We start from the raw sequence: 127215 nt of genomic DNA on the forward strand, positions 1-127215 counted from the left end.
ACTATTTTAATGTTGCACATCTTTCAGTTGTCTCATTAAATACAAATGATTAAAAATATATGAATTTCTACAATTTATAGTTAGTTTGAAGTTTGGAGCTATAGGTGAGTTGGTCCTTCTGTGGCTCAGTTGGTAGAGCATGGCGCTTGTAACGCCAGGGTAGTGGGTTCGATTCCCGGGACCACCCATACGTAGAATGTATGCACACATGACTGTAAGTCGCTTTGGATAAAAGCGTCAGCTAAATGGCATATATTATTATATTATTGTTTTGCAACAAAGCCAACGCATGTGCAACTTTTGGGCAGAACAGACAGGGTTGGCTTAGATGGTTGACAATGTGTAAACAAATACATTTGCACAATGAGGACTTCTCATACATCGTTGCAGTTGTTGGTTGGCTAGCTCGCAAATGTTAACCATATTGGAGTTGACGTGACAAAACACCAACTACATGGTATCAAGAACCAGATTTAAAACGAGCCACCTACGATTCCCCACATTGCAGCTTCTTTTGATTGTTGCTGGCCATCTCGTCACAACACAGACTTCTGCCCCATTGAAGCGTGCGCATCGTTTGTGACGTTGTCAGCTAACCAGTCTACAGACATTTTAAAGGATTGGCCCATGTACATTACATTTAAGTCATTTAGCAGACGCTCTTATCCAGAGCGACTTACAAATTGGTGCATTCACCTTATGACATCCAGTGGAACAGCCACCTTACAATAGTGCATCTAAATCTTTTAAGGGGGGTGAGAAGGATTACTTTATCCTATCCTAGGTATTCCTTAAAGAGGTGGGGTTTCAGGTGTCTCCGGAAGGTGGTGATTGACTCCGCTGTCCTGGCGTCGTGAGGGAGTGTGTTCCACCATTGGGGAGCCAGAGCAGCGAACAGTTTTGACTGGGCTGAGCGGGAACTGTACTTCCTCAGTGGTAGGGAGGCGAGCAGGCCAGAGGTGGATGAACGCAGTGCCCTTGTTTGGGTGTAGGGCCTGATCAGAGCCTGGAGGTACTGAGGTGCCGTTCCCCTCACAGCTCCGTAGGCAAGCACCATGGTCTTGTAGCGGATGCGAGCTTCAACTGGAAGCCAGTGGAGAGAGCGGAGGAGCGGGGTGACGTGAGAGAACTTGGGAAGGTTGAACACCAGACGGGCTGCGGCGTTCTGGATGAGTTGTAGGGGTTTAATGGCACAGGCAGGGAGCCCAGCCAACAGCGAGTTGCAGTAATCCAGACGGGAGATGACAAGTGCCTGGATTAGGACCTGCGCCGCTTCCTGTGTGAGGCAGGGTCGTACTCTGCGAATGTTGTAGAGCATGAACCTACAGGAACGGGCCACAATGTACATTGTGTAATTTATTTATGGTCCCTATCTAGCCCCATAGGGATATCAAATGTCAAACCAAATTGACCACTGTCCCGACGATAGGGTTGCGAGCAGCTGCACTGCAGCTTGTGTTGTGGGCAGGATTGAAATCAACCCAAGAAACTGTTTCAGTACCCTTCATTCACTGAAATACTATTTTTTCCTATATCGCAAACATTTACATTTACATTTAAGTCATTTAGCAACCTCTGTTTTGGACGAGACTAACATCGATTATCTTATTGTTAATTTAGTCACTAGAATAAATGTTTGACTCAGATGCCATATTGGCCGTTTTCAAAACAAGACGTTTCTTTTTCGGGGCAGTCGCTCTTTAACCTCTTAAAAGGAACAAACCAAGTAAAAGGTAACAAAGATGGCTACATAACCAGACCACAAATTAAGTTTAAAATATTTAATTTGTTTTAAAATATACATCAGTTAAATTCAGAAAGAAATGAGTTCAGTTTTAACAGTCTTTTGTATAAGTAATTTTTTTTAGAAAACAAATTAAACAATCACATGATACATATGACCATGGAAGCATACACTTACATACAAATCAAAAGGAAATCTACAAAGCTATGAATGAACAGACACTGCATCAGGAGAGCGATAATATGCAACCAAAGAACAACGGAGCACACTTTTCTTAGTATGAGAAAATAATCTGATTGACACTTAACTCCATGCAAGACAGGGTTTGGTTTGGGACCGACAGGTACCAGACGGCAGTGTGTCCCCTAGAATCAAATTATATGTATTATTCCCCAATAAGCACAATCACACCGTATATTTTAAATGGCAACCTCCAGTCAAATAAAAGTCCTGAATTAGGCATGTGTATTTGAGAGTATTTAACATGTATTTCATTCATGTCAAAGGGATCATTTGACAACTGAACACCATAAAAAGGAGATGTGGTGAATAAGAAACAGCAATGGATGCATACATTGATGTGACAAGACAGCATCTTTATTAGTATTCATGAACCATCTCATTGCAATAACACCGCCCTTGGGCAGGGACTGGCTTTGTCACCTGGCAGAAATGAATGCTGAGCGAGAGAGAGCACAAATGCAACTTCCAAGCTCAGAATGTATGATTACACTATAAAACCCTGCTTCTGTATTCATATGTAGAGCCGGGGTTTTCTAATTGCATAATGTAATACTACACGCTCCAGTTAGTCAAATATCAATATTTCCAATAAACCCTTGGCACTGTGTAAATATTGTATTGGAGATAACTGTGACTGGCTGTTTAAGTCATGCTCTGACTAAAACCTACACCTTCAAATTAACTGTGAGCTACCGGTTAACGGTCACCGTCACAGAGGGATTGTCAGTGTGTTTATTCCACCGCATCAGAGAAAGCGACGAAGCTGCCATTTTTCAACATTTCAGACTACATTTTAAAAAGCTCCACATGACTGGAGCATCCTGGGAAGGTGACCTTGGATCAAAGAAGCGATGTGTCGGGCAGAGATGTGTTCAATTATATTCTTGAAAGAGGAGTCATTAAAGTTGCAGGAGACCAGATGTAAAGGCCTATTTATAATGCCGAGTAAATTAGAGCCCCGCACATTTTATCCTCTTTCTCTCCCCCATTTCGATTTTTGTATTTGCACAAAACCTTGTCTACAGCACATCTGATGAGCCCATTAAATATTAAAAATGTACATTTCCAGTTTCAAGACCATGACAGACTACCATTCCTCCTTTCTCTTTTTGAAGTATTAGAGACCTATTTCTGAGTGTAATAAAACATGAATAATTTAGCCAAGGGTTGTTACAACTATTAATTACGGGCTATTAACAGCACATCTAGACATCATGGAAAGACTAATAAGCAGACTAAGCAAAAATAAAATAGCTAAAATAAAAATATATTTTTTTAAGGCTGTAAATAGGTGGAGTGAGGTGGATTTCTGAGCCCTCATTCCCACGTCCCGGCCCGCCACACAACACAATGGAGTTGAATTATTCAGGGATCAGGAGTGAAAGCTTCCAACATATTGGATACAGTATGTGGAGAGCCTTTCATACCGGGATATGGGGACTCATCTCACTCAGGAGGGTATACAGCTCTCAAATATGACCCCAGTGACCGGCAGCGGCACAGTACTAAACAGAACAATGTTTCCATTTCCTTGATATGTCTTGTACTTCTTGGTCTAAGGACAGAGATTTTAGGGGGGACTGAAACCCACATCTACCAGGTACAGGGCAGGCTCAAGAGACATCAAGGAGGAATATATATATTTTTCTCCAGGTGGTTTCTGTGTTCCAGCCTGCACTGCCTGCCAATGGACTGGAAATGATACTACACCGTCATCAGTCCATAGAGGGTGGCATGAACATAATACCAGACGGATTAGAGTCTGACACCATGTGGACCGGAGCATGTCTGAGGGTTGAGAAACACCGCACCAGGCGTGCAACTGTATCCTGGATTACTGCCTTATAACGGATGCAACTGCAGAGCTCCCACTGTGAGCGGTCAATCTAGGACCAATAAAACAGCAGGACCGTTTCGTAGACTTCATAACCACACAATCAAAGAGCTGTTAGAAAGGGCAACAAAAATAAATCACCCCCCAATCAGTAAATCATCCTTATGTACTAAAGCTACATAGTTGAGTGTCTGATGCTGAATAAATGGAATTAAAATGAACACAAATTCAACATGGCTGAATGCAGAACACTTAGTCAATTGAATATAATGGACCAAATGAAGAAAAAAAAGTACACAAAATCAATTCATAAAATCACAAAAATAATAATCTCTTGATGAATGAATAAATATTCCCGATCCATATAAAAGGCATGTGGATGAAAAAGTAACGACAGTGAAAATAAACGTTACATACTGCAAGCCATTTATCAGATCCAGGTACAAGTATGACATCCTCGGTGAACCCCCACAATGGAGACGGAGTAATACACCAAATCAAAAATACTTTCCTGGTTAGGATATTGTCAACGCTACAATTACCCCAAATCTCATCATCAACCAGCTGTCATACCATACAGACCTTTTGCCTTTCATTATCCCTGGTTCCTTAGATGGTCTGGACACATGTACTGTAGCTGTATGAGATACAAATACGTTACCCACAGAAGTGGTACACAATGAGAATTGAAGGAATCTTCAAGGAGAATTACTTTCACCCAGAACCCAATGAATACTTGAAAAACACATCCACAAAAAAATGCCTGGAGATGGATGGCTTGGTTCTTCCCGAAAAATACTGACTCCATCTTTCATGCCATATGAGTCTTCCATTGTAATACCCCATGTACAGTAGAGTTACCAATAGTACTACCGGCCTGTTTGTTTCTTGAAATGAAAATACAGTGATGACAAAAATCCAATGACAGAACAAAAGTGAAATGATCTTCAATTATAGAGCCAATGTTATATCTCCGTATCTAGTTCTGGAAATAATATTTACACACAACAATGACATGAGTTGCCCTCTGAACACAGAGCTCCAGGTTATAGGGGTGTAACAGTTCACCAAACCCAACGTTTGGTATGTATTGCCGTTTTGGGGGTCATGGTTCGGTTTTACAGTGGGGAAATTAAATCAATTGTTGTTTATTTAAGAAAATACAAAGTGCTGTTATTCCTGATTCCATATATGATCATGAATCATAACACCTGATGAGAGCACAATCAGGAATATCCACTTTGTATTTTCTTAAATGAAAACACACGAGTACTCATCAACACTAAAATAAAGTGCAATATGCATGTAAAATCAATATGTAAACATGGCTCAGACATTGTATAGGCCTATGCTATAAGGTTTTCTGACAAGGAGAAAAAGATGTGTGACTCTCATAAAGGGGGCCTGTCTGTAGCACGCTACTTGTCATTTGCCACTCCAGGGTAATGTGATGGGCTGTCACTTAATAAGTAGCACTCTGTCGCCCTGGAGGCCCATCAATCTGTAGTAAGCGCAACACAGGGTGTGATTGGCCAATTCATTGACAACTTCGGTTTTTAGCTTGCTTATATAGAGCGGGTACTAACCACCCGTTGGCTGAAATGGGTACGAGAGGGCGAAGATCGTAATGTTGCTCGAGCACTTTCACCAGGTGCTGAAACCCTTAATTTTCTCAACCAATGAAAATGGGCGCATATCCGCGGCTATAAACATACCCATCGCTCTTGTAGTTTCTTTGGCCGGTCAGAATCAGCTGTGAAGTGTTCCTTGAATGTAGAGAGGACAGATGAAGTTGTTGGCCTAAATGTGTCATGTTTGAGATGTTGGCAGCTGCATAGGCTCTTCTCGTTGAGCAGCGGCGACATACTCTCCATGTCCATCGCTGTTGTAATCTACTAGGAAGCAAACATTTTCCAAAACTGGAGATTTAAACGATGGAGAATCTTCCTGGTTTATCGACCACACCACTCGCCATACAGAACTAGTTCCCGGCTGCGCCTCACAAAAGGACTGTTTGAAATGCACAAATTAAGATAAGAATTTTGATTGCAATTTTGAGATATTTATTTATTTAATTTTTTGAATGTATGTATTCATTTGGGTACACAGTGCGGATCGAACCCAGGTCCCCGTACAAACCGGTTCAGTACAAATACGTGTACCGTTACACCACTAGTAGGTTACTCTAGCTCAGAGAACACAAATACATTGACTGTTCAAGATTATCATTCTCATAATATCTCTAGAAATAGTTGAGTTAACACCTCTGGCATAAAATGGTCGCTTAAAAATAAAAAAAAGGCCAAAATGTAAATTATTCGAATGAAGTAGTGATTGAAGAAATAATAAAAGGGAACAAAATAAAAATAAATCTATGAATACTGTATTTTTGTTATCTAGAAAATAAACTTTAGTGAGACCTAGAATTTCTGGAATCAAGGGTGACCTTCCTAGTTGTTGTGTGGTGGACCAATTTCAGAGAAGAGAGCCCTTAAGAGTGGGTGCTCAACAAACCAGTGCACACTGCAGGAAATTCAGAGGGGGATCAGAACAGAACATTTCTAGGCATTGGGGGGGGGCTACAAACCCCCCTCAGACAGAGAGGGATAGGCACAGAGTCTGTGTGGGGGTCCAGTCCACAATCCACCCCAGACAACAGCATGCACTTGCAAGTGCTCATCCTCTCCCCCATTCATCGATGGAGGAAAGGTTCACATGTCATCAGATGCCTGCATGACGTAGCATTTCTCTAGGGAGGGGGAACACAAATTCAGGACAAAAGAGAACACAAGAGGGAGAAGGCAACGACTCCATCCACATTGTCTGTTTTCCAGTCCTGCATATCAACGATCATCTCAAATGAGGAGCTGAATCGTAGCTCCATCTCGGCTGTTCCATGAAAACACACTGGCTGGATGTTTACACACAGGAAATGACACGGTATGGCTATATCCTGGAGTCGCCCTTCTCCTCCGGCAACAGTTCGGAGTGTTTGAGAGACAGAAAAAAACAAACCTCCTGTAGGACCCTTTGTTCTGCTACTGGAGAGGTCTGCAGCTCACAGTGGCAAGAGAGGAAACGCTATGAACTTTGCCATTCAACTGGCAGGCAGGCATTGCACAGATCTCCAAAGAATCAGTTCTTGAATGTAGTTATTAGAGAATGTGCATATTTCCTGACTAAACTCATGAGAGACAGCAACGCGGACAAAGGTAGGACCGACACGTAGGTATGTTGGTCGACTCGAATCATCCTTCCTTGCTGGTAAGATAGAGAGCCCGCAGAGAAGAGTTAGTCTGTCAGACGACATATGAAGTGAGAGGAAAAAGTTCCCTAGGTCTCAGTCCAGCAGGTTACCATGCTCCTGTGCCCGAGTCAGGCTGTCTTTGCGGTGCAAGTGGTGTACTCCCATCCTCTTTGGGCTCTTCAGGGGTCGGCCGGAAGTGGAGGAGTTGCCGGGGAGGGGAGGGGTGTTCTCTGTGTAGTCCTCTAGCCCTGCCAGGACCCTGGGTACTATGACAGGGAAGTCCTGGGGCAGGATGTCTCTCTCCTCTGCAGAGCTGCCTATAGACCCCGTCTCCTCCACAAACTCATTCCTCTTGGCCTCCGCCAGGCTGGTCTCCACAGTGATGGCCGTTGACACGGTGTCGCCACTGGCGTTGTCTTGGTCGTTGTCCAGGGCCATCAGCAGCTGCTCGCTCTCCTCTGTGGAGAAGTCTGCTCCGTAATGTCCCCTCCGGTTGCGGAGGTCAGCCATGCTGCTGGTGTCAGTGTCCAGGCTGGACTCTCGGCTAGCTGTCCAGCTGCGAGTGGAGGACCCCTCCTCCCCGTCCGAGTAGGCTCCCCGTAGTGCCCCCCTGTGGGATACATCGCCCCCTGGCTTGCAGGTCCGGGTCCTCTCCAGGTCCTTGACTGTCTCGCTGCTGAAGGAGGTGCGGTTGACCAGGGTGCCCTCAGAGGATGGTGCCATCTTCTCCACAAACATGCGCTGCCAGTTGGCCAGCAGGTCCTCCTCAGAGCTGCCTGAGCTGGCGAAGGCGCTGGGGGGCTGAGGGGGGCTGCTGAAGGGGCTGGACTGACTGGAAATGGGGTCTGCTGTGTCCAGCTGAGTAGGTGTGCGGCAGGGGTCACGCTGCCCCCCTCCCCCTGAGGAGGAGGAAGCCCCAGAGCGCCAGCCCCCGTCCGACACAGCGGGGCTGTTGGGCACAGTGCGCTGGCGCTCATTCTCCTCGTCATTTTGCACCAGGCTGAGGGAGATGGCCTGGCGCGTTGCGTAGGTGCAGTTGGGCAGGGGGCTGTTCTTGGGGAACTTCACCTTGTCGTCCGAGGAGAACTCGATCACCTTGCGGCCGGGGTAGAGGGGATGGGGCGGAGGGGGGGCTGGGTAGGGGTTGAGCTTCTCAAAGGCCCCACCACCCTCCTCTCCTGGCTGGCCGTCTGCTGACAGGCTGCTCTGGCTCCGACACATTCCGTTCTGCTGGAGGAGCTCTTGTGCCTGGTTGCTTTGGGCTGAGACTCTGCTGCTGTGGCGGGGACCCCCATTCTCTCGACCCCCTCTTCCTGCCTCGGCCTGGGGCCCCGTCATGTCCACATGCACAAACACGTCCTCTGCCTGGGGTCGGCCTGCGCTGCTGCTGGACTGGGCAGAGTTGAGCACCAGAGGCTCAGGCTTCTCCAGTACACGGGCGATGACGGAGGTGGGCACCACGTCGGCAGGCGTCAGGCTCATGGTGTCGGAGTCCTGGCCCTGGGCCCCCTGGGAACTCTTATCCGGCAGACTGGCCTTCATGTGCTTGTTCACCATGTCCTGCAGCTCATAGGGCAGCTGGAAGACAGAGGAGACACAAACATAAAACGTGACATGTTCCACAGACATGCAAAAAAGACCATGTCAAAATCAAAAAGTTAAGGGCTATTTTAAACTAGAGTCCCATGGTACACTAAAAGTACTACATATTACAGACGTAACTTGTATAAACAACATGGCACCAAATAATGAGAACTCCTCCCAACTGCAGTACCTCCCAATTCCCTCCATTAAGTAGAACGACTTTAAAAACCTGCATCTCACAAGGGCTGACAAATGTTTCCCGACTTGCGCTGTAAAAGCAGCTGGTGAAGACACTAAGAGCTCGCAGTGGGACTATTTACAACCTCATGTCAAATGCAATGAGCCTTAAAACTTTACCTCGTAACCAAGTAGCTAAAACGTAGCACTCATAATCGCTCCTATGCAGGGACTTTGTGCTCCGATCCAAATTAGAAAGCGGCACATCTCAGTGGGATACGAGTGGAGTCAGTATTGTCAATAGTTCCAGATTATTTATCAAAGAGCTGCTATGATCCTGTAGTGGATTAGCCTCCCTGTGTAAAAGCAGTGAGTGACACTAACACATGGCAGCCAGATCAGACGACACGACACTGGGCTGGCTGTCTGATGCCGAATATGTGAATGGAAGAGAACGCAGGGATCTATCTGGTGGGTTGCCTTCAGAGAGGACTATCTCAACCTCAATCAGCGCTGTGAAGGAGACTGTCTCCTGCTGCCTTTCTTCCCTGGCAACCAAATGTCTCCTTGTCCCCGACTCCCCATTCACAGGAAACGAATAGCAGAAAGAATGAGAAGAAAAAAAATCTCTCACCTCTAATGAGATAACTGAAGGGTGGCAAGAAAGAAAGAGAAAGTGAGTAGAGAGAGTAAAGGGGGGAAAAAGGCAGGCATCTAGGGCCCTTCTATCACGGTAATACTGGGTGTGAAGAGGCAGGGCAGAGATATTGATTTGTGGAAAATGGGCAGAGAGAAGAGGTGATTCCACAGCACCCACACTGCCTGATGCCCTAACGATCCTGGTGAGCAACGATCGGACAGACCGCCCTCCTCCCGTTCACTTCCTCTGGTCAGCCGGGCGGGATCAATTAAACAGCACAGGGCTGCCAGGATGACCCCTGAATTTTATATGACATACCCCTGACCTCTGGGCCAACTACATATAGAGAGCTAACAGGCTCCCTAGAGTCATAGGTCATAACCAATGATGTATATATACACTAGATGACTGACTGACAAGGAGTGCTGTGTTGAAGCCACTGCGACTCCATCTTGGCACTCACATTTGTAAAAAATAAATAAAAACATTTTGGAAGGTATAGAAATGCATTTATTAATGTCTACATTTGTTTTTTCCAAGTTTATTCTAATAGACACATTAATGCATACTTTCAAATGTTATAGTTTGAGCTAAACATATACAGTGCATTCGGAAAGTATTCAGACCCCTCTACGTTTTCCACATTTTGTTACGTTACAGCCTTATTCTAAAATGGATGAAATTGTTTTTTTTCACCCTCATCAATCCACACACAATTCCCCAAAATGACAAAGCAAAAAAAGTTCTGAAATAAAACTTTTAAAATAATTAGATGTCAAATTTACTTAAGTTTCAGATCCTTTACTCAGTACTTCGTTGATGGGGAGCGTCACTTCACAGTTATTTTCAGTTCTCTCCAGAGATGTTCGATCAGGTTAAAGTGGCCACTCAAGGACATTGAGACTTGTCCCGAAGCCACTCCTGCATTGTCTTGGTTGTGTGCTTAGTGTCGTTGTCCTGTTGGAAGGTGAACCTTTGCCCCATTCTGAGGTCATGAGCGCTCTGGAGCAGGTGTTCATCAAGGATCTCTCTGTACTTTTCTCGGTTCATCTTATCCTCGATCCTGACTAGTCTCCCAGTCCCTGCCGCTGAAAAACATCCCCCACAGCACGATGCTGGTTTTTGCTCTGACATGCCGTGTCAACTGTGGGACCTTATAGAGACAGGTGTGTGCCTTTCCAAATCATGTCCAATTAATTGAATTTTCCACAGGTGGACTCCAATCAAGTTGTAGAAACATCAAGGATGATCAATGGGAACAGGCTATACCTGAGCTCAATTTCAAGTCTAATAGAAAAGGGTCTGAATACTATGTAAATAAGGTCTGTTTTTTAAATTTGTAATAAATGTGCACAAATTAAAAACCTGTTTTCACTGTCATTATTGGGTGTGTAGATTGATGAGGATTTTTTATTTATTTTTTAGTTAATCAATTTTCTAATAAGGCTGTAATGTAACAATGTGGAAAAAGGTGTCCGAATGCACTGTATGTAAAAAAGATTCTCCTAAAAGACTACTTTTTTCAAAGGTTCTAATGGTTAATATCCCCACTACAACAACAAATACATATATGTTTGTCCTTTAAACATTTAGGTGATTTACGTTAATTCTTACGCTGTTCCTTCTGGGGCGTGACAATATGGCCAACCGGTGGCTTCAAAGCCTCATTGGCCAATACATAATATCAGCAATCCAAGGTTTATATACAGTACCAGTCAAACGTTAGGGAACACCTACTCATTCCAGGGTATTTCTTTATTTTTCTTAAACTAATTTCTACATTGTAGATTAATAGTGAAGACATCAAAACTATGAAATAACACATATGGAATCATATAGTAACCAAAAGTGTGTTAAACAAATCAAAATATATTTTAAATTCTTCAAAGTAGCCACCCTTTGCCTTGATGAATACTTTGATTTGTTTAACTCTTATTTGGGGGTTTGATGTCTTCACTATTATTCTACAACGTAGAAAATAGTAAAAAAGAAAGAAAGAAAAACCCTGGAATGAGTAGGTGTCCAAACGTTTGACTGGTACTGTACATCACTGGCCATGACAAGCTAACAAGCAGCTATGCATCACGTCCTTGTGCACACAAAGGTACTGTGTTTTAGAGCCTCAACTAAAGACACGCAATAGCTGTAGCAAAAAGTGTTACATTATTCAGTGAGTTAAGAGACCTTTTCAGGGACCATTCTTTCCTATAGAACACTGGCTGTATTATTACAGGCACTGCAGGCAATCACCGCGACGTAAATCTGCACGGGCCCATTGATGCCACAGTCATGGTCATTTTACACGCTTTTGTATTAACTGCTTGTGCACTGAAAATGTTATCAATTAGCATAAACGCATCAATAGAGGGCCAGTTTGAGGCAAAGTGGGCATACTATATATGGCATGATGCTTGGGCAGACAAAAGCTGAGCATTCTCATGGAACAATTACATGTGCAGCAGTGTGAATTGGTGCTCACAGACAGCCAATCCACTCTAGCGAGTAGCCTCAGGACTGGGCTGCTGGGCAACTTCTGCAATGCTGTATAATTGACTTGTTTCCTTAGGCAATCCTCAGAATTCATTAAATCTCCCACAGATGGCTGCTGCCCGCCTGATAAGATGATTTGTATACACAGCTTCGTTTCAGACCACCTCCCAGGGAGCAGCGCATCTGGACACAGGATGACTCAATGCTGTCTGTCTCTTTCTGCCCTCCTGTCTGTCTGCTTGCCTGTCCTTGTCCATTCTGCGGGATCTTTTCCCAGGAGGACGCCGTAACCATGGTTATCCATGTTGCCCTTTTGGTGTGCTTTTATCTGCTGGTGTCATGCTTCCTCTCCCCCTCTCTGATTCTCTCCTAATGGATGATGACTGTCAAGGGGATGTTTCCTAATGGTTAATGCTTTGAATTTCAAAAACGTGTCCAAGGCACTTTCCTTGTTTTGTTTTGCGAAAAAGAGTTTGCTGCAACAATTAGACTTAGACCTCAGTCGGTAGAACCAGTACAAGAACTACCAAGTTCTGCTCACTAGTTTCTTATCTAAGTCCTAAGTAGCTTAGTTGGTCAGAGGGTGATGCTGGAAACACCAAGATATTTGAAATTCCAAGATGCTTCAAATGTATGCACTCATTGTACCTTAAGTCGCAGGGGGGATTGCTGGCTCACTAAGGGAAGTCCATACAATCAACAAGTGTTTGAACAGGCTGCACAACGTGGATGCCTTTGACTACTTGAGCAGTTTAAAGAAGATCATGTGAAATGTGTGTTTAAGTACTAAAGTTGCCTTTGGCATAGAACCACCAGGTAAGGAAAACGCTCATGACAAATATAGGAGAGCATAAAATAGTTCCCTCAAAGTACAAAATAAGCTGATCACAAAACAAGGGAATACATTGAGGCATGAGAACAGATCTGCAGTTTGAGGCAGGTTGTTAGGTTCCACAGCAGTAATCCTCGCTGCCACACATCCTGTAATGAATTACAGCAGGACTGGGAGATATATATTTCTGCTCAGATGAATTATACTTCTCCTAAAAATAGCCCTGGCTCCTGGCTGCCTGTCACGGCCCTGCGGCGACAACCTGGCTGGCGCATCGGTAGTAATAGTCCTCCGGAGACCAGAGTATCAGGAATTAAGACGGCACTGTAGATGAATAAACTAACTGAAGATGTTTGAGCCGGCAGGTAATAGCCCTGGCTCCTGGCTGCCTGTCACGGCCTTGCGCATCAATGGACTGGAGAAAAGACCCTAAAGTCACTAAGCCTCACCTCCAAACACGCTCTCTCATTTGATAACGGACTGGATTGTTAAAGCACAGGTAGGGTTGGACTTTGGCACTAAAAGGGAAGCTGCTCATACTAAATGTATTTATTCAAGAGTCTCAGGGAGTGAAATAAGAATCTAATGGATTGTACACCTGAGAAAAAACATTTAATCTAAGAGAAATTCATAGCACAACACTTTGAAATTGATTTTTTTATTCATACTGACTTCAAGTCCTTTGTTAGCTGATGTGCTGATTACCCAGCAGTATGTGGTTTAATAGCTCTGATGAAAGCGAGTGTTGAACTCAGTGGCTCTTGATTTAGTGGAGAGACATCACTGATCACATTATGGGCCAGAACCCAGAGGTGAGAAGAGCGACTGAGGTGCTTCACGTGTTCATTGGTCAATGGCAGGTCCAAACTAAGAAAGTATTTCTGGTACTGTATATGGTCCACCTCATAGAGTTGATTGGTCACACACACAAAGGCCAGGAGTTGGGATAAAGCGGCCAGGCAAACCTCTGCTTTTTTTACCCTCCCCTCTTTCTACTCTCTTTGTTTCTCTCTTTGCCTAGTCCTCTCTGACGCCAGGGTCAGACAAAAGTCCCCCAGGCGACTGCTCTCTCCCCCTCTTTCTCTCTCCCATGTCCAAGAGTGTCACTGCGGAGGGCAAAACAAAGATCTAACAGTGCCACCATGACAAGCGGAAGGCGTTTTATTTATATTTTTATATATATATATATATATATATATATATATATATATATGAGATGTAATCATTCAAATCATACGATCAGAGCTGTACTTACATCTGCAAACTTGTGGTTCCTGAAATGGGACTTATTGCACTTCAAAAGCTGCACGGCCAAATTGCAATCTTGCCGATAGCGCTCCTGTCAGGGAGAAGAATAAAACAAGGGGTGAAAGGGTAGGGGAATGGAGAGAGAAAAAGATAACATTTTTTGTTTTAAGTTAGAGGTATACTGGAAACGTCCATTTCTCACAAAGCACTTGGACTTTGATTCTCAGAACGGTGGTTGAACTGTTCAAGGTCTCAATTTTACACACACACTGTGGTTCTATACATCTAACTTCCTATTCGGTAACTCAGAGGGACAGTGTGACAACACCCACGTTCAACTCCTCCAGCTTGTCGATGGTGTTCTTGGCGTCCAGGAGTTTGTTGGTGAGCTCCACTATCTCCTGGTCCGTGGTCTTCTTGTCTCTCTCCACCTTACGGAGCTGCAGACGGATAATGGTGGTGGGATGCAGAACATTAGAAAAGCAGCGTCATGCATCACTGGCGGAGGGATAACCATAGACAGCACTAGCTGCAGGACTATGTTTAAGTAAGCACACATGGGGATTTCCTCATTGATTTACAGCTAATGCCAGTCTCCTCCTCCAAAGGCTGTTGCTAGCCACTCAGCTCAGCGGTGTTGAGAGAGAGAGAGAAAAAAAAAAAGTACAGCCGCAGAAAATGTCATAAAAACCAATCGATGGCACATTATGAAGGGACAAAGTGGGAGCTCTGGGTCTGAGTCTGTGCCGAGTCACCCTAATAATGCGGTTACTCCCTCTCGCACTCACGCCATACGTTTGGGGAATACAATAACCTAGAACTGCAGTCAAACAGCTGGGCAGGTGACACGCCGTTGTATCGTTAAGAGAGCCAGTGAATGGCTTCCGTTAACATCCAGCTATGTGACTCACACTAACAGGACAGATAGTTATGCAAAAATCCATAATAGGCAACAATTGATCAAATACTCTGTAGCTTCAGCACTAATATTAACTGATGCGTCATTATAAAAATCAGGATTAAGGGGATTTCAGAGGTACCACAGGAATAGCTTGTGGTTCTGATTGGCTATGGGGAGTGTTTTTTAAGTAACCATGACTTCGCCAACAAATTGGGATTGCTACAGTAGGGACCTCACACTGTACGTGCAACATTTCTCAAGTTTTAACAGAGGGGGGCAGTAGTTTCTCTGGGCTTCAGTACGTTCTCTCACAGAAAACAATCCCTAAACCGCTGAGCTGGAGAACTTCCAGACCAATTAATTGTGTGTGTGTGTGTGTGTCTGTGTGTCTGTGTCTGTGTCTGTGTCTGTGTCTGTGTCTGTGTCTGTGTCTGTGTCTGTGTCTGTGTCTGTGTGTGTGTGTGTGTGTGTGTGTGTGTGTGTGTGTGTGTGTGTGTGTGTGTGTGTGTGTGTGTTAACTAGCAAGCAAGCACAGGCCCAGATCGTTGCATTAATATTCACCACAGGCTCATTATTTGTTATTTTTTAATTGAACCTTTATTTAACTAGGCAAGTCAGTTAAGAACAAATCCTTATTTACAATGACAGCCTAGGAACAGTGGATCCGACTGCCTTGTTCAAGGGCAGGACGACAGATTTTTACCTTGTCAGCTCGGGGATTCGATCAAGCAAACTTTTAGTTCCTGGCCCAACGCTCAAACCACTAGGCTACCACCCCCACCCCAAATTAGAGCCTCCAGTGAGCCCACTGCGTGGGGTTTGGATCTGCACTGACACCCTGTGAACAGCTGAGAGAGGCCTGGACCACGGCTGCTGTTCTGACCATCTGCTAACACAATATCAACATCATTATTGGTGAACACACCAAGCACAATGTCTTAAGTTGGGGGGTGGGTCCTCCCTGCATCTTCTATCTGACATTGTCCATTTACTAGCTAGATGTTAACTGAAGCCTGCGCGGAAGTGAGCACTGAGCAGCTCTGTCCAGTTGTTTTAGAGGTCGTGATCGATCGCGCAACATGATTGGACTATGAAAATAGCTAGATCCAATCCTCAGAGGGAGAGGGTGTGGTCAGCACCACTAAATCACACTTAGTAGAAAAGAGAAACCGTCATTCATCTGTCCGTAGAAAATCAGTGAGAAAGGGAGTTACTGAGCGACATATAGACAGAATGAGACCCAGACTGCATCTCCTGCTCCACTGGCTGCCATGTCAATAATTAACCAATTCGCTTTATATATGCTAAACTGAAGAGGCTTCGGAGGAGAAATACAAAATGCACACAAAAATAAGCCAGCCAGCCATTGTGATGCAGAGAGACAGTTTGACTGGGCAATGCAACATCCATAAAACACCAGTGATCTCTTCCACAGCCCATTGAGCTGCAGAGCGTAACACGCCTTATGGGAAAGGGGATATACAGTCCACACCGTCCTAATATTGAGTTGCACCACCTTTTGCCCTCAGAACAGCCTCAGTTCGTCGGGGCGTGGATTCGACAATGTGTCGAAAGCTAATCAACAGGGATGCCGGCCCACGTAGACTCCAATGCTTCCCACCGCTGTGTCAAGTAGGCTGGATGTCCGTTGGGTAGTGGACCATTCTTGATACACACGGGAAACTGTTGAGTGTGAGAAAAACCACCAGCGTTTCAGTTTGACACACTGGTGTGCCTGGCACCTACTACATGAACCCGTTAACAAGGCACAAGTCTTTAGTCTTGCCCTCTGCTTGGCACACATACGCAACTCATGTCTCAATTGGCTCAAGGCTTAAAAAAAAATATATTTCTTTTAACTGTCTCCTCCCCTTCGTCTACACAGATTGAAGTGGATTTAACAAGTGACATCAATAAGGGATCATAGCTTTCACCTGGACAGTCTATGTCATGGAAACAGTTCCTAATGTTTTGTACACTAAGCGCACAGAGAGGTGGGGGACTTGAAAACTAAAAGTTTTCCAATCACTGGGCACAATCAATCACTGGGCACACCTAGAGATACACATAATCGCCCGGCCCCTCATGCCCAACCCAACCCCCATGCATAGGGGCCATAGCAGAGCTACACAGACAGGAGGATGACTGCGGGACATCTGGAGCAGTTTGCCAGGACAAGACAAGAGGATGGAGAGACTTTCCTTAGTTCAGAGGCGACAAGCAGAGCAGTAATGAACATGACAACTGCAATAAATGCTCAGGGAGAGGAGGATGGAGGGAGGGAGACAGGAGAGAAATAGAATGATCACGCAACTGCGTAGACCCAGGTTTGACTGATAGCAGCCTGATGATGATGAGACAGCCCGTCACGAAGCAGCAGCATGAGAGAGAGGGAGAGAATGAGAGAAACAGACAAGAGAGAGAAAAAAAAGAAAAGAGACGGATGGTGAAAACAAAAGACAACAGAACATTTTGAGCTCTTTTGGACACTTGGCGAGATCTCCCGTGCGTCATCGGCTAATATGGTTTCTAATTGCGAACTCCTCTAACGCAGCACGTCAGAATAGGTTGAAACGGGAACCGTCATTTAAGCCTGGACTGTTAGACAGTGGTCCATAGGCCTACTCCAAAGCCACACAATCAGAACCGGGAAAATTGCATCAATTTAGGCTTAACACAAAAATAATGGAATCCACAAGGATGAGGAAGGATTTGAGAGCTGTGTGCAGCTGTGTGCAGCTGTGTGCGGCGAGGGACGGCGGCGAGGACGCGATAATTCGATTCAAGGTTCGCAATTCGTTTAATAATTGAATCCAAAAATGTACAAATGCAAAACCATTGTGCAGGTTAAATTACTAAGCAGTGACCGACAACAATGTCTGTCAAATGCTGTGAAAACGTGTGAGGTTTTGTTTTCCGTCGTGCATCAGAACAACCAGTAATTGGAACAATAGATAGCATACTGCGAACGTTTTGAGTTCAGCCAAGTTCCACGGTAACATGCAAGAACTCAAAAATGATGAGAGTACTCAAAACACAGACATCGTTTTAACTGCCTATCCCTACTGTGCATTTTTAAAAGGCCACCGTTGACAAGGTGACTGTGAGGGTCAGAGCATGTTTCTGACAGAGTAATCCTCTGCCAATTGCAAAGAGATTACCTCACATCAGGGCCAGCCTCACTCACACACACAAACAAACCACCTGTCCCAAACACAAAGCGCCAACCGGCCCATCAGTCCTCGATCCGTCTGTTTTCCTAAAGCTACCTCCTCTACAATGACAATTAACAGAGCTGGACTGAAGTCAGAATCAGACAGTAGAATGTTTGCAGATAATTCCACAGTAAATATGTGGTGTGAATCCAGTCTGGGTAGGGTTAGCCTGTGGGTAATGGACAGTCAAGGGGGATGGCTTGTAGTGGTGCTCAGATCACTTGCCATGCGGAGAGTTGGCAGTTGCACACTACACCAAGCAACATCATTTATTTCCCTGTCAGTGTAAAACAGAGCAGCTTGAACTTTGATTTTCTCACACAGCTATCACAGAGGGCAGGGGATCGTACCACAGCCACCAGCAAAGGATCACAGCAAACTATTTCGACATTAGTCAATCTACATATTTATGGGAAATTAATATTTGGCCAGTGGGAACGTTTGCTTTGGACTAAATGTGATTGGATTAGAAAGAATAGACATAACGTATGCACACGCATACCACCAACAGAGACAGGCTAATCAAACAACCATCACACATGTGTAAACAGCAGCATACATATTAGAGAACATAGATGCATACTTTGTCCTGACACACAACATCTGATTGGTTGTACGGTTGATGAGTCGTATTATAATCATCCAATAAAACGTACAGCAGCATACATAGGTTACTATGTTTTAAAGGGAAAGTGTGGGATTTGACATTGTGGGAATATGTAAAAGAGTCTCTGCACATAAAACCCCTGGTTGTCACCTAGTGTGGTTTCGGGAGCGTGTGTGAGCTCGCGCACACAGACACACGTTTGCCTGGCGTGCTGCCTGGGGGAATAGCAGAGCTGTGAACCTTCCCGTCTCCCAGAGGGGCTAGCAGAGACATGGGTGATAGAGAGAATTGACTTCAAATGAAAGGCCAGATCATTCTGTGCTAATTCCTTGCCGCACTCTGCACCACAGAACCTTCCAAAAGAGACCCTGCGGCATAATTAGCTGACAGGTGTAGGATAATGGCATAATGAGAGGGCTCTTAAATAAAAACACACCGCTGTATGGGAAAGGTTCTTCCCCAATACAGAATAACTCCACTGACCTGGCATGCTGGGAATCTCCTTCGACATAGAAACCTTTGGACGTTGTAGTGTTTGCAAATCTACAATACTTTTGACCAGGGAAAGGTCAAAAGGAAAAGCAGTATTTTGGGAAATGGAGTGCAGGTTACGTTGTGTGTAAATGTTTCCTTTCAAAAGAAGTAGTCACCAGAAGAACGTGAAATATTTATGTCCAATGAACACCTATAGATAAGCAAAGAGGGCAGGTGAGAGAGTTGAAAGGTGAAAGGTTACCAGGGAATGAAGCTTCTCCTCCAGGTCCTGGTTGGCCCTCTGGGAGGCGGTGTAGCTGTTCTGCAGTCTGTGGAGGACAGAATGTGTCTCAGTTAATAGTACCGTGTCTACAGAGCTGAGCCCCATCCAGATAGAACACGTATTTGAAACCCACAGATGCTATTGCTGCAGAGACTGAGACACAGAGCCCACTGGTACAGAACGTAGCACTGCAGTAAAATAACTCGTCAACCACTTTTCTTTTTCAGTGCAATCGCCTCCCATCATAGTTCAGATTACGAGGTTGTCTTCTCTTATGCGTCTTGTCTGGTTGTCAAATGAATAATTCAAATTGCCATATAGACCAGAATTATCTCCACAATGATGCACCAGAAAAAAGGCAAATCCTGCAGTACAAGTATGCACGCAGTTATCTTGGCAGTCACATCCATGCACATTTAGTTCACTTTATTTCCATTGCTACTCAACAGCAGCACGGTATGAATCCTCTCAGACTAAATGAAGCCATCAGAGTTTTGCTCGCTCTGGTTTTCAACAGGTTAGACATTCGGAACAAATTACGAGAGATGGGAGGAAAAGGGAGAGAGGGGGCTGTATTAAACCCATTTCAATAGGACCAATAGCAATTACTTTCCCACTATCCACTGCCTCCTAAATTGGCTAGATAAATTCCTCAAAAAAGTGAGAGGTTGTGTATTTCATGGAATGCAATTATGGAGAACATTTTTAAAAAGGGCTAAAATGGCAATACACTGATTTTCCACATAGCTTTGCAGGACATGTTTGAGGTATTGATGTTCCTGTTGTATAGGACCCCTGATTGTGCACCACCTTCATCAGTCACGCTCACACTTTGTAATGGTGAGCAACAGTAAAGAGGTGTGGTAGTCCAGAAGTTCAGGGCACTAATGTGTGCCACGCCTTAAGCTTTCAGTAAGCGTGAATCATGATAAACTATGCTCAAGTCAACTCCCTTTTTTTTTTAACCAAGAAACTGATGTTTGGAGAGAAAAACATCTATTTAAAAAAAAAAGGTCTCATCACTTCTCAGTCCATTGTTAAATTACAAATATTTCCTTTGTATGGTTCAAACCCCATCTCACAGAAACCCCAGAGGGTATGAACGCAGGACTGTCGTTTGAAAATCCAACACCTGAAATCCAATAGAAGTTGAAGAAGCACACAAATGATGCTCACAAAGCACTCTGGCCGTCACCCTTTCCACCGAGAGGGGATTACAAGGCCAGAGTCTAACAGCCGGTGATCCTCTCCGTGGTAGTCAGGTCTGCACCAGGGCCAGACTCTAGCCTACTAGTTTAATTTCCTCTTTCTGCCATGAGCCATGCTGGGTGCTTATTTGACCACGCAGACGTGAACGGTGTCACAACAACTACTGTCCCCGGGCCAACTGGCCACGTGATTGATTCATTGATCAAACAATATTGCACATGGACACACGCACAGGTTTAACCTCATCTATATTACAACCCTGATGCAATGACACTAAATCGCTATTGTAGTGTCCAGTGTGATACCAGTGTGTATCAATGGGATTCATAGTACAAAACCTCTGTCTTTTTAAGGCATATTTCCCAAAGGGCTGTCCTTCCCAATAACACCAGAATCTCTACTTACCCCCTGTCGCATTCCTCACTAATCATAAAGGCTTTGCTGCAAATCACCGCCAATGATTTTCACTGTCTTTTTCCCCAATCAAAAGTGAATAGACATTTGAGCAAAGCTCACAGATTCCCACCGAGACCACAGCGGTGCCCATTTACATTTGGCATTCGAGTCATTCAGCAGACGCTCTTATCCGGATTTACAGTATTGAGTCCATACTTTTCCTTCACACTCCCGCAGCATTTCAGGGTTTCAGAGGGTAGACATTGATCGGCTCCACTAAGAAGTCAGATTGAATAGTCTGGCAACCGTAAACTAATCAAACGAAGTCCTCAGAGAGTCACATGTGAATGCTGCTAATGGGAATGGTAAAGTAAATAAATAGCTACATTTTAAAAAATGTAGTCGGAATTACAACAATTGGCTTTTCATTCCCAGAGCCTTTTCAGAGATAGATGTTTTCAGAGATCAGTAACGGTGCTGCCCGGTGATAATCAGGTAGGACATACGAGTGGAGCACACTAGTTAACTGATGGTAATCCAATTGAACCCGTATCTTTGCTGAAGCTGTATTTGAATGTGTGATCATCTAGTACGGAAATGCAGATGGACCATCGCACAGGCATGTAGCCTCATTCTGTGATTTATTGATGGAAACACTGCAGGGATAATTGAAAGTGACTGGTTGCTCAGAGCGAAAAACAGGAAGATTCCTCTTGATTGGAGATAAACTGGGATGATTGCTTTTGAATGTGACACACACAACACACGAGATTTGAAATGAGCAGCCACGTGGTTTTTCCCTGGAATCTTGACTTAAAACGTGCATCTTCACATTAATTGCAACCCAGAGCCAAAGCATTCGTAACAGTAAAATTAGTAAATCTATTTCTCCACATGCATGTGGACAGCGAGATAAAAATGAAATGGCACATTGACATATAAAGCTATAGGAAATGTATTACGAAAATAATTCAAAAGCAAGCAACATATTTAACGATTAAAATGCTTAAACAAAATGGCAACCATTATCACCCGACAGCAGATATGGGAAAATGTGTTGCCGCCAAGTCGTATTTACCAGCTTCAGCCCCGTGTCCTCCCTCTGGAGGAGTTTAGGTTTCCTGCGTGTGGTGGTGGGAAACTCATCCATCATTACCATGACACTTCCATAATAACATAAGCTTTACCAATCTCATTAAAGTGAGAGAGTTTGTCTCAAATGGTGGATTATGCATACCAACCATCACGCACATGTCATTTTGGCCTCTTTTTTTTTTAACCTGCACTTAAACTCACAAATTAGGAGCAAAACAAAATACTCAAATCTATTTTAAATTGTTTTTGTGTTTTTTTAGGAATCAAAGCGTGCATTTTCCAGGGTTTTCAAAACCAACTTCCGTTAATAAGCTTTTATCGCTAAACTGTGAACATTTTAAATCTTTGCAGGTGTATTGCCAGGGAAAGCAGGAGACGCTTTTAAATTAAGAGGTTCTTCAACAGCGGAAAGATTGAAAGAAAGACAAATGATAGAAGAACCATAGTTGTGTGCCCGTAATGTGGTATAGAATGAAGTCAAGAACATAAACAACTAAAACGTTTGTTCTGGCTCAACATTCAGGATCTGAGTTCTAACTCAAAAAAAGGACTGGTGGTCATGTATTGTAGAGGAAGGCCTGAAGTTGTCACTAACTAGGGCTGACAGAGGAAGTGTGGTCGGGCGCTGAAGAGTCCTATGGTAACATCCTCCCATTGAACAACGTTCTGAAATATAGATAGATACATCATAGATAAAACAGCAGAGACTCTGGCATCTACATTTTTTCCATGTGTCAGAAACTTATCAAAACTCCCCCCAACCACCTCGCTCTCAAATAGACGATCCAACATGCCCAGAGGTTGAAGAACTTAAAGTAACAACTAGCTGCATAATCAGATGCCTAAGCTCTCATTAATTCAACAGCTTTGATCAGATTCATTAAAAATGGATTGCCGGGGAAGGTATTCATTTCATCTTTATGTTTCCGAAAAAAGTGAGGTTGGGAGAGGAAGTGAGTGTCCGGTGTAACGGAGTGAAATATTATCCGTGTCAGGAAGTGGCAAGAGTGCCTCCCATAACATTGATAATGGGCTCAGGAAATGAGGGAGGTTACACTCGTCACCTGCGGAACTTGTCTCTCATCTTCTCCAGGTCGTCGCGCGTGCGACCCATCTCCCCCTGCATGTAGTGACGGCTGGTCTCAAACTCCGTCTCCATGGCCTCCATCTTGTGGGTGGTGTGGGAGAGCCGCCGGCGAAGCTCTTCATTCTGCTGCTGCAGGATCCTGGAGGGGAGAGAGAGTGGTAGAGAGGTGAAGGTGGGTGGGGGGGGGGGCAGTCAGCCCAGGTGCAGTGGAATGACTCACAGACAGTACTGTATTCACACATAGTGACTAGACTGACAAGACAAACAGAGAGCCATGGGAACTTGCTTCAGCCACAGAACTCACCCAAAATTCCGGGTCACAATTTATTCACAGTTTATTGAAAATAATGTCAATGGGAAGAGAAAATTCAAAATTAACAACTACGATTAACATGAGGGGAAAATGGCATATGTGAAAGAAAGGTCCATGCACATGAGTGAGTGCATATTTATGACAGAAAGTATGCGTCTTTTCTCTGTGTGTATGAGAGAGAGCGAACACATGGTTGTCCACAGCACTCGTGTGTGTGTGTGTGTGTGTGTGTGTGTGTGTGTGTGTGTCTGCCTTTGTCCTAGTGTGTCTGTGGAGTTTAATGGGAGCAGCTGTTAGGACGCTGGGGGGACGGAGCAGCTGCCATGGGACAGGACACATCTGCCATCTGCCACAACCCACTGTCCACAATCCTGTCACCACACCGTGTGTCGCACTATGCAGCATCCAGCCACCCACTCACTCACTGCACACTGATTAAAACCACTGTTTTCAGGGTCTCTGTCCTACCGGCTCAGACAGACCCAAATACCTAGGGGACCGCTCTGCTGCATGACAGCAGTTCACAGCAAAAAAAAATATCTCCTAACTACAGTCCACCGATGTATGTTTAAGTAAGGCTTCCAGTGGGCTCAGATTAGGTTGTGAGAGTCAGGCAATTGATCGGCAGACGAGGGACCACAACAGGAGCATCCAGGTGCGTTACCATGTCACAGGGTGTGATTGGGTGTGGCAGGGTGGAATGAAGTTAGCCCTCGCACCGCTATCGGTTCCCCCGTGCTGCATCTGCAATAGTCAAATGGGACATTTTCCCCCACCTAACAGCTGGCAGACACAAAATCTTTAACATCGACACAAGGTCCCGTCCAAACTTCCAGAGCAACAGGGTAGTCCTCTTCAAAGTCGACAGGTCCGGAGGGGAAGGAAGGAAAATGCCCACGTGTATCCTACACATGCAGACACACTTTGCCAACCAAAACCAGGGCGACTCAAGAAAAGAGAACATCAATAATTCATGGTATGTTACGGTTGGTGGGGCGGCAGCAAATGTTTTATTCTATAATTACACACAGGATTTCAGCGTCTCTGCACGGTTCTGTTCCGTTTTGGCTCTTTCAGGGCACGGGTTTGAGGAAAAAGGCTGAAAATTGGTTTTTGGCACAAAAACTTGAGCTAAGTATGTGTGCGCGCACACACAACACATATGTTTATGCGGATTATGACATGAGAAACATGAGCTCAGATCCTATTCAGATCACGGAGAGTGGGTGTGTAAAAGAAGCCAAGCTTACGCCTTCCGTTTAAAAAAGAAGAAGAAGAAGAAATAACAAAAGGAGTGTAATGCCTATGCTGTAAATACACATAAGCAGTGAGGGAAAAAAAATGTACATTAATTATACGGTAGAATACACACTTTCACAGAACTGCTGCTGCTAACCAATGCACCGTGTGTATAAAAGCAAGGCGTGGCTACCATTAGATCTTAACCTGGATGATTGAGCATTACAGTGCAACAGCAAAGGCTAAATGAGCATGTCACGGCATAAAACGGTGTCTTGCGATTACAGACTACCCAGAACCTGAGTGCACTGCGTTTAGGGTACTTTTTTAGGCTGTTACAAAACACCTCTAAGAGCCTTGCACATCGAGATGCTCCCCGGGAGCCAAACAGGAGGAGTGGTAAATTAAGGCGCAATGGGAAAATAACTGTGATAAGAGAAAATAGATATTCCCAAGCTTTCAGAAAGGATTTTGAAAGACTGTGATTGGGAAAGGGTCTTTCAATTCACTTGTAAAACACATCCTTAGAGGTTCAGGGGTTTTACATGCATTACACCAGGGTTGCCCAAACTGGTGACCCTAACTACATTTTTTCCCTTGTTTTAAAATTGTTGGACATAAAAGACTGCAAAAACACCAAGAGTATTCCCACACATAAGAGAGATATACACTGAGTGTACAAAACATTAAGAACATCTTTCTAATATTGAGTTGCCCTTTTGACCTCGGTATCGAAAGCGTTCCACAGGGATGCTGGCCCATGTCGACTCCAACGCTTCCCACAGCTGTGTCAAGTTGGCTGGATGTCCTTTGTGTGGTGGACCAGTGTTGATACACACAGGAAACTGTTGAGCGTGAAAAACCCAGCAGCGGTGCAGTTTTTGAAACAAACTAGCGCGCCTGACACCTACTACCATACCCTGTTCAAAAGGAACTCAAATATTTTGTCTTGCCCATTCACCATCTGAATGGCAGACAAACACAACCCATGTCTCAAGGCTTATAAAAAAAAATCTTTAACCAGTCTCCTCCCCTTCAACTACACTGATTGAAGTGGATTTAACAAGTGACATCAATAAGGCAACATAGCTTTCACCTGGATTCACCTGGTCAGTCTGTGTCCTGGAAAGAGCAGGTGTTCTTAATGGGAAACCATTTCTGACAAAACTATTGTGACTTTAGTTGGACTTTTCGGACCTTTTCCCATTCAGAAGAGTATGGTGGAAACAACGGGAGGGAGAGAGGAGGAAGATCGGTATGTCAACCGATGTATTGGTAATCCCATTCATCTGAGAAACAGTCCTCTGCAGCGTAACCAGTAGACGAACAGCCAACATTCTATAGAACAGCATGACAAAACTCCACTACCGCTGGGGAGACAGACTCAGCTCTGGCCTATGTGGAGAATTGAGGAACTCTAGGGCAGGAGTGGGTGACTGGGCGGTAATGATTAACAGCGGCACTCAGCTCAGGTTGTATTCAGTTAGTCAGACACAGAATCATTCAACATCCCACACCAGCGCAGGGGCATCTAGGCCAATCAGTGACATTGCTTGTGTGCCACAAAGGAGCTTATCAGCATTTACCACCACAAGGAAGAGAAGGGGGAGATCCAACAGCAGCTTCATCAGCGGCAATTCATTAAGCACGTGGATGTTGGCCTGACTATATTTACCCTTTACATCTCGTTCACTGACACCAAAGGGAACTTCACTGTAGCTAACCAGAGCCAGCGCTGGACTAGACTTTACTGCGAGAGGCTAAAATGACACATCAAACATGCACCGTCACACACGCAGCTGATAGATTTGGTAGTAATTAGCCAACTATAGGGATTCTTTTTGGGAGAGGAAGTGGAGCGGAGGAGGACCGCAGGACTGCTGGAGGTGAACGTTTGAGCTGTAATTACAACTGGTGTTCCGTCTCTGTACTAGTGGTCAATCCTGCACGGCTGGTGGTAATGGACTCCCCCACATACTGCTTTCTCTCATTAGCTGTGTGGAGTTTTCACAGCTGGGGGAAGGAGGGGGGGTTCCAGCAGGGAGACGCCACTGATCACATCGATTCACTTTGAGCCCAGGCTGGGGTGGGAGAAGGAGGCGGCAGGGGGGGTGTGGGTGACGGATGTTGGCGCTAACAGCAACCTGCTCCTCTTCCACTCTCGCTCGCCCACCTGCGCAGCACCCTTCCCACCACACTGCAGGGGCTTGTCATCATAGCAGCATATGGGATCAGCCATGTCTCTATGAACCCTTCCTCCCCTTAGCGTTACTGACGCAGAAGCTGGGCGTCTGAGTGCGGCCTGCCCGGCTCCCTCTCCTCAGGAAGTGTCTAGACGGGAGCAGCTGGGGCTCCTGGGAAGGGCTGGCTGTGGCTTGGTGCCAACCTGGCCGTCTCCTATAAGCAGCCTATCTACCCAGTGCCAATCAGGTCACGCCACCCGGGGCTACAGCTTCCCACACAGTAGACTGATCTATACAGTACACACGGAGGTGTCAAAACTGGGCTCAAAGTGAAGCAGGCAAATAGACACAGAAACCCATAGCCAAAGAAGTCATGCTGAGATTCACGGTTTTTTGTTTGTTTAAACTGCAAGTCAAATTTAGTATTTTCAATCCTGTGGCTGAAGCATATCTCACCGAAAATACAGCACATATTTGTCAAAGCATAAGTAGATTATAAAATAATTACTTACTTGATCCTGTCTGCATCTGATAAGGAGTCCTGCAACAACAAACATCCTGTTAGTTTGGCCATTGTAGATATGTTTGCAACAAAAACAGACATTTTGCTGGACCGGCAATCATTACTGGCTGTAATTAGTAATTTCTTTTAAAAAGGCTCTCCATCTACAACCTTGAGGCATTGTGCAAGGCAGACAGCGAACAGACCTGGAAAACATTGGAGATGCACTCCGCGACAACAATACACCATTTCAAAAACACTCACCGGCTTTCAAGGACTGAACTAAGCAGAAATTGTAAAAAAAAAAAAAAAAAAATGTTCCACATTTATATTAACCAATTTCGCATTGCACAGAATTCAGATTCCTTGGTAGTTTTCAGTGTTAGCCACATTTATGTTGAAGCCGAAGGGTTAGAGAGATAAGCAGACAAGGCAGAATTGTACAGGATGTCTCTTAGTTGCACAGGCCAATACGTCTCATGGAGCTATGAAATCAATTTGACAGCCCCTGTCATTCTGCAAAATAAAAAGAATAAAAAAGAGACTTCAGTTTACACAGAAGAGCAGCCTGCGCATCTACGGCACTTAAGAGGCTAGTTATCAGCACCACATTTATGAATATTGTATTCTCATCTCACAGTATTAATGCAGAATATCTTTACAACATAATGGCCAGTCTCAACAACGGCTATACACCGAGTGTACAAAACACTGTCATGATCTTTCCACTGACCAGGTGAATCCAGGTGAAAGCTATGATCCCTTATTGATGTTAATTCCACTTCAAATCAGTGTAGATGAAGGGGAGGAGAGAGGTTAAAAGGTTCTTTTAAGCCTGGAGAAAAACTCAATATTAGGACGGTGATCTTAATGTTTTGTACACTCAGTGTAGCGTTATAGCAGAATGCAGTGCATTAAAATAAAGAGATCTAAAAAGGTAAAAAACTAATATGACACAGATGCACAACACTGACCTTTTCAGTTTGGATTGGACGAGAAAGCTGGCTAGTGAATACCACTTGAGTGTTCGTACAGTACGTTTCTACTCTCGAGCCATCTAGGGAAATGACTTGCCTTCAGTTATTGGCAAATGTCATTTCAATTTATAATATGACGAGAGTTGTAGCTAAGCAACTCGCATGTTGAATCCGCTCGACACAATACACAGACATTTGTTGAGAAGGCTTCCAATTATTTTTCTGGAAGGCGTACAACAATGGAGGGGAAGGGGGGAGAGAACTTCTCCTCACATACCTTGACCTGTGAGAAAATAGAAAAAGAGAGGTGTTGGGATACTGTTTCAGACTGAGGAGGCTGGGGCACGTATTTAGCTGTGGGTTTATCCATAGCGTCCTTGTGCTGTTTTCTGGTGTCCAGCTGAGAGGACTGGTGCCGTTTTTTCTGGTGATGGTCCCTCTGCCGACTCTTGTCCTCGCAATCAGTCTCACTGCAGCGTCGAGAGCTGGAGTCCCCGCCACCCCCCACACGGCTGTAGATGGGCCCCTCAGCTTTGGGCCTCGCTCCCTCCCTAAGGGGGTCTGCCCTACACTTCTCTGCATTCTGGTCAGGGATGTCCTTCGGGGTGTGGTGCCAGGTCTTTGGTCGACCTTTTTCCTTCCTGGAAGGCCTGTCCCTGTCCAGCGCAGAGGACCACTCGTCCCACGGCCGGCTCATCGCAGGGTTCCTCTCGGTTCCTCGCTTCTTCTTCGCTTCGGGAGTCAGGGGAGAATTTTGTGCCTGGTGCTGAGGCTGGTTTCCCTTAACCAGTCTTGTGTCCTCTTGCTGTTTTCCACCCAGCATTTGCATTCTGGCAGGGCTGATGAGCCTGGTGGTGACATCATCCAGGAAGTTGGAGAACTTCAGCTTATTTTCTAGGAATTGGATCATTCTTTCTGAGGTTGCTGAGCTTTGCGAGGTGGAGGATGGGGTTATCTGTCTGGTTGAGGTGGTCTTGGCCAGAGACCTCCTCTGGGGCTTCCAGTCTCGGCTCTGGCCCAGCATCTCGGCAGACTTGTACTTCCTGAGGTCTGAGAAGTGGACGCCCAGCTGGTTGGGCTGCTTTAGGATCCCCTTAGGAGGGAGGGCTAGTCTCTGGAAGGAAGTCTGCTGGTGGTGCTGACCTCCTCTGGGAACCAGGATCTCTGCATTGTCCTTGAAGACCAGCGAGCGCTCCAGGCTGCGACTGGACTGGGCTGGAGAGGTGGAGTAGCCACCTCGCTGGGAGTCATCTGAGCGGAGGTCTTCGTCTCCAGAGAGAGCGAGTAGGCCCTCACTGCGGCTCAATAAGCGTCTCATCCCCTGCAAGTCCCTGGCTGCCTGATTGGCTGTGACGCCCACTGTCATGCCTCTATGGCTGAAGATTTTGGGTGGGGGCAGGACAGTAAGATCCAGGCTGGACAGGCTGGAGACATCCAGCTCACTGTCTGAGAGCAGAGACCAGGAGGAAGAAAATATATTGCGGCTCTCAGGACTAACTGGGCATTTCAGGTAGGGGTCTGTGAACCTTGTTCGCTGAAAACCTGGAGTATGGTTTGGAATGCGAATTACCTGGCAGGGGTCAGGAGGGTTGGGGCCAGCCGTGTTGGCAAGCGCAGGCGGCGAGCTCCCACTAAGGTCCTCTAGGAACGAGGGCAAGTTGTTGCGCGACTCGCGGTGCTGAGGCGGAGCCTTGCGGTACGGCTTCCTGGCCGGGGTAGCGCTCGTCATCCTTGGTGCTCAGCGTCTGTCCGGTCGGTTATTCCTGCCAGGAGACAAGCATTAGATGTGGTAGAAGCAACACCAGCCCTGAGCCCTGCCCTGTGCAAAAAGCCAGCTGTAAAGGTCTGTGTCCAGTTCCCCTCCCTTTCTCTCCCTCCCTTCTGACCATGCCTACTCTCTCCCTGGCTCTCTCCACTCTCCCTCTCTCCTAAAGCGGTAGCAACAAAAAAAGTGGTTTGAATCAATAAGCTTTGATGAGAGCAGTAGCAGTGGGCAGAAAAAGAAACGGCTGCCTGGTGCAAACTGTCTGTAGTGGAGAGTGGAGGGAGGGGTATGGGATGCCACTTCAAATAAACATCAAACACAATTAATGTGTCGTGATGGAGGATTTTTAAAATATCTGCTCTCAAAATTCTGCCTGCAGAGTATGGTGTGTGCATACGTGTATGTGGAATAGAATGAGAGAGAGGAAAATCTGAGCATGCCCTCAAGCCTACAATTGATTACAAGCAGAAGTGTGTTCCCAATAGAGGAACTCTTAAACTACAGTCCACTGACTGGAAGCATTGTGTGCTAAGTTTAGAATGTAAAAACTAGGCATATTCGTTAGGAAAAGCAGCCACACCCCCTACCAAAATCAAAACCATGGAACACACACACACACACACACACACACACACACACACACACACACACACACACACACACACTTTTAGGAACACAGGCACACCCACTAGTGGCTGTAAATGACTAAGACACTGAACAGGAGAAGAGCCTGTCACTATATCTATTCTGATTGATGACTTGGCTTTTGCTGAGTCACTCTGTAGCCCTGTGGATCCAATTGCCACAGAGAGTTGAGAAACACCAGAGAGCCGTCTATCCTTCCTGCAGCACAGAGAAGGAGACCGTAGTCCTCTCTATATCCATTATACACGTTACTTATGCCCCAGTCTGATGCACTCATTGCACTGTAAATGCATACGCATGCTTTCCAGCCGAAACCGTTCTGAAGAGTTTGTGCATATATCATGACATTTCGGTCTTTGCCCCCCAGTTGTTCGTGCACACACTTTTTTTTTTTTTTTTTTTTTTTTTAGAGGCAAGCTGAAGTCTGTAGTTAAAGTCTACGCCCCTTCATCAGTCAACAGTAGGGATTCTTCAATTAAATGTTTGTCATTCAATGAGACAAATCATTTTTATGCAAATTTCACTTGAGGAAACACTGCAGCAAACATCTTAGTTGGATGTAATATAGCGCGACAGATCTCCTTGGCAAAACAAACGTGAAAAGTAAATGACAGATTTGAGTTATCTTGAGGAAGTGTATACTGGCTACGGCATCTTAAAAATTAAAAATAAATAAATGGACAAACAGTACTATTGCCGCGTTTTTCTAGCGAAGATCTTTTAAGGGAGTATGCGAGCACATACCCGCCAGCCGAACTGAAAGTATGCCGTCAACTTAAGCCATAGAAATCCTCTTAAGAGGTTCAGATACAATAAACCAGATTGAAGATCAGCACTCGAGATACCCTAAGAACATGCCACTTCGATACAGCTAAGACCAGAAGTGACATCTTCATGGCAGGTTAGGAGAATTTACACAGAAGGTCAGGAAAGTTAGCATAGCAGGTTAGAAGAATTATGTTAAGTTTTGGAAAAGGGTTTGAAGCGGTGTGTTTTTAGGGAGTCCCATCAGCACTTTGCTATGTATCCCTGGGGAGAGCATTCTGAGAAATCTGAATAATTAGGAAAACATTATAGAATAAAGGAAGGTTTAACCACCTCTGGCTTGATTCAAAGATTCCCTTCATTCAAAACAGTGCACAATTGCACGACTGGATTATGCCCTGGGGGGGACCAATGAACATAAGCCATTGATCAGTCCACCGCTTCCTGGGTCAGATGCCCCCTCCACCCCTGTTCTCTCTCGTGTCCCACAAATACCCCAGCAGCACAGGGGTGTTCATCATGTTGCTATTTTTACAGTGTGTGAACCCCGCTGACGGGTTCATTGGGGAGAATAAAGGGAGGGAAAGGCTGATGCGTCACAGCGGAATTCCAACGAAAGATCAATGACCTTCACAGCAGCTTGTGCAGTGGGGTGGGGCCACATGGTCAGAACTAGTGTATGCGACGTCAGAGCAGAGTGCCAATCCAATCAAACTATATACAGTGGGGAGAACAATTATTTGATACACTGCCGATTTTTCAGGTTTTCCTACTTACAAAGCATGTAGATGCCTGTCATTTTTTATCATAGGTACACTTCAACTGTGAGAGACGGAATCTAAAACCAAAATCCAGAAAAATCACATTGTATGATTTTACACGGCCTCTCACAGTTTAAGTGTACCCATGATAAAAAATGACAGACCTCATGCGTGGATGACGGATCACCACCTCAAGCTGAACCTCGGCAAGACGGAGCTGCTCTTCCTCGCGGGGAAGGACTGCCCGTTCCATGATCTCGCCATCACGGTTGACAACTCCATTGTGTCCTCCTCCCAGAGCGCTAAGAACCTTGGCGTGATCCTGGACAACACCCTGTCGTTCTCAACTAACATCAAGGCGGTGGCCCGTTCCTGTAGGTTCATGCTCTACAACATCCGCAGAGTACGACCCTGCCTCACACAGGAAGCGGCGCAGGTCCTAATCCAGGCACTTGTCATCTCCCGTCTGGATTACTGCAACTCGCTGTTGGCTGGGCTCCCTGCCTGTGCCATTAAACCCCTACAACTCATCCAGAACGCCGCAGCCCGTCTGGTGTTCAACCTTCCCAAGTTCTCTCACGTCACCCCGCTCCTCCGCTCTCTCCACTGGCTTCCAGTTGAAGCTCGCATCCGCTACAAGACCATGGTGCTTGCCTACGGAGCTGTGAGGGGAACGGCACCTCAGTACCTCCAGGCTCTGATCAGGCCCTACACCCAAACAAGGGCACTGCGTTCATCCACCTCTGGCCTGCTCGCCTCCCTACCACTGAGGAAGTACAGTTCCCGCTCAGCCCAGTCAAAACTGTTCGCTGCTCTGGCCCCCAATGGTGGAACAAACTCCCTCACGACGCCAGGACAGCGGAGTCAATCACCACCTTCCGGAGACACCTGAAACCCCACCTCTTTAAGGAATACCTAGGATAGGATAAGTAATCCTTCTCACCCCCCTTTTAAGATTTAGATGCACTATTGTAAAGTGACTGTTCCACTGGATGTCATAAGGTGAATGCACCAATTTGTAAGTCGCTCTGGATAAGAGCGTCTGCTAAATGACTTAAATGTAAAATAGTCAAGGTGGCCATTTGATTAGGTGTTCAGCAGTCTTATGGCTTGGGGGTAGAAGCTGTTACGGAGCCTTTTGGACCTAGACTTGCCGCTCTGGCAACGCTTGTGGTGCGGTGGCAGAGAAGAGTCTATGACTAGGGTGTCTGGAGTCTGACGATTTTCAGGGCCTTCCTCTGACAGAGGTATAGAGGTCATGTTATAGAGGTCCTTGATGACAGGAAGTTTGGCCCTAGTGATACTCGGCTGTACGCACTACCCTCTGTAGCACCTTGCTGTAGAACATTTAGGATCTGAGGACCTCAAATATTTTCAGTCCCCTGAGGGGGAATAGGCATTGTCATGCCCTCTTCACGACTGTCTTGGTGTGTTTGGACCATGATAGTTTGCTGGTGATGTGGACACCAAGGAACTTGAAACTCTCGACCTGCTCCACTACAGCCTCGAAAAGAATGGGGGCTTGTGCAGCCCGTCTTTTTCTGTTGTCCACAATCATCTCCTTTGTCTTGATCACGTTGAGGGAGAGGTTGATCTCTTGGCACCACACGGCCAGGTCTCGATGTCGGTAATCAGGCCTACCACTGTTGTGTCATCTGTAAACTTAATGGTGTTGAAGTTGTGCTTGGCCACGCAGTCATGGGCGAACAGGAGTTCAGGAGGGGAATAAGCATGCACCCCCGAGGGGCCCCTGTGTTGAAGATCACTGTGGCAGATGTGTTGTCTACACTTATAACCTGGGGGAGGTCAGTCCAGGATCCAGTTGCAGAGGGAGGCGTTTAGTTCCAGGGTCCTTAGCTTGTTGATGATCTGAGGGAACTACGGTGTTGAACGTTGAGCTGTAGTCAATGAAGAGCATTCTCAAGTAGGTATTCCTTTTGTCCAGGTGGGAAAAGGCAGTGTGGAGTGCAATAGAGATTGTGTCATATGTGGATCTGTTGGGGCGGTATGCGAATTGGAGTGGCTCTAGGGTTTCTTGGATGATGGTGTTGATGTGAGCCATGACCAGCCTTTCAAAGTACTTCATGACTACAGATGTGAGTGCTATGGGTCAATGGTCATTTAGGCAGGTTACTTTGCTGTTCTTGGGCACAGGAACTATGGTGGTCTGCTTGAAACATGTAGGTATTACAGACTTGGGTCAGGGACAGGTTGAAAATGTCAGTGAAGACACGTACAAGTTAGTCAGCACATGCTCTGAGTACACGTCCAGGTAATCCGTCTGGCTCTGCGGCCTTGTGAATGTTGACCTGTTTAAAAGGTCTTGCTCATCTGGAACAGCTGGTGCGCTCATGGATGCTTCAGTATTGCTTGCCTCGAAACAATAAAATGCATTTTATTGGCGGCAGGTAGCCTAGTGGTTAGCGCTTTGGACTAGTATCCGAAAGGTTGCAAGATCGAATCCCCGAGCTGACAAGGTACAAATCTGTCGTTCTGCCCCTGAACAAAGGCAGTTAACCCACTGTTCCTAGGCCGTCATTGAAAATAAGAATTTGTTCTAACTGACTTGCCTAGTTAAAAAAAAGTTTAAATAAAAAATTAAATAACAATTTTGCCCATCTGGTAGGCTCACGTCACTGGCCAGCTCCTGGCTGGGTTTCCCTTTGTAGTTAATAATAGTTTGCAAGCCCTGCCACATCCGACGAGCATCAGAGCCGGTGTAGTAGGATTCAATCTTAGTTCTGTATTGACGCTTTGCCTGTTTGATGGTTCGTCTGAGGGCATAGCAGTTTCTTTTTTATAAGCACCGAGATTAATGTCCCGCACCTTGAAAGCGGCAGCTCTAGCCTTTAGCTTGGTGTGGATGTTGACTGAGGTGGTACACTCCTCAATGTCATTGGATGAATCACTGAACATATTCGAGTCTGTGCTAGCAAAACAGTCCTATAGCGTAGCATCCGCATCATCTGACCACGTCCGTATTGAGTGAGTTACTGGTACTTCCTGCTTTAGTTTTTGCTTGTAAGCAGGAATCAGGAGAATAGAATTATGGTCAGATATTCCAAATGGAGAGCGAGGGAGAGCTTTTTACGCATCTCTGTGTGTGGAGTAAAGGTGGTAGAGTTCTTTCGCCCTCTGGTTGCACGTGACATGCTGGTAGAAATGAGGTAAAACGGATTTAAGTTAGCCTGCATCCCTGAATTACATTTTCTTGTTCGCTTATGGCCTTATACAGATCGTTGAGTGCGGTCTTAGTGCCAGCATCGGTATGTGGTGGTAAATCGATGCCTACAAAAAAATAGACAAAAACTTTCTTGGTAGATTGTCAATAACAGCTGGTGCGCAATGTCTAAGACATATCCCACTCCTCATCTTACCGGACGTAGCTGTTCTATCCTGCCGATGCACGGAGGGTGAGGGAGAGCTTTATTCCAGTCTCTGTGTGTGGATTAAAAAGGTGGCCTAGAGGTTATTTTGCCCCTCTGGTTACACATGTTGTATGTGTTGAACTGCTTTGCTTTATCTTGGCCAGGTCGCAGTTGCAAATGAGAACTTGTTCTCAACTAGCCTACCTGGTTAAATAAAGGTGAAATAAATGTGACATGCTGGTAGAAATTAGTTCTGGATGAGCATTTTCTTGTTTGCTTATGGCCTTAGACCGCACTCAACGAGCTGTATTAATGTCAGCATCGGTTTGTGGTGGTAAATATACAGCTATGAAAAATATAGATGAAAACTCTGGGTAAATAGTTTGTTCTACAGCTTATCATGAGATACTCTACCTCAAGCGAGCAAAACGTTGAGACTTCTTTCATATTAGATTTCATGCACCAGCTGTTATTGAAAAATACACAGACCCCTCATCTTAACAGAGCTATTAGTTCGGTCTTGCCGATGCATGGAAAACCCAGCCAACTGTATATTATTTGTGTCATCGTTCAGCCACGACTCGGTAAAACATAAGATATTACAGTTAACGTCCCGTTGGTAGGATAGTCTCTAACGGAGCTCATCCAGTTTATTCTCCAATGATTGCATGTTGGCCAATATAATGGATGGTAGAGGTACCCAAATCTCACAAGGTACCCAAATCTGCGTCCCCTGTGTCGGTCTCCTCTTCATGCGAATGAAAGGGATTTGGGCCTGGTCCGGTATCAGCAGTAAGTCCTTCATGTCCGACTCCATCCATTCACCCTTTTGTCTTTTCCTATAACCAACTTTGTAAAACAAAATACTGTACTGTAGAAAACATTCTCTAAATTCTATAGCATGTATGAAGTTCAACTAGACATTAAAATATGACCTTTGTTCTTGGAAACTGCAACACCCATTTACATTTCAGTGTTTATCTCATAGAAAGAATGACTAGAACGTGCATCCCCATTAGAAGTTCCAAGCCTGTTCTAGTCATTATATTTCTGTGGTTCATCTATCCTCCATCTAGATTGTGAAGGACTTTACAGTATGGTGGAAAAGGAGGAATTTGGACTTAACCCGAGATGTTAAATCGTTGTACTACGTAACGGTTTGACTCATCCTCGAGAACTCTATTTCCTTGCCACACTGAATTTCTCATGCATGGTGTAGTCAGTGACTCAAACCTCAGTTAAACATTCATTCAGTTATAACGAGAAAGGGAAGAGAAGAGCATGTTTCGAGTCTGGAAATCATAAATGTTGTGCGTTTCTTCTTCACATTTGAGTGACGTAGCCTAGAGCGATGGCCTACGCTTTAAGTCCCCATGTCACGCAAGGCATGGCAACCCCTGCAGTGGAAAGGAAGGGTGCATCTACTCAAAGACAGGTCTTTGCCACCGGACCTGCTTAACCAACTGCATAAGAATGTGCTTCTATTGGCCTGACTAATATTTCAGTTTTTCCTGAGCTGTTGCATAAGCTGCTGGGGTCAAATAAAAGTTGGCAGATATAGAAAATGTCGGCCAATTTGTCCCTGGTGAAGAAATTCGTCTCGTCACCAAAAGCACTCACAAACTTCTACAGATGCACAATCAAGAGCATCCTGGCAGGCTGTATCACCGCCTAGTACGGCAACTGCTCCGCCCACAACCGTAAGGCTCTCCAGAGGGTAGTGAGGTCTGCGCAACGCATCACCGGGGGCAAACTACCTGCCCTCCAGGACACCTACACCACCCGGTGTTACAGGAAGGCCATAAAGATCATCAAGGACAACAACCACCCGAGCCACTGCCTGTTCACCCCGCTATCATCCAGAAGGCAAGGTCAGTACAGGTGCATCAAAGCTGGGACCGAGAGACTGAAAAACAGCTTCTATCTCAAGGCCATCAGACTGTTAAACAGCCACCACTAACATTGAGTGGCTGCTGCCAACACACTGACTCAACTCCAGCCACTTTAATAATGGGAATTGATGGGAAATGTAAAATATACCACTAGCCACTTTAAACAATGCTACCTAATATAATGTTTACATACCCTACATTGTTCATCTCATATGTATACGTATATACTGTACTCTATATCATCTACTGCATCTTTATGTAATACATGTATCACTAGCCACTAACTATGCCACTTTGCTAACATACTCATCTCATATGTATATACTGTACTCGATACCATCTACTGTATCTTGCCTATGCCGCTCTGTACCATCACTCATTCATATATCTTTATGTACATATTCTTTATCCCCTTACACTTGTGTGTATAAGACAGTAGTTTTGGAATTGTTAGTTAGATTACTTGGTTATTACTGCATTGTCGGAACTAGAAGCACAAGCATTTCGCTACACTCGCATTAACATCTGCTAACCATGTGTATGTGACAAATAACATTTGAATTGGATTTGGTCACTAAAATAACCAGATCAATGAAACACCACATGGATGTACAGCCTGTATTTACGCCCTGCCTACGTTTTACCAATAGGAACCTCTTGTCCCCACGTCTTGGTCTCTGTCTGCGTGAGGATTTGTGAAATCGACCTCTGTTAAGAAAGCCAATTAAGGCTGGATTTCTGTCACTTTACAGCACTGCGGCTCTTTATAGAAATACACATTACAGCCGTGTGGCAGTTTCTCAATAACAGCGCAGTGGAAAATAGCATAGTGATTTTTCGGGACTTGATGTTTGCCTGGGATTTAAGTGGCAGCACGAGGGGGTGGCAAGTTGCGTTCCATCAGTCATGAAAGAATTGGTTTCTACTCTCAGTTCTCAGATGCACTCCCACACAGGGGGGGGTCTTTACAAATGTTCCGGCAGTTAGAAGCATTAGTTTGTGGCATTTTTAAATGCGCAGGCAACAAGTCCCATTTAATGAACTTCCCTAATGGTTATCCCTGCCGTATCCTTTTCTTCATATGTCAGATGTCTTAAAGCCTTGCCTGAAAAACAACATTATTAGAACTGACTACGGCCCAGTTTACGATATCTTACAAAAAAGGAAGTCAAACTTCGGTCAAGGATTTTTCTGCCATTGAAATGATTGGGTGAACCACCTACAGTCAGTGTTTTTTTCGGGTTGCCCAAGTCCTAAAAGTGTAAAATAAATAACGTTTTCGGTGTAAACGACTAAAAACAATGTATGTAGGAAAGACAATGGACCTAGATATGGGCGGCAGGTAGCCTAGTGGCTAAGAGCATTGGACCAGAAAGGTTGCTGGTAGAATCCCCGAGCCGACTAGGTGAAAAATCTAGTGATGTGCCCTTGACCAAAGCACTTAACCCCAGTTGCACCTCTAAGTCGCTCTGGAAAAGAGCGTCTGCTAAATTTCTAAAATATTTTACAATATAAATCTTTGAGAACTAACGATCACCTAAATAAAAGCTAGACAGTCAGGGAGAATGTGTGAGCAAAATAACACAGAATTGTGTGAGAGCAAAAGAACACAGCATTAGCAAAACACATAGAACTGCAGGAAATTAGCTTTACATTTTCTCTCAGCTGCATGGCAAAACATGTAGAATTACAGGAAATTAGCTTAACTGCAAAAATGTGAGACTTTTGGGGAATTGCAGGAAATCTCTGCCTAAAATTCTCTAAAATTTAGCTGACCGCACCCCTTGCCATGCCCACCTTATAGGGAATCTGCAGTGACAGCCCTTGCTTGGGACATGAAAGTGTTGGAATGCCATTTACCCAAAGACAGTGTATTTGAATGAGCTACGGGGGGGGGGTCTTGGTAAATGAGGGTGTGAGTTAAATCAGCCTTGGAATGAATGATCAGATACAATTACAGTACAGAGATAGTCAGGCAGAGGAACCGTGAGTATATGAAATTACAGCACATCAATTAGGCCAATCTGAGGTAAAGGAGGTCAAATAAAACATGCAACAATTTCAAAGATTTAACTGACCTGCGCATAGAAGGAAATCAGTATTAGGCCACAATCTATGCATTTCACATTGGCGCAGCCAATTCGTTTTCCCCCCACAAAAGATGCCATAACTGCAGTCAGATTAAGACCCTGGTGAGGACGACGAGCACGTAGATAAGCTTGCCTGAGATTTTTCCTTACAGTTTGTGCAGAAATTCTTCAGTTGTGCAAACCCACAGTTTCATCAGCTGTCCGTTCTGGTGGCTGGTCTCAGACAATCCAGCAGGCGAAGAAGCCGGATATGGAGGTCCTGGGCTAGCGTGATTACAGGTGGCCCGAGGTTATGAGGCCGGTTGGATGTACTGCCAAATTCTCTAAAACAACGTTGGAGCCGGCTAATGGTAAAGAAATTAACATTCAATTCTCTGGCAACACCTCTGTTGGACATTCCTGCAGTCAGAATGCCAATTGAATGCTCCATCAAAACTTGAGACATCTGCGGCATTGTGTAGTGTGACAGAAATACACATTTTAGAGTGGCCTTTCGTCTCCAACACAAGGTGCACCTGTGTAATGATACTGTTTAATCAGCTTCTTGATATTCCACGCCCGTCAGGTGGATGGGTTATCTTGGCAAAGGAGAAATACTCACTAACGGGGATGTAAACAAATTTGTGCACAACATTTCATAGAAATGGGCTTTTTGTGCATATGGAACATTTCTGGGATCTTGAATTTCAGCTCATGAAACATGGGACCAACACTTTACATGTTGCGTTTATATTTCTGCTCAGTATAGATTGCTAGTGGGTACAGCAGTACTTAGAGCAAAATTGACTATAACATACTTTAGAATAGCAAAGCCAAGTCAGTGATTTAGCTTTACTTTTGTGTACATGACACTGACATGAAAAATGATATGCTGCAAGGTCTGAAATAGCTCAATAAAATGGCACAATCCAATAGCATTACATTTGATACAATTATCACACCACACGATCCCAGTTCCTAAACCTACTTTAAAAAACAAACGGCATCATCATTATGGGAAACCGTTACAGCTCTTCCACCTCAAAATAATCACACAGGAGCAAACATATCCAACGCTTTCTGCAATCAGTAGCATGAAGAACACAGTATCTTCTAGAGCCTTCTGTACGTACGTCACAGGGGATCTGAGTGGAGCTCTGAGGTTCCCCAATGGCGAATGTGCATAAAGATGGCAGAATCTTGAGGAAACCATTGTTTTAGCACTATCCACCAAGTTTTTAAACTACAGCACGTGATTTGTTTCAATGTGGCAATAAAATTAGCACAATCTAAAATTTGGATGCTAATGGCCATAGAAAAAAAGAATAGCGGAGAGTAATGTACAATACGGCAAACTTAGCAAAACAAGGAATTTGTGGCCGAACACAGTATCTTCTAGAGCCTTCAGTAAGTACGTCACAGGGGATCTGAGTGGAGCTTTAGGTTTTATTTTATACCTTTAGGCAAGTCAGTTAAGAACAAATTCTTATTTTAAATGACGGCCTAGGAACAGTGGGTTAACTGCCTTGTTCAGAGGCAGAAGGACAGATTTTTTTTTATTTTTTACCTTGTCAGCTCGGGGATTCGATCTTGCAACCTTTCGGTTACTAGTCCAACGCTCTAACCACTAGACGGGGGGGTCTGGTGACTTACAGTGCCTTGCGAAAGTATTAGGCCCCCTTGAACTTTGCGACCTTTTGCCACATTTCAGGCTTCAAACATAAAGATATAAAACTGTATTTTTTTGTGAAGAATCAACAACAGGTGGGACACAATCATGAAGTGGAACGACATTTATTGGATATTTCAAACTTTAACAAATCAAAAACTGAAAAATTGCACGTGCAAAATTATTCAGCCCCTTTACTTTCAGTGCAGCAAACTCTCTCCAGAAGTTCAGTGAAGATCTCTGAATGATCCAATGTTGACCTAAATGACTAATGATGATAAATACAATCCACCTGTGTGTAATCAAGTCTCCGTATAAATGCACCTGCACTGTGATAGTCTCAGAGGTCCGTTAAAAGCGCAGAGAGCATCATGAAGAACAAGGAACACACCAGCCAGGTCCGAGATACTGTTGTGAAGAAGTTTAAAGCTGGATTTGGATACAAAAAGATTTCCCAAGCTTTAGACATCCCAAGGAGCACTGTGCAAGCGATAATATTGAAATGGAAAGAGTATCAGACCACTGCAAATCTACCAAGACCTGGCCATCCCTCTAAACTTTCAGCTCATACAAGGAGGAGACTGATCAGAGATGCAGTCAAGAGGCCCATGATCCCTCTGGATGAACTGCAGAGATCTACAGCTGAGGTGGGAGACTCTGTCCACAGGACAACAATCAGTCATATATTGCACAAATCTGGCCTTTATGGAAGAGTGGCAAGAAGAAAGACATTTCTTAAAGATATCCATAAAAAGTGTCATTTAAAGTTTGCCACAAGCCACCTGGGAGACACACAAAACATGTGGAAGAAGGTGCTCTGGTCAGATGAAACCAAAATTGAACTTTTTGGCAACAATGCAAAACGTTATGTTTGGCGTAAAAGCAACAGCTCATCACCCTGAACAAACCATCCCCACTGTCAAACATGGTAGTGGCAGCATCATGGTTTGGGCCTGCTTTTCTTCAGCAGGGACAGGGAAGATGGTTTAAATTGATGGGAAGATGGATGGAGCCAAATACAGGACCATTCTGGAAGAAAACCTGATGGAGTGGGACGGAGATTTGTCTTCCAACAAGACAATGATCCAAAACATAAAGCAAAATCTACAATGGAATGGTTCAAAAATAAACATATCCAGGTGTTAGAATGGCCAAGTCAAAGTCCAGACCTGAATCCAATCGAGAATCTGTGGAAAGAACTGAAAACTGCTGTTCACAAATGCTCTCCATCCAACCTCACTGAGCTAGAGCTGTATTGCAAGGAGGAATGGGGAAAAAATTCAGTCTCTCGATGTGCAAAACTGATAGAGACATACCCCAAGCGATTTACAGCTGTAATCGCAGCAAAAGGTGGTGCTACAAAGTATTAACTTAAGGGGGCTGAATAATTTTGCACGCCCAATTTTTCAGTTTTTGATTTGTTAAAAAAGTTTGAAATATCCAATAAATGTTGTTCCACTTCATGATTGTGTCCCACTTGTTGTTGATTCTTTACAAAAAAATACAGTTTTATATGTTTATGTTTGAAGCCTGAAATGTGGCAAAAGGTCGCAAAGTTCAAGGGGGCCGAATACTTTCGCAAGGCACTGTATTATACCAGCAACATAACAACCCCATGGTAAACCCACACACCTAAACGTAGCAATATAACGGTACAGAAACAACCCTAGGTTTGTCATTATTAGAAATAGAACATATTTTGAGGAAAATAACGACCATACCCAAACTCTGAGGTACTCCAGCGACGTCCTCATCCACAGGTTCTTAAGTCACAGGCATTCTGAAGAGATACAAAAGGAGCAGGCTGAATTGTAATCAAAAGGGTTCCAGTAAAGTAGCTATTAGCTAGTGACTTCATTTGACCCTCTGTGATAGAAAGGATTCAGTGCACGTGCTGCTATGCTGGGTTCCCTCCTCCAGAATCGTGATACACCAAGGGGACTCGCGTACCCGAGACAACCTTAAAAACGTTATGTGTGGAACCACTACTTTATCATACCCAGTTACCTAATGATGTCCACTGGGATTTGAGTGACATAGCTCACAATGATACCAGGTTTCGAAATTAGGTCACTGGAAAAAAAATCTGAGAACTTTTACACACCCAAAACTGTTCCGAGGCACTCTACCTAAAACGTTAAATCAAATATTGAGAGAGTGTTTCATGTTTGAGTGGAAATTCATGTGAGGCTGATTACACAGCAAGAACACTTCATACAACATTCAGCACCCCACTTTCACAATCTTCAATTACCTGGATTTGGTGGCAGTTATAAATTAGGCTACCATTTAAAAAATGTAAACTATTTTTATGAAACAAAGCAGGCATATGTTTAAGCAGAATACTGTAATTTAACACAATGGGTGTTTAATATTCCTGTATCAAAGAACTCTTGAAGGATATGTATATTTTTCAAAAATAAATTCTCCTTAAAATTGGCTAATACAGCTTTCTGGTTTCCCGCTATACTTTACCACTCTCTCTCTCTCTCTCTCTCTGTGTGTGTTTATCAGCCTTGAGCTGATCACACACAATATTATTCAGTGTAAAAGCGGTCTTTTTTTTGTGTTGCTCAGGGCTGTGGATAAGCAACCTTTGCAGGAAGATGTGTCAGAGAATAACAAATGTGAACGCCTGTGCTGTTGTCACCAGCAACGCGTGACAATCAGCTAGTGGTGCCCTGGATTACAGAAACGCACCATGGTTTTTTTCTGGATCAAAATGGGGCTTAGTTGGTGGGTGTGACAGGGGTGTGGCCATGGGCGTGGCCAATGGTGTGCAAGCCAACTATTATTGTTTTAAGGCACTCCTGTTCGCCACAGTGACAAAATATAGCTGTTTTCAAGCTCATATCCTGCAATTCTACACAGATAACAAATCAGTTTTAACACACAAGACAGATTTCTTTTTTTTTTTATGGGTGTTAATTTTTTTTGTGGAAACAAGTTATAATTTAATAAAAAGTTGCCATTTTGACAAATTAGACGTGCAGAAATAAAAGCAATTTCTGAAAATGAATACTCGGATTATAGTGATGTGTCTGATCTTGCCAACAATGTCAAGCATGTTTAGATGGGTGTAATCTAGAGCCAAGTGTGTTGATTTTTAATCCAAGGGTATCTTTGACAAACATGTTGAATTATGCAAGACAACAACAGTAATTAATGAGGCAATCTCGACAATGCAGGTGATTGAGTGCAGATAGGGTAGTGTATAGGGTAGTGTTTAGTGCTTGCAGCCCTGTTCCACCCATTTATGCTAATGTTTGTCATTTATGCAAATACACTATTTATACAAACGAGGCACATAATTGTCTTTATTTTAACAAAAAATATTTTTACAAAACCTGATAAAAGAAAATTGTTACAATTCACAATAAGTTGAACACCTGAATTCCCACCAAAATCGAATTTGTAAAATGGTTTGTGTGCTATAACTCAGTCAATATCCGATGGTTTATACCATTTCAAAAGGTATTGTTATTCATTGTCCAACTGTTGCATTAAAAACATCATTTTGTTGACTGTTGCTAATTGGAAAGCGAATTTCCTGAAATTCTACACATCTTGCCATGGCTTATGCTATCAGAGTGATTCAAATAGTTTAACAAAAATCAAATGGGGGGCCTCCCGTCATGACAAAAATACATATTGCATAATATTTATCATTTTAGATTCTCCCTGGCTGTCTAGCTTTTATTTGAGTGATTGTTTGTTCTCAAAAATAAATAGGTTAGGATTTGTTTTTTTACATACAATATCTTACACAGAATTTCTTTCCCAATCTAGAACAACGGTCCAAAAAACACTTACATGGTCCACCCAAGACTTTCCCCACGCAGAAAAAACCTACACACACACACAAATACGCATGCATACACTTCAAACAGTCTCAGCACTGTTTGACATTTCACCTAATTTAAAATCATGTCATTTAAGCCATGGAGAATATAATGGAACATAGTGTTTCTCTCACAGAGGTCACCCAGTGTTTTAGGCAGAACACTCTTATAGGGCTCATTTACTATAGAACAAGCCAGTCAACAATAAGGGAATCAAATAATTTATTTAAAAAAAAAATCTAAATGAGAAATGTACCTTTTTAGCCTGTGGCTTACAGCGTAAGGGCACAGCTGTGGGAAGAGCTTGACCACAGAGATTTGTGGTCGTCACGAATCCATCGTAGAATTTATATTTTAAGAGCCATCCTTACGGTCACTCCTGAACAGTGGGTTGGTGTAAGAGTACCCCTTGTTGCGAAGCATTTCTCTTACCACTGTCCTGGTGGCACTCTATGACATAGTTAATAACTGCTGGGATGTTCATGTTGCGCCTAATCTGGGATCCCCCTGCTGTCATTCTGTGCTAATGTGGCTGTTTAGATGCCTCTCTACTCCATGCCCAGCATCCTGCTACCTGGGCTTTGTTTAACTTTCTGTAACAAATTCATTTGTAAAAATTGATTGATTGTACCGCCATTTTTGCCTCATCAACCCAATATAGCGACCAATTAGAGCAGCTGTTGGTGGCGGGCTGTAAATGGGTGGTGTTAGGGGGAGATGGAGGCACACAGCTGGTGTACTCAAGGTCACCTGAATTGGTCCAATGAAAAGGCAGCTGCATATAAAGTGAACTAATGTTCCCACTGAGGTGAAGGAAGGACAGTGCTCTGTTATTAACAAGCACCTGAACCGGGCGGTAGTGTGCTCTACAGGGCCATGTTCAGTCTTGTTTGGGCTAAGCTTGAAAGCTAAGGTTCATATAACTGAACCCGTGGAAAATAGTCATTATTTTCCAGGGACATTGAGTATGGGAGAGAGAATAATAACCCGAGTCATTATGATACACTCAGGGCTTTTGATTTGGTGGAACCTAGGTGGCTGGTTCTCCTTCGCACCGTTTATGGACGCATGCGTCTGGAGCTACTGTACTAACAACAAAACACTAGACATTTACCACAAATTTTGTGGCTCTTCTGACTCATTTACATTTAGTCAACAGAAACATTACCTTCTTGTATCAATGAATAAATAAACATGTTTAAGCAGGCTCTAGTTCAAGCTTACGAGTGAAAAGCATTCTTCAGTGAGGAAACCATTGGAGAATATCCCAAACAGCAGGAGGGTCCAGTGTGCCATGCAAAACTTACCTGACAAGCAATTCACAAAACAGTAAGGCCACAATGTACAGAAGGGAAATGAATGTGTATGTTAACACTATAAACAGGAGTGATTTTGTGCATTTTCCATACACAAGAAAAAGGGAAACCAAGGACGGAGAGTAATGAATGAAAAGCATACTTTGTGTGTTTGTTGCGTGTCTATGAGGGGGAAGAGTGAGAGAGAGAGAGAGGAGAGAGAGAAGGTGGTAAAGCAGGATGATAGAGAATGGTGGATGAATAGCCACTCACCTTTAAGAGCATATGCTACGTGTTCCAGACTGATCGCCCTGGGTGTGTCCCCTCTGGCTCCTCTTCCTGCCCCTCCTCCTCCTCGCTTTCTTGGCATGTGAACCTCTGGGCTACCGATAACCTGAAACAAAAGAAGGTGGATGGAAAAACATGGTCGTGTCAGTACCTCCGAGGTGTCAATCTCCCGACTCTTCGAATATGTAACAAGCTAGACAGAGCTGGGGCTCAGGGGACAGTGTGCGAGGCAAGCCTCATATACAGGAGTCTTTCATTCTCTGTCCTTGACATTCACTCCCACACCGTCTGACTGCCTGAATGACTGCTGCCACACATTAGCTCCCTCTAAGCACGGTGATGCTATTGAGGTAAAATAAAGGCCGTGATAATACATTTCTGCTTCGATTGAACCATCGGTCTGGAAGAGAGACCGGAGTCCTTTTCAAAAAGAGATCCAGTGTTTCTAACGTGAGCATGATTAAGTGACAACTTAATTACTTTGTTTCCTTGGATGAGCCCTGGAGTTGAGTGCGTGAAGTCATTTATTCAAAGTAAGGTCACAGACCACTCTGTCAAGAGCATGACTAACACCCCGGGCCAGGCCAAATAGATACAGTAAACCTGACAATCTCTCACCTCCAATTTATTAAGGCTTACCTTCGGATATACTGGGATTTTGAATCCTTCATTTGAATAAAATAAATTAAAGAGAGAGTAGCCGAAGACCCGACACATGTGTTGCCTGCGGACGAGAGCCAGTCAGTCTACAGCTCGACTCTGGCAAATCAGGGCTAACTTACTGACTTGTCTCTGCCAATCAGAAAGTCGATGAGACAAAGCTATGAAAGTATTTCCAGGGTTAAAATGTGTGCTACTGCAGATTGGACAAGGTTCACAGTACCCCTTGGTTGCTGCGTAGATTAAATACTGTAGCCCACAGGTTACCTCAATTACATATTTTTGCTTCATGCTCAAGTCAAGAACAAAAAAAATGTAAGTTTGAAGTCTTAGGAAAATAAAATGTCCAGCACTGCAGTGGGCCATAGACTGCAGCAGGGTTCTCTAACTGTAGGGCTGCGTTCTTTAAATGCATTTCTCCATTTTCATTGACACAAAAGATGGTAAAAACACCAGCAAATCAGCTCAGAGTGATTTTAATTTAATAAATCTGTTCCCAAATATTCCCACGCATAAGAGACACGTGATCTTATACAAACTGTAAGCAAGGTTTGAAATTATTTTTGGGGGTCAAATATATCCGTTTCGGCTTCTTGCGGTCAATCTGTAGTCTACAAATTATTTGTAATTATTTTCCGACCCCCTGACCATCCACTCAAGAAAAAGATTTACCTCATTCTCCAACTCAGTCTTTCAGAACTATTTACAAACAAGACCCCATTCGTCGGCCTAAAACATCTTGATTACTGACTACTTTGAAGAATCTGAAATATATTTATTTTATAACTTTTTTGGTTACTACAGGATTCGATGTGTGTTATTTCATAGTTTTATGTCTTCACTATTACTGTACAATGTAGAAGTTAGTAAAAATAAAGAAAAACCCTTGTGTCCAAACTTTTGACCGGTACTGTAGTTAAGCTGCAGCTGGCCCAGAACAGAGCACACATCTTGCTCTTCTTTATAAATCAGAGGGATAATATTAATACTACGCATGACAGTCTCTCTTGGCTAAGAGTTGAATAAAGACTGACTGTTTCTTATAAAAACAAGAAGTGACAATGTGTTGGAAATTCCAAATTGTTTGCATAGTCAACTTACACACAGCACTGACACACACACTTACCCCACCAGACATGCCACCAGGGGTCTTTTCACAGTCCCCGGGTCCAGAACAAATTCAAGGAAACGTACAGTATTATACAGAGCCATGACTGCATGGAACTCTTCCATCTTATAGAGCACGTGAACCGCAAACCTGGTTTCAAAAAACAAATAAAGCAACTTCAAGGCACCACGCCTCTCCCCCATGTTACCTACTTGTTGTGTGAACGTACTGACACGCGTTGTGTGAACGTACTGACCTACTTGTTGTGTGAACGTACTGACCTACTTGTTGTGTGAACGTACTGACACGCGTGTGTGAACGTACTGACCTACTTGTTGTGTGAACGTACTGACCTACTTGTTGTGTGAACGTACTGACCTACTTGTTGTGTGAACGTACTGACCTACTTGTTGTGTGAACGTACTGACCTACTTGTTGTGTGAACGTACTGACCTACTTGTTGTGTGAACGTACTGACCTACTTGTTGTGTGAACGTACTGACCTACTTGTTGTGTGAACGTACTGACCTACTTGTTGTGTGAACGTACTGACACGCGTGTGTGAACGTACTGACACGCGTGTGTGAACGTACTGACACGCGTGTGTGAACGTACTGACACGCGTGTGTAAACGTACTGACACGCGTGTGTAAACGTACTGACACGCGTGTGTAAACGTACTGACACGCGTGTGTAAACGTACTGACACGCGTGTGTAAACGTACTGACACGCGTGTGTAAACGTACTGACACGCGTGTGTAAACGTACTGACACGCGTGTGTAAACGTACTGACACGCGTGTGTAAACGTACTGACACGCGTGTGTAAACGTACTGACACGCGTGTGTAAACGTACTGACACGCGTGTGTAAACGTACTGACACGCGTGTGTAAACGTACTGACACGCGTGTGTAAACGTACTGACACGCGTGTGTAAACGTACTGACACGCGTGTGTAAACGTACTGACACGCGTGTGTAAACGTACTGACACGCGTGTGTAAACGTACTGACACGCGTGTGTAAACGTACTGACACGCGTGTGTAAACGTACTGACACGCGTGTGTAAACGTACTGACACGCGTGTGTAAACGTACTGACACGCGTGTGTAAACGTACTGACACGCGTGTGTAAACGTACTGACACGCGTGTGTAAACGTACTGACACGCGTGTGTAAACGTACTGACACGCGTGTGTAAACGTACTGACACGCGTGTGTAAACGTACTGACACGCGTGTGTAAACGTACTGACACGCGTGTGTAAACGTACTGACACGCGTGTGTAAACGTACTGACACGCGTGTGTAAACGTACTGACACGCGTGTGTAAACGTACTGACACGCGTGTGTAAACGTACTGACACGCGTGTGTAAACGTACTGACACGCGTGTGTAAACGTACTGACACGCGTGTGTAAACGTACTGACACGCGTGTGTAAACGTACTGACACGCGTGTGTAAACGTACTGACACGCGTGTGTAAACGTACTGACACGCGTGTGTAAACGTACTGACACGCGTGTGTAACTGATAGACGCGCGAGCGTGCACACGTCCTTTGTAATGCCTTTTCGTCCCGTGCCCGTCCCCGGTAAGACTAGCTGTCGCCATTGGCGTCGGCTAATGGGGATCCTAATAAATCAAAAACACCCGAGGCTAGGATATAATTAAAAGCATCAGGTGGAATGTCAGTTAAAATGTCAGCAGCTGTCTTCTGACTGGGAGACACGGCTCTGTTCACAGTAGGCCTACATGGATAAATCACAGATCATAACGCAAAAGTGAGAAGGGAATGAACTGTACCGTGTTATGCATGTGGGGGAGTGACAAGAAAATATGCAAATCCCTTTAAGTATCATCAACAAGAGACCACAAGAGAGAACTAAATGCATTTCAGTCATATTGGATGTGGGCCTAAGTAGTGAGCAGGAGGATCTAGTTTATCCATGTTGCTTTATACACTGCTCAAAAAAATAAAGGGAACAATAAAATAACATCCTAGATCTGAATGAATGAAATATTCTTATTAAATATTTTTTTCTTTACATAGTTGAATGTGCTGACAACAAAAATCACGCAAAAATTATCAATGGAAATCAAATTTATCAACCCATGGAGGTCTGGATTTGGAGTCACACTCAAAATTAAAGTGGAAAACCACACTACAGGCTGATCCAACTGATGTAATGTCCTTAAAACAAGTCAAAATGAGGCTCAGTAGTGTGTGTGGCCTCCACGTGCCTGTATGACCTCCCTACAACACCTGGGCATGCTCCTGATGAGGTGGCGGATGGTGTCCTGAGGGATCTCCTCCCAGACCTGGACTAAAGCATCCGCCAACTCCTGGACAGTCTGTGGTGCAACGTGGCGTTGGTGGATGGAGCGAGACATGATGTCCCAGATGTGCTCAATTGGATTCAGGTCTGGGGAACGGGCGGCCAGTCCATAGCATCAATGCACTCCTCTTGCAGGAACTGCTGACACACTCCAGCCACATGAGGTCTAGCATTGTCTTGCATTAGGAGGAACCCAGGGCCAACCGCACCAGCATATGGTCTCATAAGGGGTCTGAGGATCTCATCTCGGTACCTAATGGCAGTCAGGCTACCTCTGGCGAGCACATGGAGGTGCAGCCCCCCAAAGAAATGCCACCCCACACCATGACTGACCCACCGCCAAACTGGTCATGCTGGAGGATGTTGCAGGCAGCAGAACGTTCTCCACGGCATCTCCAGAGTGTCACGTCTGTCACATGTGCTCAGTGTGAACCTGCTTTCATCTGTGAAGAGCACAGGGCGCCAGTGGTGAATTTGCCAATCTTGGTGTTCTCTGGCAAATGAAAAACGTCCTGCACGGTGTTGGCCTGTAAGCACAACCCCCACCTGTGGACGTCGGGCCCTTATACCACCCTCATGGAGTCTATTTCTGACCGTTTGAGCAGACATGCACATTTGTGGCCTGCTGGAGGTAATTTTGCAGGGCTCTGGCAGTGCTCCTCCTTGCACAAAGGCGGAGGTAGCGATCCTGCTGCTGGGTTGTTGCCCACCTACGGCCTCCTCCACGTCTCCTGATGTACTGGCCTGTCTCCTGGTAGCGCCTCCATGCTCTGGACACTACGCTGACAGACACAGCAAACCTTCTTGCCACAGCTCGCATTGATGTGCCATCCTGGATGAGCTGCACTACCTGAGCCACTTGTGTGGGTTGTAGTACCCACCTGCAGAACCACTCCTTTATTGGGGGGGTCTTGCTAAATGCCTATCATTTCCACCTGTTGTCTATTCCATTTGCACAACAGCATGTGACATTTATTGTCAATCAGTGTTGCTTCCTAAGTGGACAGTATGATTTCACAGAAGTGTGATTGACTTGGAGTTACATTGTGTTGTTTAAGTGTTCCCTTTATTTTTTTGAGCAGTGTATATGAGACACGAAGAAGAATTGTAAATATCATACATGTGATGGATCAATCTGCATGGAAACTGATAAAAAAAATTCTGACTGCTCTTTGGTAGACTGCAGAGAGAAGTCAGCACCCACTTAAAATGGGGCCTGTCAGTGAGAGCTGCCATGGGCCTATTCCTCCTGAATGCACCATATTGCATCACCAAAACCCCAGCCCTATACCTACAATCCCGCTCTGCCCATGCTAAACTGTGTGACATTTAATCCCATCATATTTCCACTCCTGCGTTTCGTAGAGCACAGGCTCACACAGATGGACAGACCGTCCTGGACGGAGACAGTGGGCACAGCCGAGAGGTGACTGTGACAGTCTTCCATACTATAGTGACATTAGTTCCTCGGCCAGGGCTCAGAACATGTTTGAGTTATGGGGGCCTGAGGGCTACGGTGCAGAGGGAGTGTCCGGCTGGGTCTGAGAGATGTCAGATCAATGTGTGGCAGCCTCCTCACTCTCAGGTCATGGCTTCCTGTCCCCCCAAGGAAAATACAGTATGGCACCAGGCAGCAGGCTCCACACAGGAACCACACAGTGGCAAAGAGCGGAGTCACTGGTTGACCGAATGAACAGCACATTTTGAGAGAGTGGCATCTTTAGTACATGCTAGATGAATTTAACTATTCTTTAATTGGATTTTACCACAATGGAATGTCTCTAAATGACCTTGGATTTCGTATTCTGTTCAAAACTACCACGCAATCAACTGTGCGGATAGAAGTGTGATTTTCGAGATTCAAATCAACTTCGAAATCCTTTGTAGGAAATGGAAAATAACATGTACAAAAACACAAACGAGAACAATGACTCAAACACTGATTTACCGGGGAAACTATTTCCAAGAGGCTGACAGGTGTGTATAATTACTGCCGCGTTGGCGCTGGTTGGAGGAAACTAATGCAGTTTGCAGCTTTGAACTATGGTCATTATTTTCCTTTGCCTATTACATTGAAGCTTAAAAAAGGGGCAATCTGCAGTTGAAACGATAACAAAGCACTTTCCCAGTCACTGTTCTGTTAAAAAGCTGCGGGATGGGGCCTGGAGAAATGTAACCACTCACCGATTAATAGACAAGAGTTATGGATGCAAGGACTGACCATCCATGATAGTAACATGATCGTTTTAACCATGTTTTCAGGCTATATAGTGTTTGTTTACAAACATTGGAGTAAAACAAGTGTATATTTTGGGTTCTCATGGAGTGTGACAGTTGAACTAAGCTCATGAGGCATTTATAAGTTATATTCTTCAAGAATCAAATGGGTATTAGGGATGCAAACTTCGGTACATTTTGCTGCCAACTAACCGACCCTCATTAACCGGTCACATTTTTTTCCAAACAGTAAAATGATGTGAACAGAAAATACTTGTATGCATACAAGGAAAGGACATTTTTCATTTTGAGCTTCATGTAAACATGCAACAATAGCCAGCCTATCGTATTACACTATAGCCTATTATTGAGCATTCACCTCATGTAATGAAGCAACTAATAAAACACACCATTTTCATTTCTCTAAATGAAATTTGTGGGTTCTGAAACAGCGCACCTTAATGCAAGCTGTGAGAGATGAAAATCTTAGAAACTTAGAATGATGGGGAATCTAATAGTAACAACTGGGATGGGTCGCTAATATGACTAGGATTGTGCCTTTGGCGTCTAAACAACAAAATAAAGTTAATATGAAAATCAGTAGAACAGGAGAGAAATGCTGGTTATTGGCATGAGGAAGTCTTGCATTTGCATTCACGGTTCTACGGGTGGATTTTGGCAAGGCTACATTGAAACAAGGTAACGCCTCATTATGTGAAGTCAAGTAAAACGTTCAGGTTTCAAACGAGTACACTGCCTCAAGCTCCCATTGGAACGTGGTGGGTGACACGCTGAGTACTGTTGACTATAGCCTATGCCAGGGGTATCCAACCTTCTCTAGCATGAGAGCAACTTCAAAAGAAATTAAACGTGTCGCTAGCTTTCAAATTAGGCTCATTCTTCTCCTCTCTCCCTTGCAACTCTTCCCTGGATCTTCAGTGCAATGCTTTCTCTTGTACACTGTTTTCTGTCAACATACCTAGTAAAATAAAATGGTTCATAGTAAAATAAAATGGTTCATAAACTATTTTTTTTTAAATATATTTTTTTTTTATCTAGGCAAGTCAGTACAATTATGGCCTACCAAACGGCCTCCTACGGGGACAGGGGCTGGATGTAATAAAAAGAATATAGGACAAAAACACACATCACGACAAGAGAGACAACATAACGCTACATAAAGAGAGACCTAAGCAAACAGAGCATGGTAGAAACACAACAAGGTAGCAAACATGGCAGCAGCCCAAAACAGGATACAAACATAACTGGGCACATACAACAGCACATAGGGCAAGAAGGTAGAGACAACCATACATCGCGCAACGCAGCCACAACTGTCAGTAAGTGTGTCCATGATTGAGTCTTTGAATGAAGAGATGGAGATTAAAAAATATTTAAAAACTGTCCAGTTTGAGTGTTTTTTTGCAGCTCGTTCCAGTCACTAACTGCAGCGAACTGAAAAGATGAGAAATCCAGGGATGTGTGCGCTTTGGGGACCTTTAACAGAATGTGACTGGCAGAACGGGTGTTGAATGTGGAGGATGGGGGCTGCAGTAGATATCTCAGATGGGGGCAGTGAGACCTAAGAGGGTTTTAGAAATAAGCATCAACCAGTGGGTCTTGAAACGGGGTGACCAGTTTACAGAGGAGTAGATTGCAGTGATGTGTCCTATAAGGAGCATTGGTGGTGTAACAGTATAGCTTCTGTCCCTCTCCTCACCCCTACCTGAGCTCGAACCAGGAACCTTCTGCACACATCAACTGCCGCCTCCCATGAAGCATCGTTACCCATAGCTCGAGTGACGTCACCGATTGAAACGCTATTAGCGTGCACCCCGCTAACTAGCTAGCCATTTGACACCGGTTATGGTGGCAAATCCGATGGCCGAATGGTAAAGAACATCTAGCCGCTCGAAAGCACCCTTACCTTCATTCGTCTCCGTAGTCTAGCATTTTTAATCTTGGTCATCAAAACAGTCAACAATTATAAATGCAATGGTGCGTTATTTGTTGTGCAATAAATGGGCTTATAAAAGTATGTTTCACTCCAGTACCAGCTTGTGCGCTATATAAAAACAGGTGATATTTTACATTAGTAGCCTAAAAACACATCTTGATTAGATTGATGCAGGGGGTTGAATACACGTCAGAATACACGTCAGAATCACCTTTGTCAGCAATTACAGCTACGAGTCTGTGAGTCTCAGAGCTTTTCACACCTGAATTGTACAATATTTGCCCATTATTTTTATTTTTTTTATTTTTCCAGCTCTGTCGGTTGTTGATCATTGCCTTTCAGCCATTTAAGTCTTGCCCTAGATTTTCAAGCCGATTTAAATTTAAAAAACTGTAACTAGGCTACATTCAAATCAGTCTTGGTAAACAACTACAGTGTATATTTGGCTTTGTGTTTTAGGTTATTGTCCTGCTGAAAGGTGAATTTGTCTCCCAGTGTCTGTTGGAAAGCAGACTGAACCAGGTTTTCCTCTATAGGATTCTCTCTTTTCCGTTTCTTTTATACTAAAGAAAAACTCCCTAGTGCTTGCCAATGCGAAGCACACCTAAAACATCATGCAGCCACCTCCATGCTTGAAAATATAACAAATGGTACTCAGTAATGTGTTGGATTTGCCCCAAACATTACACTTTGTATTCAGGACAAAAACTGTTTCTTTACCACTTTTTTTGCAGTATTACTTTGTCTTTTTGCAAACTGGATTGCATGTTTTGGAATATTTTTAGTCTGTACAGCCTTCCTTCTTTTCACTCAGTTAGGTTAGTATTGTGGAGTAACTACAATGTTGTTGATCCATCCTCAGTTTTCTCCTATCACAGCCATTATACTCTGTAACCGTTTGTTGGCCTCGTGGTGAAATCCCTGAGTGGCTCCCTTCCTCTGTGGCAACTGAGTTAGGAAGGGCGCCTCCATCTTTGTAATGACTGGGTACATGGATACACCATCCAAAGTGTAATTAATAACTGCACCCATTTACCAATAGGTTCCCTTCTTCGCGAACCATTGGAAAACCTCCCTGACCTTTGTGGCTGAATGCGTGTTGAAATTCATTGCTCGGCTGACCTTATGTAGTCAATCGAAAAGTATGTTAAAACACTATTACTGCACACAGAGTGAATCCATGCAACTTATGTGACTTGTTCAGTACATTTTTACTCCTAAAAAAATATATAAATAAAAATGTCCATTTAGGCCATAAGAAAAAGAGTTGAATACTTACGGACTCGAGACATTTCAGCTTTTCATTTGTAAACATTTCTAAAAACATAATTCCACTTTGACATTATGGGGTAGTGTGTAGATCAGTGACACGAACTCTGAATTTATTCCAATTTAAAACAATGTGGTGTGATTACTTTCTGAAGGAGCTGTACATACGCACCCGTTTAATTCCACTAAATTATGAAAATTAACCCATAGACTGACAAATATATTTTCGGGGGGTTAACCGATTAACGTCCCTAACTGGGGTCGCATTAGCTTTCAGATATCTAAACATCTGTGTTAAACCATTTCACCTGCGTTTTAAATTGAAAGTCAACCGTTTCTTTAGAGTGAGAAGGCGTGCAACTAAAGTTTTTAATCACACAAAATACATTAGTGCAACACATTAGTCAGAAACTCGTTTTAAAATCAGATTGATAACAGACAGAAATGCAACGCTATTTGGCTAGCAGCCAACACATGTTTATTTTTGACCTAGTCAGATAAGAACAAATTCTTATTTTCAATGACGGCCTAGGAACAGTGGGTTAACTGCCTGTTCAGGGGCAGAACAACAGATTTGTACCTTGTCAGCTCGGGGGTTTGAACTTGCAACCTTCCGGTTACTAGTCCAACGCTCTAAACACTGGGCTACCCTGCCGCCCCACACGAGTACATTAGCTTTTGCAAAAAGGATACATGGCCATCATACTTCTAATGTTCATCATAGAAAGTAGACAGACTACATTTCCCAATGTTTTGCTTCAAGTTAACCTTCATTACTAAATCGGAGAAAAACTACACCTGTGATCCAATGAGGAGCGCAAATATATTTAACCCGAGTGAAGTGCAATTATTTATTACTTCTTTTACATACATGATTTGGAACGAAGCCGGACTTAAAATAAGAAATATTTACAAAATACAGCAAGATCATTTTTTCTGCGTCCTTTCCTTCTCTGAGTAAAAATAAAGCAGAATCCTGCCCTAAAGAGTATTCTATTCATTTAGAAGTTTTAAAAAATGGGATAGATATATATATATATATATATATAAATATAAGTTCCTCGGGCAAGAAGGTGTCATAATTGCAAATGTATATACACATATACAGTGGGGCAAAAAAGTATTTAGTCAGCCACCAATTGTGCAAGTTCTCCCACTTACAAAGATGAGGCCTGTAATTTTCATCATTGGTACACTTCAACTATGACAGACAAAATGAGAAAAAAACAAATCCAGAAAATCACATTGTAGGATTTTTAATTAATTTATTTGCAAATTATGGTGGAAAATAAGTATTTGGTCACCTACAAACAAGCAAGATTTCTGGCTCTCACAGAACTGTAACAACTTCTTTAAGAGGCTCCTCTATCCTCCACTCGTTACCTGTATTAATGGCACCTGTTTGAACTTGTTATCAGTATAAAAGACACCTGTCCACAACCTCAAACAGTCACACTCCAAACTCCACTATGGCCAAGACCAAAGAGCTGTCAAAGGACACCAGAAACAAAATTATAGACCTGCACCAGGCTGGGAAGACTGAATCTGCAATAGGTAAGCAGCTTGGTTTGAAGAAATCAACTGTGGGAGCAATTATTAGGAAATGGAAGACATACAACACCACTGATAATCTCCCTCAATCTGGGGCTCCACGCAAGATCTCACCCCGTGGGGTCAAAATGATCACAAGAACTGTGAGCAAAAATCCCAGAACCACACGGGGGGACCTAGTGAATGACCTGCAGAGAGCTGGGACCAAAGTAACAAAGCCTACCATCAGTAACACATTACGCCGCCAGGGACTCAAATCCTGCAGTGCCAGATGTGTCCCCCTGCTTAAGCCAGTACATATCCAGGCCCGTCTGATGTTTGCTAGAGCATTTGGATGATCCAGAAGAAGATTTGGAGAATGTCATATGGTCAGATGAAACCAAAATATAACTTTTTGGTAAAAACTCAACTCGTCGTGTTTGGAGGAAAGAATGCTGAGTTGCATCCAAAGAACACCATACCTACTGTGAAGCATGGGGGTGGAAACATCATGCTTTGGGGCTGTTTTTCTGCAAAGGGACCAAGACGACTGATCCGTGTAAAAGGAAAGAATGAATGGGGCCATGTATCGTGAGATTTTGAGTGAAAACCTCCTTCCATCAGCAAGGGCATTGAAGATGAAATGTGGCTGGGTCTTTCAGCATGACAATGATCCCAAACACACCGCCCGGGCAACGAAGGAGTGGCTTCGTAAGAAGCATTTCAAGGTCCTGGAGTGGCCTAGCCAGTCTCCAGATCTCAACCCCATAGAAAATCTTTGGAGAGAGTTGAAAGGCTGTGTTGCCCAGCAACAGTCCCAAAACATCACTGCTCTAGAGGAGATCTGCATGGAGGAATGGGCCAAAATACCAGCAACAGTATGAAAACCTTGAAGACTTACAGAAAACGTTTGACCTCTGTCATTGCCAACAAAGGGTATATAACAAAGTATTGAGATAAACTTTTGTTATTGACCATTATCCACCATAATTTGCAAATAAATTCTCTCTCTCATCTTTTTAAGTGGGAGAACTTGCACAATTGGTGGCTGACTAAATACTTTCTTGCCCCACTGTATGTATATATATTATAATATAGTATAATGTAGCCTACAAGTACAAGTGTGTTTAGACTGTTCTGAAAAATAAGGTTAAAATCTGTACCAAAATGAAGTGTAAAAACAATCCAGATGGATATTAGGCACTAAGTGCCTTAGCAGCTGAAACAATCATTCATCCTAAAAGATTCAACACGAATGCAGGAAGAGTGTAAAGAAAACATGTCTTATACAGAATAACAGATATGTCAAGAGCCCACTCACTACAGATGAGTCATCTGATCACATTAATTTGTGAATGACAGGCAGAATCTTAAACCCCACTACTCCAAATGGACAGTTGAACAAGTCGATCAACTCAATTCGTTGTCTGTGAAGCTCAGACACTTGCTCCTTCATCCAGTGAAAATACACTAGTGAATTAGGAAAGTATTGAGATCTTAACTTTTTCCACATTGTTTTCCACATTACAGCCTTATTCTAAAATTGAATAAATTGCCCCCCCCTTCAATCTACACACAATAACCCATAATGACAAAGAAAAAACACTTTTTACATGGAGTTGAAGTCAGAAATGTATATACACCTCAGACAAATACATTTAAACTCAGCTTTTCACAATTTCTGACATTTAATCCTTGTAAAAATTCTCTGTCTTGGGTCAGTTAGGATCACCACTTTATTAAAAGAATGTGAAGTGTCAGAATAATAGGAGAATTATTTATTTCAGCTTTAATTTCTTTCATCACATTCCCAGTGGGTAAGAAGTTTACATACACTCATTTAGTATTTGGTAGCATTGCCTTTAAATTATTTAAATTGGGTCAAACATGTCAGGTAGCCTTCCACAAGCCTCCCACAATAAGTTGGGTGAATTTTGGCCCATTCCTCCTGACAGAGCTGGTGTAACTGAGTCAGGTTTGTAGGCCTCCTTGCTCGCACACACTTTTTCAGTTCTGCACACATTTTCTGTAGGTTTGAGGTCAGGGATTTGTGATGGCCACTCCAATAACTTGACTGTTGTCCTTAAGCCATTTTGACACAACTTTGGAAGTATGCTTGTGGTCAGTGGCCATTTGGAAGACCCATTTGTGACCAAGCTTTAACTTCCTGATGTCTTGAGATGTTGCTTCTATATATCCACATAATTTTCCTCCGCATGATGCCATCTATTTTGTGAAGTGCACCAGTACTTCCTGCAGAAAAACACCCCCACAACATGATGCTGCTACCTCTGTGCTTTAAGATTGGGATGGTGTTCTTCAGCGTGCAAGCCTCCCCCTTTTCCTCCAAACATAACGATGGTCATTATGGACAAACAGTTCTATTTTTGTTTCATCAGACCAGAGGACATTTCTCAAAAAAGTACAATCTTTGTCCCCATGTGCAGTTGCAAACCGTAGTCTGGCTTTTTTATGGCGGTTTTGGAGCAGTGGCTTCTTCCTTGCCGAGCGGCCTTTCAGGTTATGTCGATACAGGACTCGTTTTACTGTGGATAACAATACTTTTGTACCGGTTGCCTCCAGCATCTTCACAAGGTCCTTTGCTGTTGTTCAGGGATCGATTTGCACTTCTCGCACCAAAGTACCCTCATCTCTAGGAGACAGAACGCGTCTCTTTCCTGAGCGGGATGACTGCTGTGTGGTCCCATGGTGTTTATACCTACGTTCTATTGTTTGTACAGATGAACGTGGTACCTTCAGGCAATTGGAAATTGCTCCCAAGGATGAACCAGACTTGGAGGTCTAAAAAAATGTTTTGGCTGATTTCTTTTGATTTTCCCATGATGTCAAGCAAAGAGGCACTGAGTTGGAAGGAAGGCCTTGAAATACATCCACAGGTGCACGTCCAATCAAATGATGTCAATTAGCCTGTCAGAAGCTTCTAAAGCCATGACAACCTTTTCTGGAATTTTCCAAGCTGTTTAAAGGCACAGTCAACTTAGTGTATGTAAACTTCTGACCCACTGGAATTGTGACACAGTGAATTATAAGTGAAATAATCTGTCTAAACAATTGTTGGAATAATTGTGTCATGCACAAAGTAGATGTCCTAACCAACTTGCCAAAACTATAGTTTGTTAACAAGACATTTGTGGAGTGGTTGAAAAATGAGTTTTAATGACTCCAATCTAAGTGTCTGTAAACTTCCAACTGTAAGTATTCACACTTTACTCAGTACTTTGTGGAAGCACTTTTGGCAGCCTCGAGTCTCCTTGGGTATGATGCTACAAGCTTGGCACGCCTGTATTTGGGGAATTTCTCATTCAGATACAAATCCGTTCTCTGGCTAGGCCACTCAAGGACATTCAGAGACTTGTCCCGAAGCCACTCCTGCGTTTCTCTTTATCCTGTTGGAAGCTGAACCTTCGCCCCAGTTGAAGTAGGTGTTCATCAAGGATCTCTGTACTTTGCTCCGTTCATCTTTCCCCTCTATCCTGACTTGTCTCCCAGTCCCTGTCACTGAAAAACATCCCCACAACATTATGCTGCCAGGTTTACTCCAGACGTGACACTTGGCATTCAGGCCAAAGAATTCAATCTTGGTTTCATCAGATCAGAGTATCTTGTTTACCATGGTCTGAGTTTAGATACCTTTTGGCAAACTCCAAGCGGGCTGTCATGTGCCTTTACTGAGGAGTGGCTTCCTCTGACCATAAAGGCCTGATTGTTGGAGTGCTGCAGAGATTGCTGCCCTTCTGGAAGTTTCTCCCATTTCCACAGAGGAACTCTGGAGATCTGTCAGAGTGACCATCGGGGTTCTTGGTCACCTCCCTGACCAAGGCCCTCATCTCCCGATTGCTCAGTTTGGCCGGGCGACCAGCTCTAGGAAAAGTCTTGGTGGTTCCAAACTTCTTCCATTTAAGAATGATGGAGGCCACTTTGTTCTTGGGGACCTTCAATGCTGCAACAATCTTTTGGTACCTTTCCCAGGATCTATGCCTTGACACAATCCTGCCTCTGAGCTCTAGACAATTCCTTCAACCTCGTGGTTTGGTTTTGCTCTGACACACACTGTCAACTTTGGGATCTTATATAGACAGGGGTGTGCCTTTCCAAATCGTGTCCAATCAATTGAATTTACCACAGGTGGACTCCAATCAAGTTGTAGAAACATCTCAGGGATGCTCAATGGAAACAGGATGGACCTGAGCTCAATTTCGAGTCTCATAACAAAGGGTCTGAATACTTATGGAAATAAGTTGTCTTTTATTGTGCAAACATGTCTAAAAAGCAGTTTTTGATTTTTAATCCATATTTAAAATCAATTTTGGAATAAGGCTGTAGTCAATATTTTCCAAATACATGCACGCGTGTTTGTACACACACACAAAAGTTAGACACCACTTCAAAATTAGTGGACTCGGCTATTTCAGCTACACCAGTTGTTGACAGGTGTGTAAAATCACGCACAGTCATGCAATCGCTGAGGACAAACATTGGCAGTAGAATGGCCTTACTGAAGAGCTCAGTGACTTTCAACGTGGTGCCATCATAGGATGCCACCTTTCCAACAAGTCAGTTCGTCAAGTTTCTGCCCTGGTAGAACTACCCCAGTCAACTAAGTGCTGTTCCACTGTGAAGTGGAAACGTCTAGGAGCAACAACAACTTAGCCGCGAAGTGGTAGGCCACACAAGCTCACAGAACGGGACCACAGAGTGCGTAAAAAGGAATAATGGTCTGGGGCTGTTTTTAATGGTTTGGGCTAGGACCCTTAGTTCCAGTGAAGGGAAATCTTAAAGCAACAGCATACAATTACACTCCAGACAATTCTGCACTTTGTGGCAACAGCTTGGGGAAGGTCCTTTGTTGTTTCAGCATGACAATGTCCCCGTGCACAAAGCGAGATACATATAGAAATGGTTTGTTGAGATCGGTGTGGAAGAACTTAATTGGCCTGCACAGAGCCCTGACCTCAACCCCGCCGAACACCTTTGGGATGAATTGGAACGCAGACAGAGTCAGGATAGTCGCCCAACATCAGTGCACAACCTCACTAATGCTTGTGGCTAAATGGAAGCAAGTCCCTGAAGATTGGATGCTGTTATAGTAGCAAACAGGGGACCAACTCCATATTGATGCCCATGTTTTTTTATGAGTTGCTCGACGAGCAGGTGTCCACATACTTTTAATCATGTACTGTGCAATCCTTTAAATCATGGATAAAGACTCATACCAAGTTACACTCCATAATTGTTGTAGCCACACAGCGTGAATCTGATTGTACCATTCCACAGATTCCGGCAGGGGTTCAAGGTATGGTTATCTAACTGGCTCAATGCAGGTTGGCCACAAAGGCCAGGTGATTCATCCCCTCTTGGACAACCTAATGCTTCGGCCCAGTTTCATTCTTTCTGAAAGATTGAAAAATCAGTCATTTTGAAAATGTCTGAAATCCAATCTCTTCAAAACGATCCTGTTTTGAAGGAATACCGCTGTTAAACAAAGCCAACATGTGATGTGACCGGCAGAGGTCTGGCTGCATACGAATCCTGAAACTCCCTTTACTCCGCTGCCGCCGCCGCTTCCATTCCTCATTATTTTTAACGAGAATGTGGAACACACCTGTAGAGCCCAGTAAGCTGATCAGCAGCACTTCACCTTGGGATTAACATTTAGCACATATAACTTCTGAATCAGAGACAGCTAAATTATTCACAATCCTTCCATTAAAAGGTCAATGGAGAGTCTGAGACGGAACCCGAAGGCGGACGTCACTACTGACTAAATGTACTTTTTTCCCCTCCCCAACTAGATCCAGGGTTTACCAGAGTGCCATTTCCATCCCAATGTAGTGCTCCATCTCTCGTTCTCCACAAATGGACAGTCTAAAAAAGGGGTTATAATGGCTAACCTTAGATAACGAAATAGCGCCCCTTGTGTGCACTTCTGGTAATACCGTATACCCCGGTATGAAACAGAAAAGGTATGACGGTATACAAATATGGATACCGCCCAATCAGACTGCACTGCAGCCTCACAAACAGGTGACACTCGGTCACACAGGGCAATTTCCACAAGCAGTGAATGGTAATTCAGCTCTCAAGTTTGTGACAGCTAATAAAAGAGAGAGCAGCCCTAATTAAAATCAGTAACACCCTCTGTTCATCTCTCCTCTGCACCCCTGTCTCATTTGGGCAAAGACAAAAACATTCTAATTGGTCATGGGCAGCACAGGCAAACAGACAAAGCTGTTAAAACACGTACACAAACATCCTGGCACGTCAGTTGGTTACGTTCTACTACTCTGATTTAGTTGCCATCATTGACCTTAGAATTAAATTCCCTTTGACTGGCAGTGAACTATGTCCTGTGTCAGTAAAATGCTAACCACATAACCTTGAGAGAGGTTGAGAGAGGATAAGACTGCAGGAAGGAAGAAAAAAGAAACGTCTGAGACGCCAGCCTGGTGTGCAATCCATCACCCGCCCGAAACCAAGTGCCCCGTCGTTGAAATAAATAATATGAAGCACAAATGTCAGTCAATAATTTAGAAAAACCTCCACCCTTGTCATTACCTGAGTACTAACAGGGTGACATGATATAAGAGGATGGAGAATTTAAATATACATGATAAAAAAAAAAATTAAAAAGGGCATTTGAGTGTAGCCTCATACCATGGCTGTCACTCCATCTCATTCACTATGCCAGCCAAATAACACCTCAGAGCTTGACGGGCACACACAGTGGCATACATTTCACTAACTTAGTCTGCCTGTCACCAGATATAACAACATTTGAAATGTCAGGGAGAATCTGCCATTGGTCTTTTAACTTGTATACATTTACATAGACACACACATGCTATTTATTCACCACTGACCCAGGACTAATGAAAATGCTGTTCACAATCACTTATAGCAGACAGTGTATTGTAACTAAGCTTTTTTTATCAAAAGTAATCAGCGAAGTGAATTCATTTCCACACGTGGATAGAATCCCTGAGCAGAATAGGATGGAGTAAACGCAGTATCAACATCACCACCCTATCCAGTACACGCTAAACAAAGCAGAGTATCAACATCACCACCCTATCCAGTACACGCTAAACAAAGCAGAGTATCAACATCACCACTCTATCCAGTACACGCTAAACAAAGCAGAGTATCAACATCACCACTCTATCCAGTACACGCTAAACAAAGCAGAGTAACAACATCACCACTCTATCCAGTACACGCTAAACAAAGCAGAGTATCAACATCACCACTCGATCCAGTACACACTAAACAAAGCAGAGTATCAACATCACCACCCTATCCAGTACACGCTAAACAAAGCAGAGTATCAACATCACCACTCTATCCAGTACACGCTAAACAAAGCAGAGTATCAACATCACCACTCTATCCAGTACACGCTAAACAAAGCAGAGTAACAACATCACCACTCTATCCAGTACACGCTAAACAAAGCAGAGTATCAACATCACCACTCTATCCAGTACACACTAAACAAAGCAGAGTATCAACATCACCACTCTATCCAGTACACACTAAACAAAGCAGAGTATCAACATCACCACTCTATCCAGTACATGCTAAACAAAGCAGAGTATCAACATCACCACTCTATCCAGTACACGCTAAACAAAGCAGGGTATCAACATCACCACTATCCAGTACACACTAAACAAAGCAGAGTATCAACATCACCACTCTATCCAGTACATGCTAAACAAAGCAGAGTATCAACATCACCACTCTATCCAGTACATGCTAAACAAAGCAGAGTATCAACATCACCACTCTATCCAGTACATGCTAAACAAAGCAGAGTATCAACATCACCACTCTATCCAGTACATGCTAAACAAAGCAGAGTATCAACATCACCACTATCCAGTACATGCTAAACAAAGCAGAGTATCAACATCACCACTATCCAGTACATGCTAAACAAAGCAGAGTATCAACATCACCACTCTATCCAGTACATGCTAAACAAAGCACAGTATCATGTGAGTTGGAACTAAACACTTAGGTATCCTTTTCATATCTTTTAACACCTGATTTACTTAACAAAAGGCACATCTCAATAGGTGGACCAGGTAAGTCATGACATGGCACAAGTAAGGGGGTGAGCCTTTCCTCTTTTGTTCAAGCAAGCGGGGAGGCCAATGACATCATAGATTCCCATCAGGCCAACTCCTTGAATGTCCTACTCCTTGTGGTTTGCAGTTGTGTCAACAAAATAAAAAAACTTCTTTACTCAAATAGTTTTTTACCCTTTTGTGTGTGTGTGTGTGTGTGTGTCCTTCACTGTATTGATACTTGGGATATCGCTTTTCAACAGTAAAAGTTGCAAATTGGCTGGAGGATGTCTTTAAACAATAAACAAAGGCTATCAGAGCCTGGTGAATGTGGTGGTCTGTGAAGAGGAAAAAAGACAAACAAAAAGCTCATTATGGCATGGAAGAGTACACATTTATAGGGATATTACAGCAGCAGCAACCAGCCCAGAGGAACCCTGCTGCTGGAATGCAGTGGGGGAGAAGAGGAGGAGAAGACGAGGCGGCTGTTTTACCTCTCAGAAAGGCAGTGGAGGGAAGCCGATCCACCTGCTTAGCTGAGCAATGTTACCCAAAGCCCTCGGAGGACCGATTGTGGCTCTCATCCAGGTGTGACCTCGTGTTTCTCTTTCATTACCCAACACTGAATGAGCAAACACGTACGCACATGAACACACACACTGCCTACCTGCACTGGCTCATGGCAATTATCTGGAAATAGTGTGGAGGCATACACACAAGTACACCCAGTACCTTTTTAAACTACACACCACACACTAAAAACAGCACACCCACACACTGCCTTCAACCCAATTAGGCTAGGCCTAGTATGTTGAGTTCTGTCGCCATTTCTCTCCCACAGTCTCATCTTCTCCTTAAATCATTAGTGGGAACAGGAGAAATGTCAGTGTCTGCTCTGAGCAAGGAGGGTATTTCTCCTCAAGACATTCAACAGATGTTACAACAGCTTGTGATGGAGTCTAAAAGAGACACTCATACTTTGGAAACGAGACATTTGGATTCAGATGAAAAGCGGCTAAAAAAGATCAAGTTAGAGAACAAAGAAGAAGGAGAGACACGATAAAAGAAACCGATGAGCTGAAAGACTGGTTGAAAAGTTTTTTTTTTTTTTAAAGGATAGAATCAAAAGGAGGAGAAACATTAGTCAGTCTAACATTTAGGCTATGGCTCAGTGCATGAGGAGAGAGCCAGATGAGTCACCCAATTTCCTTAGAGGAAGAAATCAACGGCAGACCACACCCCTGCCATATTCAAATAGGCCTACCAACCAGGGCCAACAAAAAAAACTACACATACTAAATGGGACAAGTGAGAACATGATGGGGAATGGGAGCAGGTAGCCTAGCGGTTAAGAGCGTTGGGCCAGTTGCCGAAAGCTCACTGGTTCGAATTAGGGCTGGGCGATATAGAGATAATGTTTTAGCGCAAATGTTCCAAATGACTATCGTTTTTATGAGCGTTTGTCTTTCGTTTTTTTTTTTTTTCATGTGCACCGCCCAACTTGCAAAGACACCAAGCACCTACACCTCACATCAACGAAAATTCTTCTTCCTCTCTGACAAGCCGTTCCAACTCACTTTTTGCATTTAAAGTTTGGTCCAACATTGGTCATATGGACACCGAAACATTATTTGACCGTAATAGAGGATAACTGAACCTTTGTAACAATACCCTTTTTATATCTCAACTCCCAAAACTTAGAGCAGAGCAGATCTTGCTAAGACGGGAGAATCAATTAACATTTCTGTGGAAAATTAATGCTCAGTTTGTCACATGCGGCTTTGCGCCAGCAGTATTTCAGCCATACTTACGTAATAGGCGTCTAAATCAGTGTTTTATAAATGTACAATGATCATAAAAATACGCATCTATATAAAGAATTGGCAACTCATTCTCATTCTGAGAAATAAGCATCTTATCCAGGTAGGCCACTTGATTTCAACATCTAAACACAGTGAACAGGCTGTTGTTCAAACAGTTGGAGACAGACATGCGGGTGTGTTCATAACAGTTCAACTGTTCTACCTTGTTAGCAAGCAAATAGATCCAAATTGGCTAGACTTTAAATACACTGAGCAAAAACATAAAAATGCGACACGTAAAGTGTTGGTCCCATGTTTCATGAGCTGAAATAAAAGACTCCAGAAATGTTCCATACGCACAAAAAAGTTATTTCTCTCAGAATTTGTGAACACATTTGTTTACATCCCGCTTCCCGGGTGGCGCAGAGGTGAAGGGCGCTGTACTGCAGCGCCAGCTGTGCCACCAGAGACTCTGGGTTCGCGCCCAGGCTCGTAACCGGGAGGTCCGTGGGGCGACGCGCAATTGGCCTAGCGTCGTCCGGGTTAGGGAGGGCCTGGCCGGTAGGGATATCCTTGTCTCATCGCGCACCAGCGACTCCTGTGGCCGGCTGGGCGCAGTGCACACTAACCAAGGTTGCCAGGTGCAGTGTTTCCTCCGACACATTGGTGCGGCTGGCTTCCGGGTTGGATGCGCGCTGTGTTAAGAAGCAGTGCGGCTTGGTTGGGTTGTCTATCGGAGGACACATGACTTTCAACCTTCGTCTCTCCCGAGCCCACACGGGACAAGATAGTAGCTATTGGATAATTGGATACCACGAAATTGGGGAGAAAAAGGGGGTAAATTCAAAAAATAAAAAAAAGCCGATTTAAAACATGATCATTACACAGGTGCACCTTGTGCTGGGGACAATAAAAGGCCACTCAGTTTTGCCACACTACACAATTCCACAGATGTCTGAAGTTGAAGGATCATGCATGCTGAATGTTAATTTCTCTACCATAAGCCGCCTCCGTCATTTCATAGAATTTGGCAGTACGTCCAACCAGCCTCACAACCGTAGACCACGTGTATGGCGGTTTGCTGATGAAAACGTTGTGAACAGAGTACCCCATGGTGGCAGTGGTATGGGCAGGCATTAGCTACGGACAACGAACACAATTGTATTTTATTGATGACAATGCACAGATACCGTGACGAGGTCCTGAGGACCATGGTCATGCCATTTATCCGCCGCCATCACGTGTACAACAGCGTATTCCACTTCCCGACAATATCCAGCAACTTTGCACAGCCATTGAAGAGGAGTGGGACAACATTTCACAATCAACAGCCAGATCAACTCTATGAGGAGATGTGTCGCACTGCATGAGACAAATGGAGGTCTACTCACTGGTTCTGATCCATGCCACTCTTTTTTTCTCTTTTTTTTTTTTTAAGTGTGTGTGACCAACAGATGCATATCTGTATTCCCAGTCAAGTGAAATCCATAGAGGAGTTTAATGAATTGATTTAAATAATAATATTTCCTTATATAAACCGTAACTGAATAAAATCTTTGAAATCGTTGCATGTTGCGTTCATATTTTTGTTCAGTATATCGAGATTAGCTGGCTACTCACTATGTGTAACTTTTATTTAACTAGGCAAATCAGTTAAGAACAAATTCTTATTTACAATGACGGTCTACCCCAGGCCAAACCCGGACGACGCAGGGCCAATTGTGCGCCGCCCTATGGGACTTGTGATACTGCCTGGATTTGAACCAGGTACTGTAGTGACGCCTCTTGCACTGAGATGCAGTGCCTTCGACCGCTGTGCCACTTGGGAGCAGTATAATTTTACAAGTCCTGAATTTATTCGATTTGTCCCAACTGTTTCAAATGCAGTCTATTAACCTTTTAATAATGCAAAGGCAATTTGTTATATAGAAGGATTATATATATATATATATATATTTATTATTTTTTTTTATATTTTTTTTTTTCTTCTTTTTTTTGTTATAGGTAACGTGATATGATTTTTAGGCCATATCGCCAAGCCTAGTTCGAATCCCAGCACTGACTAGGTGAAAAATCTGTCCATGTGCCCTTGAGCAATGCACTTAACCCTAATTGCTCCTGTAAGTCACTCTGGATAAGAGTGTCTGCTAGATTACTCAAATGTTACTGTAAAATGGGGGAATACTCTTGACAAAATGATTAGGCGTAGACTGCCTTTTGGGCATGTGGAAAAATGGAATAGAACAGATTGAGGGAAAAAGATCGTAGGGGGATGAATACTGGGGGCGGAGACCAATAGGCATTGTTTACTTTGACACACTGTAGAGTACAAAATACACACTAAAATACAACATTGTCAGACAGCTTGCAGTGCCTGCCAAACCCCTGCTGGTGCAAACCCACATGTTTGTTTGTTTAGGTACATAGGCCTATAAAACAGCTCTTTCATAAGGTTATTAATATTATCATCAGGGAATGGAATGTGCATGCAAATGTTTCTCCTCTGTCAATCCTTTTTAACCACCTCTGAATCAAAATAAAAAACACCCTGTACCATTCAACGCCGATTCAAATGGGTTTTCATACGTTTTGACAAGACCTGGGATTCATCTGTGCCTCTGGTGCATCTTAGGAGGAGACGAACTAAGGAAGTTAGTGGATGAACTCAAAAACGGCAGAGGCTCTGCTCTTCCAAAGAAACGGCAAACATTATTCCACAATACAAGAGACACTTCCAACCTCTGTCATGGAATCAGTCAGGAGACGGGACTAATTCACAGCCACTGCAGGGGACAAAAGACTGGAGGAGCAGACAAGAGACAGCTACTGGCAGTCTCCCTGCCTCTAGCTGAAACTATCCCATGGTGCCATTGGAGCGCGGCTCTGTTGAGACATGCCAGTCCAGACTCCCCATACAAAGTCGCCCGTGCAGTACAAGACCGAGCTCCTTTTATTAGTAGTCCAATATCATAGGCAAACCCCCAGGAGGCATAATGGCTTTACCGCCACTTCATATAGGAAGTAGGGGTCTGAAAGCCACTTGGAGGCCACCAAGAAAATTGGACACAGACAATTCTAATCTAGAGCAAAGCACTAAAGGCTGTTGCTTTTATTGCTTTGCAGTTGATTTTCCTTTTTATTTTTCTAACCCGGAGTTAAACCCAATGCTTTGCCTGTCACAAGGCACCGTTTCAACAAGACAAGTCACACACGCGTACGTAACTAGGCAATAAAAAGCAAGGGAGTAAACACTGAACAGTATAACATTCTGGTTAAATCATAAAGGGTAATAGCTGCCAACTGACCTAAAAAGGCTGATAAAAATAACATCCTCTAATTTCGGTATTCTTTCTCATTACGAAGCGACTCAAAAACAACAAAAAAACATGCGGAGTCTCCCATTAAAAGTTCATGTTGGCCAGCTCTCCCTCTATACATAATAAAATGACAGTTTGCACACACAAAGTGCTCCCACACACTCTAGGGAGCTGGAAATCATTAAAACCACGTGTGTAGCAGGGAAAACAAAAGGTGGACCTGGACAATAATATTCATAAAATATTGAGCTATAAATGATTCAGCCATTTAGTGGTAGCAGCTGTGAGGATGTGTGTCCTGCTTGTCTGAATAATACTAGCGGAGAACACAGTGCCTGGCAGGATTCAAGACTGCACTGTCCCTAGGGAGTGTCAATTCTCATTCACTCTCTGTAAGGCCAACAACTGCTGCAGGTGACTGAATGAAACAGAAGAGGAAGTATATTCACTATGGAAACAGGGACATTCTCTGAAGTGTGTGTGTACACACACACACACACACACACACACACACACACACACACTATTGAGAGAAAACAGTAATCACTAAGTTTATTTTAGAAGGACTGACCTCTGCTTTAATGCAATGGATCCAGAGGTCAGTACAATGCTGATGTGGCTGTTCCAGCCCTAGTGAGTCACTGGGCATGCAGCGGTGCTGCGAAATGTGCAATCAGCGCAAATCACTGGAATCACTCGAGCCTGGCGCAACCTTGGGAGCGCTCCTGAAATCTTCAAATATCAGAAGACAAAATACAGTGGCATTAGAAATGCAGATATGCTGCGTGCTTTGGCCATTGTTCAGTAACACTTCTTTCCAAACCAAGCAACGGTCTTATTTTTATATTTTATTTTTTTAGATCGTTCAGCCAAAGCACGACTGGTTATAGATGGGTTTTGCTTCATCATTTATTTTACGAGTCGCTTATAGGTAGTAATAGAGCCAGGCTCAGACCAGGATTACATTTTTCATCAGTATCCAACTCATTCACAGGACACATTCCACACTTGCCACAAAGGGATGTGTAATGAGTGTATACAGTGTATGACTGAATAAATGTCAGAAATAGACTCAACCTTCAGAGGAGAGCTTGAAATGGGGACTGTTTTAAGAAGAAATACTGTGACCACTTGTTTGCCTGGATGTCAGAGGTTAGAACACTACCAGCCCGTGATGCCAAAAACACAGCACAATAGTAGGGCCCTGTTCACCATATCTGGAACAGTGTGTCCAAAGGTTTGCTGGGAAATCACAGGCAAGGACAGCCAATGGCGCTGACGCAAGAACGACAGCGTGGGAGGAGGTGGTGAAAATGAGTGAAAAGAGGAAGAGACAGGGCGAGAGTGAGAGCGCCTGGGAAAGGAGTCAAGAATGTCCTGGCATGAGCTCGGAGGACTGTCATGACGAGTGTGACTGCAGATGATCCTCAGCTAAAAAGGACAACGCCAGATCCACTAGAAAATAAGCATCTGACCAAATTACACGAGAATCCCGAATGCCAAAAGTTAGTCAAAAACAAGAATGCCATTCAAATTAATGCGCGAGACAGTATTTCTTCTTCCTGAATAAAGATAGCAACGTTCCCTTCCACTACAGCCCATGATAAGGGGTGAATGATAAGCAGGAGGATGTAGGCAAATAAGTAGGTCTAGTGGCAGCCAGAATGAGAGGCCTGTCGTGCAGGCCAGAGAGGCCTATAACCTAATGAGCCAGGCCAGTCAGAAGCTCTGTAATGAGGCTACGCTCCTCATCCCGGTGTTGCCGCCACTACTCCAGTAGCAGCTGGCCACACAGGCAGTCACACCTGGAAAATCCCAGGGTGCAGGGAGTTAAGCCCCAGCCAGCAGAGCTGGTAGCAGTGGGAGGCAGGCACAGAAAGATAGCCTGTTTGGCGTCTACACACAAGGTTCGGTTTGCTCAGCTAGGCGAAGTGAACGTCCCTTAAAAAGACCTTCCCTTGAAAAACGAGAAGAAAAGCGTCAAGTGTACCGTTTTGCCCCTCTTGAGAAGCTGTAGCCAGTATACCCTTAGTCAGAATGAATCTAAGACAACAAGAAATCTGTAATTAATTGACGTAATTCGCATGAAAACGAGTCACCACTCGTTGAACGACAAACACTTAATTGAAGAATCCCTACTGTAGACCAATCACCATCGAAGGGTTTTGCATCAAAAAAGAAAATTGCATGCACGAACAGCCAAAAAAATCCTTGGCGAAGACCAATATGAACAAAATATATGCAAACTGTTCCGAATTCTTCGGATAGGATGCACGCAACGTCTTTAGCCTAGCAAGCTAAGGCCTGCCAGACTTTGTACGGTTTCCCAGCCTCTGACTGACAGACACAGCCAGCCAGATCTAACAAAGGAAAGTAAGCAACAGGAATACGTGAGGAAAGGAAGGTTTGATGGAGTGGGTATGGAGGGAGGGGAGAGGCGTTTTGAAAGGTTGTGGTTGTATGCCATTGTAAAAATACCGCAGCAGGCTGTCACAAGCAACAATTCATTTTAAATACTCACAAAATGTGCAAAACACCTAGATAAATCATTCAATTGGAAAACAAACTGGATATACCGGGAACCATAAGACTAAGAGAGAAAGTGGGTGTTTGTGTTGGAGGACACAAAGGGGACTGTGCGACTTCTCCCAAGGTTACTTTCAAAGTGTTTAATGTCGTCTTTAGGGATGGGTGTGTAGCCGAGATCAGTTATTCTTACCAGTAAATATATCCATTGGCAACACTAGTGAGGAGAAATCGACTAAAAGGACTATGGCCTCAATTGTTTTACTTTGAGTTAACAGAGTTATAAAACCCTCAAAAAAATATATGTATATATGCTTATTAAAAGCTCAGTGGTAGCCAAAGATCAACTGAATTGTTTGGTGTGACCTACCAAGCATGTACCTGACATGTCAAGATGATTGGTTTCAATAATGCCTCAAATGTACCCTAATCAATTCACTGTCACTCAGTGCCATTCATCCCCATTTCAAAAACATTTTAACAATTAACACTCTGAATGTACTTATGTTGAATGATACTAATTAGGTTAGATTACTTTTTAAGAGAGATGGAGTGTGCACGTAACAGTCCACCGCCTCTTCTCTGAAGCAATGACCTTTCACTTAGACATCTGAACAGGTTATAATGAGGAAACAAGTATCTTCATTAACTTCCACTAATCGCTGAGAAGCATTTAAGATGTGAACGAGGTAGGGAGGGAGCTAACAGATAAAATAATAAAGAGCATGGAGAAAACTAAATGGCTGGTTAAGTAAGAGATAGTCTATACGCTAGATGTTTGGCCGTCTAAAATAAGCTTTGGAGGAATCCAAAATGTACTCCAACTTGTCACAATTCAAAACCCACTTCAAAATATTTTTTGGGGGCAAATAAAATCTTTCAAATACTAAATCCTCACCGTTTGTTCTACTCAATCATTTAGAGAGACGATTTGTCTTGAACTGCCGGCAAACAAACACTATAGTTTCAGGTTGTTTTTATCCACTTCTGAGACCAAACGGAAAGTATGTGGCGGGTCACAGATAATTGGAAACGGCCAACTAAACAAACAGAAAGAGAGTCCTGACAGGATGGCAATGGGAGCATGTGGCTGAAGGGTACATTTGCATAAGAACCGCATGGTGTGCTTTCTGAAGTGCATTCCACCAAAACGGGGGCACTGAAGGACAGCTCGCACCACACGGCTACGGGTTTCAGAGATCAGCTCCCCTTTCACCAGCCCCCTGGCTCTTCCCCCTCCCCACACACACACACACAAACAGATCAACCATTGTCTGCTGAGCTCCCTGGTAAATGGTATGGACTGTCCTGTGTTCACGTCACTTCCAAGCACTAGCAGCAGCTTTCTGGATACTCAGCAGCAGGGATAATGAACAGTCACGCAGTAGCCGGGCTGGCTCGGATTCAGCTCAAATCCACTGCCCCAGACATTCCGGTTGCGCTGTGTCCAGAGGATGATTAATATCTCAGCTACAAATCAGTCAAGTTTTATTACCAGTTCCAACCCATGATGGTGAGTGTCAGGTTTATTGCAAAGCCAGCCCCCACAGACGTGTTTTTTTTTGCAACAAATTTTCTTCAATAATATTTTTTTTTTTAATTTTTAAAAGTTGAGGTGCCATCATGGTGAAGAGCACAGGCTCCCGGCACAGCTCTCCTTACTAACATACAAGTGCAACAAAGATTTAATTTCCACATATTGGTGAACCATTTTATTTTTTACAAGCTCCAACATCTATTCAATCTCACTCTCTGATCCATCAGCAGCCAATACTCAAAAGTGTAATCTTGCCACAAATCCTAACATCTCTTTTCAAATTGACAAAACCCAAAGAGAGCTCTATATTACCAAACCACACTCATCCTGATTAAAAAAAAATTAAAAACTCCTTTCTCTCAAAGCTGGATTTATCCCTCTCTAAACTACCACGCCAAGCTCATCAATCCACCACTACACCCATAAACCTCATGAGTGTGTGCCTCCCACGTGGGCCCCAGAGTGAGGAGAACTTTCTGGGACTGGTGGCAAAGGCTCCCCCTCAGGGGAGACAACGAGCGGTGCGGATAGGCCTTGCTCTTTCGGCTGCTGAACCAGTGTAGTAGAGGTGCCCCTCCCTTCCCTGGAGCAGACAGAACAGAAGAGTGCTTGCTGTCCACACTGCAGTTGTTAGGCCATACAAGTTTGCTGTAATATTTTAACAAGGTCCACTTTTTTTCCTCCTCTCTGCTCGCACTTCTCAAAAAATGAAATCCCGTTCAACATTTAAGGGGATATTTTACCCAAATTACAAAATGACATATTGGTATGACAGGAATCCCTGCTTTAGTTTAGTTTCCCTGGCACAGTCTCCAAATGCTTACGTTTGAGCATTTGTGGCACAAATCCCATTCAAGTCATGGTACCGATATTAGCATTTTCGTGCATCATGTTCAAATTATCTATAAATTACAGATTCTGAATCAATGAGATACTTTCAGATGATTTGGACAAGATGCACAAAATAATGCTAATATCAGTACCATGATGAATGGGATTTGTGCCACAAACGCTAAAACATTTGCATTTGGAAACAGTGCCAGGGACATAGGGTAAGTAAACCAGCGAATAATTTTGTAATTTGTGTGAACTACTACTTTAATAAAATGCAGATTGCCTTAGCATAGTTATCCAGCTGAAATCACACGCTCTCAGCTACATCAGTCAGCACACCACATGGAGTGTGCATTATAGGTCTTCACTGGTCCCCGAAAATGTGACCTTTGGTAAACAAATCCAAAAGCGCATTCAGGTCGCACTGAACGTCGGACAAAAAGTTCAAAAAGGTCCGTTACAGCCTGTAGAAACATGCCAAACTAAATATGGAATCAATCTTTAGGATGTTTAACATAAAACTTAATTCATGTTCCAACCAGACAATTCCTTTGTCTGTACAAATGAAGTGGAACATAGCTACCTTTCACGTTAGGGCGCCAGACCGAGGCTGTGGCACTCTGCCAGACCACTCACTCAAAGCACTCTCATGAGCCCCTCCTTTAGAGTAGAATCCTCAAAACAGGTTCTAAATACTGTTGACATCTAGTGGAAGCCTTGGGAAGTGAAACAGAACTAATATCCCACGGTATCTTCAATGGGGGCGGAGTTGAAAAACTAAAAAACCTCAGATTTCCCGCTTCCTGGTTGGATTTTTAATCAGGTTTTTTCCTGCCATATGGGTTCTAGTATACTCACAGACATCATTCAAACAGTTTTAGAAACTTCAGAGTGTTTTCTATCCAAATGTACTTATTATATGCATATTCTAGCTTTTACGGCTGAGTTACAAGCAGCTTAATGTGGGCATGTTTTTCAACCAAGCTACCCAATACTGCCCCCTACCCCAAAGAAGTTAACCAGAACTGATAAAGCCGGAGAGAAGGTCCGCTCTAGCAGGCAGGGAGGAGACGTACTTTGTGCGAGTGACACAGGGAGGAGGCAGCAGGAGAGAGCAACCAACCAAGACTCACGTTACTGTAGATTAATAGCTGCCATAGCTGGGTTATTTATCATCAAATATAATTGTAGTACCAGTCTTGACTGCTAGTAAACTATCTAATGTTAGCTAGCTAGACGGAGGCTGCAGTGCAAGCGCTTTCTAATCCTACATATAACTCTTCATAATACTAGGTAGCACCCTACCTGTTGGTTATTTTAGTTCCGTCATTTTAATTCAATTTTACATCGACTAAGTATCTATTTTTTGCCACACACAGAGCAAGGCTCTGACTGTAGCCTATTGCCGCTTTGATGACTCACGATTGGCCAACAACAAGCTACACTCTCGTGAAAAGCAAGAGCAGCAGCATAAATTATGCAATTTCTCCCTCTCTCTACAGCAGCGTTCGGGTCTGTACAGGCCCTTTCCGGATAAGTCAGTGAAAATGTACACATATCCGAGACAATCATATCAGACCCAGACCCGTGATATTAATTAGAATTCTGGATCGGGTCTCGGGTACAGGTGGAGCCGTGAAAACATTGGTGTGCATCCCATCCATGTTATAACAGCTTCAGTAAACTAAATTTTATCAGTGTAGTGGGGGAGGCTGGGTTTGTCTTTTCCCAAGCATCAATTCCAGGGAAATGTCACTCATTATGACCAGAGATGTTTTGCTATACAGACAATGGCATTCTGGTTAGACCACAATTCAAGTAACGTTCTCTACAAAAGACACATTTGTACCACAAGTCAGGAAACACAAGAAGGACAAAGACCGCGTGACTACAAACTATAAGCAGGGAACACATTTGACTGTGTGGAAGTTTCACTACACTATATTTCTGATGAATGATTGGACAACAAATACATTGACCACTAGTAGTCTTCTCATAAAACACTGGCAGCCCACTGGTGTGTGGGTAAGTCTCAATGGAAAAGCACCACTAGACTTCTGCTAGAGCTAGACTACTGTTCTCCCTACAGAGACAAGCATGATGGAATAAACGTACCACGCAAATATTTTATAAGGAAAAATACAAAAAGCACTTAAATAGTTCATTTCAAGTTGACATAAAAACACAGTGAAAAACTGGGGCTACAGTGAAAGCCTAATTAATTACCAGGCTTACGTTGGATAAAGCTTTCAAACTCTAGGTGGCATTCTGCAGTCTCCCTATAGTCTTTTCAGTCTCCTGAGGGGGATAGGTTTTGTTGTGCCCTTTTCACAACTGTCTTGGTGTGCTTGGACCATATTAGTTTGTTAGTGATGTGGACACCAAGGAACTTGAAGCTCTCAACCTGCTCCACTGCAGCCCCGTCAATGAGAATGGCGGCGTGCTCGGTTCTCTTTTTCCTGTAGTCCGCAATCATCTCCTTTGTCTTGAGCACGTTGAGGGAGAGGTGTTGTCCTGGCACCACACAGCCAGATCTCTGACCTCCTCCCTATAGGCTGTCACATCGTTGATCAGGCCTGTCACTGTTGTGTCATCGGCAAATTTAATGATGGTGTTGGAGTCGTGCCTGGCCGTGCAGTCATGAGTGAACAGGGAGTACAGGAGGGGACTGAGCACGCACCCCTGGTGAGCTCCAGTGTTGAGGATCAGCGTGACAGATGTGTTGTTACCTACCCGTACCACCTGGGAGCTGCCCGTCAGGAAGTCCAGGATCCAGTTGCAGAAGGAGGCGTTTTAGTCCCAGGGTCCTTAGCTTATTGATGAGCTTTGAGGGCACACTGGTATTGAACGCTGAGCTGTAGTCAATGAATAGCATTCTCACATAGGTGTTCCTTTTGTCCAGGTGGGAAAGGGCAGTGTGGAGTGTAATAGAGATTCCATCATCTGTGGATCTGTTGGGGAGGTATACAAATTGGAGTGGGTCTCAGGGACTCAAAATAATCCTGTATTGTTATTTTTCGTCACTACCCCCCAGTCGGGAGTGGATCATTTGCATGCCTACTGCCTTCCTTGGATGTGGTAGCCGTTTCTCAGGCAGCCTCTCCGGAATCGAACCCTGATTCCCAGTTAGCCCTGGTCACCATGGTAGGCACAGAAACTACCATCAAAAGTTGATAGGGCAGACATTCGAATGACACGCCAGTGCTGCAAAGGATTGCCAAAAGCAGGTGCGCATGTCCCCGAAGGTCAGCACTTGTTGGCCCGTCTTAGCACTAGAACTGCCACAGTTGCAAGTAACATTGGAGTGATCAGTGGAACCATAACTGATTTAATGAGCCATTCACAGATTCCCTGTACCGACCATGTGTACTTAGACTTGCATGCATTCATCTTTTTTTGTGAAAAGAATATGTCAGGATCAACCAGGTAGAGTATGAGGGAACAGTCTCTAAAAGAGGCACAGTTGATGAGGGCCATTCCAGGATGGATCACGTATGCCAATTGGTCAGGAGTGAGACTGATAGACCATCCTCTCTGTGTGTCCTAATACAAAGAGTGAGAACCAGGAATGGAAGTACTACAGCCAGACCCCAATATCTGTCTGCACTATCACTACGGCCAGGTAAAATAGCTAGACCCTCCCCAGACGGCAGAGACAGACCCAGAGGACGCTGAAACAATGTACACCTGCTGAGAGTGAGAATCCAGGCGTGGGAGAATGAATACATAAAATTTCCCTTAAAATTATAAAAATTACAACAGAATACAAATAGGTCTAATGCAAATAAGTGTTATTTCATGAACAATAGGTTTAAATAGGTCATTATAGATGTTTATTAGTTTATTATCACCATCTTCATGTCACACTAACAGGCTGACCACAATGCTCACGTCGCGTGCGTGTTGCATAATAAATTTAGAAATCTGTGTTATTCAATTATTGCACCCACACTGCTCAGGCGCGTCAATGAGCATCTGCGTTGCCAAGGGCTAAAATATAAGTCCTTTCTATTTCTGACGCTGATCGCGCTGCAAGTCCTGCCTCTCCCATCTCCTCATTGGTTTATAGAAGCAGGTACCCACGTGCCATCTCATTGGTTATACCCACGTGGGTGATTGAAAGACGAACTGTGTTGCTGCTCAGTGTAGTAATGCTATGAAAGTTTAGATGCTAATCACCATGTTAGTTCAAAGATGATAAAGCCTGGAAGGAGAGATGACTAGAAACGATTCGGTTGACTGTTTTACGTGTGGATTAATTGTCAGGAGTAGAGGACCTTGTGCATTGCAGGTAAAATAACAACTCAATGTTTATATCCCAGGACAAATTAGCTAGCAACAGCAAGCTTGCTAAATAGGACAAATTAGCTAGCAAGTGCATGCTAACTAGCTAAATTGCCATAAAGGTTTAATGCTTTTCGACCTGTCCCCAAATGAATGTAATTGGTTCAGAGTTTGTTTTGATATTTTAACCTGAGTGTCGTGATCGCGTTTGGTGTAGGTGGACAAAATAAATGTATGGACAATGGCGCACGCACACAGCCGGTTTGGGTTCCGTGTAAGGGGGGAAAAAGCTCTCACTCCGTTGGAAGTCTCAGACTGTTGGTCCATTTTGGGCCTTATTGTTAACAGTAAGCCTAACATTTCACCACAACATGTTTTCATTGCTTTTTATACTTTAATTATACAAATTATTTCCATATATAAATTCAAAAGGCATCACATCAAAGGACTAAGAAACAGACCCCTTTTATGGCAGAGAAGTGCAATGTTTTGAGAAATATTTCTGATGTAGAGCTTACAAATTTGTTCAAGAACCAGCTATGTCTGTACTTCCTTATTGCAGAATCCTGCCCAGCACAATGGTGCCCAAATGCTGGTTCGTTGTTTAATCACAGAATTGTGTCACACTAAGTGGACATTAAATGTTGGCCCTAAAAGCAATCAGAACTATTTGGAAATATCATGAATAGACTGGGGGACTATTCTTTCATTAAATACATTTCTGTTACAAATAAAATAGTAGGTGAAGGGAATATTATTCATGTTTTTCATTAATTTACTTAAGTTCAAAATTTCACTACCTTAGCTGGGAACAGTCACACCATTGAACAATTGTCACTGTTGGTTCATTGTAAGAAAACACATTATACACTGCATGAATTGACTAATGATTAAAGTAAAAAAAAAAAAAAATTAAAAGCTTTTAGTATTGTATAACAATTTTGCCATTATGGATTAAAATGGGTGTCTAGTCAACTACCCATATCAAGTTGATTTCAACTTTTAAAGAAGGAATTGTCTCCCGACCTCGAATTTCATGAGGTTTTCTTGAAAGTGGAAAATGACAGGTGCTTAGATCAAACGATATGGACGAATCAGAGTTAGCAAATCTCAGGCCATATTACCTTAGCAATCGAGATAGTGATGCATTGACAGCATACTGGCATACTCACTATGCAGATTCGGTTGCAAAACGTTTCATCAATCGTTTACATTGCTAAGCAACGAGAGTTTCTATTGGACAAATTCAAGTAGGTCCCTCCCCATTTCGTTCCGTTTACTGTTTGCCTTCGTTTGGTTTCTTACACCGTAAACGTTTTCTGATGCAAGACGTAATGAATCTACCTCTAGCTCAGTGCCATCAATATCAGTCAACGGTGGATTTATCGGTCAGATCAAGTCATAAAAACATTGAGTAGGCTTTAAATACAAACGGGCACCTCTGTCGATACTTACTCACACGACATAGCCTGCGGCAATGTCCGACTCAATGATTTACAGTCGAATGCAAATGACTTAACCAGTTAAAACAAATGCAAAATATCTCCGATATCGATGTTAACAATTTAGCTAAAAATAATCAAAAATAAGCCATCGATTTGACGTCTCATGATTGACCGGTCACGCGATAACGAAAGTACATCCCCATTGAATTCGGTTCTGTGGCCCACTTCAAAAGGTATTGTATCGAATTTTGTTCACAAATAACATATCTACAAACGTTTGCTTCTTTAGATTATTATAAATATAGACAGCTAAACTTAAATCTTACCTGTTTAATGTCTGCTGTTATAGTTGCCCCAAATAATAAAATTTTAAAAATCAGTGTCAGAGGGCTGAGTCAGATCCGTAATAAACTTTATCCGCTCTTCTTAGGACGGACGCTGTCTGCAGTTTGGTAGGAAGGAAGCTCATGCGCTGTAATTATTCGATCACGTTGCATAGACTAGACTCAAGAATGACACTGATATAAGTGCCTAACCATTAAGCAATTACACAACCGTTAACTAACGGGTTATTCTCTATAAAACCGAAATTCAGGTATAGTTGTTCCCGGCCAAAGTTGATCTCCTACCCTCTTCATCTATCGCCATCTTTACCCGCGGGGTACGCTGGGTAATCCTAGGAATCCCCACGCACTGCGCGTCCTGACGTTTATGATATTCTGGAAATGGGATGGCAGGTGGGCTCTTCCAACTTTGCGCTAGCTGCAGCACTTCATAGGCCACCAGTTTCATGGTACACATAATATGAGTGAAGGTGCTATTTTTGATATCAATTGAAGTACGTGGTCCTTCTGTGGCTCAGTTGGTAGAGCATGGCGCTTGTAACGCCAGGGTAGTGGGTTCGATTCCCGGGACCACCCATACGTAGAATGTATGCACACATGACTGTAAGTCGCTTTGGATAAAAGCGTCAGCTAAATGGCATATATTATTATTTATTATATTTAATAATAGGCTAAAGGGTTAAATGTTAAACGTTGATAACAAAGTGCCCAATAGTCTACTTTATGATGTAAATTAAATTAGGCCTACTGCCCAACATAGGCTATTTAAGCAATACGGCCTGAGGGGATGTGATATATGGCCAATATACATACCATGGCGAAGGGCTGTTCTTAAACACAGCACAACAGAGTGCCTGGAAACAGCCCTTGGCCGTGGTGTATTGGCCATATACCACAAACCCCTGAGGTGCCTTATTGCGATTATAAAGTGTTTACCAACTTAATTAGAGCAGTAAAAAATACATGTTTTGTCACACTCATGGTTACTCTTTTTTTGTATGGGCATTAGCACAGTATACCTGATCACAATTCTAGTTTCAAGACAGCAGCAATTAGAAAAAAAACAAAAAAGTAGCTTTTGCTGATTTATTGGTGCATTGAACCATGTCCCGCGCTGTAGTTTAAAAACTCTGTAGATAATGCTGAAACGATGGCATCATATCTGAATTTCTCCATCTTTATGCATCTTCACCATTGATCCCAAGTGGAAGACAAAACAATAATTCATAATTGTATTCACAGGATAGGCAATCCCAAAATATTTCAAGTAATATCTGAAACGTAGGCTACTGCAAGAATCTTTGTTGTTTTGGGCAAAATGAGCCAGAACAAAGCATTGGGAGAAAAGAGGCTACCCAATTCTGATATTTTTTCCACTGATTGGTCTTTTGACCAATCACATCAGCCCTTTTCACACCATATATTTTTCAGATCTGATCTGATTGGTCAAAAGACCAATTATTGAAAATAAGATCAGAATTGGGCTGCCATTGTAAACGCAGTGAGGGTCCTCTGGGCTCCTGATGTGTTACACATAGAGGCTGAGCAGCAGGTGGCAGTCTCAGATCCTAGTTGACACATTTGTGGCTCCATGAGCAAAGATGAGCACTCCTCAGAGCAGAAAACCAGTTCAGCTAACTTCATCAATGATTGCTCATTCCAGGCGCCCTGCCATTTTTAAACTGAATCAATTATTACACAGGGGTTGGCAATGGTATAGGCTATATTTGGACAAATAAAAAGTGTTTTAAAATATTTATTTTACTAGGCAAGTCAGTTAAGAAGAAATTCTTATTTTCAATGACAGCCTATGAACAGTGGGTTAACTGGTCTAGGAACAGTGGGTTAACTGCCTTGTTCAGGGGCTGACCTTGTCAGCTCAGGGATTCGGTCTTGCAACCATTCATTTACTAGTCCAACGCTCTAACCACTAGGCTACCTGCCGCAGAATGATTAACCACTTTACGATTATATACGATTAAAGTAGGTAAATTATATAAGGCACTTATGGTTGTCCCATAAGTCATTGTTTAGAATCACTAGTTCTACAACATTTCAAACAATGTTGTCAACAGCACCTTGCCATACCCTCTAGTAAGACAATTAATTAACCTGCATTCATCTTTCAACAGCACAAAACAATGCTACTGGAGTTGCATATCTCTCTATATTCTAATGTGCTGGTTGTTGTTTGGTTTCACCAGGTGAGGAGGCCCTTTCCTGTCAGGCTCAGCAGGAGGTTGCATATTAATGCTCTACCTGCCTGTTAGAAGTGCAGACAGCTGACCTGAGAACAGAAGGTAGAGAACACGTGTCACGCCATAGGTATCAGAGTCCACTGGCCCAGCACTTCAGCAAGCCTCACATCATGACGGGGAGCAGGCTGGTGAGTGAGTCATTTGCATTTTAGGTGGAGGAGCTAGAAAATGTTTGAATGAATTAAAAACAATGAGTCATCATGAATAATTTCCCCCAGCACATGAGAAAACCAGCAAACCAGATCGTTGTGATCAGTGTGTCTCCTCATCAAACAAAATCCTCTCAAATCTGCACAGGTAGGTGGGTGGTTGGGGGGGGTAGCAGCAGAGAGAAGCGGATTACTGTAGTTGAGATATTGTTTATTTAGGAATAATTAAGAGTCGCATGAAAAGGTAAGTGCTTTCAAAATACAATATGCAATTTCATGGTAGAACATGCCCAAAAACCTTTCACAAAGCTCTGTAGGCGTATTACTGAAAACATAAACAGCAAGGTCAAAACAAACTTTTGGTAACACGGCAGCCTGTAATTAATGGCAGTTTGGTAATTCCGTTTTTTTGTGTTAAAAACAGCAGAGGAAACCATTGTACCATCACCCAGGCTTTGTTTTTACCGGTGGTGGAACAAGTACAGTTGTCATACTTCAGTAAAAGTAAAGATACCTTCATACAAAATTACTTAAGTAAAAGTGAAAGTCAGCCAGTAAAATAATACTTGAGTAAAAGTCTAAAAGTATTTGGTTTTAAATATACTTCAGTATTATAGATAGCCAGGGGCACACTCAAACTCTCTGACATAATTTACAAATTAAGCATTTGTGTTAAGTGAGTCCACCAGATCAGAGGCAGTAGGGATGACCAGGGATGTTCTCTTGATAAGTGTGTGAATTGGACCATTTTCCTGTCCTGCTAAGCATTCAAAATGTAACAAGTACTTTTGAGTGTCAGCGAAAATGTATCTTTAGGAATGTGGCGAAGTAAAAGTAGTACTTTAAAGTATTTTTACCTAAGTAATTTAAACCACAGATTTTTACTACAACAACCTTTTAGATACATTGAGGATGTAAGCATATTGTAAATACACTAAGCTGCTAAAATGGGAATTTATGTTTTTTAAATATTTTTCTTTATGTTTAAAAGAGAATACAAACTAGACCAAACCTAAACTAGAATCCATTCCACAATAGGCAATTATGGTTATTTGTGTTAACTAGAAAGGAAGGGTTATATTAGTGTGCCACACGTAACAATATAAACATATTTTGATTCTAATATTCTCATATGAAGAGGCAGCATGAACCTTGAGAGAGTCACCGTTTCCCCTTTTCACACCAGCAGGTTCAGCCCCCGGCTATGTTTGTTTTCCTTGGTTGGAAAACGCTCTGGCTTGCTGGAAAACCCATTCGTGGCACAGCGGGAAAATCTGCTCCTCTTCCGCTGTAGTGTACTGTGACAGAGCTTCATGTCACTAATGTGGGTAAGGCAGAGTGACAGAGCCTGCCAGATCCTTTCCCCTGTTGTCTTCTGATGGAGTGTCATTATGGTTTACAAAACCCACATGCCTGTTCCGCTCAAGTGGTGGTAAGGCCACTAAACAACTATTTACAATTCTCAACATTTGAAGTGTTACAAATTGTTATTCACCGACCTAAACAATGACTGATTGGCTATATAGCTTGTTGAATGGAGGTTTCAGAGCTCTCAGACATTACATTTCACAGAAGAGGGATTGAATGTAACCCCTGTGTCACTCCTGGACATCTCTAATAGGATTAAATTGAGACAACAGTTACATGCCGCCTTCAAATAAATGAGAGGAAATTCACTATATTATCTCTATATCTAGCATTACCAGACATAACCACAAGGGGAGGATAGGTAGCAGAAATTCCTCTTCTAATTGTCGATTAGCATGGGGGGGTCGGTTGGGCTCACTTAGGGTGAGGTGACGATGTCTCATAGGGATTTTTTTTAAGGTCTATGTCCCTAGAGGAAAATGTGTGATAGCAGTGCAGCAGCTGGATCTTTCTCCGGTTATCACTCATTCTTTCATACCTCCATCCCATTCATTTTTCCCATAGGGATTTGACCCTATTACAAACACTGTGAGTATACAAGTTTTGCACACGTATACCCTTTAATCATGTGTCATTGGAAAGCTTAGATTCACACCTATCCGTCAGACACATTTTCGGAATGTTCAGATGGACAGTTACTTTGATTTTTGACCTCTAAGGTACATTTCAGAATTACCTGTATAAATTGCTTTAACTTTTTATGGCTGCAGGGAGTATTGAGTAGCTTGGATGAAAAGGTTCCCATTGTAAACGGCCAGCTCCTCAGTCTCAGTTGCTAATATATGCATATTATTATTAGTATTGGATAGAAAACACTCTTAAGTTTCTAAAACTGTTTGAATTATGTCTGTGAGTATAACAGAACTCACATTGCAGGCAAAACCCTGAGAAATTCCACTTCCTGTTTGTATTTTTTCTGGGGTGGCAGATTTTCAACCAAGCTCTCATTGAAATTACAGCGTGATATGGATGAGATTTTCATTCGACCCCCTTCCTACACCTTCCACTAGATGTCAACAGTCAATAGAACTTTGACTGATGACTCTAATGTGAAGGGGGTCCTGACAGAAATAGTCACCACTGCCACGAGTTGACCCTGCTGTCACTATGCGCGTTCACAGGGGAACGACCTGCGTTCCACCGGTCATCTGAAGTCATTCTAATTCTCCGGTTGGAACGTTATTCAAGATATATGTAAACAACATTCTAAAGATTGTTTCAGTACATCGTTTGACATGTTTCTACTGACTGTTACGGTAGTTTTGAACATTTCACGTTATAGTGGGCGCACTTTGTGACATTGGAATTGTTTTTCCAAACGCCCTAACCAAAGTAGCAAATTGGACATAAATAACGAACATTTTCGAACAAATCAAACATTTATTGTGGTCCTGGGATTCCTAGGACTGCATTCTGATGAAGTTCATCAAAGGTAAGGAAACATTTATCATGTATTTTCTGTTTTTTGTTGACTCCAACATGGTGGCTAATTTGGCTTCCGTTCTGAGCTCCATCTCAGATTATTGCATGCATTGCTTTTTCCGTAAACTTTTAGTTGAAATCTGACACAGCGGTTTCATTAAGGAGAGGTATATCTATAATTCCATGTGTATAACCTTTATTATCATCTACATTTATGATGAGTATTTATGTTGAAACGATGTGGCTATGCAAAATCACTTGATGTTTTTGGAACGAGTGAATCTAATAAGCCAACGTAAACTCAGATTTGATATAAATATGAACTTTATCAAACAAAACATGCATCTATTGTGTAACATGAAGTCCTATGAGTGTCATCTGATGAAGATAATTCAAGTGATTCATTTTATCTCTATTTCTGCTTTTTGTGAATGCTATATTTAGCTGGAAAATGGCTGTGCTTATTGTGGTTTGGTGGAGACCTAACATAATCGTTGGTAGTACTTTTGCTGAAAAGCATATTTGAAATTGAACACTTTGGTGGGATTAACAACGAGAATAGCTTTAAAATGGTATGAGACACGTATGTTTGAGGAATGTTAATTATGAGATTTTTGATGTTTTGAAAATGGCGCCCTACACTTTGACTGGCTGTTGTCAAATTGCTCCCGTTAACGGGATTGCAGCCATAAGAAGTTAAAAAGGCAATCCTGTTACATTTTAAACTTTGTTTGACATGTGATTCTGAAAGCTCATGAAATTACCTTTCAAATTATATATAATATACAGTAACCAACTTTGAAAGCATCAACTACAACTATTGTTTAAAAATACCCCATATTCTGCCATTGACATTAGGATGTTGGAAGCTTAGCCATATGTTTTTGGATTGTAACTTTTGTGACAGAGGCACCACATTTCACAGAAACAGTTAAAACAGGTTAAAAAATGGTTTTGTAGATACAGGGCCATCGCAGGATTCAAGCATTAACCACACTGTCACGTTCTGACCTTTATTTCATTTGTTTTGTATTTATTTAGTATGGTTTTTCTAGGTTTTGGGTATTTCTATGTTTCGGCCTAGTATGGTTCTCAATCAGAGGCAGGTGTCATTAGTTGTCTATGATTGAGAATCATACTTAGGTAGCTTGGGTTTCACTGTGTGTTTGTGGGTGATTGTTCCTGTCTCTGTGTTTGCACCAGATAGGACTGTTTAGGTTTTCGCACAGTTATTGTTTTGTTAGTTATTTGATGTCTAGTTCCTTTATTAAAGAATATGAATAACCATCACGCTGCATTTTGGTCCGCCTCTCCTTCACCGCAGGAAAACCCTTACACACACAGAAGCCTTTTTCCAATATTGCTGACTTATTGGATGAATTTTACATGACCATACCTGTATAAAATATAGTAGTATAGTAGCCCAATAATATAGTAAAATGTTCATAGTGATATAGAATAGACAACCAAATGAGCCAGGAGTGCCAGATATACAAAGATGTTAAATTATTCACACAAATGTGGTAAAAATGTGCACAAAAAGCTGTCCGAATCGCTGATTTCTGATTTCTGTTGTGATCCTTAATTGAAATATTTAATATTCAAACATTTACAATTTATTTACACATGTAAATAGTCATGAATTTAAGCTGATTAAAACGACATACAATGTTATCAACTATTAACTGTTTTCATTATGAGAAGTATAAACCTTCTACATATATTTCGTTCTAAATGTAGTATATCCGATGTTGGGCCTGTTAAGGCCAATTATATTACTTTTAGTATTCTATTAACAGACCAATCTGCTATGGCCTCATCGTAAGAATAGATCTTAATTTAGACTGTGTAATGGTTTCCTGCTCTCATCATAAAGATATTAGGTTAAAACGTATTGGCATTCCTATTGAATTTGATATTGTAATGTGTGCAGCAATTGTATTTTTTATGAAAACAGTTAATAGGACAACATTGTATATCGTTTGAATCAGATCACATGCATGACTTTTCACATGTACATATCCATTTTAAATGTTTGAAGATGAAATATTGCAATTAAAGATACAAAAATAATCAGAAGTTGGCAATTCAGACATCTTTTTGGGCACATTCTTCCCAAAATTCTGTGAGTAATTTAACATCTTTAAATATCTGGCACTCCTGGCTCATTTGGTTGTGTATTCTACATCACTATGAAGATTTTAAGATATTAATGGGCATACTACAGTTATAGTTCATACAGGTATGGTCATGCGAAATTGATCCAATAAGACCCCATTGGGTTGTTTGGCGGCCATATTGGAAAAGGGATTCTGTGTGGTTAATGCGTTAATCCTATGATGGCCCTGTATCTACAAATCATTTTTTAAAACTGTTTTAGCTGTGTGTGTGAAATTTGGTGCCTCGGTCGCCAAATGTAAATCAAAATCAAATCAAATGTATTTATATAGCCCTTCGTACATCAGCTGATATCTCAAAGTGCTGTACAGAAACCCAGCCTAAAACCCCAAACAGCAAACAATGCCGGTGTAAAAGCACGGTGGCTAGGAAAAACTCCCTAGAAAGGCCAAAACCTAGGAAGAAACCTAGAGAGGAACCGGGCTATGTGGGGTGGCCAGTCCTCTTCTGGCTGTGCCGGGTAGAGATTATAACAGAACATGACCAAGATGTTCAAATGTTCATAAATGACCAGCATGGTCGAATAATAATAAGGCAGAACAGTTAACTGGAGCAGCAGCACAGTCAGGTGGACTGGGGACAGCAAGGAGCCATCATGTCAGGTAGTCCTGGGGCACGGTCCTAGGGCTCAGGTCCTCCGAGAGAGAGAAAGAAAGAGAGAATTAGAGAGAGCATATGTGGGGTGGCCAGTCCTCTTCTGGCTGTGCCGGGTGGAGATTATAACAGAACGTGGCCAAGATGTTCAAATGTTCATAAATGACCAGCATGGTTGAATAATAGTAAGGCAGAACAGTTGAAGCAGCAGCATGGCCAGGTGGACTGGGGACAGCAAGGAGTCATCATGTCAGGTAGTCCTGGGACATGGTCCTAGGGCCCAGGCCAGTTGAAACTGGAGCAGCAGCATGGCCAGGTGGACTGGGGACAGCAAGGAGTCATCATGTCAGGTAGTCCTGGGGCATGGTCCTAGGGCTCAGGTCCTCCGAGAGAGAGAAAGAAAGAGAGAAGGAGAGAATTAGAGAACGCACACTTAGATTCACACAGGACACCGAATAGGACAGGAGAAGTACTCCAGATATAACAAACTGACCCTAGCCCCCCCCCGACACAAACTACTGCAGCATAAATACTGGAGGCTGAGACAGGAGGGGTCAGGAGACACTGTGGCCCCATCCGAGGACACCCCCGGACAGGGCCAAACAGGAAGGATATAACCCCACCCACTTTGCCAAAGCACAGCCCCCACACCACTAGAGGGATATCTTCAACCACCAACTTACCATCCTGAGACAAGGCCGAGTATTACATTTACATTTACGTAATTTAGCAGACGCTCTTATCCAGAGCGACTTACAAATTGGTGCATTCACCTTATGACATCCAGTGGAACAGCCACTTTACAATAGTGCATCTAAATCTTTTAAGGGGGGGGGTGAGAAGGATTACTTTATCCTATCCTAGGTATTCCTTAAAGAGGTGGGGTTTCAGGTGTCTCCGGAAGGTGGTGATTGACTCCGCTGTCCTGGCGTCGTGAGGGAGTGTGTTCCACCATTGGGGAGCCAGAGCAGCGAACAGTTTTGACTGGGCTGAGCGGGAACTGTACTTCCTCAGTGGTAGGGAGGCGAGCAGGCCAGAGGTGGATGAACGCAGTGCCCTTGTTTGGGTGTAGGGCCTGATCAGAGCCTGGAGGTACTGAGGTGCTGTTCCCCTCACAGCTCCGTAGGCAAGCACCATGGTCTTGTAGCGGATGCGAGCTTCAACTGGAAGCCAGTGGAGAGAGCGGAGGAGCGGGGTGACGTGAGAGAACTTGGGAAGGTTGAACACCAGACGGGCTGCGGCGTTCTGGATGAGTTGTAGGGGTTTAATGGCACAGGCAGGGAGCCCAGCCAACAGCGAGTTGCAGTAATCCAGACGGGAGATGACAAGTGCCTGGATTAGGACCTGCGCCGCTTCCTGTGTGAGGCAGGGTCGTACTCTGCGGATGTTGTAGAGCATGAACCTACAGGAACGGGCCACCGCCTTGATGTTAGTTGAGAACGACAGGGTGTTGTCCAGGATCACGCCAAGGTTCTTAGCGCTCTGGGAGGAGGACACAATGGAGTTGTCAACCGTGATGGCGAGATCATGGAACGGGCAGTCCTTCCCCGGGAGGAAGAGCAGCTCCGTCTTGCCGAGGTTCAGCTTGAGGTGGTGATCCGTCATCCACACTGATATGTCTGCCAGACATGCAGAGATGCGATTCGCCACCTGGTCATCAGAAGGGGGAAAGGAGAAGATTAATTGTGTGTCGTCTGCATAGCAATTATAGGAGAGACCATGTGAGGTTATGACAGAGCCAAGTGACTTGGTGTATAGCGAGAATAGGAGAGGGCCTAGAACAGAGCCCTGGGGACACCAGTGGTGAGAGCGCGTGGTGAGGAGACAGATTCTCGCCACGCCACCTGGTAGGAGCGACCTGTCAGGTAGGACGCAATCCAAGCGTGGGCCGCCCCGGAGATGCCCAACTCGGAGAGGGTGGAGAGGAGGATCTGATGGTTCACAGTATCGAAGGCAGCTCGAAGGATGAGAGCGATAGGTCTCGAAGGATGAGAGCAGAGGAGAGAGTTGAATGACACGTTCAAGAGTTTTGGAGAGAAAAGAAAGAAGGGATACTGGTCTGTAGTTGTTGACAGTTGTTGAGTATAGCCCACAAAGATCTCCGCCACGGTACAATCCAAGGGGGGGGCGCCAACCCAGACAGGCTGACCACAACAGTGAATCAACCCACCCAGGTGACGCACCCCCCCCCCCAGGGACGGCATGAGAGAGCCCCAGCAAGCCAGTGACTCAGCCCCCGTAACAGGGTTAGAGGCAGAGAATCCCAGTGGAAAGAGGGGAACCGGCCAGGCAGAGACAGCAAGGGCGGTTCGTTGCTCCAGAGCCTTTCCGTTCACCTTCCCACTCCTGGGCCAGACTACACTCAATCATATGACCCACTGAAGAGATGAGTCTTCAGTAAAGACTTAAAGGTTGAGACCGAGTTTGCGTCTCTGACATGGGTAGGCAGACCGTTCCATAAAAATTGAGCTCTATAGGAGAAAGCCCTGCCTCCAGCTGTTTGCTTAGAAATTCTAGGGACAATTAGGAGGCCTGCGTCTTGTGACCGTAGCGTACGTGTAGGTATGTACGGCAGGACCAAATCAGAAAGGTAGGTAGGAGCAAGCCCATGTAATGCTTTGTAGGTTAGCAGTAAAACCTTGAAATCAGCCCTTGCTTTGACAGAAAGCCAGTGTAGAGAGGCTAGCACTGGAGTAATATGATCAATTTTTTTGGTTCTAGTCAGGATTCTAGCAGCCGTATTTAGCACTAACTGAAGTTTATTTAGTGCTTTATCTGGGTAGCCGGAAAATAGAGCATTGCAGTAGTCTAACCTAGAAGTGACAAAAGCATGGATTAATTTTTCTGCATCATTTTTGGACAGAAAGTTTCTGATTTTTGCAATGTTACGTAGATGGAAAAAAGCTGTCCTCGAAATGGTCTTGATATGTTCTTCAAAAGAGAGATCAGGGTCCAGAGTAACGCCGAGGTCCTTCACAGTTTTATTTGAGACGACTGTACAACCATTAAGATTAATTGTCAGATTCAACAGAAGATCTCTTTGTTTCTTGGGACCTAGAACAAGCATCTATGTTTTGTCCGAGTTTAATAGTAGAAAGTTTGCAGCCATCCACTTCCTTATGTCTGAAACACATGCTTCTAGCGAGGGCAATTTTGGGGCTTCACCATGAATTGGACAAATGTAACAATCCAAAAACATACCATATTTGAATAAGCGGAACTCCTAGGAGAAATATTGGATGATCAGTTATCATGGTCAAATCATATTGACAAGTTGTGGAAGTGGGGTGAGGTACAGTACCTTCAGAAAGTATTCACACCCCTTGACTTTTTTCAAAAGGTTGTGTTACAGCCTAAATTTAAAATGGATTAAATGTATATTTGTCACTACACACAATAACCCATACTGTCAAAGTGGAATTGTGTTTTTCGAAATTATTACAAATTATTAAAAAAGTATATGCTGAAATTTGACTTGACCCTTAAACGAGATGGCCGAATGAACTGAGAGTTCCGCAGCTCCGCACAAGTAATGTCCAATTCTTAATCTTACCTCCACTTCAAGTTAAACCCATTAGCTTTAGTAAAACAAAACGCCATGGCGGCTACAAAAGGCGACATTGTCACCCGGACTCCAGCAATTGGCGCGGAAAAAGCTTCAGAAAAAGCATAACCATCAACGCGGGGCGAATCTTATCCATGGAAAACTCACTGAAACATTAGCATCTGCTAAAAAGAAAATAGGGGGCGAAGGAATAACTTTGTTCTATTAAACCTGTCCGGAAAAGAAGAGGGAAACATACCACTGATCCGCTACCTGCAAGACAAACTCCCCGAGTGGCTCCACCTGTCTACCGACAGGCCCATAAAAGTCGAGAGCTCACCGAGCACTGAGGCCCCCAGTCTACCATACCTTTCCTGAGATTCACCGACAAGGAACAAGTTCTACAGGCGGCGAAAATCAACACCATACAGTGGGAAACGCAAACTCACCTTCCACCAGGACCTGTCAGCTGGAATACTTAATTGACCGAGGCATCTTCAGGGGATTCAAATACCCAAAACGAGCTCAGGATTCTTCACCAAGGAGCACTGCGACACATTAAAATTCCAGGAGAGGCTAAATGTTTTTTGAAGGACAATCCTGGCCACTGAAAAATGGACCAATAACTAAAAGCGATTACTGTTATTACCAATGGAGGTAAGACAACATATAGCCGCAGTCCAATTGGTTGACAAAGTGATCAGATACTGTTAATTTATATTAGGCCTATAGCCTACCTTTTTATTTGTATTTATTACATAGACCTTCACCATTGAGAGCCTATCGATTACGACACATCTACAGACCTAACGAGAGGCTCAGTGTCAATTTTATGCCAATGGTTATGACCGCCTTATCCTGTTGATATTTCGTTTTAATAATAACAAATAACTTATCCTATAGATCCCTCTTAGTGATTTTCTCCCTCATGTCTGTTTTATTTAGTCCAAACGATTAGTCTTATGTCCTTTGGGGGATGTATTTGTTGGCTAGTCTATTGATTTTATTTACGCCATTTCTCACTCTCTTTTTTACTGTGGTCTGGATGGGGTGACGTTGACACTTAACTTACTGCGGTGCGGGGCAGAAAGGACAAGGCCTTTTGTTCTCTCTCGGGAGATGTTGGGCGTAGCGAAAACGGGAAAAAGAATTGTGACTGAGAGTGGAGTCAACAGATCCAACAGGATATGTCGAGTTGGTTGGGAACTCGGCTGGGGTGTTCAGAGATTGTTATTTTATGTACACCGTTTCCTTTTCTTTTATGTGATCGGAGCTGTAACTATTATCCACCTATACCCAGAGATGACTTGCACTAGAGTTCGATTACTGTGCGAAGACGTTGACTAGGACCTTAAATCTACTGACATGGAACTGTCATGGGCTAGGTCATGTAATAAAACGGGGAAAATACTATGTGCTCTCAAAAAGGAAAAAGCAGAGACACACATCGGTGATGCTGAACATGCTAAACTCCACAGAGCTTGGGTGGGACAGGTGTATTTCTCATCTTTCAAATCAAACAGTAGAGGCACGGTCATACTTATCCATGAGCATGTTACATTCATAATTGACAAAAACATATCTGCTCCAGGGGGGACATTTATTGATAACTGGGTGACTGTATGAGCAACCAATTACTATCTTAAATATACACTGCTCAAAAAAATAAAGGGAACACTAAAATAACACATCCTAGATCTGAATTAATGAAATATTCTTATTAAATACTTTTTTCTTTACATAGTTGAATGTGCTGACAACAAAATCATACAAAAATTATCAATGGAAATCAAATTTATCAACCCATGGAGGTCTGGATTTGGAGTCACACTCAAAATTAAAGTGGAAAACCACACTACAGGCTGATCCAACTTTGATGTAATGTCCTTAAAACTAGTCAAAATGAGGCTCAGTAGTGTGTGTGGCCTCCACGTGCCTGTATGACCTCCCTACAATGCCTGGGCATGCTCCTGATGAGGTGGCGGATGGTCTCCTGAGGGATCTCCTCCCAGACCTGGACTAAAGCATCCGCCAACTCCTGGACAGTCTGTGGTGCAACGTGACGTTGGTGGATGGAGCGAGACATGATGTCCCAGATGTGCTCAATTGGATTCAGGTCTGGGGAGCGGACGGTCCAGTCCATAGCAACAATGCCTTCCTCTTGCAGGAACTGCTGACACTCCAGCCACATGAGGTCTAGCATTGTCTTGCATTAGGAGGAACCCAGGGCCAACCGCACCAGCATATGGTCTCACAAGGGGTCTGAGGATCTCATCTCAGTACCTAATGGCAGTCAGGCTACCTCTGGCGAGCACATGGAGGGCTGTGAGGCCCCCCAAAGAAATTCCACCCACACCATGACTGACCCACCGCCAAACCGGTCATGCTGGAGGATGTTGCAGGCAGCAGAACGTTCTCCACGGTGTCTCCAGACTCTGTCACGTCGGTCACATGTGCTCAGTGTGAACCTGCTTTCATCTGTGAAGAGCACAGGGCGCCAGTGGCGAATTTGCCAATCTTGGTGTTCTCTGGCAAATGCCAAACGTCCTGCACGGTGTTGGCCTGTAAGCACAACCCCCACCATGGAGTCTGTTTCTGACCGTTTGAGCAGACACATGCACATTTGTGGCCTGCTGGCGGTAATTTTGCAGGGCTCTTGCAGTGCTCCTCCTGCTCCTCCTTGCACAAAGGCGGAGGTAGCGGTCCTGCTGCTGGGTTGTTGCCCACCTACGGCCTCCTCCACGTCTCCTGATGTACTGGCCTGTCTCCTGGTAGCGCCTCCATGCTCTGGACACTACGCTGACAGACACAGCAAACCTTCTTGCCACAGCTCGCATTGATGTGCCATCCTGGATGAGCTGCACTACCTGAGCCACTTGTGTGGGTTGTAGACTCACGCTACCACTAGAGTGAAAGCACCACCAGCATTCAAAAGTGACCAAAACATCAGCCAGGAAGCATAGGAACTGAGAAGTGGTCTGTGGTCACCACCTGCAGAACCACTCCTTTATTGGGGGTGTCTTGCTAATTGTGTCACGACTCCGACCGAAGGTGGCTCCCCTTCCCGTTCGGGTGGCGCTCGCCGGTCGTCGTCGCCGGCCTACTAGCTGCCACTGATTCTTTCCTCCCCCTCCTTATGTGTTTATTGAGTACACCTATTTTGAGTTGGGTATAATTAGTGAGGCTTTATTAGTCAGCCGGCCCGCCTGGTTCTTTGTGCGGGATTAATTATTGTGACCTTCTGTTTTGTGTAACTTGTGTGCACGTCTGTGGGTTTTGCTGGACAGTTTAAGTCCCCGTGTTTGGGGCGTTTGTTTTGTTATACGCCCTGTGTTTTCGTGGGGTTGGCTTATGTTCGCCGTTTTGTGCATTAAATTAGCACTACCCTGAACTCTCTGCTTCCTGCGCCTGACTTCTCACCCACTACACCCAGAACGTTACAAATTGCCTATAATTTCCACCTGTTGTCTATTCCATTTGCACAACTGTGAGGAAAATTATGATTAAATGACTGAACAATAGTATTATTTTAAATGAAACAGTAACTAAGTAAACTTATACTCTGTTTTATTATATCTGATTAACAATATGAGTTCATAAGAAGGGATTGTGTGACGGACAAGGAGTAATTAAAGTTAATGAACACCATTCCAACTAGGAAGAAAGGAATGGTTTGTGGATTAAGTAAACAGATAAGGTAGTTAAGCTATGGTTGAACTGACGAAACTGAGCTCTGGGGTGTTTTAGATAAGGCAGTGAGTGCATTCCTAGGTTTACTGTTAATTAGAACTGTCAGTGGTGATCGATATGAAATGACGTCATGTTATTGTATATAAACTGTTGCTCGTGGTAACGTGGCAGCGCGCTCCGAGAATAAATTATGTTACCTATTATTGAAAATACTGGTCTCCCTCTATTTTATGCAAACAAGAATCTTACAAATTCTCATAAAATAGATTAAGGGAATTCAATTAATGAAAACATATTGGAATAACTAAATTACAGTAACAACAACAGCATGTGACATTTATTGTCAATCAGTGTTGCTTCCTAAGTGGACAGTTTGATTTCACAGAAGTGTGATTGACTTGGAATTACATTGTGTTGTTTAAGTGTTCCCTTTATTTTTTGAGCAGTGTATATGCCCCTAACACTGATTCTTCTGCTTTCATGTAGAAAATGATAACCCTGTTCAATGAGCATTGTTTTTCCTTTGGAGTTCTGGCTGGAGATTTTAACTGTACCCTCAATTCAAGTCTGGACAAATCATCTCAAGTCCCCACCACAAACCCTAGATCAGCAAAGATGTTGAACTCTCTTACTAAAGAGACTAATAGCTCATCTATGGACTATACATACTTCTCCAATGTCCATTACACCTACTCTCGTATTGATTAAAGTTTTATTCCAAAGATTTTCTTACATTTCCTACAATCGGACCCATAGCTCTTTCAAAGAACGCCTTTGTCCACCTCTGCTTTGACCTCTGTAAACACATCCCAAGGTCAAAGTGCTGGAAATTCTACACCTCCAATGTTATCAAACAAAGCATTCTATACATTGGTTACTACATGGATAGACAACAAAGACTCTCCTGTTTCTCCGGCCACAATGTGGGACGATGCCAAAGCCACAGTAAGAGGTCATCTAATTGCATATGATTCCTTTAGGAAAAAATAAATGGAAGCACACAGGTTAGATCTTGAGAGGGAGCTGAAATGCTGTGAAAAAGTACATAAACAACCCCCAGACAGCTCATCCTGGAGTCAACTTAAAGCAGCTAAACTAAACCTGGACTATACTCAGGAGATAAAAAAAAAAAAAACCTGGAACATATCCCAGTGCACGTCATCAAAACAATCTTGAAGCATTGATTCCTATTGGTCAGACCAGCATTTAATAGACCTTACCATGGGTACTTCCTGTCTGAGTTTCTGCCTATAGGAAGGGAGGAGAAAAATGGAGTCGTGATCTGACTTGCCGAAGCGAGGGTGGGGGAGGGCCTTGTAGGCATCTCGAAAGGGAGAATAGCAGTGTTCGAGTGTTTTTCCAGAGAAAGTACTACAGTCAATTTGCTGATAGAACTTCAGTAGCGTTTTCCTCAAATTTGCTTTGTTAAAATCCCCAGCTACTGTCACGACTTCCGCCGAAGTCGGTTCCTCTCCTTGTTCGTTCGGCAGTCGACGTCACTGGCTTACTAGCCATCGCCGCTCCATTTTTCAAGTATCCATTTGTTTTGTCTTGTTCCCTTCACACCTGGTTTTCATTTCCCAATCAAATCATATGTACTTATTCCTCTGTTCCCCATCATGTCTTTGTGTAGGATTGTTTTGTGTTCCGTGTTTTTTGTTACACGAAGATTGTTACTTTTAACTTTATTCAAGCTGTATCTATTTTTGCGCACTTACACTTTTGCCTAGTTTTGGATGAAGGTTTTTGACGCAGTTGCATCCTACTGTTATTTTCTCCTGCCAAATAAAGTGTGTGCCTGTTCACAACTCTCTGCTCTCCTGCACCTGACTTCTTCACCAGCAGCGCCCAGCCTTAACAGCTACAATAAATGCGGCCTCAGGATATGTGGTTTCTAAGTTGCATGAAGTCCAGTGTAGTCCCTTAAGGGCCGTCATGCTATCGGCTTGAGGGGGAATATACACGGCTGTGACTATAACCATAGATCATTTTCTTGGGATGTAATACGGTTGGCTTGATTGTGAGGTATTCTAGGTTGGGTGAACAAAAAGACTTCAGTTTCTGTAAATTATCACAATCACACCATGAGTAGTTAATCATGAAACATACACCGCCATCTTTCTTTGTCCCGGAAAGGTCTTTATTTCTGTCTGTGAGATGTACTGAGAACCCAGCTGGCTGTATGGACGGGGACAGTATATCCCGAGAGAGCCATGATTCCATGAAACAGAGTATGTTACAGTCCCTGATGTCTCTCTAGAAGGAGATCCTCGCCCTGAGCTCATCTACTTTATTGTCCAGAGACTGAACATTAGCGAGTAATATACTCGGAAGTCCACTCTGAATACCTCTTCTCCGCCGGCAGCGTCTTGGAGCAGCCTCTGGGATAAGTTAAATTGCCCTGGGGGGTTACGAACAATGGATCCAATTCGGGATAGTCGTATTCCTGGACGTAATGCTGGTGAGTTACCGCTGCTCTGATATCCAAAAGTTTATTAGGGCTGTATGTAATAACGCAAAAAAAAATGTTCTGGGCTAATAATGTAAGAAATAACACACAAAAATACTGCAAAGTTGCTTAGGAGCTAGAAGCAGAGCTGTCATGTCTGTCGGTTCCATCTTGGCAATGATATTATGGATCAACTAACAGAAGGCCCCTGTCCTGCTGTCTTCACTGGATGCTGAGAAAGCGTTTGACAGGATGGAGTGGAGTTTTCTGTTCTCGGTCTTAAAAAAGTTCAATATGGGCCAAAACTTTATTAAATGGATTAAGTCCCTATATTCTCATCCAAATGCCATGGTGACTACTAACGGTCTGAATTCTGACAGATTTCCTTTGGGACGTGGCACAAGACAAGGATGCTCGCTGTCCCCCAGGCTCTACTTATCGAGGGGGAGTCTTTGGCTGAGTTGATAAGGAGCAATCCAAGTCTGCAGGCGGCCTTCAGCACAAGATTTCGCTCTACGCGGTTGATGTCTTGCTTTACATATCCAACCCTCAGAAATCCCTCTCATTTTAGACACAATTGCTCAGTATGGCAAGTTTTCAGGATATAAGATACATTTTAACAAATCCATTGTTTGCCCTCTAAATCTTACACTCACCAGCTCTATGAAGACACTCTGTCTGTTCCAGTGGAAGACACAGGGGTTTCAATACCTTGGGATCTTTGTAATACCAGATTTTAATAGCCTTTTCAAGAAAAATGATATTCCACTCCTGGATCGATCAAGAATGATCTCCGAGGGCTCCCGAGTGGTGCAGTGGTCTAAGACACTGCATCGCAGTGTTAGAGGCATCACTACAGACTCTGGTTCGTCCCCGGGCTGTATCACAACTGGCCGTGATCGGGAGTCCCATAGGGCGGCGGACAATTGGCCCAGCGTCGTCCGGGTTAGGGGAGACTTTGGCCAAAGGGGCTTTACTTGGCTTATCGCGCTCTAGCGACTCCTTGTGGCGGGCCGGGCACCTGCAGGCTGACCTCGGTTGTCAGGTGAACAGTGTTTTCTCTGACACATTGGTGAGACTGGCTTTCGGGTTAAGCCGGCGGGTGTTAAGAAGCGCGGTTTAGCGGGTCATGTTTCGGAGGACGAAAAAAGGGGGTAAAATACACAAAAAATATTTTAACTTTGATCTCCCTCCCAGTTAGCTTAGTCGGAGGAATCAATGTTATCCGTATGAACATCTTCCATAGATTGAACTATTTATTTCACATGCTCCCATGCTATCTCCCAGTTTCTTTTTTCATAACAACAAACAAGAGCATCGCCAAATTGATATGGTGCAATAAAAAATCTAGGATCAATTTCTCCACTCTATCAAAACCTGAATCTAAGGGTGGCCTTGCCCTTTCCTGCCTTCAATTGTTCTACTGTTCTGCCCAAAGATGCTACCTACATGCTAACATGGATCACAAAGAGACAAGACTCAATGTGTATTCAGATAGAGACCCAATCCTGTGGTTCATTGCCCCTAAGCTCAATTATATTCATTAATAACTTTAGTGAGATGGGCAACATATCCAAAACCTTTGTGATTTACAGAACCCTACTAGCGTAGAAGGACTGTAGGAAATACCTTGGCATTTCCTCACAGATATGCTCCTACTCGCCTATAGTATGCAACCCAGACTTGCCAAAAGCCCTGAGTGATGCCAACTTTAGTCTTTGGCATACTCTAGGGATCAGGACCTTTTCAGACCTGTTTCAGTAGAACACAACTACACTGAAATTCTTTCAAGAGCTCTCAGTGAATTCACTATATCATCAAATTCGACACGTAATTTCCTCATTCACTTCCAAGGAGAGGTTTAGAGCTCAGCTGAATAGGTTGAGACCCTTCTTGCTACAGCACAATCCATCAAAGGCAAAATATCTACTGACTCCTTTCTGAGAATGTTGGCTCCTGCTTTACTCCTTTGAAAAGAATCTGGGAAAAGGACCTTTGTCTGACTATCAGTGATGAGTTATGGGCGGATGTTTGCGACAGGGTATACTGCTCCACTACTAATGAAAGAATCTAACTATACATTTTTGTACAAAAAGTAGAACCTATATGCATGTCTTGGAGTTGTAGAGAGATTGCCAAAATCTGGTAATCTATATATACTGCTGCACAGAAAATACTAGATGTACAGTTTGATATGACCCTGTGTCTCTATCTTCTTAATGCCCAGCAGGACTTTGTTCTTGATCCCGACAGAGAAAATGTGTTTATGACTACCACATACTTTGCTAAGAAATGTTTTCTCCTACTGTGGGCTTCTAATTCTTCTCCTACATTTAAAATGTGGATTGACCAGATTGTTAACTTTTTCCCCTCTTGAAAAGCTCACTTATGACATCCACAAGAGACAGCCCAGGTTTGATCAACTCTGGTCTCCACTACTCAACTATATTTCAAATTTGACAGAGTGAACAGGGTGATTAGGGAAATGAGTGTATATACATGTTGTGTAAGGTGCTGTAAAAACAAATTATTTGCTTGTTGTCTCAGCTAAAGCTGGAAATAGCTAACATGATCACAGAACTTAGCTAACATGATCACAGATAGTGATGCTGCAAATGTTTTTGTTTTGTTTTATAGTTTATTCTATTATTTATGTATGCCACATCTGTGAATGTGGAATGTGTTTTGGGTGTTGATTGAAAAACAAAAATACTTAATGTTTAATTGAAGGGGGAAAAAAGTGAAATGTCTTGAGTCAGTTATTCAACCCCTTTGTTATGGCAAGCCTAAATAAGTTCAGGAATAAACATTTGCTTTACAAATCACATAATAAGTTGCATGCTCACTCTGCAATAATAGTATTTAACATGCTTCTTGAATGACTACCTCATCTCTGTACCCCATACATACAATTATACAGTGGGGAGAACAAGTATTTGATACACTGCCGATTTTGCAGGTTTTCCTACTTACAAAGCATGTAGAGGTCTGTAATTGTTATCATAGGTACACTTCAACTGTGAGAGACGGAATCTAAAACAAAAATCCAGAAAATCACATTGTATGATCTTTAAGTAATTCATTTGCATTTCAAACACAGATTCAAACCCATAGACCAGGGAGATGGGTATAAAAAAAGCAGACATTGAATATGGTGAAGTTATTAATTACACTTTGGATGGTGTATCAATACACCCAATCACTACAAAGATACAAGTGTCCTTCCTAACACAGTTGCTGGAGAGAAAGGAAACCACTCAGGGATTTCACCATGAGGCCAATGGTGACTTTAAAACGGTTACCGTTTAATGGCTGTGATAGAAAACTGAAGATGAATCAACAACATTGTAGTTATTTACATAAGTATTCAGACCCATTGCTATTAGACTCGAAATTGAGCTCCGGTGCATCCTGTTTCCCTTGATTATCCTTGATGTTTTACAACTTCATTGGAGTCCACCTTTGGTAAATTTAATTGATTGGAAATTATTTGGAAAAGCTGTCTATATAAGGTTTCACAGTTGACAGTGTATGTCAGAGCAAAAACCAGGCAATGAGGTCGAAGGAATTGTCCATAGGGCTCCGAGACAGGATTGTGCCACGGCACAGATCTGGGGAAGGTTACCAAAACTTTTCTGCAGCATTGAATGTCCCCAAGAACACAGTGGCCTCCATCATTCTTAAATTGAAGAAGTTTGGAACCCTTCAAGACTCTTCCGAGAGCTGGCCGCCTGGCCAAACTGAGCAATCAGGGAGATGGACCTTGGTTAGAGAGGTGACCAAGAACCCGATGGCAACTCAGACAGAGCTCTAGAGTTCCTCCTTGGAGATGGGAGAACCTTCCAGAAGGACAACCATCTCTGCAACACTCTACAAATCAGGCATTTATGGTAAAGTGGCCAGACAGATGCCACTCCTCAGAAAAAGGCAGATAACAGCCCACTTGGAGTTTTGCTAAAAGGCACCTAAAGACTCTCAGACCATGAGAAACAAGATTCTCTGGGCTGATGAAACCAAGATGGAACTCTTTGGCCTGAATGCCAAGCTTCTCGTCTTGAGGAAACCTGGCACAATCCCTACGGTGAGGCATGGTGGTGGCAGCATTATGCTGTGTGGGGGGGGGGTTCAGTGGCAGGGACTGGGAGACTAGTCAGAATCGAGGCAAAGTTGAACGGAGCAACGTACAGAGAGAGACCCTTGATGAAAACCTGCTCCACAGCACTCAGAACCTCAGACTGAGGTGAAGGTTCACCCTCCAACAGGAAAGGTTCACCCTCCCTAAGCACACAGCCAAGACAACACAGGAGTGGCTTCGGGACAAGTCTCAATGTCCTCGAGTGGCCTAGCCAGTGCCCAGACTTGAACCCGATTGAACATCTCTGGAGAGGCCTGAATATTGCTTTGCAGCAACGCTCCCCATCCAACCTGACAGAGCTTGAGAGGATCTGCAGAGAACAATGGGAGAAACTCCCCAAATACAGGTGTACCATGCTTGTAGAGTCATACCCAAGAAGACTCAAAGCTGTAATTGCTGACAAAGGAGCTTCAACAAAATACTGAGCTAACATGAAAAGGGTCTGAATTCCTATAAACTCAACAAAAAAAGAAACGTCCTCTCACTGTTAACTGCATTTATTTTCAGCAAACTTAACATGTGTAAATAATTGTATGAGCATAACAAGATTCAACAACTGGACATATACTGAAGAAGTTCCACAGACATGTGACGAACAGAAATGGAATAATGTGTCCCTGAACAAAGGGGGGGGGGGTCAAGATCAAAAGTATCAGTCAGTATCTGGTGTGGCCACCAGCTGCATTAAGTACTGCAGTGCATCTCCTCCTCATGGACTGCACCAGATTTGCCAGTTCTTGCTGTAAGATGTTACCCCACTCTTCCACCAAGACACCTGCAAGTTCCCGTACATTTCTGTGGGGAATGGCCCTAGCCCTCACCCTCTGATCCAATAGGTCCCAGACGTGCTCAGTGGGATTTAGATCCGGGCTCTTCGCTGGCCATGGCAGAACACTGCCATTCCTGTCTTGCAGGAAATCACTCACAGAACGAGCAGTATGGCTGGTGGAATGCTGGAGGGTCATGTCAGGATGAGCCTGCAGGAAGGGTACCACATGAGGGAGGAGGATGTCTTCCCTGTAACGCACAGTGTTGAGATTGCCTGCGATGACAACAAGCTCAGTCCGATGATGCTGTGGCACACCGCCCCAGACCATGACGGACCCTCCACCTCCAAATCGATCCCGCTCCAGAGTACAGGCCTCAGAGTAACGCTCATTCCTTCGACGATAAACACAATCCGACCATCGCCCCTGGTGAGACAAAGCCGCGACTCGACAGTGAAGAGCACTTTTTTGCCAGTCCTGTCTGGTCCAGCAGCGGTGGGTTTGTGTCCATAGGTGACGTTGTTGCCGGTGATGTCTGGTGAGGACCTCCCTTTCAACAGGCCCACAAGCCCTCAGTCCAGCCTCTCTCAGCCTATTGCAGACAGTCTGAGCCCTGATGGAGGGATTGTGCGTTCCTGGTGTAACTTGGGAAGTTGTTGTTGCCATCCTGTACCTGTCCCGCAGGTGTGATGTTCAGATGTACCGATGCTATGCAGGTGTTGTTACACATGGTCTGCCACTGCGAGGACTATCAGCTATCCGTCCTGTCTCCCTGTAGCGCTGTCTTCGGCGTCTCACAGTACAGACATTGCAAATTATTGCCCTGGCCACATCTGCAGTCCTCATGCCTCCTTGCAGCATGCCCAAGGCACATTCACGCAGATGAGCAGGGACCGTGGGCATCTTTCTTTTGGTGTTTTTCAGAGTCAGTAGAAAGGCCTCTTTAGTGTCCTAAGTTTTCATAACTGTGACCTTAATTTCCTACTGTCTGTAAGGTGTTAGTATCTTAATGACCGTTCCACAGGTGCATGTTCATTAATTGTTTATGGTTAATTGGGAAACAGTGTTTAAACCCTTTACAATAAAGATCTGTGAAGTTGTCAAATTGGACAAATTATCTTTGAAAGACAGGTTATTTAGTCATTTTTAATAAATTAGCAACCATTTCAAAAAACATTTTTTGCGTCATTATGGGGTATTTGTCACGACTTCCGCTATCGGTTCCTCTCCTTGTTCAGGCGGCGTTCGGCGTTCAACGTCACCGGTCTTCTAGCCATCGCCGATCCACCTTTCATTTTCTGTTTGTTTTGTCTTATTTTCCTGCACACCTGGTTTACATCTCATCATCATTACTGTGTGTATTTAGCCCTCTGTTCCCTCCATGTCTGTGTGGGGTATTGTTTATTTGTCAAGGTTGGCACACTTCCGGCTGGTTTGCGCCGGGTTTTGTTTTATGCCCGTGCTTTGTGGCAGCCGGTACTTTGTACTTGCGTTCTGTATTGTGATTGCCTAAGTAAAGTGCATTGTCCACTCATCTCTGCTCTCCTGCGCCTGACTTCCATGCACCAGCTACACCCACCATTTGAGAGTATTGTGTGTAGATGGACAATTTAATCAATTTTAGAATAAGGCTGTAACCTAACAAAATGTGGAAAAAGTCAAGGGATCTGAATACTTCCTGTGGTCCTGCAGGCTCTAGTTTTGTCTTATCTTGATTATTGTCCAGTTGAGTGCTGCAAAGAAAGACCTAGTTAAGAACAGAGCAGCGCGTCTTGCTCTTCATTATAATCAGAGGGCTAATATAAATACTATGCATGCCAGACTCTCTTGGCTAAGAGTGGATGAGAGACTAACTGCATCACTTCTTAGTTTTATAAAAAACATTATTGTTTTGAAAATTCCAAATTGTTTGCATAGTCAATTTATGCACTGCTCTGACACACACACGTACCCTTCCAGACATGCCACCAGGGTTCTTTTCACAGTCCCCAAATCCAGAACAAATTCATTTCAAGATCGCTGCTACCTACATTCCGGTTAGCAATGTGAAACATAAAATAAATAAACACGGAATGCGTTGATACACACCGAAAGCCGGGACTCCACAGATCATCTTATTTGTCTGCCTGTAACCTACCGTTACCAGCCTCAAGAGTCAAACTTTGTATTTTACACATTTTCACCAAACAGAAAACATCTTATAAGGTTAGCTTCAATTTGGTCTGTGTTTGAGCTATAGCTACATGGGGGGTTCAAATGGATCCTTAGGTTAGCAGGAACACATCTGGCCTATTGCCATCTGATGATGTATGACTTAATGGCAACATCGAATGTCCCTTAGTTTTCCTCAGTTCTTTGCTCTGTGTTTGAATGTTAGCACCCAGCCCCAGCGATGCGGTGAACATTTGTTACTCCAGTTGGACTCTCTTGTGGTACTCTGGTTTTGTTCTCGTTTATTTATTTTTGATTATCTTTTGAGGCTTTTTCCCTGTTCTGCCTACCACCTTGTGGATTTACCTTTTCACTTGGAGGATTACCTTTTTCTCTTGGAATTACTTTTGACGTTGTGGATTTATATTTTTGCCGCAAGTACTTTCCTTTTTACTTTATTGAAACACCGTCTCAAGTACTGCTTCTGGGTTATACCGACTATTAGTTGCTCAGTTTGCTAAGTGACTGTTTCTCACACCGGAGACCCAAGTTCGTAACCGGGTCCTGACAGAAACACAGATCCAAAATGAACCCAGAGGCAGCCAGTTCCCAGGACGTTTTTGCCACGCTGTTGCACCACAAGGGGACTGTCCAATGCCACAAAGCCGCTCTGGTTCAGCAAGAGGCCTTAATGGCTAGACATTCTCAACTTATGTCTGAGATGCTGACTTCCATAAAGCAGATATCTGATCGACTTCCCCCGGCAACCGCTCCCACCCCAGTACCTCAGATTCAAGTGCCCATGGCAGTTAATCTCCTGGCTGAACCTCATCTTCCGCCTTCCCAACTGTTCTCAGGTGATCCGATTGCTTGTAAGGGGTTTTTCCACCCAATGTTCTCTCTCCTTCGAGCTGCAACCCTCGTCGTTTCCCACCGACTGGTCCAAGATCGCATATACCATCACCCTGCTATCGGAAAAAGCCCTGGCCTGGGCTACTGCTGTGTGGGATGCCCAAAGTCCCTGCTGTGCCAGCTACTCTGCCTTTGCTGTGGAATTCAAGTGAGTGTTTCAAGGTCCAACCAGCGGCCCTGACTCAGCCAAACAGCTCCTGACTCTCCGCCAAGGTCGGCGCAGCGTGACTATGCCATCCAGTTCCGTGCGGTGGCGGTAACAAGTGGCTGCAACGACGAGGCACTCACAGTGTGCTTTCTAAAGGGTCTTTCCGACACCATCCAACATGAACTGGCCACTCGGCAACCACCGGACAACCTCGAGTCCCTGATCAAGTTGGCCTCACGCATAGACCAGCGTCTGAGAGAGAGAACTCAACCGTAGACCTCTCGCCCTAGCTCCTATCGGTCCCAGCTCCGAGTCCCCACCTTTATCCTCGCTGGCTCCACTGGAACCCATGCAGATTGGACGCATCTCGCAGGCTGAGAGAGACCGCCGGATGAGGGAGCGATGCTGTCTAAATTGCGGAAAACCTGGCAATTTCCACTCCACGTGTCCCGGGCTCCAGGGAAACGCACTGTCCCGTGCAGGCCTGGGGGGACTGTAACGGGAAACATAACTTCCTCCCATCTGTCCAACTCCCGGCTGCTCATTCCAGTCACCCATTCCTGGGACAACCACGAGCTTCCCCTTCAAGCCTTGGTAGACTCTGGAGCCACAGGAAACTTCATGGATGGTATCTGGGCGAAGGAGAATGGCGTGCCCTCTGAACCTCTAAGCGACCCCATGAGGGTTACTACGTTGGATGGAAGCCCTCTGGGATCTGGACTTGTCACTCGCATCACTACCCCCTTGCGACTTTCAGTTTCCCAACACCAGGAAGTGATTAACTTTCATCTGATCCCCTGTTCCGAGTTCCCTCTCGTCCTTGGCTACCCCTGGCTTCACAGCCATAACCCTCACATCGACTGGCCTGTGGGCACTGTCAAGCAGTGCCAAGCCACTTGTATCTTCCCGAGTTCCCCGAGTTCTCCTCCCGAGTCTCTAGAATCCATCAACCTGTCCCGAGTTCCCGAGTGTTACCATGACCTCAAACCGGTATTTAGCAAACAGAGGGGCCACCATGCTACCACCCCATAGAGCTTACGATTGCCCCATCGACCTTATTCCGGGCACCTGCCCCCCCAGGGGTCGGATCTTTTCCCAATCTCCTCCCGAACGAGCTGCTATGGATACCTACATCAAGGAAGCTCTGGCTGCAGGCCTCATTCGTTCCATCCACCTCGCCCGATACCCCTTATGGCCACAGCATTTGAGCTGCTCCAGGAAGCAGTTGTCTTCACTAAGCTTGACCTGCGGAAGCATACCATCTTGTGCGGGTCAGACACGGTGACGAGTGGAAGACCGCTTTCAACACGCCTACTGGTCACTATGAATACTTGGTGATGCCCTTCGGCCTGACCAACACCCCGGCTGTGTTCCAAACGCTCATAAACGATATGCTTAACATCTTCGTGTTCGTTTACTTGGATGACATCCTCATCTTTTCGAGCTCCCTTCAAGAACACACAAAGCATGTCAGACAGGTAGTCAAATGCCTCCTAGACAGCCATTTGTATGTTAAGCTGGAAAAATGTGAATTCCATTCCTCCCGAGTACAATTCCTGGGATTTGTAGCGGAACCCGGTCGAGTCCAAATGGATTCTAGGAAGGTAGGGGCGGTAGCGGATTGGCCCACCCCCAAGTCCGTTAAGGAAGTTCAGCGTTTCCTGGGCTTCACAAACTTTTACCGCAAGTTCATCAAGAACTTCAGCTTGGTGGCAGCCCCTCTCTCAGCTTTAACCAAGGGTGGCAACGCAAGGTTTCTGTGAGGAAAAGAAGCTGAGACGGCCTTCCAAGGACTCAAGCAGCGCATCCTCTCTGCTCCTATCCTGACACTACTGACTGCGGATTAACCTTTTGTGGTGGAGGTAGACTCATCAGAGGTTGGTGTTGGAGCTGTCCTGTCTCAGAGGGGTGAATACAAGAAGCTCCACCCTTGCGCCTTCTTCTCACACCGGCTTATGCCGGCCGAGAGGAACTACGATGTGGGGGATCGTGAACTCCTAGCGGATAAGATGGCATTGAAGAAATGGAGACACTGGCTCGAGGGGGCTTCTCAACCGTTTCAAATGCTTACAGACCACAAAAATCTGGAGTATATCCAGCAGGCGAAGCGGTTGAACTCCAGAGAAGCTCGATTGTCTCTTTTCTTCAATCGATTCCAGTTCATCCTCACCTATCGGCCCAGGTCGAAGAATCTCAAACCGGACGCCTTGTCCAGAGTCTACGCTCCTGCCATTCGAGAAGATACTGACATGTCTGTCCTTCCTGCCGCTAAGATTGTGGCCCCGATCTCGTGGCAAGTTGAGGATACCATGAGACGAACTCAAGCTATCGAACCGGGTCCAGAAGGAGGTCCTGCCAATCGGTTGTTTGTCCCCAAGGCAGCGAGGACTCAGGTCCTTCTGTGGGGGCAATCCTCTCGCCTCACCTGTCACCCGGGTGTAGGTCGCACCTTTTTTTTATTTTTTTTATTTTTATTTTTTTTCCTTTATTTAACCAGGCAAGTCAGTTAAGAACATATTCTTATTTTCAATGACGGCCTGGGAACAGTGGGTTAACTGCCTGTTCAGGGGCAGAACGACAGATTTGTACCTTGTCGGCTCGGGGGTTTGAACTCGCAACCTTCCGGTTACTAGTCCAACGCTCTAACCACTAGGCTACGCTGCCGACCTTGGAGTTCATCCAGCGAAAGTTCTGGTGGCCCACCATAACAGAAGACATTGCCACTTTCGTCAAGGCCTGTCCCGTGTGCTGCCAGGGCAAATCTTCTCACCTCCGCCCTCAAGGACTCCTTCACCCTTTGCCTGTTCCCCACTGACCCTGGTCCCATATCTCGTTAGACTTTTTTACTGGCCGTCCTCCGTCCCATGGTAATACTACTATCCTAGTCATCATCGACAGGTTTTCTAAGGCGGCCAGGTTCGTCCCCTTGACTAAGTTACCTTCTGCCAAGGAAACGGCTGAGTTGGTAATTAACCATTTGTTCCGAGTCTTCGGCATTCCTCAAGATATTGTTTCCGACAGAGGTCCCCAGTTCGCGTCAAGGTTTTGGAAGGCCTTCTGCCAACTCATAGGGGCCACTGCCAGTCTATCTTCAGGGTACCACCCAGAGTCCAACGGCCAAACCGAGAGGATGAATCAAGAGCTGGAAACCGCCCCCAGATGTATGGCCTCCAACAACCCGTCCACATGGTCGTCCTTCATTGTTTGGGTAGAGTACGCGCACAACACCTTGCGCTCCTCCTTCACTGGTATGTCCCCGCACGAGAGTCAGTTTGGCTATGCCCCTACATTGTTCCCAGACCAGGAGGCAGAAGTCGGAGTGCCTTCAGCCTTGAAATTCATCAGACGCTGTCGGCTTACGTGGAGGAAGACCCATCTTAATATTCTGCATGCCTCACAGCGGTACCAACGACAAGTCAACAGACGTCGCCATCCCGGGCCTACCCTGCGCCCCGGCCAGAGAGTCTGGCTCTTGTCGTGGAAATTTCCTCTATTTACCAATCATGAGAGCAAACCACACACAAGTCAGAGTTAGTTATCACAAAGTCAGGATTTGGCTAGGATTGTTCCGGTTTTGGCCACTAGATGCCCCCCTTGTGCTTTTTTGACCCTTTTGTTTTCCCCTGTTTCCAGATTATTATTTGCACCTGTGCCTCGTTTCCCTTGAATGTATTTAAACCCTTAGTTTTCCTCAGTTCTTTGCTCTGTGTTTGAATGTTAGCACCCAGCCCCAGCGATGCGGTGAACATTTGTTACTCCAGTTGGACTCTCTTGTGGTACTCTGGTTTTGTTCCCGTTTATTTATTTTTGATTATCTTTTGAGGCTTTTTCCCTGTTGTGCCTACCACCTTGTGGATTTACCTTTTCACTTGGAGGATTACCTTTTTCTCTTGGAATTACTTTTGACGTTGTGGATTTATATTTTTGCCTGAAGTACTTTCCTTTTTACTTTATTAAAACACTGTCTCAAGTACTGCTGTGTCTGCCTCGTCTTCTGGGTTCTGCCAATTTATTAGTGGCTCAGTTTGCTAAGTGACTGTTTCTCACACCGGAGACCTGAGTTCGTAACCGGGTCCTGACAAAATAATAAAAATACGAAAACGGTTATTTTGTTTGTGCTTGATCTTGTGTATTCTGAACTATGTAACTCCTATTTTCTGATAATTTCCTCACAATCTCCCAGATGTCGTCTTTCCAAACATACCACGTTTTTGCATATCAGAATCATGTAATTACACATGAATAGCAGTTATTTTGGGGTATGGTCTATTGAGGCGGAAATCTAGATTTTGTCGTTACATTTTCGAGTTTACACCATGCCCGTGAGTGTGCCAAAGTGCCATTCCCTCAGAACCCTCCATCCCACAGACAATTCAATCACATCTTTGACTGCCCTGAGGACACCATCACCCTTAATAGGACATTATCCTTGCCTCAATTACAAGGGAGTAATCAGCAATCTGCTCCTAATTTGCCCTTTATTGTCCTGTCTGATTAAGGTTTTACAGCTGTGAGGCAGCTGGTTTGTGAGGACCACCTGGTGGGCTATAGAGTCTGTCCATTATTCTGATGTAGGAAGAGACAATGCCCAGTCCCAGCCTCACCCCAGCTGCTTCAGAAACAGGGCCAAAGCCCATCTCCGCTCTCTGGAGCTATGGCAAGTATGTGCATTAGTTTGGTGAATGACTCCCAACTTTAGCAGTTGCTCTTGTCATTATGGTTTCCACAACACTGCTATTTTAGATGGTCTGCGGTGCTGTTTTCTTTCTAATGCTCATGTTAATGATGGAACAGCACACTAGGGAGTTAGCCTACATTGAGTATTGGTGTCGTTTAGGTCAGGGTGCTGGATGCTGCTTGTGTCGCAGCGTGTGTAGTGGTAGAAGATGACAGTGCGGGTGACAGTGTAATCTCAGGGAAGTTCAGACTTCCAAGTCTGACTTGAAATAGTGACACATCTCATCACCTGACTGAGCTGGTACCTCCCCTGCTGCCTCCCCTTTATGATCGACTTATATTTTAGATTTCGAGAATATTATTTTCTACACACCCCATTATCCAGCTCTTTTTCATGTTTATTCAACCTCATGTCTTCTGAGATAATTGGTGGTACATGTAGTCTTTGGGGGTGTGTTGTTTTTCACACATCAGGTGTTTATAGGGGAGTGGAGACGGAAATCGTTTTCTCACTAAAGTATGAAGTGACAGTTAATGCTAAGTGTGTGATGAACACGGACTGAGTCACGCTTGCTTCATAATTTATTGGAGGCAAGAATAGACACAAACTATCACCTAAACGATGACATCATCAGAGCATTCAAGAACTGCCTTCGTTTGGACAGGGCTCTGTTAAAGGGAATATTTCATGTTTGTGTGGTTAAAAGCTCAATGTATACATTTTTATCACAATCTCAAATCATTTCTGGGTAACAGTTAAGTACATTTGAGTACAGTTTACATACACTTAGATTGTAGTCATTAAAACTTGTTTTTCAACCACACCACACATTTCTTGTTAACAAACTATAGTTATGGCAAGTCGGTTAGGACATCTAATTTGTGCATGACAAAAGTCATTTTTCCAACAATTGTTTACAGACAGATTATTTCACTTAATTCACTGTATCACAATTCCAGTGGGTCAGAAGTTTACATACACTAAGTTGACTGTGCCTTTAAACAGCTTGGACAATTCCAGAAAAGGATGTCATGGCTTTAGAAGCTTCTGATAGGCTAATTGACATAATTTGAGTCAATTGGAGGTGTACCTGTGGATGTATTTCAAGGCCTGCCATCAAGCGTTGGACTAGTAACCAGAAGGTCGCAAGTTCAAACCCCCGAGCTGACAAGGTACAAATCTGTCGTTCTGCACCTGAACAGGCAGTTCCCAGGCCGTCATTGAAAATAAGAATTTGACTTTCCTAGTTAAATAAAGGTCAAATAAAAAAAGTTCATTTTTGGGAGCAATTTCCAAACGCCTGAAGGTACCATGTTCATCTTTACAAACAATAGTACGCAAGCATAAACACCATGGGACCACGGAGGCGTCATACCACTCAGGAAAGAGACGCGTTCTGTCTCCTAGAGATTAACTAACTTTGGTGCGAAAAGTGCAAATCAATCCCAGAACAACAGCAAAGGACTGTGTGAAGATGCTGGAGGAAACAGGTACAAAAGTATCTATATCTACAGTAAAACGAGTCCTCTATCGACATAACCTGAAAGGCCGCTCAGCAAGGAAGAAGCCACTGCTACAAAACCGCCATTAAAAAGCCAGACTATGGTTTGCAACTGCACATGGGGACAAAGATCGTACTTTATGGAGAAATGTCCTCTGATCTGATGAAACAAAAATAGAACTGTTTGGCCATAATGACCATTGTTATGTTTGGAGGAAAAAGGGGGAGGCTTGCAAGCTGAAGAACACTATCCCAACCGTGAAGCACGGGGGTGGCAGCATCATGTTGTGGGGGTGCTTTGCTGCAGGAGGGACTGGTGCACTTCACGAAATAGGTGGCATCATGAGGAGGAAAATTATGTGGATATATTGAAGCAACATCTCAAGACATCAGTCAGGAAGTTAAAGCTTGGTCGAAAATAGGTCTTCCAAATGGACGATGAACCCAAGCATACTTCCAAAGTTGTGGCAAAATGGCTTAAGGACAACAAAGTCAAGGTATTGGAGTGGCTATCACAGAACCCTGACCTCAATCCTACAGAAAATTTGTGGGGAGAACTGAAAAAGTGTGTGTGAGCAAGGAGGCCTACAAACCTGACTCAGTTACACCAGATTTGTCAGGAGGAATGAGCCACAATTATTGTGGAAGCTTGTGGAAGGCTACCCAAAACGTTAATTTAAAGGCAAGTTAAACAATTTAAAGGCAATGCTACCAAATACTAATTGAGTGTATTTAATGTCAGGAATTGTGAAAAACTGAGTTTAAATGTATTTTCCTAAGGTGTATGTAAACTTCTTCAACTGTAACTCTGGGTCTTCCTTTCCTGTGGCGGTCCTCATGAGCCAGTTTCATCATAGTGCTTGATGAGTTTTTCCTAGCCACCGTGCTTCTACACCTGCATTGCTTGCTCTTTGGGGGTTTATGCTGGGTTTCTGTACAGCACTTTGATATATCAGCTGATGTAAGAAGGGCTATATAAATTAATTTAATTTGATTTGAAACAGACATATCTCAACGTCAACTGTTCAGAGGAGACTGCATGAATCAGTCCTTCATGGTCAAATAGCTGCAGAGAAACCACTGCTAAAGGACACCAATAAGAAAAATAGACTTGCTTTGGCAAAGAAACACGAGCAATGGACATTAGACCATAAATCTGTCCTTTGGTCTGATGAGTCCAAATTTGAGATTTTGGGTTCCAACCACTGTGTCTTTGTGAGACGCAGAGTAGGTGAACAGATGACCTCCGCATGTGTGGATCCCACCGTGAAGCATGGAGGAGGAGGTGTGATGGTGTGGGGGTGCTTTGCTGGTGACACTGTCTGTGATTTATTTAGAATTCAAGGCACACTTAACCAGCATGGCTACCACAGCATTCTGCAGGGATATGCTATTCCATCTGGTTTGAGCTTATTGGGACTATCATTTGTATTTCTACAGGACAATGACCCAACACACTTCCAGGCTGTGTAAGGGCTATTTGACCAAGGAGGAGAGTGATGGAGTGCTGCATCAGATGACCTGGTCTCCACAATCCCACGACCTCAACCCAATTGAGATGGTTTGGGATAAGACCGCAGAGTGAAGGAAAAGCAGCCAACAAGTGCTCAGCATATGTGGGAACTCCTTCAAGACTGTTGGAAAAGCATTCCAGGTGAAGCTGGTTGAGAGAATGCCAAGAATGTGCAAATCTGTCATCAAGGCAAAAGGTGGCTACTTTGAGGTATCTCAAATATAAAATATATTTTGATTTGTTAAACACTTTTTTGGTTAATACATGATTCCATATGTGTTATTTCATATTTTTGATGTCTTCACTATTATTCTACAATGTAGAAAATAGTCAAATTAAAGAAAAACCCTTGAATGAGTAGGTGTGTCCAAACTTTTGACTGGTACTGTATATATACCACTCAAGAAAATAACCTTTTTTGACTGCAGCTAGGCCATTCCACTAATTCTGTGCCTTTTAAGAAGTGTAACGTGGTTATTTCACCTATTAAAACAATTATGTCATAAAGAGCAAATGTTCAACTTAATAAAAAACTTGTTTTCCCATCTAAATCGGTTAAATAAAAATTTAAAATGCTATAGTAAATGCCTTTTAAGTGCCAAATAAAGTAACAGGGTTGACCATAAGGTTGATGAGTTCATGTTAAATCAGCCATAAATCCCCTTGTGACAGGGTGAATGGAAACTTGTGTGCAACAGGGAGTGGTAATTAAATGCAAGCTTCACAAAAAAAATGTAATTGTTGAAACAACTGTAGCCTGTCTACAGTAGGTTGGTTGGATGTGTTATTTATGATTAAATATCCGCAATCCATAGTATTATCCGTGTGAGAGTGATGATCTAGCTGTCTACTGTATATGGTTTTGGGGGAACTGGAGAGTTCACCCGGTTGCTGTTCTGTGTATCAAGTGTCATCTTTAGTCATCCAAATTCCCTCTTTTCGGCCCCCTGCCCTTGCTCCAAACCTTTACCATCCGCATGATTGATACCCAGTCTTACGAGGTATCTTTGCCCCCTCCTTCAGAGGTCGTGTATCGGGTGTCCAGATATTAAAGGAGCTCTTCTTCTGATGGTGACGCAGGCTCCTTGCTGGGTTGTCAAAGGAAAACACGCATGAGAAGCACAGCAGTACCTCTCACTGCTCCCTCCACCTTGAAATCTGGCACTTCTTTTACATAGCTGAAGGGGTATTTATAAAGAGAAACATCAGAGGTCTGACATGTGAACTGGCTGACAAGTGCATCTCACTGAAAAATGGCCTTGGTCTAATGTCTGAGGTAATAGTGGCTGGGCAGAAGGGTTATAGTGTCTCATCTTAGATGCTGTACATACCACATGTTACTTTCCAGTGACGGCTGAAGGAAAGTAATAATCAAGCAATTTTGTATGTCACTTTAAACACACCCTGTTGGTGCCATGCAAAATCAATACCTCAATAACTATGATACCGTAGACCATCACTTAATATGTTGACACTAAATGAATATGAGGCTGATGCTACAGTATCTGTTCCAGGCCAGGGAGCATATGAAAATAAACCCAAGACTAAGAGGTGAGTTACAGTACACATGTTATATAGAAACAACACTCAATGACCCGTGGCATGGTTTTCATGTCACACACTCTTTTACAGACAGGTCCTGGATCCTCTTCCCAGTCACATTTTAAAGCCCTTCGCTCTCTCTCTTGTTTGAAGTGGTCATCACTCGGGAGTGTGTGAAACCAGACACTTGACGTATCTCCTGTCGCTCTCCTGCTCCTATATGAAACCCAACATTCTCCGGTCCAATCAGTGTAGTAGGCCATTGTTTCCTACTATAAGGGTAACTTTGAGTTAAGGGTGTAAGATGAGATAGGTGTAACTCTCTTCTCATCATCTTACTATTGTCCTGTCCCAGTCATGGGATTGTACCGGTGCATCAAGTCTGACACCAACAGGCTCTTGAACAGCTTCTATCCCCAAGCAACAAAATAGCTACACGGACCGATTTTACCTTGTAACTTTGTTGACCTTTTTATTTCAGTATTTGCACTGTCTCTATGCACACTCACGGGGCCCTACACACTCACACACACTGTCACTCCAACACACACGCGCAAACACTCACTCGCACATAATATGCACATACATTTATACTGACTACACACCCACTCACATGGAAGCTGCTGCTACTCTGTTTATCTTACATCCTGTTGCCTAGTCACCTTACCCCTATACATACAGTATTTTCCTCCATCGCTCCAGTATCCCTACACATATGGTATTGGAACTGACTTTTTAAACAGTTCCTGTATGTAGTAGTATGCTTACTTACTTTGTCTATTTCATATTTCTTACTCTTATTTCTTATTTCTTATTTGTTTTGTTCTTTCTAGTAATACATTGTTATTATTAATTATTACATTTTTGGGTTTTGAGTTTGCATTTCAGGCATTTCACTGTACTTGTGCATGTGCTATTGAAACTTGGAAACTATTTTGGATTATTGACCACCAGTTGTCACAACCTTCCCCTCACAACATTTCGAAGTCAACTGACAGTACTAATCTCTGATTTCCTCTATCAATTACTAAGATTTGGAGGGCAAATGCTGAGTAATGAAGGATCAGTCATTAGGCCCCAAGAGAAACTGTTTTCACTTCTAGGTAGAGGCAGTGCATTGAATAGTTTTATGGAAAGCGGTCAATACAGTTGTGGTCCTTCTGTAGCTCAGTTGGTAGAGCATGGCGCTTGTAACGCCAGGGTAGTGGGTTCGATTCCCGGGACCACCCATACGTAGAATGTATGCACACATGACTGTAAGTCGCTTTGGATAAAAGCGTCTGCTAAATGGCATATATTATTATTATTATATTATGTAGGATCTTAATTTGATCAATGAATGACATTTAAAACGTGTAGTGCATTTGAGGTTTAAAAAGGCTTCTGAAGTTTTTCCATTTCCACTTTCAAATGTCAGACTTGAATTTCCCCTATGAAAAATAGCTCAATCCCTATTCATTATAATCCACATAACATAACATTATTTTCATGCTGTAGCAAACTGGCTCAAATTAAGATCCTACAAATTAAGATCTGTAACCAACACTTCCGAATTGGTTTTCAGTTACGTATATGGTCCCTCATGTAACATTGTCAATGTGCAATACATCTAATTCATTAAATATAATGGAGAACCCCCATATGCACAATTGTACATGACTGCAAGTAAATGCTGTACAACTTCCAGATCTTTATTTCATGGACACTGCTATTTCACATCCGTCTTCTTATTCACTGCACAGTTGAATATACAGTGCCTTGCGAAAGTATTCGGCCCCCTTGAACTTTGCGACCTTTTGCCACATTTCAGGCTTCAAACATAAAGATTTTTGTGAAGAATCAACAACAAGTGGGACACAATCATGAAGTGGAACAACATTTATTGGATATTTCAAACTTTTTTAACAAATCAAAAACTGAAAAATTGGGCGTGCAAAATTATTCAGCCCTTTTACTTTCAGTGCAGCAAACTCTCTCCAGAAGTTCAGTGAGGATCTCTGAATGATCCAATGTTGACCTAAATGACTAATGATGATAAATACAATCCACCTGTGTGTAATCAAGTCTCCATATAAATGCACCTGCACTGTGATAGACTCAGAGGTCCGTTAAAAGCGCAGAGAGCATCATGAAGAACAAGGAACACACCAGGCAGGTCTGAGATACTGTTGTGAAGGTGTATGTAGGTGTATGTATGGTTAAAATTGATGGGAAGATGGATGGAGCCAAATACAGGACCATTCTGGAAGAAAACCTGATGGAGTCTGCAAAAGACCTGAGACTGGGACGGAGATTTGTCTTCCAACAAGACAATGATCCAAAACATAAAGCAAAATCTACAATGGAATGGTTCAAAAATAAACATATCCAGGTGTTAGAATGGCCAAGTCAAAGTCCAGACCTGAATCCAATCGAGAATCTGTGGAAAGAACTGAAAACTGCTGTTCACAAATGCTCTCCATCCAACCTCACTGAGCTCGAGCTGTTTTGCAAGAAGGAATGGGAAAAAATTTCAGTCTCTCGATGTGCAAAACTGATAGAGACATACCCCAAGCGACTTACAGCTGTAATCGCAACAAAAGGTGGCGCTACAAAGTATTAACTTAAGGGGGCTGAATAATTTTGCACGCCCAATTTTTCAGTTTTTGATTTGTTAAAAAAGTTTGAAATATCCAATAAATGTCGTTCCACTTCATGATTGTGTCCCACTTGTTGTTGATTCTTCACAAAAAAATACAGTTTTATATCTTTATGTTTGAAGCCTGAAATGTGGCAAAAGGTCGCAAAGTTCAAGGGGGCCGAATACTTTCGCAAGGCACTGCACAGTGAGCTCCAAAAGTATTGGGAGAGTGATAGATTTTTGGGGGTTTTGGTTTTGCACTCCAGAACTTTGGATTTGAAATTATAAAATGACCATGAGCTTACAGTGCAGACTGTCAGCTTTAATTTGAGGGTGTTTTCATCCATATCGGGCGAACCAGTTAGAAATATCAGCACTTTTTGTACATAGTCTCTCCATTTTTAGGAGACCATAAGTATTGAGACAAATTCAATACTATAGTAAGTGCCAAATAAAGCAACAGGGTTGACCGTAACAGGGTTGACTGTAACAGGGTTGACCGTAACAGGATTGACTGTAACAGGGTTGTCTATTTCATTTTAAATTAGCCACAAATCCCCTTCTGACAAGGGGAATGGAAGCTTGTGTGCGTGCCATGCCAAGGGCCATTTTATTAAGGGTTACTGTGTATTGTTTGTATAACGTCTACTGTAAGTCACCTCTTAGTCTTGGGTTTATCTTTCATATGCTCCCTGGCCTGGAACAGATACTGTAGCATCAGCCTCATATTCATTTACGATCAATGTATTAAGTGATGGTCTACAGTATCATAGTTATTGAAGTATTGATTTGGCATGGCACCAACAGAGTGTGTTAAAAGTAACATAATATTGCTTGATTATTTTACTTTCCTTCAGCAGTCACTGGAAAGAAACATTTAGTATGTACAGTTGTTAAGATGAGACACCACAGTATAATCGTTCTGCCCAGGCACCATCACCTCAGACATTAGACCAAGGCCAAAATGTATCATTTTGGAGTCACTTTTATTGTAAATAACAATAGAATATGTTTCTAAACATGTCTACATTAATATGGATGTGACCATGATTACAGGATAAACCTGATTGAATCGTGAAAAAGTATCATACCCCAAGACATGCTAACCTCTCATCATTACAATAACAGGAGAGGTTAGCATTTTTGGGGGCGGTATGATATTTCTCACTCAAAATTATTTCTAAACGGTTCACCCGATATGGGTGAAAAGACCCTCAAATTAAAGCTGACAGTCTGCACTTTAACTTCACAGTCATTGTATAATTTCAAATCTAATGTTTTGGAGTGCAAAGCCCAAACCAAAAAAATCTATCACTCTCACTGTATATACTGTATAACCCGTCTATAGAGATTTTTAAAAAACAAACATCTGATTTCATTAACAAAAAGTAAAGTGACCTTCATTTCAACTCCTGACGCAATCAATCAGGGTCCATAATTCTTTGTAAAACCACAGGCTCCTGCTAAGAGTCAGGCAGCACTGCTATATCTCCCTCAGAATTAATAAAAGAGAGTGGCCGGATTAGTCCTGAAGATAATTAGAAAGGGTCTTCCATCAAACACAGGGATTAGACTTCACACTTTATTGAAGTCAAGCCACTAACTGAAATTTCCAAGACACCGCAGATAGCATTCAGTCTTGTGGGGTTAAATGGTCAATTTTCCTTCAAGATGGAGAGAACAAAAGGAGGAAAATCCTTTGATGAAGAGAAACCAAACTGACCCTGTATGTTCTGCATTTCGAATATCTAATGTGGACTTTGATAGCCAACCCAGGACATCTGCTTAGACCAGATGAGGAGAATGGCTGCGTTTCAAGAGGTTCAACAATGCACTCTCAGCATCATGCTCAAGGCCAGTAATTGTCAATAAATTATACTGTTTTTCCTTCCTGGAATCAATTAGCCTCTCTGTAAGGAGCTCAAATAATACTTGGAAAAGCTAAACTCTGTTCATAATAGGGTCCCTAACCTGCAATGTTCTCTCTGAGCCTCTCAGGTCTCTGTGGTGCCTGAATGGGAAGGAAGGAAATGTGTGCATCTTTTGCGGGGGAAAAATCTCATTAAATGCACACCATTGCAGTTATGTTAATAACTGCGTAAACTCACAGAGCACAGTTGGAGAGAAGAAAACTGTTGCCCTGGGTGATAAGTCTGGTGGCAGCAGCACAGGCAGCAGAACAGACATTTCCACTCTAATAAGCACGTTAGAAAAATGATCTGAAGTGCATGTGCTGTGTAATCTTTTCACAATATAATATAATCTGCGATCACTTTTAATTGTCAAAGAAATGTAGACCGACATACAACTTTGGACGCACAATAATTTCATTGATCTAATGTTATTACCCTCTAATCAATTTGCAAACCAGTATATATCATCACCATTTGAATACAGTTGATATTTGCATGATTACAATCCTGTCTCTGTTGTCTCAGTGCCCATCTCACGTCCTTTGAATTATGGGTAGTAGTGGAGTGAGACACACAAAGCATGTTGAAAGACCTCTGCCCCGCCAGGGAACGACGAGGTCCCCCTGCACCTCCTGTTTGCACCCCACGAGCAACACAGCATGGCATATTATAATCCAGATGAAAGGCAGAGTTCTCTCCCACAGCCTCAGGACAGAGGAAAACAGGGTGCTTAATTGGTGCTCTCAGCACTGTACATCCGGCTTATTGGTTTTATTCGATGAAGCACTTTTCTTATCACCTCTCGGCAGGTATTAATAATGCTGCTAGGAGTATGCTCATTGTGACGCTGGGGGTGGATTGGGTGTCGACGCGAGACCCCTATAGTAGTGGCCAACAGGTGTGAAGGATGTTCCTCTGTGTGTGTATACATTACTCCCGCTGCGCACTGCCTGTACATGAGTCATCTATATTTAGTCATGGCTGAAGATGGCATTGGAAGTTGATGTTACTCACTCTTTAGTCATCATACAGCCCCAGGGGAGACACAGCAGGCAAGGTCGGTTCCAGGCATAAGCGACGTAAGCTCACTTAGAGCCCCCCCCCCACGCACACACACACACCCAAAAAAAACAAAAACAAATTTTTTTTAAAGAACTTGTTCGGGGTCTCAACTTACTATTGCAAGTAAGAATAGTAGAATACACCAGGTGAAATTTGGAAATTTGGTTGTGAATCAGCAGTTTTTCTCTTGTTATGTCAGTCACTGACAGTCACTCAATTAGCCATATCAGATAACAATTTTTAGATTGGTAGTTAGTCTAGCCAGCTATCTAAACTTGTAGTAATGATGGCCGAATAACAACCAGGCATGTAATGGCAAACTACCTTAAAATAAATATCTCTGCCCCATTGCTAAATGTGTAGAATTGCCGAAAAGCTCCTGTAAGGGTGTTTAACTGGCGGCAGAGAAGTCAGATGCAGGAGAAAAATAACTGTTTCCAACGGCGCAGTTTATTTACAACAAAAAAACATTGGAAAACATAATAATAAAAATCAATGGGTAACATAACACGACGCACACCAGTACAGACATACACTTACAATAAACAATCACCGACAAGGACATGAGGGGAAACAGAGTGTTAAATACACAACATGTAATTGATGGGATTGGAACCAGGTGTGATGGAAAACAAGACAAAACCTATGGAAGATGAAAAATGGATCAGCAATGGCTAGAAGGTCGGTGACGTCGACCGCCGAACACCGCCCGAACAAGGAGAGGGAACAGTCGTGACAGCTCCCCCTGCCAGAATCCCCCCTTCATGTGAACAACGTGAACACGCACGCATTCAATTCTTCATACCTGCGACTTGCTTGCTAGTTGAGATTTCTGATCACGTTAGGGTGCGTTTCATATTTTTTTTATGTCGGTTTGATCACGGGAGAAGCACCAGCAATGTCTACATTTTTCGATTTGGCTATTTGTTTCAAGTGTTTCTCTTTGCCAAAATTCGTCATCTCTCCCATGTCTTTTTCGACTAGTAGTTGTTCTGAAATGTTTATTGCTTACCTAGATTTTACTCCCTCCTCTATGTTTAATATAACATACATACATTAATTATTCATTTCGGATGCTGATCCTGATGTGAAGTTTGTTCTATAGAAAGTATTTGACACTGATGTGTGCCACAGAGAGGAAATTAGAAGGGGGGGTTTGGCAGGGCTATTTTCTTGCCTCCCGAAATCCCCACCCCCCCTCTATTTTAGGACTGTAAGGTCTGGCACACTTCATAATCATTTTAGTAGTTCATGTTGACCAGTAGTGTGTGCCAAGTATTTGACTCTAGCCAAAAAATGAAGGAAATTAGTAGGTAATAATAAAATAATAATAACAATAATAAGTCAAGAATTTGTACTCTGGGCGAAAAAGTTCAGTTCAACATGATTGCATATTCATAATCACAGTAAACTGTTATAATAATAGAAAAAAAATAAGAAAAATAAATAAATGTATAATGTTATAATAAACAAAACTATGACTCAATGAACCTCCATGAAGACCCCCCAATAGGTCCCTTCACCCTCAATAGGGCACCCCCAGCATCTCCACCATCCCCATCAACCACCCCCCCATCAACCACAAAACACAATAATGATGATAATAATAGAAATTAAAATACAACAAATATATAACAATATATATATACACATACACACACATAAACTGTACATATGCATAAACATATTCACAGGACACTCAATTTATCTCTTTTCCTACATCAGATATGCAGGTGACATTTCCACCTGGATGACAGCACATAATCAGCAAGATGAAGATGCTCTTCATCCGAGGGAAAGCCTGCCCATTCTCAGATGTTAGATCATCCTCTGAGGTGATCACATGTCATTTACACTCCAGCCCTTGTCAGCTCCAGATTTGACTACTTCAACTCACACCCTGCTGGAATTCTCAGATTCCCCTCTGTTATTAATCTCTATATTGTAATCAATAAAGAGTTTCAAAATGCTGTACTTATATTAACACATATGTTCAGATTATTCCTGAGAGAGAAGGGGCGTAATATCTCCAGTTGGGCGTGTGGTACCCTTCCTCACCCATGCCAACAAGATGTTACTTCTTGTGGGGTCTTTGCCTTGAAAGTATGTATGAGAGTATACGTAATGTACAATTAACCTACTGAAAGTATACTGACTAAAAGGCAAAACAGAACTGTGAAATTGTATTATAGCTGTGTCGTTGTATATTTGCGAATTAGAATCTTAAGTCTAACATAATTTTGTTGGGGAAAACTGAAATGCCCATCAATATTTTTCCCAGTTTGCTGAATGTGCTCTGAAGGAGGAGTCGATTGTCTTTACAAATACGGACAAAGATGTTAACATCATGAGAGATGGAATAGCAGTCACTCTCCTCCAAAACACTGGTATGTTCAATTTCTAATTTAATATAATTCTAGATAATAAAAAAAAACATGTATATGGACCTTTCAAAGTTATCTTTGATCCAACTTCTGACTAGATGGCCACTAAAACACATTACATTTAAATAGTTGTTACATGAAACCTATACTGTTCCCCGTTTGCTCAGAAAAATACATGTAAAGATGTATAGACTACTTGACATTATGTTTTGCTTGATGACCTGAGCCAACTGGGCCACTTCTGTGGGGAGGTGGACAGTAATGAGGAAGACACTAACTGCGCAATTGCTTGTTCACTTCTAAAGGCACATTTTTACAAGTACAACATTTGTATAAGCAGTAATATTTCTAGAGGTAGTATCATCCACTTTGTCTGATAATGAAATAATTGTATTTCAAGAAAATGTACTTAAATGTTTTAAATATATGAACATTTTTCATCACAAATTTCAGATTGGTTGTGACCGCTGCCCACGATGGTTCCACCAGTCCTGTATGAAAACCATCTCATCATTGGAGGATTATGTCTGCGCTGCCTGTCAGGACGAGGTTAGGCTTGAGTTCCAGGCGACAGTACCACCTGGAAAACTTTCCATAAAAAGTGGACTAAATGTTCAGTCGAGCTGTTGCATCTTTGCAATTTGTTTATGTTATTTATTGTCTTTTTATATTTGATTTATTGTAATTTCATATCTTATTCTGCCAATATTTAAATTTGTATTTCCTATTTAATGTTAGTTAACAAACTTAACTTTCTGTGATGTTTTTTGTGTTATGGTGTGAGAATATTTGTGCATTGTCTTTATTGTCTTAAAGATTACAAAATATTTAATTAATAAATGTTTATGGTTCTTTATACTCTAATTTTGCTTTCTGTGGCACACACTACTGGTCAACATGATTATGAAGTGTGCCAGGCCTTGCAGTCCCAAAATAGAAGGGGGGTTCGGTAGGCAAGAAAATAGCCTTGCCGAAATCCTCCCCCTCTTCTAATTTCATAAATTTTGTGGCTAGAGTCAAATACTTTCTGTGGCACATCAGGATAGGCAACCGAAATGAATAATTCATGTGTGTTATATTAAACATAGAGGAGGGAGTAAAATGTAGGCAAGCAATAAACATTTCAGAACAACTACGAGTCAAATAAGACATGGACGAGATGATGAATTTTGGCAGAGATTTATTTATAGACTAAAACACTTGAAACAAATAGCCAACCGAAAACTGCAGACATTATTAGTGCCTCCCCCACGATCAAACCGACATAAAAAATCAAATGAAACGCAGTCTAACGTGATCAGAAATCTCAACTAGCAAGCAAGGCAGCAATGAAAAATTGAGTGCGTGCGCATTCACGTGAAGGGGGGAGAATTCTGAAAGTGAAGCATTTTCCAATGAAAGGCTCACAGTCAGTTTTACATTGTGTAGTTTCTTGTGGTTTGAGGTATTTCTCAGACAGTTGTTACACGGTCTTCCCGGTCATTAGGCAGGATTAGGCGGCCGTCTATGGCGACAGATTGACGGGCTGGCATTTTCTGAGCTAAACTGACCAAACAACACATAAAACGTCACATAATTCTGCCAAAAAACAATGACAGTTTCTCTCAACTAGTGGCATATGTGCTTTTTAAGTGAGTGCTTATGCCACCCTTTTGATAAGAAAAGCTCACTTTGTCTGTATGACAATGTAATGAGAAGGACACTTTGTACATCATGCAGGTTTCTCCGATCAAATATGCTAACCTAAATGGTGCTCAATCGAATTTAAAAATGTGCTGACATGTTAACAAGCGACATATTCTAAAAACAGGACAGGTCAAAGTAAAATGGACCATATGGAATGGACCAATCACAACTGTTGTCCAGGAGTTTCATCCCATTGTCATTTTCAGTGGTTTCAAGTTTGTATCCGTAAATCCTTGACAAGCTGATCATAGCGAAAAAGAAAATACTTGCGTCATTTCCCGCTGTGTAAACACATTCCAAATAGGCTTGGGTAGCTGACATTCAGAGCTTAAATAACCAAATGAGTTATTC

At 43.4% G+C, this 127215-nt stretch overlaps 1 protein-coding gene and 1 long non-coding RNA gene across 4 annotated transcripts; one reads left to right on the forward strand and one right to left on the reverse strand.

Annotated features, from left to right (window-relative positions):
* Window positions 1–1766: 1766 nt before the first annotated feature.
* Window positions 1767–82494, reverse strand: tjap1 (tight junction associated protein 1 (peripheral)). Of its 3 annotated transcripts, XM_052498447.1 has the most exons (11): window positions 82123–82494; window positions 71742–71902; window positions 46865–46985; window positions 43176–43234; window positions 30091–30283; window positions 27554–27582; window positions 23284–23445; window positions 19499–19565; window positions 14372–14479; window positions 14047–14130; window positions 1767–8646 (listed from the first exon to the last, which is right to left on the reverse strand). In XM_052498447.1, exons 5-11 carry the CDS (start codon window positions 30247–30249, stop codon window positions 7162–7164), a joined length of 2094 nt encoding a protein of 697 aa, XP_052354407.1. In that variant the 5' UTR covers window positions 30250–30283; window positions 43176–43234; window positions 46865–46985; window positions 71742–71902; window positions 82123–82494; the 3' UTR covers window positions 1767–7161. The 3 variants fall into 3 exon arrangements, with proteins under 3 accessions (XP_052354407.1, XP_035609981.2, XP_035609982.2); XM_035754088.2 differs by lacking the exon at window positions 71742–71902; XM_035754089.2 differs by lacking the exons at window positions 43176–43234; window positions 71742–71902.
* LOC118369902 (uncharacterized) lies at window positions 81684–116941 on the forward strand. The gene is made up of 4 exons (XR_008095046.1): window positions 81684–82029; window positions 84345–84526; window positions 84617–84695; window positions 115585–116941. It is a non-coding gene; the product is annotated as an uncharacterized LOC118369902 (long non-coding RNA).
* The last annotated feature ends 10274 nt before the right edge of the window (window positions 116942–127215 follow it).

This window comes from Oncorhynchus keta, chromosome 36 (assembly GCF_023373465.1).
Source record: "Oncorhynchus keta strain PuntledgeMale-10-30-2019 chromosome 36, Oket_V2, whole genome shotgun sequence".
NCBI classification, from domain to species: domain Eukaryota; kingdom Metazoa; phylum Chordata; class Actinopteri; order Salmoniformes; family Salmonidae; genus Oncorhynchus; species Oncorhynchus keta.

Coding starts and splice junctions, on each gene's coding strand:
- tjap1 (XM_035754089.2), bottom strand. CDS start 30,249: ATGACGAGCGCTACCCCGGCCAGGAAGCCGTACCGCAAGGCTCCGCCT. Junction 14,131..14,371: donor ACAAGCTGGAGGAGTTGAAC/GTGGGTGTTGTC, acceptor TCTCCCTGACAG/GAGCGCTATCGGCAAGATTG. Junction 8,647..14,046: donor GGAACCACAAGTTTGCAGAT/GTAAGTACAGCT, acceptor TCTGTCTTCCAG/CTGCCCTATGAGCTGCAGGA.